This window comes from Pinus tabuliformis, chromosome 4_1 (genome assembly GCF_031772625.1).
Source record: "Pinus tabuliformis cultivar Carrire ecotype Pingquan chromosome 4_1, CPIR1, whole genome shotgun sequence".
In the NCBI taxonomy this organism is placed as follows: Eukaryota; Viridiplantae; Streptophyta; class Pinopsida; order Pinales; family Pinaceae; genus Pinus; species Pinus tabuliformis.
The window spans coordinates 982232179-982376357 of NC_142303.1; the positions used below are offsets into that span (position 1 = coordinate 982232179).

At 37.7% G+C, this 144179-nt stretch overlaps 1 protein-coding gene across 1 annotated transcript; it reads right to left on the bottom strand.

The window, feature by feature from the left end:
• Positions 1–4406: 4406 nt before the first annotated feature.
• LOC149179420 (uncharacterized) lies at positions 4407–100055 on the bottom strand. The gene is made up of 2 exons (XM_089422460.1): positions 99087–100055; positions 4407–4658 (listed from the first exon to the last, which is right to left on the bottom strand). The coding sequence occupies exons 1-2, from the start codon at positions 100053–100055 to the stop codon at positions 4407–4409; spliced, it is 1221 nt and encodes a 406-aa protein (XP_089278586.1).
• Positions 100056–144179: the final 44124 nt, after the last annotated feature.

A 144179-nucleotide genomic window follows, 5' to 3' on the forward strand; every position in this document is an offset into this window, starting at 1 on the left:
TTCAACATGATCAATAGAATGGAAGAAAAAAGAGGAGGCCGATGCAGAGGAAGTCAGGAAGGATTCCCTCTAAAGGATTTCATTCAGGCTAACTGGCTCATAGACCTACCTTTCAACAATGGAATGTTCACATGGAATAATAGAAGAACATGGAACCAGCAGATAGCCTCTAGGCTAGATCGGTTTTTGCTATCGGACAAGGCTATCCATATTGGTGGAGATTTCTCAGCCTCCATATTGCCGCTCTCAGGCTCTGATCATTGGCCCATTTCACTTCAATGGTCACGTCCTGGAAATAAGATTCGTGGGCCTTTTCGTTTTGAAGCTTTTTGGATGTCCCATCCAGAATTCCAAAAACTTATCAATTCTGAATGGAACAATTTTACCCCACCTCCAGGCTCAAAAATGTTCCAATTCCAGCAAAAGCTTAAGAATCTAAAGGGTAATATCAAGCACTGGAATCATACATCCTTTGGTAACATCTTCCAGGGTAAAAGCTCCATCGAATTAGAAATGAAGCAACTACAGCAAAGGATTATTGATGAGGGACGTTCAGAGGAACTGTCAGAACAGGAAAAAACTCTTGATTTGCAACTTGCAGAAAGGGCTAGGCAAGAAGACTATGGAGGCAGAAATCAAGAGTTAGATGGCTTAGAGATGGAGAGAAAAACACAAAATTCTTTCATAGTACAACCATCCAGCGTAGAATGCACAACAATATTACTCATATTCAAAATGAGCAGGGCACCAAAGTGGAAAAGCATGAAGAAATTGAAGGCGCTCTATTACATTACTTCAAGCAAATGCACCGAGAGCCAAATGGAGATAGATCACAAGCTATAGAGAAAATTACCAGGAACATTCCTAAACTAATCACTGATGAACACAACCAACTGCTTCTCAAGCCAGTAGACCTACAAGAAGTGGAACAGGCAGTGCGACAACTGAAAGCTGGTAAGGCTCCTGGACCGGATGGATTTACATCCAACTTCTTCCACAACTTCTGGGATTTGATTAAAACGGAAGTCTGGCAAGTGGTTGAGGAGTCACGATCTCTTCGTTGGATGTTTCCAGGGATGAATGTTACATTCATAGCTCTGATTCCCAAGGTAGATCTGCCCAGCACACCTGACAAATATCGACCTATAGCACTATGCAACATAATCTACAAGATTGTGTCTAAAATCATAGCATCCCGACTCAAACTGTTACTCCCTTTCATTATCTCGTCAGAGCAATCCGAATATGTGGAGGGAAGGCAGATTATTGACGGCATTATCCTGACACATGAAATAATTCACTCTCTGAAGACTTCTAAGAAGCCAGGTATGTTGCTCAAATTAGACCTCTCAAAAGCTTTTGACACCTAAGTTGGATGTATATTGAAAAAGTTTTAACTGCTTTTGGTTTTTCTGCCCCCTGGATTAGATGGGTGATGAGCCTTATATCCTCCTCTTTCTTTTCTATTTTAATCAATGACATTCCCTCTTCTACCTTTCATCCTTCTCGAGGAATCCGACAAGGAGACCCCCTTTCCCCTTTTCTTTTGTCATTATGGCTGAAGGTTTAGGCCGCAGTATCAAAATTGCTCAGCAATCCTAGCTTCTCAAAGGCCTTCCTTTCATAATTCCCCTGCTTTCACCCACCAGCAGTTCGTTGACGATAACATGCTTTATGGGCATCCTTCGGTCCAAGAAGCGCGTCAACTCAAAACTCTTCTTTTGGATTTCTCTGATGCCTCCGGAGCCTCCATCAACAAATCCAAATCGCACATTTTCTTCTTTCATACCCCTCTCCTACTCAGTATGCTATTATCCGCATTTTGGGTTTCACCTCTGCTAAACTCCCTTCCACCCACCTTGGTGCTCCCTTGATAGCCTCGGCCCTTAAGCACTCTTCATGGAAAGTCCTTCTAGAGAACCTGGAAGCACGACTTTCCTCTTGGACTCACAGATCTCTCAACATGGCAAGCATGCTTGTTCTCATAAAAGCAGTTCTTCAAGCCATGTCGTTATACCTATTCTCCATTTTAGCTGCACCAAATGGGTTCTCAAAGAACTCATCTTTCTTCAAAGATCCTTTCTCTGGGGCAGTAACGGCCATAAGCGAAAGTGGGCTCTGGTCAAATGGGAGACTGCATGCTTACCAAAGAAAGGAGGAGGAATAGGTTTGAGGGACCCCTCTCATAGTAATAAGGTTATGGGAGCTCGAATCTGGTGGAAATGGCTAACTGAGCCATTCACACCTTGGGCATCTCTTTGGACAGCGAAATATGCTAGGAATTGTCCTATGGAGGAACGAATAAGATTATCAGAGGTCAACCTGGGATCAATTATGTGGAACTCTGCCCAGCAGCATAAGACTCTCATTCAGCAGCACAACTTTTGGGAGGTGAAGAATGGTAGCACGACAAGATTTTGGGAAGATTCATGGCAGCAGTTGCCTAAACTAAAGGACCAAATCCCTCTACATCCTCATATGGAGCAGAATATGCAACCTCAGGAGGTAGTAGAAAACTTGGAGAAATTCATCGGACCATGATTACAGGGAATGGCTTAAAGCAGTTCAAATCTTAAAGCATGGACCGGCCCATGATCAACAAACTCTAGAAACAGAATTAATGAAAAGAAGAATTCAATACTCTGAGGATAAATATATCTTAAGGTGGGGATATGAAGAAAGAGGCTCTTTTTCTACAAGAGATGCCTACAACATCATGATCAAAGAACACATGCTGCCAAATCCACTTTGGAGCAAAATATGGGACCCCTCATTATGGCCGAAAATCTCTACATTTCTTTGGATCCTATGTCACAACAAAATTCTAACATGGGATAACTTAAGAAAAAGAAGCTTCCATGGTCCTTCCATCTGTCCGAACTGCAAACAAGAGGAGGAAACTACAAAGCATCTCATGCACTCCTGTCCGTTGGCTCAAAAGCTCTGGGAAAAGGTCAGTTTCCGCTGTCAAAAGGAAGGAAGAATCAATGGAGACATTATCACTACTATTCGCAACTAGGCCCATAACCCTTATCAAAGTAAAATCTTAAATCTCCTTTGGAAGCTTATTCCAGGTTTCATCATGTGGGCCATTTGGAAGGAAAGAAACAACAGAATATTCAAGGACCACCACAGACAGCTGGAAGACATATGGAACATAATCTGTCAAAATATTGAAGAAACCATCTCTCTCAAAACATGGTACCAGGAGGACTTCCCATCAACTCCCCAAGAACAATCTATATGGGCTAATTGGAATTTCAAATGGAGGTCCGATCAGCTTCCCAAAGGAACAAAATCGCTAAGAAGCCAATCTCCTAAGAAATGGCAACTTCACCCATCCATATGTACAAGCTAAATTTTGACGGAGCTTCAAAAGGGAACCCAGGAAATTCTAGTTTTGGAGGGATATTCAGAAATCATAAGGGAGATCCTCTCTTAACCTTCTTAGGCTCCAGAGGGTGGGACACCAATAACTCAGCAGAACTGGAGGGTCTCTGGCAAGGGTTACTAATTGCACAAGGCAAAGGTTTCTTCCCTCTAATAATAGAGGGTGATTCACAAATCATAATCAATATGGTTACAAGAATCCTTCAGGGATCCCCCTCATGCAAAGTCTGTAACAGTTGGAGAATGGCCAACAGACTTCACTCTATCGAACGTTGGCTTTCCAACCATAGAGCAGTCACTTTGATGCACACCCGCAGGGAAGGGAACAGAGTAGCGGACTTACTTGCTAATATAGGAGTAGAATGTGGGATGCATATACATGTTGGACCAATTTCTAGCCTAGCCTCTGACTCACAACTCCTGGAGCTCAACAATCTCATGCAAAAGGACAAGTATCAGGAGGAAGTTGATTCCCCAGATGCGGGTGACACAGGTGTCATAAATGGTTCTCATGCCAACTGTTAATGGTGAGTACCGCATGCTACAAAGCAGCGGGGCTCCCTAGAAATTCACCTTAAGTAAAGCAGATAGACAACATTTCGACGGAGATGGCGGTATCTGGGCATTTATGGTTTGCTCTATTCGAAGCATGGCAAGGATTGTTATATTCAACACATCCCGACTCTTCCCTCTCATGGTGTGTATTCATTCTTCTTGCTCTGAGTTTTGGTCTTCGACGGTTCAGGGGGGCGTGAGGGTCTCCATTTACAGAGGCGCGCTTCGCAGGTTTCAGGGGTAAGCGGCTCTCTCATCCTTCTCAAACCCTCTCAGTGTGTATTTCCTGTTCTTTGGCTCAAGCATTCTATCTCTCAATTGCCCTCTTTGCTTGTTCTGTTGATTTTGTGGCCATCCATACGCTCCTCATTATGGTCCGCCAAGGTGGCAGGAAGCGACCCAGAGGGCGTCATGGTGATGGCTCTCGGCCTACAGCCAGCAGCTCTGAGAACCCTAAACATTCACCCGCCAATCTCCCTCCCTCTCAGGCGAATGTGCAACCCCCTAGCCCTGCTCGTAGGCCAATCCCGAATAGTGCTTTTCAAACCACCCATTTTAAATTCGAAAGCAACCTCAACAGACCTCTGATTTCTGCCCATATCACCATCATTCTCTCGGAAGAAGAAAACCAGATCCATCCTCTGGCCTGTATCGCTCCGGAGCCCTCTCTGAGCAGCGAGTAGCAGTTGACAGTGGGAAGCCAGGAGAAAGATCTGGTTGATCAACCAGATCATATTGACAGCCCAAGAATCATTCTGCCCCATGTAGAAAATTTCCCTGCTGTTGGGGATGGAATTCTGAATGATACTAATCACCCAATGTCGATCACAGAGGACGATATGGCGGCAATGAAGCTCTGTGTTTGGTTAGCGACTGTCCAGCAGAAGAGAAGACTCTTGGCGGGGACAAGGAAGCCTAAGGCCACGCGGCTCAGTTTTGTCTCATTTTGCTTTTTGGTTGTCAAGCAGATGATCGCTTCCAGGTTTCATTGAAGACTGACATGACTCAATTCCGTCGGCTTGACGATTTTGGTCATTTCCAGGGCAGTGGCAAATTTTTTACAGTCAGACTCGCTATGGATACTCGCTTCCGTGTTCTCATGCATAGTGTTCTTATCTACTGGTCCTTCTCTGATATGTTCTTCTGTCATGTAGTTTTTTGTAGCACATATGCCCAGAATCCTTCCATTCTGGGGCGAACTTGCTGTGTAGAGAGCCCTTATGAATCTTCTAAGGCCTCGATTACTTGTAAAATTATTTTTTTGCCGAGAAAAAATATATATATCAGATATTATTATTAATATTACAATAAAATATAAATAATTAAAATACAATTTATGAATTATTTTTTTATTATTTTTTAAAATAAAAACCAGTAAAATATAATCATATATATATATATATATATATATATATATATAATAGATTGTATTATTAGTTTTCCTAAAGAGAGAGTAGTTCCTCTTTCTTTCTTTGTGAGGGAAAAAGGAAGTAAATGATTTGGTAGCTTTTAAAAGCTAAGCTTTTGGATAAAATGTAGTTAATTAAAATAAAAAAATTAAGCTAAGTATTATAGAATGAAATTTTGTATTTTATTGTGGTAACTTTAAAGGAAGTGACATTATGTTTTAAAAAATAATAATGAAATGATTATTTTTAATTATATAATTTTTATTTTATTTTATGCATAAAATTTTATAACATAATTTTTTTGTTTCATATTATTATGCGCTCTAGAATGGGTGATTTTTTTGGGAAGACTTGGTTATCGGGTGCAAGTCCCAGAAGTGATGATTGACGCTATGTGATTCATTTCACTAGTTTCAATCCCACTTGTTCACCCCTATGAGCATCACCAGATGCAATGAGTGCTAAGTAGACTATTCAAAAATCATGAGAAATTAGTCAATTACAACTACCTCTCATGAAAATGGCCATAGATGAATGACTTACTTAACAAAGTTGAATCTCAAAATAATAAATAATATATTTTATTATAAAATAATTAATTTATTATTTATTTTTTATTAATTGTTTCACATAAGTCGTCGGTTCGACGTAGTGTTATATTGCATAGCTTAGAGGGGGCTCGCCGCACTGTTATATTGTTTAAGCCCGTGGCCCGGTGGGACTAGTCGTAGTATTATAATGTATAGCCCAGAGGGGGCATGCCGCAGTGTTATATCGTAAGCCCGACGCAGGGTGGGGCTAGTCAGGGGGCATGCCGCGGTGTTATAGTTCGTGGCTTGGCGAGGTTCGAGTCCGTGAGCCATTTCTTTTATGTGAGCGAGACACCACCATAAAACAGTTTCGGCCATAGCTTATTACGACTGCCGTAGTCTCACGAGATTGTTTTTTGTCTTGAAAATCATGAAATTTTGTGTCATATTTTGAGAAAATCTGGCAAAGATTTTTGTAAATCCCAGTTAGAGTTATTAACTTTAAAATCTAGTCATATTTTGAGAAAATCTAGCAAAGAATTTTGTAAATCCAAGTTACAGTTATTAACTTTAAAATTTTAGGTGCCCTAGGTTTTTGATGGTGTTGAATCTATTTCCACCACCAAAAATATGATTCAAACACTGCCTCTATAAGATTTTTTGACTTTTTTTGCCGAGATTCAGAACCATTTGGGCAATTCTTCCACCTCCATAAACGACTCCATTACGACTCGGCGCTTCAATTAGTTGATCATGTGGCTGGGTTTGTACAGGCAAACAAGTTATCATATCATTGTGAGAAATAATGAAATGATAAGAGAAAGATAATGCTTTTGAAATTACTAGGACAAATAATGAAGAAAGAGAAAGCTTGGTGTTTGGAGCTAGAAAATTCCAATTTCATTTTTTGTTTAAATGAATCTTCACCTCTTATGTATAACCTTACCAAGATAACCATCCACATAAATCTTTACGTATTAAAAGCGTATTGTATTCGTACCATATGATAAAAGTATGTATAATTTTTACATATTGTATTAATCTCATATGATAAATTTATTTATTGATCTCATAAAATGAATGTAATTTTGCATTGATGACCAGTATAATCACTTCTAAAATAACTCTTTATATCATTTATTCAATTCTTTAACTTTTAATTAAAGCAGAAAGCAACCACACATATCATTTTTTAATATTTTGATAAAATTATTAGTTCATGCAATTAAGTATAGTTTTAGTTTATAGGTTATGAAAAGTGGATTATTATTTTTTTATATTTGGAGAAAATTGTTAGTTCTTGTAATTAAATATAATTTATAATAGTTTAAGAAGAATACAGGTGAGATTTTTGCAAATCTATTTCAAACACTAAAACTTCAAAGGCCGGAGTTGGTGATGGGACTTGCTTTCTTTTTGCTTGTATCTTTCTAAGTGAAATCTTTCTATATGAGCATTTTTGTAGTTTTTGTTACTCCTTGCCATATTGTTTTCATATTTCTTTTATTATTTGAACTTTTTTTTGTAAGCTTGGTATGACCTTTTCATTAATTTTCAAAAAATAGACAACTTAAATCTATATGTCTGAAGGTTAGGTGGCCTCACCCTGCCTTGAGCGAAAAACAAAAAATAATAACTCTGACAAGCCACGCTAGATATATCTAAGAGCCTTTGCTCTTTCTACTTGCTAGATACCTATAAACATAATTGATAATACGCCTAAAAATTTGAAATTGCTTCGTACAAAACTATAACCAGGGGTGCACTACCATTACTCATCATCAGGTGAGTAGGGTCTTTCACGGTGGAGCCTAGTAGTTTTGTGTGGGGAATACAAGGGATGTGTTGCTCTATGTGGCTAAGGCGTCCCTTTCGCTGTTGCAATTGGAAATAGATCTTTTAAAACTATTTTGTTTATTGTTTGAACTTAAAAAAAATCCGGAAATCATAATTAATTAATTATATATATATATATATATATATATATATATATAGTTATAATATCCAGTTTTATTTTTGTGATAGATAAAAAATTTAAATAAAGTTCAAAATGAAAAACAAAATTGTAGTAATATATTATTTATGGCTAACTTAAGCAAAAGAAAAATAACAATATGAAAATTGAAGTTTTGAAAAGAAAAGAAAATTAAATGAATTGATAAAACAATCCAAAACTTGTGACCTAACCTACTAAGTTTAAGTTTAAGTTTATTGGAGTTGATTTATTGTTATAAATAAAAAATTTGATTATAATTAAACATATATTAAGAATAAAATAATAATAACTATATAGAAATTATTTGTATATTGTAAAATAAATGTATGAAAATTTAGATATAGTTATGGAAAATATTCTATTTTGATGATCAAAACAATCCAATCATTCTTTAAAATTTAAGAAATTTTTTTCTTTTACATAGCTGATCATTTATAAAGCACAAAGATGTTAACATAATATTTGAGATAAATTTATGTTATGCATAGTGGTCAATATAAAAAATTCTCCATATATTTAATATGAAAATTTTAAAAATATAATTACCATCAATTGAAAAAAAATTGTAAATAATTACAAGATGTAACAAAGTTAATAAGCTTAAAAATTTACAAATAGCATTAAAAAACACAAAATTACATTATTAAAGAATGGAACTTTTGAAGAAAACAAATTTATCTTTAATTATAAGATAAGATAAGATAAGATAATTATATTTATGTCCAACTAATGACCACAAAGTAGGTCAATGGGACTCTTGAGTAAACTGATGTATATGGAGAGTTGTATAAAACTTATGGTTGGATAGTCCTCTGACATTTCCAAAAATATAAATATATTACTTAGAAAAACTATTTTTGGATAAGAATTTATGAATGCTTGAAGTTAGCATTTGTAATGAGGACCAAAACTTCAAATTTATTTGAAAATCAACAAATTCGTTAAATATCATGCATGTTGAGGGTGCATCCAAATATTGGCAATTGATCAGTTGCTTCATGGCATGAACACATGCACTATTTAATGCAATTAAACAATATGCATCTTTCAACAAAAAGTGAACAAGAGCATGAATTGTGGAGAGATGCTTGATGTTTAATAATCCCTCTAGACCCACAAAATATCAGCATGTAATAGACTAAGCACCATGACGTGAATGACACTTAACACATGGAAATTTGTTGTTGCCACAAAAACAGTGGTGTGGCAAGCAGTGAGAACATCTAGTGCAATGACACGTGGCTACATGCATTAAAAAAATATGGATGCTTGATGTTTAGCAATCCCTTTAGACCCACAAAATATCAACATGTAGCAAACTAAGCACAATGACGTGAATGACACTTAACACATGGAAAATTGTTGTTGGCCAAAAGCAATGGTGTGGTAGCAGTGAGAACATCTAGTGCAATGACACGTGGCTACATGCATTAAAAAAGATGGGGTAGCTTGACACGCCATCTTTTAAGGAGAGGAGAGAAAATTTTCTTAACAAAGCTTCAAGGATTAGAAAGAAAGAAATTTTAACGTCCACCGGACTAGATATAGTTTATGGGACCACTACTTTCCCTGCTTTTTGACTTTGGCAATTCAATCCTCTTATTATTCAAATTAATGATGAGCTGACCCAACCTTTAAACGATCCCCTCACTGAAAAGACAATATCAAGTAACCGATGTTAACATACTATTGTAACTGTCTTTGATGTCTCTGAACGCATCACATTTCAAAATGAAATGTTTTTCCGATTCCGCTTCCCCAAAAGTGCAAAAAGTACACACCCAATATTCCCAACATTCTATAGGTCTTTTCCACCAACCTGTTTCACACCATAGTTGATGCGAGTTAGTTCTTAATTGAGCAATAAGAATCTTTGCTCTCCATGGAATGCTAGCTCCAATATACTCTTTTTGTTGGAGGTCCCATGTGGGGTTGAATTCTTGAACATATTACTTCTTCTTTCTACCCAAATCTTTTCCCCATATATGCTTATGAAACTGCATAACTTAACTCTTTAAATCTTTGCTATTTGTGGGACATGCATTGAGGTAAATATTCCATTTTTGCATCCCTCTATTGTTTTGTCTCATCCATGATTTCTTTCTTTCATTCATTCCTTCATTGAAGATAACTTTATCATCTACCTTCTCCCATTTGCTCAATTCTCTGAAGATACCTTATGAGATGCACCATAGCAATTGCTTCGGTGGAAGTTGTTCTTGTTTCATTCAACATTATCCCATAAGAAACCAAATTTTTATTTTAAACTTGCTCATGACCAAAGGTTTTTTTAATTTTCTCAATTTGCTTATGTTTTGAGACAGGGATGCTGCTAGCCCAGAATTCACACCCATATAATATCACTTGACAAACTAAGAGCCCAAAAAACACTTTAATTGTTTTCCAATCCCATATCTCTACCTCTCTACATTTGTTTTGAAGAGCATATATTGCTTTCCATCCTCCTAAAATTCTCTTTTTTAGGAAAAGAGAATCATTCTCGTTCTCTGGCAATTCATGCAAGCGAGCAATTACGAACTGCGAACTACAACAACATCAACCAGCATTACGAACTGCGAACTACAACACATTCACAACAATTACAAACTTCGAACTGCGAATTACGAAATTCATGAATACAATGGACGGATACAGCTGCAAACCCAATGGCGGACCCATTCGTTTGCTTAAATTGGGCAGGCCGTACTGTGCATTCGTGCTTCTCATCTCACATGTCCTTCTCTGCTAATATAAAAAATGTGGCTTTGCAGGTAAATTAGAAATAATATAATACAAGCGCTCAATTTCTTTCATCGATTCCTTGAATACATGGATCATTGATTCTTGATTTTTTTATATTGATTCTGGATATTTTTATCATCACGATTCTTGATTTTGATCATTGATTCATTTTTTTATTTTATTGATTATTCAATTTTTTTATTTTTGATCTTGATTCTTGATTTTGGCATGCAATGCAGAGGACCAACGGTATACGTCAGTTTGTTCCGACGCCACTAAGATGCCAACTGTGCAGATGTATGATTACATAATTGTGGGTGGGGGAAGTTGTTACTGGAAGCCTGGAAGGTTATCATTTGTATAAGAAGGAAATGGTTGACTTGGTGATTGGAGGAATTTTGTATCTAGGTTAAGGAGTCTTGGATCATCTCATGAAACTATTAAAGAAAGAATTGTTGACTGGGTTTTCCCTAGATAGGGGTTTTTCCATGGTTATCTACCTATATTGATGTCTTTGATATTCGTTTTATGGTCTTTGGTAATTGCTTGATGAACTAAGTTAAAACAAGAACACAAGAAAGTTAATAATAACATAAGAATATCACAAGTAATTATTAACATAAAGAAAATCTTTATGCTCTTTTTATTTTCCAACATGGTATCAAAGCTAAGGTGAAGAAGAAGGAAAAATGCAACCTCGAGATCTATTCAAAAGAGAATAAGGAAATCTCAGGAAGTCGAATAAGGAACAACAAATGGGATCATATAAGCCTACTATCTTCGAGAACCATGTCTAAATATTTGAAGGTAAAAAAAAATCATAAGGCCTCCAGTTACAGGGCATGGAAAAAGAGGATAGATGTCATCCTCGAGAAGAATAAAGTCTTGAATCTAGTCAAAGGAAAAGTAAAGAAGCCTACAAATGAATCAAGTGATGCAGAAAAGGCAAAGTTCAGAGAAACAAAGATTTTGGCCATGACCCTAATGGTGGATGGAATAAAGGATAACCTCATCCCATATATATCCAACATACATTCCACTCAAGAGATTTGGAAGGATACTCCTATATTCAAGAATGCATGCAATCAAGAAGAAGTCAGAATATCTTTAGTAAGAAATGAGGAGAGTGAAGAAGAGAAAATCTTGAATTCCTATTCCACTCATCACAAGAATAAAGGAACCTTCAAGAAGTCCATAGGGCCAATGAAGAATATAGACCTATCTAAGATTAAATGCTACAATTGTCACAAGATGGGTCATTATAGAAGTAATTGTCCTAATAATCCAAGGAATAAAAAAAGAGATAGGGATCAAGCAAACAATGCCAATGTAGGTTCACCAAAGAAGAACAAGATGGAAGGATTTGAAGTCAAATACTTGTTTTCTAAGCACTCTTAGGGACTCTATCCCTTACATATCCTTCTATTCTAAGTTTTGAATTGTTTTCCGCTATGCTTTGATTTCTAGTACTTGTAGGTCAAATACGCTTTGGAAGAATATTTTTGAGTTGTTATAGGTATCCCTCAAGATTGGATTAAGATGGAGCCCTCAACATTTTTCCAAAGATAAGTATCTTATTCCTTCTATTATCCTTTTATATTTGGTTTCCTTCTCTTATCTAAATGTATTTGTAATAGATGTTAATAAGCTTAGGAAAAACTTGTTGATATGCTCAAGGGCTATGGAGAAGATCTCACAAGACAAAGCATGAGAGAATTTCTATTGATGTCCTATAAGGTTTGTCTAGAAAACAACTTAAAGGTATGTTTTAGACCATAAGTCATGTTCTCTTTGTGATAAAGGTATATTCATTCATTCAAATAAATCTGCTTTCCTTTACTAATAAGTGTTATGTCTAAGACTTTTGAATCTTAAAGATTCTTGTTTGGGAGATTAATCATTATATTAAATCTACCCTCATTAAAATCAACATTTTTGTGGAACCCTAAAAGGTTCTCTGTAAAATCATAACTTAAGGGTGTGTCAATGCTAATGTGAAAAACCCTAGTTTACTTAGGTTACTGATGAAATCTAGAAAAATAATATTCTTTTGATGTTTATGGTTTTTATGGTAATTTCATGTTTGGAGTTTTAGAATTGCTATGGAAACCCTGGTCCTTTAGGGTTGGATGATAATGCTTATGTATTGAAACCATAAGGTTTGGTAGGGTTTATAAGAAAGACCTTTATTTTAGCTAATATGATGTCCTAGGAATGAAACCATATGTGTATGTTTGCCCATCTGATCAAAACCCTAGCCTAATCAAGATCATGATATGTCCGACTTTAATTGTATTGATATTTGTGTCTTGAACTTACCTAATGGATATTGATATGTGTGTGCATGATTATTAAATCCTAGATATGTATATGTGCTAACCTAATTGTTGATTTTCATCAGTGCTAGGGTTTACAACTAAGCCCTAGTCAAAGTTAGGCATTCTAGGATACGATGTGATGATATTATTTAGCTTTGATGATGAATCTAGGGTTTACAACAAACCCTAGTAGAAGTTTGTCATTTAGTTGAAACCTTAGATTGTGTTGTGATTGGTTTCGATTGTTGACATCTAAGGCTTAGTGTCTCAAAGATGGAATCTACAGTTTGCATTAAATCCTAGTAGAAGTCTAACATATGAAGTCTAAAGTTGTTGGATGCATTGTAGAACTATACTTGTTTGAATTGCTTCTAGGGTTTGCAATATATTATAGTAGAGTATGCCATGTCTTTGGAAGAAATATTGAGGCCCTAGATATAATGAGTTTGATATCTTGATTGAGTTACTGATGTGATCTAGTGGTTATAACCTAACCCGAGCAAGAAGTTGATGTTTAAAAGTATGTGTCTCTTGTTGATTATGAGCCTAACTAAGTTTAGGTATTTGATGTATAAATTCTAATACTTCCATGATTATGTTATGGTTAATTTTATGCTTCTATATATGTATTTGGTTGTACTTTCTATCTAAGTTGTGCAGGAACATAATCTTCAAGATGTTGAAGATATTCGTAAGTAAAGTTGAATTGATTGATAAGCATGATGAAGGAAGTTATATGAATGATGATGATCAAGATGACTCTAATAAGAAGGATTGAAGCCATGAAATATCCTCTGATATCATAGAAAGAAGTTAATTTCCCTAAGTTAAGAGGGAGCCTGGATAAAGGAAAAGAGTATAACTCCCAAGTTGAGAGGGAGGGCATATTATAGTCATGATGGATACCTCGAAGAAGAAATTGGAGAATGAATGTTGATTTCCTACTGAAAGAAGGAAAGTAGGATACAATTGTAGAATATGTTGTCGCATGTGAAGTAGGAAAGAAGTTGTATGATTGAGGAATATGTTGTCAAGATTTGTTTGGGAAGCCTCTAAGTCCTACTGTGATAAATTGTGCAGCATTAAGATGTTTGAAAACCCCAAAGGTTTGTGTTTACTTATGTGTAGGGTTGTTACTGATTGGGGTTGTGATTGTTGAAGTAAATCTCTCGAAGTTTTGGAAGCATGCTCAATGTTATCGATATGTTTGATCGGGAGAGATTTGAAGTGTTGAGACACTGTGTATGCCTCGAAGAACATCTGGTTGGCCTGTGTGTTGATGTTTAGTTCTCAAAATAGGGAAGGTGGTGTTGGTCATAGAGATCTGACCTTGCATTACGCACCTAGTTCCCTGGGTTGATGGTTAGCAAGTAAACTTGATGGTACCTAAGTGGCTGAAATCTTTAGTTCTTCTTAGTCCTACCTGAATATATTTTCCTGGTCAGGAATCTAGTCTATGGCAATGTGTGTGCCTGAACTCTTTGTGGTTCATGTGTTTTGAGATCTTCCATGTACTTGTAAATATATATGAATACCTCCCTAGTTAAGAGGGAGTGTTGACGAAAGTAACTAGGTTCGATCTTCATAATTGTATTTGTCATAATGAAATGTATTTATCACAAGAAAGAAAAAGATTGTATTATTATTATTATTGTGACTTATTAAAGCATGGGTTTCATTCTTGGGTCGTGTTGACGTTTGGAAATGTCCTGACTCAAAACGGGGAGGAGCTACCCGTTAGAGTCACGATTAGACTCTTTTCTATTAATGACAACCCTGAATGGAATTTTGGGACCAGTTTACCCTTCACGAGGTGATGCTCCAATGAATGGAGACTGGATTTGAGGCAAGCAATTTTTTTTTTTTTTTTTGTTTTTTTTTATAATATGAGAGAAACACAATCAATAAATCCTACTCTAAATGAAATTATATGTTTTAATGATGTATATACAGGCCTAGGCTCAAGCTTATGCCCATGGAAATGAAGTATGGATAGTAAATTCGACAATTCAAGATCAATGGAAAAACTATTAATGAAATAATAGTTGTAAATACAAGATCTACAAGTTTTCCAAGAACATATCAAATGGATCCATCAAACGATATGTATATGAATAAGAAGTAACAACTTGCGAGATGCAAATCTAACAAAAGGATCACTTTAAATTCTCTGCAAGTTAATAAAATATCATTAAACAATCTAAAATGAACTTAAAACAACTTGCTGCATCCACAAACATATCGCTAACAACATATAATTATGGAGAAAAAAGATCAACAAAATGACTAAAAGATTTAAATCTATTAATATCTCATCTATCAATTAGTCAGGGCATTACGCTATATTAGCCCTTCATATGAAGAAAAACAACCGAATTACGCTTGTTTAGGATTGATTTATTGATTTCACGTAGTGCATTCATGAATGGATGTGACAACAACAAAAAAATTGATGGATTATAGTTCCAAACGGTGCGATTTCTCAGGTTGGATATGCTATTATGAAATCCTGTAATTAAGGTGTAGAATAAGTGAATTTTGAGCCAAATATTCATCTTTTTGTTACGGAGATCCTGCAACCACTGCAAATATTTCTTGCTAAAATTGCAATTATTGTTAAAAACTTTGTTACGCTCAAGCCAAAATTTGCTAATATTTTTTTTCGTTGCTTGGAGCACAATGAGTTTGTGGAATTAAAATGCTTGAACTACTTCTGATGTGTGCTGAAAGAATCTAACCTTCAATGCACCCAAAAAATATATATGCGTTAGAGATAAGCATCGAAAGTTTGTTCAAAGTTATTATTTATGCTACAACCATTTAAATTTGGATTTCATTTATGGATTTTTTTTTATTTTTTTATTTATTTTATTTTATTTTATTTTATTTTGTTTAATTTTTTTCCACGCGATCAACCTCTCCACAACCTTGATTGCGTTAATCATCGTTTCATAGGACATCTTGCCATCTACACTAAACACCGTGGCACCATGAAGACAACCTACATCATTGCTATCATTACTCATCTACAACACTTCGTAACTCAACAATGAGATGTCATATAGTTTTCAATTACCAAACCGTCTTCTTGGAAATGAATGTTGCAAAAACAATAGAAGTCAAGGAACAATTTGATACTGTCCAGGTCACTTAATGATGTAAATAGATGTTTGAACAATGTACAGTTTGAATCCAGTATGATTTGTTCTTATGCAAGAGATTCTTTGAATAAAATAGAAGGAGTCGAAGAAAAATTAGTTGATCACTTAGATACAACTAAACAGCTTATAACTGGTTTAACAGACAAAGTTGAAAAATTGAATCTATCCAAAACTGAGAAACCAATTCCAAACTCCTTTCTTATAAAAGAAGCATAAAAAACAATCTATCTTATAAACTATCTTTAATTTCATAGACTTTAAATATATATATATATATATATATATATATATATATATATATATATTATATATTATTTTTTCTTACCATATGCTGTGTATTTGTTACCATCAACATATTTCAATTATGTAATATACTCCACTCAAAAAGAACCTTTGTGATTAGACTAAGGCTAGATAATGAGAACATATGGTCAATTTGTTTAGCGTAAGTCAAATAAGAGTGTTATACCACATGTATTGTGCATTTGACAATTTGCTAGGAGATCCACAATATATTATTTACACGTTTTTCTTTTTATTTTTTTGTTATGTACACTATATTGTAAGAAACATGATATGTTATGACGTTCATTTCTATGCTGTATGTTTTAATAATATATGAACTTAAGTGTCATAATATAAAATGTCTAATACAATGAAATGAAATGTATGAACATGGAATGTATACATGAGTATCAGTATGAGTATGAAAAAAAGTCATTATTCATAATACTTACATTATAATATAGTTACAAGTGATTGTGATTAAAACACATATTTTGTTTTGTTCTTTAAATATATACATTTCAATATTATTACAATTATAATAATACATCATTATTATGATTATTATTTAAAAGGTATAATGATATATTACAATGTTTTTAAAGTAATTATAATATTTTTCATCACGTTTTGATATATAAATGCATAAAGCATATAAAGTTAAGTAAATTCTATGCGAAAGAAAAACAAATGTACAATATGAGATAATATGGTAATATGAGACTAGTAACGCAAATATCGTCTTGAAGAGTAAGGAAGAAAAATGTTGTAAGTTTCATTATGTGAGATAATGGTCAAAAGTGGAAAACAACACTTAATGCACGCGAAAACAAAAGATTTGAAACGAGATGAAGATACAATAGGAGGAGGGTCCCCATTGTTATGGAAAGAAAAAACCAAAAATGGGGGGTTGTTGCAGCTACAACAAGTCATCATGTTTTAGGTCAAAGTAACCATTGAGAACTTCTAGGTTTTGTCTTGAGTCATTGGAGTCATTGTCCATTTAATGAGTCCCTTCTTGGGTTTTTGAATCATGCAAAATGAATTAATATTGAGTAAAATAAATCATTTGTTACCTCGACACCAAGTTGACCCTTACTTGATCAAGTCGACCTACATGAGGGTAATTCAAACTCCATAAGAGGCTATATATACAGTGTAGTTCGATTCATTTGAATACACACTCTCACAGGTTCGATATAGAAGAAGGAGGAGCAGAAAAAGAGCAAAATTAAAAAAGAATAAGGAGAATTGTTGGAGAAGGATAAAAGTCGAAGTTTATGGGTTGTCTCTCTCTCGCACATGTGAATTTGCTAGGCTATTGCTAGAAGGTTGAAGTACTGCATCAGGATCGAAGTTCTTCTGTTGTTGGTTCGAAGTACTACTTGGTCAAATTTCTGTTGTTGGGGAGGTCAATTTTTTTTGTTGCTTCTAAGTCGAAGTGTTGCTTCTAGTTCGAAGTGTTGTTTCAAGATCGAAGTGTTGCATCTAGGTCGAATTTCAGTTGTTGCTGCTAGTTGTTGTTGCAGGGTCAAAGTTCTAGGTAGAAGTTCTTACTGAAAGGTTATCATTTGCAGAAGAAGGGAAAGCATGACTTGGTGATTGGAGGAAGCTGTGTCTAGGTCAAGAAGTATTGGATCATATCGTGAAACTATTAAAGGAAGAGTTGTTGACTGGGTTTTCCCATAGATAGGGGTTTTTCTCTAGTTGTTTGCCTACATCTGTTGTCTTTGATCTTCGTGTTATGTTCTTTGGTAGTTGCTTCATGAACTAAGTTAAAAGAAGGACACAAGAAAGTTAATAAGAACATAACAATATCACAATTAATTATAAACATAAATAAAATATTTTTTCCTTTCTGATTTTCCAACACTTTTGACACAAGAGCTCTTCTTCCTTTGTCAGATGACAATTCATATAGGATCAAACTTGATCCACCAATCCAAATGTATCAACTCTAAGGAGTCTGTACAAAACCTTCTTTCTATTTACACGTGTAGGGATTATTCATGCATCTCACTAATTTGAGGTACTTCACTTCTTTCATCAAGAAATATGATCCCTATATAATTGTACTTGACAAGATGTCCCTTCATGGCCTTCTTCCTTTTTTTTGAGGTAATATTTCGCTTTGACTTTCATGTGATCTAATCATAGGTCATTTTGTTTCCCTTGAGTCCAGATCCCAACTAAGACAATATTTGTCAATACAAGTTCTCTTCTCACAAGCTTTAGTATTCCCTCGTTTATTATCTACTCCTAGAGCCTTGGCAGTCTTCATTATGTACCTACAATCCTCACTAGGAGGCCAAGGATGAACAATAAAAACCAAGCAAAGAATTCAAGGAAAAGTGACTTAACTATTAGTAAAAATTACAACAATAGTAATATTCAAATAAGAGAGATATAAGATACCTATCTTTTTTAGAGGAATGTTCACTCCCTCTTGATATTTAGACATATTGCATTCATATGCAACCTTGTCCACATCATCATCCTGATGCCATTCCTTTCTAGGGTTTCTTTTTTCACCAGAAATGTTTGATACTAGGGTTTTGCCTACAAAACCTATGATTTCTTCTTCAAGCTCGTATTGGCTTGCTAGGGTTTACTAACTCTAGAAACTCAATTAAAATCATAGCCAACAATTTCAGAATTTTAAACTCTAGACTTTGAAATACACATCTTTTTTTATGTTCAACATTATGCAAGCCTTTCTTTTCATATACCATAAAGTCTCAATCTCAAACTGTGTCAAAACCAGATATCTTCACATGACAACCCCATTATATATCGTTGCACCATTTCTATCAATACAATGATTTTTGTTGGATGGTTGGAATTGTCAAGATGGTTGGTGGCATCCAGTGTGTTTGCATTGATGTCAACCAGGCTAGAATTAATGTGCATGGTGTGTGTCAAGCTTAGGGGGAGTCCAGTTGTAGTATTTGGTTTGTTAGTCCAGAATTTGGAGGCATTTCTGTCTTGGGGATTTAGCACAAAGTCTCTTGGAAATAACATGGTTGGATGGTGCTTGAAAAGAGCTTTCCAACAATATATTGAAGTCTGCAAATAGACTCCTAGTGCAAAAGTTATTTCTAGTGAAAGGTCAGTGGCCCAAAGTCAAAGTGACAGAGCTAATATTGATAGAGGACTAGTTTGGAGCAAAGTTAATTTGGTAGTGTTACCAAATGTGGTGGAGAAATTAATAGAGAGCCAGAAAGATGTGGGCAGAAAGTTGAAGCAACGACAACAATTTCCATTGTCTAGTGGTGGATCCCACCATGACAACTCATTCTGACAAATTTTGCTAAAAAGATACAAATGGTGCATAAGAATGGAAGCCAAGGATGACACAAGCTCAGGATGATGTCATCATGACATTAGCATAGATGACATGGAAGTGTGGTATAGAGGAAATATGGTAAGAAGATTCAACATTTTGAGGTGGTCAAAGAGGCAAAATCTAGGTGACATGTATCACCACTCATGAGACACCACGTGGGATTAATGACATAAGCATGACATCATCCTGGAAGGGATACCCCATAAGGTATAGAAAGTGCATTAAGTATAAGTGTCTCGGATGACTAAGCACCGAGCTAGCATTGCAGTTACAACTAATCCCAATAATTTTATGATTGGTCTGCAGGTGCAGTAGTGGTTCCCACTTGGAAGAATCATCCCAGAAGCTTTACCCTAGATGGTTTAGAAAGGCGCACATGTGGATTCTCCAAGCTAACTAACCATTGGGACATGAAGGCGCTGCAGTGGCATTGACAACTCACCCCGGTTGGAATTTAATTGGTTCATAGGAGCTATGGTGGTTCCCACTAGGACACATCATCCCAGAGGCTTGACCTCGGATGGTTTCAAAAGAAAGCAGGAGAGGTTGCTCTAGGATGATAGAACTATGGGATGCAGTAGAAATTATGGTAGAAAATTTATTGGTTCAAGCATGTGGGCCAGGTGCCACCAGGACACATCATACCGTGAGGTTTTAGAAGAGTGAAAAGAGGGATATATGGGCTAACCAAGCCCTTGGACACGATGACATTGCAGTGGTTGTGACAGGTAATCTAGGTTACTAGTTGATTGGCTAGTGGATGAAGCGGGCGGACCCAAAGAACATGTAAGCCCATAAGGCTTACCCCGAAGGAAAACAAAGGTGTGCTGGGAGTTTGGCCTGGGTAATGGAGTTGGGAAACATATACTTTTCCAATGGTTAATAGTTATGTCTAATGGCAAAAGGCACACTTAGTTCATGATTTTGCAGTGTTTTTGTGTGTTAGGCGACCAATGGGCCTTTGGGCTATTTTTAATGAAAAAAGGGTGTTGTGGGAAAGTGTCTAATGGACTTTGCAAACTTTAAAGTGCTAGATCTAGAGATAGAGTTACTAATAGTAATAACTAATCCATTCCAACTTTCTAGCGATGAACATAGAAATAACAGAGCCCTAACTTCATCATCAAAATTTACCCTTACAAAACTTAATTGACTAATAACCGTTTTAAATTCATTTAAATGATCAGTAGCAGATCCACCTTATGACATCTTCATATTAAATAGATGCTTCATAATAAATATCTTATTTGAGGCTGAGGGTTTTTCATGTCATTTGGCCAATGTCATCATTAAACCTTTTGTTGTCGTTTCTTTTGAAATGTTGAAAGCCATTGATGCTTCTAGACACAATTGTATTGTTCCTAGTGCCTTTCTATCGAGAAGGTCCTGTTCTCCATCTGTCATACTTGTCGAGTTCTTTGAATTTCCTCTCAATAGTAGGTACATATCTTTCTGATGCAGATAATATTCCATATGCATCCTCCATAGCTGGTAGTTTTGGTCGTTAAATTTCTCGACCCTAAACCTACCATCTTCCACCATTACTCCCACTTGAAACAGGAACCCTTCTCTCCTACAAGTTTATCAACCAAATAGACCTTTGGCTCTGATACCAATTGTTAGAAATTAATTAAAGGAGAAATGGAACACATACAATATTACAGAAAAAACAAACACAAAAGCTTATAAAACAAGAGAGACACAGATATACGTGGTTCACCCAATTTGGGCTACATCCACGAAGAAATAGCCAATCCTTCCTTTTATATTATCCAACAAAATGAAGATATACAACCTACAACAAATCAGTTGTAATTTCCTCTTTGCTCTCACACAGTCTCCTCTATCTTTCTCGCTCAGAATCATAATACACAACTACAATAAAATTCCCTCATATAAACTGAGGGTTACCTTTTGGGGAAAAAACCCTAAACTAACATAACTTCTACCGTCAGATCATCCGCTTAATGAACAACCCAGTTTGAATACGAAATTTCAATATTTACAAGGAAAATTTTCATCTATTTTTAGCTTCGGAGGTGTTACCCCTGAACCCTTGCCAAGGGGGGGCTCATAAAAGTTCTCTTCACCCCCCCTGACGATGATTTAAAGGGCAACATTGCTGCCCCATTAGGAATAGGGATCCATCGCGACTGAAACAAAAAACCTCAAAACAATCAGGAAGATTATTAGACTCCACACCCAATAGATTCCATCTCAAGCGAAGGACAAAGAAGACAAATTCATCCATATTATATCCACATGTGTGATCTAGGGTTTCTGCAATAGAAACTGCTGGAGGCCGAAATTGTAGAATAATCTTCTAGGAAGTTGAAATAGTAGAAGAATATTCTAGAAAGTAGAAATTGCAAAAGTATCTAATGGGGGGTCAAATTGCATAGGGAGCTAAGGTCAAAATATGGAGTCTCAAGAGGAAAGAAACTCATCAAGGAGGGCTTGCCTTGGAGGGGTCTTCGCCAAGGGTTATTTTTCTTGGAATTCGTCAATCGAAGTTCTATAAGAAGAGAACAATTCCAGTGGGTTTTTCCTCTCAGTTGGAGAGGTTTTGGCCTTGGTTGATCACCTATATCTTGTGTCTTCTTGTTTTACTGTTCTATATGGTTTGGTAATTGTTTGATGAAAATAACACATAATAATAAAAAGTAAAAGAAGAATCAAATTAAGTTAACCAAAATACATCACAATCAGTTACCAAAGTAAGAGAAATCACCTAACTTGTTGCCCCTAGATTTCTCAACACATGCTACTTAGAATGTTATTAGGCTCATTTTAATGCAGAGATTCACATCTCTCAGGACTAGAAATCAATGAAATTAAAGCTCATAAAGAAACTATAGGAATCAATCATTCCTAAGAATTTACACAAGAAATCAACATTCTATAATCTTACTGAAAATCACATTCCTTAGTATTAGCATAAGCATTTAATCATTACAAGAAACACATACATAATATTCAAATGCACACTACATAAGTGAACACTTATCTTATGAAGAAGTCTAGCATTTGAAATTGGGACTTCAACTCTCCATCCAACCTTAGATTGGCCTACACTGCGACCTTTCTTGCAGCTAATCACCCGTAAGCTAGATTTTAGAGCTTGAGGAGGTAGCTTAGTTGGGAGCTCTCAATTGTTACTCACATATTATGAATAGATATCATTTCCATAGATGTTTTCAATAGCTCTCAATTGTTACACAATCGAGTAATTTAATCTAATCACCATTAGCATAGGGGTTCTTGCAAGCACAAAGAGTCTCAGTTCAATTTTCTAGATAGATATTTACAAAATTGATAAGGGAGACTTATCATTTGCATTACTATGGTAAGGGTGAGAGCACATTTGCCTAGGGACCTCTCAGTGGTGCTAAACCTATTTTATCAACCTCAAGTTGCATAGGTGTTATCAACCCAACTAGTCCTGGAATGCTTATTCCCACTAGTAGCTCTCAACTAGCTAGTTCCCAACGATATTATTAACCTCGGAAGCAAGCCACTACTTTGTGATTCTCAGCCATTAAGCCTTACTAGGCTTTCTCAACTAGATACCACTAGAGAGATGTCTTCCTCCTGAACTCTCTCTATGTTTTTTTCTTCTTTTTTTTTTTTTTTTTTGCTTTAATGCATAATCTCCCCTTTGCATCATGAATGACCCTTTTGTTTTTCCTTCTGACCTTTCCAAAGCAGCGAGACCATTCTCTCTTTTTCACATTATCCCCTCTCTTGAGTAGTCTTCTTTGTGGCCTTCCATTATTGTTATTGCAACGATATACAGTTTTGTGGACATGCGCTTTCCCAAGCTGACCTCTCTACCAATGCAACCCACCTTCACTTCCTTGTCCCCTTTTACTTATGAATTTTTCCAAGGTAGGTATGGCCTCTGTCCTTTCTTCTACAACTAAAATAAATGGTGTAGTCGGGCCATTTAAGGCATGCTAGTCATCCTCCCATGATTGTCATTAAATAATCAAGCCTCCTCTAATTTCCCAACAATCTCCCTCCCCAAGCTCTGGAATATTTGTCCCAATCTCGGCTAGTTAATATGACAAATAATTACAATATTTACAATGGGGGGTTAACTAAAGGGATGTCACACCATGTGTTCTCACAAACTTGGAGTCCAAAATTAGTGATAACTTGACCGAGTTAAGTTTACCCGAACCACCTTAAAATTGGTTTTTTTGGCTCCTCGGTTCCTCTAGATCTGATACCATTTTGGTGGAAAGAGGAAGAAATAACAAAATGGCGCAACAGATTTGTTTCTCTGTATTGGAATTTATTCATTTAATTTCTTGAAGCTGTATGATTAAATAAAAATAGATGTGATAATCTTAGCTTATAGATACAATACTTATTGTTCCTAAATTTAGACTCAACATAAACTTCCAACTATGAGATAACTCGGAGTAATTAACACACTCCAACACTCAAAACAAGGTTCTTTAGACATAATATTTCATGATAGTTACACTGCATTTAATCTTCATGTTGATGTAGTTCTCATGTGTTCTAGAATTTTAAATAGTTATAATGTGAATAATATGGTAAATGTTGATGATCAATGTGATATCTCTCTTGTGATTCCCTTCTTCCAGAATTACTTGGATACAAGGGTCACAAATGATATTAAAAAAATGGTTTATATTCCATTCATGGTGTGTGTCCTAGATGTGTGAGGAGTGAGTAGACTTGGCATTCCTATCATTATTCCAAAATATGGAAGTTGATCCTTCGAAGGACCAAACTTATTGCACTCGGGCAATCCCTTATATGGGTATTATGTTTGGACAATAGAACACAACTCAGAAGGGAAATGGATGGATTATGGATTAACAATAATTTGGCATTACAATAGATTGAACAACATGGCAAACCTGGAATATTTTTATGTCGTCTGAGTGATTACAGTAATCCACTACAATCTTATATAGACCAAATATTTGGAAGTCGATGTTAATATTTACATTTGTTGGCTGACATTTTGACTTGTAGGGGGGTTAGGCTTATTTTTAGCCTAGCAACGGTAAAGACTCCATCCTGGCAAAATTTATTTTTCAATGCATCTTTATTATGTCTAATAATATAGAAAAGAGGGAAAGGATAATGTGTTGACCCAAATTTTGACCCAATTGATTTTGAAAGCTTGCAAGAGGTTGCAAGTCTAGATAAAATTGTCTCATTACTTTGCCTAAATATTATATATGAAAATTAATACAAAGGTAGGTAGAGTTCCCATTAGGAGATGTTTCTACTTTGTTCTGGAGTATGTATGTGTCATATCTCTTGAGATAAAAATTGCTTGGGTTAAGTCTTTATGCCCATATGATGCAAGTTCACTCTTACTTATACTTGATGAAGTCTCTACTGTGATGAAACCTTTTAAAAACATATCACATTGAATGATGGTTAGTTAAAAGTATGATTTTTGGTTTTGATTGCAATACAAACATTATGATATGATGTACTAACCATGAATTTGGAAACTAAAGATGATGTTGACTTATTTAAACTTTCAAGTGGTATAATATGATGACATTGCATGTTATATAGGAAAGCATACAAGTTGGTATAGCTTTATGAGATTATGTGTATTTTGCAATAAGCTTGAAGGTTAGGGTACATAGTAATGCTTACAAACTATGAGAAATTTCCACTCAAGTGAAAAGTGGATAACATAGTACATCACGAGGTAAAAGATATAACATGGCGATATGTTGGAATGTACAACTAGCATTTATTCTAATCCTTGAGGTTCATTCAAGCATGAAAAATCTAGATATGAATTAGGGTTGTAGTTGGTTAATGTAGATTGTTTTCCATTTTCATGGACATTTGAGAACTTGTAGTGGAGCTGGGAGGTCACCTTACTAGCAATTTGTAAACTTAGAGTGAATTATGGTATAACACTTGTGCTTGTCAATTGTTTCAATAAGAAATTAAAGGTGCAAGTTGGTGTGAGGTGATAGTGCACAACAAAGAGGGATTTTCAGCTGTTGAATTAAGTTTTTGCTAGCTATGTTATAGCTTTAGTCACTTTATTTGTCTCCTATTAAATTGTGTTCAAATGTGTTTTGAAGTTTGAATTCAAAGTTGAATAAAAAAAAAAAATAGGATTGTTTCCCCATTCTTGATATATGAACTCTGTATATGTTACATGTCCTTATCGTTTCATATTCATGTTATTTTGAGCATTCCCAACAACAATATATAGTTATTTTCAATTTTTTGGCTATAGATAGCGATACTCTATCACTAGTTCTTTAGGGAGGGAAAATAAAGAAATAACAGGATTTTACCCATGCATTGTATTTGATTCATACCCATCACACTATTTAACAAAAATGATCATGCATAGTGGGGGGATTTTTAGCATACATTTTGTTTGAAAACTTTGGAAATGTATAGAATAATACTTTGTTATTAATTACAATGGAAAGAAAAGAAAGAAAGAAACATGACATTTTCCCCTTCATGATAGAAAAATTTCCATATGCTTATGTCATTCCATACATGCATTGTGTTTAACAAAGGGAAAATAGCATGCATCACAATGGCATACCTAACATATATTTATGATTCATTTCTTCCATATATTAAGCCTTGTTGCAATTTTTCTTCTAAAGAAAATGTTTCCAGCTAAAATGGGCACTTAGAAATCCATCACCTTTCTCCCTAACTCCATGACTACTCCTAAACCATTGTTGGTAGCATAGAAATTTTCTTGTATGAATAAAAAACATAACATTGTACATTATTCAAGCATCATGAAACAAATTAAGTTCATGTTAGCCCATACTTTGTAAAGTTTGCATGCAGTTCAACACTCCATCCTCTCAAGTCTCTCAATTCTTAATCCTGGCCATTATTAAACTATATAAAAAATCATTTAGCCAAGTACTATATATTTATATTTGCACGTAGTTTATAATATGGTACATATTTGAAATTTGTTATGGAATGGAGAATGAAAATATTTATGCAGGTTTCTAGATGAATTTATTTAGCAAAGGTTCATGTGGGTTTTAAAGAGGACAAGGGAGAAGAAAAAATGTCATCTAGAAAGAAGAGAGGAACAAGAGAATAAGGTTTTCTATCTATTTTGATGAAATTTTTGATGAGTTCAACCAGCTAACACAAACAAGGCATATTTTCTTTGGTGGGAAATATTTACCTCAATGATTCATCCCTATTAATGCTCCCTTGTAGCCTCACCACAACATAATAAACATTTCTCAGACTCAGCCTAATCTTGTAAATGATGGCTAGGGTAAAAACCTAAATAGACCTATCTTTGGAATCACTAATTGGACAAACAGTAGTAATAGACCACCATTTCCAATTGCTTCCCATGTTTCCATTTCCAATTGCTTCCCATGTTTCCACCTCTGCTAACTCATTTTCTTAGAACCATCAACCCATAGAAATTAAATTCTTTATTTCATGGATTTCATGAAAAGTGGTAGAGAAAGGCAAAGTGAGATTTATTTGGTATTCTTTATGAGGTTATTTATTTTTCTACATTTTTTTCTCTATTTAGAAGTTCTAAATTTGTTTCAATGCTAATCAATGGTTCATTCCAAAGATTGTAAATTGTTGTCTATCATACTACTTGAGTGGTCGAAGCGAGATCATATTATTTATATTACACACTTGGTTTACTTTGTATGATTTTCTTTACATCTAGGAATTCCATAGTTTTCTTTGGTCCACATTCTCGCAAGAACTTGAAGAAATTATTATGTCCAAAATCGATAAATGGATCAATTAATAAAAGGATCATTGTGTTCTTTCATTGTTGATTTTATCTTCACTACTTAAGTGATTTTCTTTATGTTTATTTGAAATTTCAAGTATACATTTATGCTTTATTTATGATTTAATAATGTTGTATCTCTTTATTTTTCTTTCATTCTTTGAGCATTTTGGATATTGTATCTATATGATGTCATTATATTTGTAAAGTATTGTGCTTCTGTTGTGTGCTTAAAAAAATTTATAATGTATGTGTGTGAGTGTGTGTGAGAGAGAGAGAGAGAGAGAGTAAAAAATTTATAACGTATGTGTGTGAATGTGTGTGTGTGAGAGAGAGAGAGAGTTAAAATTTATTTTTAAATAAAATTTTAAAATCTCATAAAAATTGGAAAATATTAAAATTTTTAGATAAGAATGTTTATGCAAAGACTTCATGAATATGAAGTCTATATAATTCTTCTAAGGCTTTAAATTCGTAATACTATTCCCACATTGCCTCGTCTAGCCTTATGAGATGTGAAGTGTTGATGATCAAAACATCATAGTTTTGGTCTCAACATAATGGATTCACGAGGCACTGAAATCATTACATTTGTTGATTGGTTTCATCAAGCAACTACACCCAATACTACTATAGTAGGGTAGGAGACGAATAAGTTACATCTGAACAATAAAGTAGCCAAAATAAGCTTTCTTGAGCATTTTTTTTTTGCTATTGTGGAGCACACATGTACATGATGAAATTCTAAGGTCCTCATGCATTGTCAAGAAGAGCACATGTCACCAAGTAGAAGATAGCCATTACTCCACATTTTGGCAAGGGTATTCACTTGCATTCATGGATGAGCGTAAGGGAAATTAGTTTCATTTTGATTTTTGTGAGTTTTCATGTTATTTTTGTTGAAGAATCTAGGGAAGTTAGGTCAATAAGATTCTTCTCACGATGATAACTATTTGAGAGGTAATTTTACTTTTTCTTATTAGCACAATATTCTCTTGTTATTATTAGAGTGTGTTTTCTTACTTCATCAAATAATTACCAAAACAAAAGAGACAAGAACATGAGATGTTGGCTTTCTTCTAGGGCTAAAACCTCTCACTCTTTGAGAGTAAAATCCGCACAAATTTTTCTTATAGAGATTCCAATTGATGAATACCAAGACCAAGACTAAGACCAAGACCCTTGACCTAGTAGCCACTCCAAGATCAAGACACACATTCTCTTGAAAGTTCTCTTCTTGATTCCTCTTCCTTTGAGATCTTCATTATTACCTTAACAATGATATTCTCACTGCTACTTTGATATCAAACTCTTCACCACTGATTTGACATCGAGATCTTGTCACTTTGTAGGAGCACTAAGGCTTCGTGTTCAAATTGTGACATTATTGAGACTGAGATTAGGACTCGAACCTTCTCCCTGTGGTAGCATCGAGACCCCTTAATCTAACTAGAGGTATCCGAACTTGTCTTCTACACTTAGGCCTCCTGAATAGAGATATCCGATTTTTTCATTTTTTCACTATCTCTGTCCTCGAAAATCACTAACAGAGACCACCGAATTTATGACTTTGGAAACATGACTACTTCGGGAATATCAAACTAATACCAATCTTCTTCTTTGTTGTCACTATAATTTCTTATTTAAGAAGGATCTGAATTCCCTTCCCTTCTAAACTGTAGCCTTGTAACCTTCGATCTATAGCCTTCACCGAAACATAGATGATTTGAATTATGTTGATGTCTCTATTCACCGAAATATTCATAGCTATGCGAAGTTACTTCACTATAACTATCCTCTGAAAACCACAGAAGAATTAAAACTTCTTTTCTACCTCTGCTCACCCGAATTCTCAGAGGGATATGAAAAATTTTCTATGTTTTTGCGAGGAGCCTAGCCTCCTATATATAGTTGTTCGATCATATATTAAGCCAAACTTAACATCCAAATAGTTGTGAAATTTTAGGTGAGCCAACATGTTTCATTTAATTCATTTTGCAGGTCGACATCAAGAGGATTGTGCTTGTATTTTTGGAGGGATTTTCTAGACACTAGGTTGACTCATATATATTTTACATATGCTCAAGAAGAGCTCTTTATACATGACATTGACTCTTTGACTCAATAATAAATCCTAAGTCTCTTAATGGGAGCCACTAACAAATAAAATCACTTGCTCATGAAACCCATGCAACAAGGCTTACAATAATAATTTTATTTTCTTCATTACATCATTTACAATAGTCATAATTACATGTCATTATGAAGACCGAACCTAGTTACATTTTACAACACTCCCTCTTAACTAGGGAGGTATTCATAATGGTACTTGGTCATTCTCAATCTGAAGAATTTCTCATAAGAAGAATCGGATTGGTAACCCATATGTATAACATCATAGTAACAAACATTTTTTCCATAGCAAGGCCTTCACTGACAGCTCTATCTCTCATCATATCAGAGCACAATGTTGGCGAGACCAATGACTATAGATACATTCATCATTGTCTCTCAAGGTACATACCCACCTAGGTGTTCACTGAGTATGACCTTCTAGGAATATTCTTATCTTGGGTTCCCAACCCTCAAAGAATATCAATCCTCTTGCCTACTCTTATCTTGGATGCCCTACACATCCTCAAACGACATCAAATTCCATATGATTATCCAATCCTCCATTCTTTCTTCCCAAGTGAAGACAAGAATGTTGTGTCTATCTCTCCCTATCAACTAGGGAAGATATGCCTATTCTTGTAAAGGAATGTATCCAAGCTCCTTTTGACCAAGAACTTGCCCAAGCTCCCTGTTAATTAGGGACTTGTCAGAGCTCCCTATTAACTAGGGACTCTCCTTTTCATCAACAACTTCTTCTTCGTTAGTCCTTCAGTTGCTTGATCAATTTCTTTCCTTGATGTCATGAAATTGAGTCGAGCTTATTCCTTGTAGGGCATTAGCCATCAATTACTTTCCTCCTTGGTTCATCATGTCATTAATTTCTTCATGGAAAGTGGCCTTCTTGGTACATATATGGAACCTTCTTCATATGGCTACTTCTTTCTTATCATACTTCTTTCAGGAATTCCATTCACCACATGAGTGCTAGTTGTACGTGCGCTTACAACTCTTGTTCTAGTAGCCTTGCATGAACTCATCCAAATATTATTCAAGAAATTAAAACATAAAATTAAATCAAATAGTACCTTATGAGATGGCTATTCTCATGACATCTTCCTGTAGGTATCAACATCCTGCATACATGTTGACACATCTCCCAAAGATATCCATTGTCAAGGGTCTCCATATTTTTTAGACTGTCATCAAAGTCTTCATATCTTTCCAGGAGATTTCCTAGTCAAATCTTCTTAGTATTTTGGATTTTGATCACCTTTATCATGGTTTCATATCTCACGATATCTTCCTCTTACACATTCCATTCCCAGGAGCTTCCAATCAGAGTTCCTTAATTATAGTCAACCCCCTCATACTTCATATGAGGACATATTATGTTGATTTCATCTAGTGTGACTTACGCCTTCATGCATCCTTTCAGAGGAGGAGATCATTTTCCCTTGATCATACTTCTCAAGATAGAAGTAGTGATCCATGCTACCTACAACCATATGACATGACTTTATAATATTAAATAAAATCATACATACCTCATTTTACCTTTAGGTCATCTAGGCTTCTTCCTGCAGCTTCATTGATTGAAAATATCTTCAACCCCTTGATTTGCTTCATCTCTCATGTCATCATACCATCATCTCATGAAATTCACAAGTTGGAGTTCCTAATGAAACACTTGCTTCCTTTCTAGATTGGTGAATCCTTCAATGAGGATTCCATCTCGCATATCCTTTTTCGGCATATGTTTCCCTTTTAAACTGATGTATGATGAGACTTGCCCTAGATGACTTCTTCCTTTGATTTTTCAATGAGCTCACCAAGAACTATATCCTCTGACCATTAGACATCCTTCATGTCTCCTATGGTGATTTCATGAGCTCTTGCTTCTAATGCTTCTCTTCCTTGGACTTTCTTCTTTCAGCTTCCTCCAGTTCTTTGATGAAGTGGACTTCTTCTCTATCCTTCTTGATATTTTCCTTCTTGAGCTAAGGACAATCTTTCCTGTAATGTTCATAGTCTTTGCATCCATAGCATTCAACTATTCTTTTCTTTTCTTTCTGAGAACCATAATTTTCCAAACTTCCTTTCCATCTTTGAAAAGATTTTCGAAATTATGTAATTCAAATTTTTCATCCCTATGTGGCCATTGTAAAAATATTCTAGTATGATTAAATTGAGTCAAGTAACACACCTAGGTAGCTTAATATTTTTGTTAGAGTTTCACTCTAGGGATTTTTTTTTTCCTTAGTTGATTATTTGTGTTTTCCAAACATCAAATAATTGGTTAAGTTTTTCTCCCAAACATACCCCAAAGCTAGAGTGGGGCTTGATGGTGAAGTTTTAAGTGAGTCCTAGTGTATAGAGTCAATGTAAAATGCCATACTAGATCATGTCTAAAGTCTTGCAGAATTTGGTTGTGTCTAAGTGTCTAATTTTAATTATTAAAATTTCCCACTGGTCGAGATTTTAATAATTATTTTGATGTAAATGTAAAATATAATGTCTATAGAAGTTCATGGGGGTATGAGTAATCAAAATTAAACCTCAATACCTCAACTTTCTATTTAGACACATTTTGAGGGTTGAAAAATATGGCTATCCCCTCAATTTTTTATTATTTTCATTTTCCGGCAAAAATGGCAAATAATTAGCCAAAAATTGGTGAGAAAATAAAATGAGAGAAAATAAAAATTCTCTCCAGGTGGAAAAATAATTTTAAAAGATTATGGATTTTCCCAAGGAAAAAAATGAGGAATCTCCATGACTTAAGCAAGGAAAAATCCCACAAAAATTCATTCGTCCAAAAAGAATTAATTTCCCGGGAAAATTCAGATTTTTACTCCAAGGAGGTTATTTTGAATGATAAATTTTCGAGGAATAGTTTTTTTGAAGATATTCCAGTGGTCCAAACCACTCCGGGATTAAATTATAGTCGATCTAACTCATCTATCAAGGCCAACGAATTTCTTCCTCTAGATCTTTATAGACAATCAAGGTTTCAAATTATTTGGAAGCATCTAGCCATTGATCAAGTCAAGCTAGCCGTTTTTTACACTTGGAGGGGTCTTTCTCTCTCATTGTTTTGTAAATTGAGCTCATGCACCTCATTGTAAACCATCTTTGATCAATATCTGGTAATTGTAAACGAGCTCTTGGCTCTGGAAACTCCCCAATTTTTTTGAGTGATATAACAAAGTCTTTGGGGTTAAATTTTTGGTGGTCTTCTTCCACAACTATGGTATGATTTTCTGATTATGTGCTTAATATTATACTACTTATAATTAAATTTTTATTTCCATTTTCTTTCATATATTTATTGGTGTATAGTTATCTTGCATTGGTATTTGGGTTAGAGAAATATTCTAGATCTGGACGTGTTTAGTCGATTTTCGGTTAAATCCCTAAGACTTCTTGTTCATTATAATATCTAACCCCTATGGATCTAATAATTTATCTTGGAGTTTTGTAGAATTATTTTGAATCAGAAACTATATTGGTTTCAAATTTAAACTATTTTTATTTCACTAGCCAACTATGGCTTTACTATTTGCACGGGTATCTTGCATTAGTTCTTGAGTTTTAGAGAAGCATTTTGAAATTTGATTGATCTAGTAGGTATCTCTAGATCTTTTGATTCATTGTGTTATCTAACTCCTCGTGATCTAACAATTGTATCTTAAGTGTGTAGAAATCTCAAGCATGAAGGGACGTTTTTGGTTGAATTAATCAACTCTTGAGAATAGAAATTGAAGAACCCAAAATATAATTTTTTAAAGGCTTATCAATCATTTTTTTTTGGAGGGGTTTCTTGTCGTTGGCTTGTGATATAACTACTTCCAATCTATTCTTCTCAATTATTTGTTCTTTTATCAAATAGATTTGGATAAATTAGAGCTTATTTTTACTTATCAAGGAGCAAAGTTGTACTCATACTCCTTAGATCTAGTACATTTGAAAGTTGTATATAAATTGTGTATATAATTTAAACCTTTTATATCTAACTTTGTGGATCTTGTATATAATTTAGATTTTTTATTTCTCTCCTTGCAGATTTGAAAACAAAACAGAGGTTTGGATTAGAATTTTTGTAAAAAATTATTTGCAGGTGGATTTTACGCATCAAAAGCAAAACCAATTTTTTTTATGAAGGAAAACCACTGCTCGTTGTTATTAAACGCTCTTGACTTCATTTGTTCTGCTCATGCCCTAGGTGCTAAGGTTTGAAGGGCTTCAAATTTGAATTTGGCAGAGATCCACTGTTTTAAGGCCTATAAGTAATCAAAATTTCTTATGAAGGTTGTAGGCCCTTTTGAGGGTCTTCTTTGCTACTAAAGTGCATATCTCTAGGGGTTTTTATTCAACAAAGTTTTATAGAAAATTTCCAAGACTTTTCTTGATATCATTTCGCAAATATTACTAGGAGTTTTCACAAATTTTTTGAACAGGGTAGCAAGCAAATTTTGAGCCTATTTTCTCTAAGCCACGAGCATTGGAGGCTTTTCTAGCTTCAAGAGTGGAGGTTTAAAAAAAAAAAAAGCTTAAAAATTTTAATTGGAAAATTGTCTGGCAAGGCACAATGATTTTGGGCACCATTCACTAAGCCACAAGCCTAAAAGAGGCTTAAGCATCCTCTTGATGTCAAAAAAAATTATCCCTTGGATGTCTGCATAGAAAACCAAAAATTTGAAGGGAGTTTTCCATCAAATCGTGGCAAAGGATCAATAGTTTGAATCCTAGTGTCAAATCTAATTTTTTGGGTAAAGGATGCAGGCCTTTAGGGCCTTTTTCTCCTTGTCGAGTGCTCAAAAGAGGGCATCCTCCTATCTAATCCAAAATATTTTAGCTGGCTTGAGTGTCCTACAAAATAGAGAAATTTCTTTAGGTTTTGAAGCTTTAAAAATCTAAAGAAATTACTCAAAAAAGTAAAATTAAAATTAATTTTTGGAGCATTTTTCTTGCAGGGTCACGAGTTTCTGAGGGTTATTTTTCTACCTGGTCATGATGTTAGGTCTCTATACTACTACTTTATTCCCCTTATTTTTATTGTTAGTGTAGCCCCTATATTATTGTTGTGCCCCATAGAAGCCCACTATTCTTATTGTTGTTCCCTTACATTATTATTGTTATGTAGGCTCTGATTATATTGTGACACTTTAGACTCTTATATATACCAAGGAGGTCTTATCATTTGAATCATCCAATAATTGTTCATTTATGTGATGTAAAGGAGGTTTCCCCCTCAAAGAGGCTATTTCTCAATTCGTTCATTTATCGTTTCTTCTATTTTGTGAATTTGATTCATTACATTTTGCATCAGAGCTTTGGATCCTAGGGTTTCGCTTCTTCAAACAGGTCATCTTGGAATTTTCTCTATAACTATTTTTCTACGAGGCTTCAGAAGATAAAATTAAAACCACATGGATCTGAAATATTAATGAACTTAGTCTACGAATTTTAGATCTTGGTTCGCTATAGTTTCAAAGATATGATCCAAGAAAGTTAGGGTTTTTGCAGGCTCCAGAATTCAATTTCAAACATGTGACCTAAGGAAAATCCTCATAACGTTCTGTCTGAGCATCAAATTTAAATTTCATAAAAAGTGGCTGAAATTACATGGACTTTAGTATTGTGCGTATCATTTTCAGGGCCGAAGGCCAAAATAGTGACACATGGCACTTTGTACAAATTCGCTCTACTGAACTAATCTATAATCAGGTCATCGTGGGAGATTGGGCATAACGCTTTCTTGAATAATCCAATCTTAGTCTGAATTGTGGGGTTGGAAATAAGACTCATATGTATACCACAAGGCAAAATTTCAGACCTTGTAAATCCAAAATTACAAAGATACAATAGTTTCAATATCGACCTCCAAAAAAGCAAGAAAAAAGTGTGTATTTCTTTTAAATTTTGCATAAATTTTGTTTGAAAAAACAGTTTGAAGTGATCAAAGGGAATAGTAAAGCATGATATCATTATTTGATTCCAAAATGTCTCAAAACAAAAAAATGGACACACCTAGTAAGGAACCAAAAAACTCTTCTATGACACCTGAAGAAGAGGAAGAAATGCAACATGATATATTAAATTTACGTGACCAAATGCAAAAAAAATCGATCTCATAAAGAATAACCAAAAATGAAAAGGAAGCTAAGATCGATGGTTTGAAGAATGGTTTAAAAGTAAACATGAAAGATTTGAATGATAGATTAAAAGCAGACATGGAAGCTTTGAAGGAGGGTTTGACAAAGTTGCTACAAGAAATTCTTCCTAATGGCGAAAAAGGTATTCCATCAAACTCATGATGAGGACAAAGGAGTATGAATTATGATTTTATTGACTCTAATGTTGGGTTTAAGAACCACCAAATTCCAAAGATCGATATGAGGAAATTTGATGGCAAGGATACGGTAATATGACACTACAAATGGAGCTCTATTTTGATCTCCATGATGTGCAACACACACAAAAGGTACACATTGCATCTTTATATTTAGAACTCAATCAGTTTGTATGGTATCAATGAATTTGTTCTCATAAACCACTTGTCACTTGGTCAAATTTTACGGAGGAAATTATAGCACATTATGAGGATACAAAGAGTAACAACTTTAGCCAATTGATAAATCTCATAGAAAAGGGTTCAATGGCAGAGCACATTGAGGACTTCCAAAAATTGAATATCAGGGTAACTGATATTCTAGAGGAACATAGGATTGATGTCTTCATAGGGACTATGAAGAATAACATCCAAAATAAGGTTCACCTTTGGGACCTCGATTCATTGGAGAAGGAATTCAGGGTGGCAAGAAAGTTGAAAGAAAAATTATGGCAACAAGGAATTCTACCACTCACAAAAATAAGGATGGAAGTGTTGTTTCTCCTAGCCTTCCACAACCTACAAGGTTGATGCACCAACAATTGGAGCGGAAAAAAGCAAAATGGATTTGTTATAGTTGTGATAGAAAATACACTAAAGGTCATAAGTGTGTTGAGAATAAATTATTCTACATAGATTATGAAGAGGAGGAAGAAAAGGGACAAGAAACATCAAAAGAGGATGATATACACCACGAACCAACCCTAGAGAAAGAAGAAATGAATCTAACCATATCTTGTAATAAATTCGCAGGAATTACCACTCCTCAAACTCTCAAGATAGAAGGATATATTAAGAAGAAAAATTTAATAGTGTTGATTGATTCAGGTAGTACCCATAATTTAATTCATTGTAAGATAGCCAAGTAATTGAATTTCTCCCTATATCTAGCACCAAAGTTTCAAGTGATGGTTGTAAATGGAGGAACTATAAATTGCTTTAGAAAGTTCCATTATATCAAGCTAACCATGGAGGAATATGTATTTAATAGTCCAATGCTTTCCATTCCAGTGGGTGGTGTTGATGTTGTACTATGATTCCAATGGTTACAATCTTTGGGGATGATAGCTTTTAATTTTCAAGAACTTTTTTTATTTTTATTTTTGGAAGGAAATGAAGTTGAATTCAGGGGTGTCGCAAGGAAACCAGGAAATACAATCATCTCTAATGGCATGAGAAAGCTTCATAAGAAAGAACAACGAGGCATAAATTCACAATTATTCTCGCTAGAGGTTCAAACATCGAAATCATCTATTTCTCCAGATATCCAAAAGTCTTGGACAATCATTCCAAATTATTTGAGTCTCCCAAAGGACTCCCACCTATTCATGATCATGATCATGTATTCATTTGATTCCAGGAAGTGTTCCTCCAAACATTAGACCTTACAGATATCCCTATGCCCAAAAGAGTGAAATTGAACGTATGGTTGCAAAAATGCGAGAGGCTGGTATAATTCAACCTAGTCAAAGTTCTTTCTCTGCTCCAGTAGTATTGGTTCACAAGAAGGATGGATCATGGCGTATGTGTCTAGATTATAGGGAGCTCAACAAGCTTACTATTAAAGATAAATTTCCCATTCTTGTCATTGATGAATTGTTGTATGAATTACATTGAGCAATTTACCTCACCAAGCTGGATCTCCATTCAGGATATCATCAAATTAGAATGAAGACTGAAGAAATTTTGAAAACAACATTTAGAAGTTGTGAGGGTCATTATGAATTTTTGGTCATGCCTTTTGGACTTACTAATGCACCTTCCAAATTTCAAGGTTTGATGAATTCCATTTTTAAACCCTTCCCTAGAAAATTTGTGTTAGTATTTTTTTATGATATACTAATATGCAACAAGTCTTGGAAGGATCATGTTCAACATGTTGAGAGGGTGCTCAAACTATTGGAGGATAAACAATTATATGCAAAAACCTCCAATTTTTTCTTTGGAGTATAGGAGGTGGAATATTTGGGTCATATTGTATCTCATGAGGGTGTTAAGGTAGACCCTAACAAAATTAAAGTCATTAAGGAATGGAAAATCCCCACAACCATAAAGCATCTTCGAGGATTTCTCGGGTTGACAGGGTATTATCACAAGTTTGTTAAGAATTATGGGAGAATAGCAACACCTCGAACAACATTACTAAAGAAAGATGCATTTTCTTGGACTCCAGAAGAAACTAAGGCCTTTGAACATCTTAAAGAGGCAATGTGCCAAGCATTAGTCTTAGCTATGCCAAAATTCACAAAAACCTTTATTGTGGAATGTGATGCCTCAGGAAATGGAATTGGTGTTGTTTTAATGCAAGAAGGAAGACCCATTACTTTTGAAAGTTGTCCAATCAAAGGAAAGTATTTACACAAACCTATTTATGAGAAGGAAATGTCAGCAATACTCTATGCACTAAAGCAATGCCGACCTTGCATAATGGGAAGCCACTTCAAGGTAAAAATAGATCATGATAGTCTTAAATACGTTTTCGAACAAATATTATCTTCAGAAGAGTAGCGAAAATGGTTCGCAAAGATGTTGGGTTATGACTTTGATATCATCTTCAAAAAAGGAAGCAAAATGTTGTTGCAGATGCACTCTCAAGAAAGGATGAGGATGTGGAAGCATTTCTTTGTGCCATTTCTATTATCCAGCTTAATTGGATAACAGAAGCAAGGGATGAATGGAAGAATGATGAAGAGGTGTGGACACTCATTCAAAAGTTGCAGCAAGATCCCAATACATCTTATACATTTAGTTGGAAAAATGATTCATTATGGTACAACAATAGCTTATATCTTGGTAAGAATACCCAACTCAAGCAAAAGATTCTTTTGGAATTGCACACCCCATATGAGGGCACTCAAGATTTTTATAAATTTACCATAGGGTCAAGAAGGAATGTTTTTGGGATAGAACATGAGCCTTTTTAAGTTTTTGGATAAATTTTCCTTCTAGACTGATGGCCTTTTTCTCCTCTAGTGCAAAATCTGTTGCTAAACTTTTATCTTGCAAAGAGGGTTTTCTCTAACAAATATTTATGTGAATTTTCTTCCCTTGGATGTATGAAAACTTGAAATGAAATAAATTTATGAAAGGGAAAGAAAATCAATTTTGTGAAGATTTTAGCATTTAATTTTTTCATAGTTCCTCCTTAATCCCTAGCGTATTCTCTCCTCGAGCTTTAACGTCATTTTTTGGCAGCAGATTTCATTTGAGGAAAATTGATTTCCTTTGGAGAAATATTATCATTATAAGCTTTGTAAAATTATTATAAAATTTCTCTTTCATTGTTGTTTTGAGGAGTGATATTAAATTTTCATTTGTAATCCTCCTTAATATTTTCAAACCATCACCTTTATGTAAAGGTCTTCTTTGTAATTTTAATAGAAATAATTTTTCCTAGAGGGAGATATTCACTCCCATAGTATCCCACCTTCTTATTTGAAAGGGAGGATTTATTGTGCTCTTAGTTTAGGTTTATTTTATTTGTTTAACTTATTATGTTGATCTAACTTCTAATATTTTCTCTTTCTCTCATTAGATTAGTTTCATTTTCATATCTACTGAATTTGTATTGATCATTGTTAGATCTAGACTTTATTATTTTTCTCTTGTGACCTAATTGGCTACTTGATTTAATATTACATTTGAGTATTTCTTGTCTTTATCTCACTTGTGTTTCAGATTAAAGTAGTATATCTTTAATTTTCTAATTAGAAATCTCATTGTCCATTACTTAAATAAATACTTGTGCTTTATTACACAATTTGTGTTTCTTCTTGAACACTCATAAAAATATTATACATGAAGTGTCATTTTTAATCTTAATCAATAACTAATTTCACTTTAAGAGAAATTTCCCTTAGAGCACTTGTGCTATTTCTCTAATTGGCATTGTTTCATTGAGTAAATCTTTACATGCTTCATTGAATCATTGTTATAAACTAAACTTATTGATCATTGTGCTTAAGCGCTTATCATAATCTTCATCATAAATGAATTAGTATTCCTTTGAAGCATCTGGTCATAATTGTATCTCATTGAAGCATTACATTAACTTTCATTTGCATATTAGATCAAGACTTTCATCTATAAAAACTTCATCTTGTATTTATTGATTTGTGAGCATCTCAACTTGCAATATTTGCATCATGTTTCTTTTTTACTTGTCAATCGAATTACTTACTCATCGGTTTATGATACTGTTCTATCTTTTATGGGCATCTCTTTAACTTACAAGTTTCATTTATCTTGAAAGTTATATCTTGTTGTTGATATTTCAATCTCTTGTACTAATGCTTGTCTTGTAGCATTGCCAATTGTGTAGCTTGAAGTATCATTTCTTATTTTGTAAGTTTTTTTTTAGCATTGTTATACGACACTGGTATCTCATTCCTTATCTTGTTGTAAGACATGTTGATTTAATTGAATCCATATTTTAATATCTACATTGCTTATTAATCATCCTACTTGATAATTAATCATTAATTCAAGTTACAGTGGTAATTTCCTTGCCCTTGAGCTCCTAGAACTTGTTGTTATCAACAAGTTCTCATTTACTAACTATATTTAGGCACTACTCCCCATATCTTGCCTAGGAGATAGCTAAAATGGAGATAGTTGTAAATAGGTGACAACCCTTTCTCTGAGCATTGTGCCTTACAGACTATACCTTGTGGGGTTGAAAAATTTTCCCACACATAAGTGTAAATATTAGGCGACAACATTTTTTGGTGTCGTTGTCGGGGATAAGTTTTCTTTGACTCAGATTTATGACTAACTTTTAGTTCTTTCATTTTGGATTTTTAGATTTATATTCCTTTTCAAGTGGCGACTCCACTTGTTTCATTTTTTGCAAGGATTCATACTTGAAGCCTTATTCTTGTAGACTTCTTGCTAATCTTGGACAGGAGCCTCTCTCTAATATCCATTTTCTCTTTCAAGATCAAGTGGGAAAGACATCGTGAATTACTTGCTTGTCCCTTGTGATTTTACTAACATTAATGGTTTTTTGAATTTTATTCTGAATAAGCCCTACGAAGTGTTGCTTATTTTTCTAGGTAACAATGATGTTAGTACTGAAACTCACCTCAGGAATTTCAACTTCTATGTGAGAAATTGGTGCCCTAATATTAACGATGATTGGTTCATAAACTTACTTGCTAACAATTTCAATTATCTAGAATTAATCATTGATGCATTTGAACAAAAATATGGAGATAAAAGAAAGGTCAAAGCAAAAGTTGAAGTGAAGGAAAATGATAAGGATCCCATCAAGGAGTTGACTCAAATGATTAAGGATATACAACTCAAACAAGCTCATCTCATTAAGACCATGGAGGTGAATCACACATAATCAATAAAGGCTATGGAAGTTAATCATTCTAATTAGATGACCTATATTCATAATCATTTGATTACAATTGAAGTATACCATTATTAAGTAATAAAACCTATGGATCTCAATCAAGCACAAGTAATTAAGAACATGGAACTCAATAAAAAAAAATTAATAGAAATTCATGCAAAGGAAATGAGTATCATGGAGGTTAATCATTCTAGTCAAGTGGTCGGTCTTCAAAACAGGTTGCTTGCCATGGAAGAAAAACAAGCACACTTAGTCAAGACCATGGAAATAAATCATGACAAGGAAATAAGTTCCATGGAGAGTAATCAAATCGCTCTACAAAATATATTGGAGGAAATGGAAAGATCATAGGTACATAAGTTCCAACCTAGGCTAGATGATGAATGATAAGAAAACAAAGAACTTTCAGCAGATCATAAGCTTCCCAATCTACCGAAGCAAGTTTTGTCTTATTATGAATTTCATGTGAAGGTCATGTGTCCCATTGAAAAAGAGTTAATTGAAATTGACCTGGATAAAAAGGAAACTGAGGAGAATCAAGTTATAACTATTGGGAGAAATCAAGAGATAAATCATAGTCTTAATGTTTGTGGGATTGATGCACCACCCTTGACAGAAAAAATGCAGAATGAATAAAGGCATGTCACAAAAGTGTTGGATATTTCAAATCTTCCATCATAGAATTTTCAAGATCAGGAAGAGAGGTATATGTTGGTCACGTCGTTAGCAACATCATGACCTACTAAGAAGAAAAGAAAAAAGAGGAAAGGATTTGGTAAATCTAATGGACATATACAACATAGTGTGGGGACAAATCAAAGTCCTAAGATATTCAAAATGGGACATGGAACATCAGAAAAACAACCCATGGATCTACCGGTGAGTTGACATGTTCTCAACATGAATTTCATTGAGGATATTTGATGCCATAGGGCATACTTTATATAGTTCCTCTAACCCTACTCTCTTAGATTAGATTTCATTTGTGTTCTTCGAATAAGTTTCATTTCAGATTTCATACGGTAGATTTTTATATGTTACTAGGGTAGCTTCTATTTTCAGTATATTATAATGGAGCTTCTATTTCAGTAATTGATTCCATATGATGATTTTTGGATTGACACTTGAATGGATACTACTAATGTAACTCATGTGGCTTGGATGCAAATTCTAGATTCTTGCATCCTTTCATGAAAGCATGCATCCATATGTGGAGCTAAATCTTGACCACTCAAGTGTCAACTAGATTATTGTCAAGTACCCCATATGCAAAGTACATTTTTAATGGTCAGAGCAGTTAGAAGTCTAGAAGATCATCATCATCTTCCAAAATATTTTTAGAATTATGTGATTCAAATTCTATAGCTCTAAGTGGCCATTGTAAAAATATTCTAGTATGATTAAATTGAGTCATGTAACACATCTAGGTATCTTATGATTTTTTGCTAGAGGGTTTCACTCTAGGGAGTCTTTTTTTTCCTTAGCTAATTATTTTTGTTTTCCAAACATCAAATAATTGGTTAAGTTTTTCTCCCAAACATACCTCAAAGCTAGAGTGGGGCTTGCCAGTGAAGTCTTAAGTGAGTCCTAGTGTATAGATTTGATGTAATATGCCATACTAGATCATGGCTAAATTCTCGCAGAGTTTGGTTAGGTCTAAGTGTCTAATTTTAATTATTAAAATTTCCCATTGGTTGGGATTTTAATAATTATTTTTTATGTAAATTTTAAAATTTAATGTTTATAGAAGTTGAATGGGGTATGAGTAATCAAAAATTAGACCTCAACACCTCAACTTTCTATCTAGACACACTTTGGGTGTTTGAAAAATATGTCTATCCCCTCAAATTTTTATTATTTTCATTTTCTAGAAGAAGAAGAAGAAAAAAAATTTACAAATAATTAGCCATAAATTGGTTAGAAAAATGAAATGAGAGAAAATAAAAATTCTCTCCAAGTGGAAAAATAATTTAAAAATATTGTGGACTTTCCCAAGGAAGGAATCAAGGAAAAAATTGAGGAATATTCATGATTCAAGCAAGGAAAAATCTCACAAAAATTTGTTGGTCCAAAAAGAATTAGTTTCCCACGAAAATTCGAATTTTTGAATGAGAAAATTTCGAGGAATAATTTTTTTGAAGATTTTCTAGTGGTCCAAACCACTTCGCGATTAAAGTATGGTCCATCCACCTCATTTATCAAGGCCAACAAATTTCCTCCTATGGATTTACACAAGAAATCAAGGTTTCAAAATATTTGGAAGCATCTAGTAATTTTTTTTAACAAGGTCGGGTAGTTGATATATTATCAAAAGCTTTGTTGGAGCAAGCTCCTATTACAAATGACTGCAAAAGGATAAACATCTAAGCCATGAGATAGGAACATAGTCTCTTCTCCTAGGCTAGTGTTCAAGACTTCATGTATTTTTATGGGTATTCTAGTGTACTGCCTAACATACTAACCTATTAGAAAGAGAAATTTACATGCCATGGATTCTCTAATAGTTTTTCAAGGCTTATAGACTATTTGTTCCTGGGTTGGTTGTTTCTTCTTTTCATATTTGACCGAGCTCTCTCCTTCATTACTTGTGCTGTTGATTTTGTAATATGCCATTGTGGTTCCATTTGAGTTGATTTCCTATTCTTCCTTTCTCTTTGCATTCTACTCCTTGTTTTGTTGTGCTTCCTTGGATTTGTAATGCCTGAGGTGCTTTTTCTTCTTCTGGTTTTGACCGCTTTCCTTTTGTCGGGTATGGGGGCCATTGGAATCGACGAACGGGGTTTTCAGTTTAATAACTGCCAAGATTAAGTTGAAAAGTTCAGAATCATGGGATGGACGGTAGAGATTATCCAGAGGCACTGCAGTCTGGAGGAGTCGTCGCAGCCATCAATGAATCAAATCAATGGTCATCAAGCGTGAAAAGGTTCGAACGATAATCAATGAGAAAGGTAGGTTCAAAGGCGAAGGCGGTATTTCGGGCAGATAAGAAACCGTGAGTGGTAAAAAGGGGAGGACACCCGATTCCATTGACTGGGTGACACGTAGCTGTGGAGGAGAGAGAGAAAACCACTTTTTGGGCGGGTAATCTCCGAGCTTGTTGTCGGCCTGATATCAATAAGAAATGTCAGATCCGATGGGGACAGATTGACGGCGGGAGAAAGTCGCACAAATTTGGACGGACGGGCTAATCACCAACCGTTAGATCAGGCGCCAGATCAACGATCCAGCTTTGATCAGAGATCGTAGAGAGGAGAGAAAAGCGATGCGGTGAAGGCTTGGGGGGGCAGACCCGGAGATATATTTAGGTGCGAATGAAATCTTATTTGAAGTCCGTATTAAGCACTTAGTCCTGATTTTCCATTGTATTTCGGTAATAATGAGGTCCTAGAGAGAGGACCGAAATCTGGACATAACAGAGGCTTTACGCTGCAATGGGTCGTTGGGTGGAGGGAGTGGAGGGGATGGGGGGATATGGGGTGAACGAGCTGGGTAAGAAGAGGGGAAGGGGCTTAATATGAAGTCTAATCGCTTAGTAGGGGTAACATTGAGGGCTATTATATAAGGCAGGAAGGGACTTTGAAGCCAAAGAAGCACTATACTGACCTGGAAGGTGAAGATTTCTTCACCAATATTGCTTCTGCGATGATTGCACCCTCTGTTCTTATAGTGCTTTAACGCCGCCCGATCCCTGCCTTTGATGAAATAGTTTTCAACATGGTTCTTGCCACCATGGTTGCAATCTTCCTTCCTGTTGTTTCTCATGCTAGAGTCTAAAGTTTCATGGATTTTCTTATGCATTTCCGTGACTTCCTGGCTGTTACTGCAGTGATGAGTCCTTTGTTACTTTTTTACTGTTTTTTTTTATTTATTTCTTTGATACTTGTGGTTTTTGCTTGATTTTGGTGATCTTTATACTTGTGCTTTTTGCTGCTCATTAAGGAACAGAGTTATGATATTCTTCCTGGTTTTCACAAACATGACCTTCATTTTTTTCCACTGCTTGGTTTGCAAAATAATCCACCTATTGATTGTGAATTCTCAAGACATGTCTGAAGATTACATTGCCAGAGCCTTCCAAGTTCTTCCTTATTCTTCTAAGAATTTTGTTCATGAACTCATTTCTTGGGTTTTTGTTTCTTGACATTGCCTCTATTATTATGGCTGAGTCACCTATTATGATAGGATTTTGAATTTCTCTTTTTTTTATTATTCTTGTTCCCATCAGCAAGTTGTATGCTTCTGCCTTATTATTTGAGATTTGTCCCAATCCCCATTCATATGTGACATTTTCTTTCCCATCAGGATCTAGGATTATTCCCCCTGTCCCTGCCTTTCCTGGGTTATGCTTTGAGGCCCCATCAAAGTATAGATAGTATCTGTTCTAATTTTTTCTCCAGTTTGTCAGTTCCTCTTCACTCATTCTTATTTTCCAAATATTTCCTAAGTTTACCTTCCTGTTTCCTTTTTGTCCATTATTATTATGGCTTTGCTGAGCAAATCTCACTCTTCCTGCTGAAGAGTGCTATAATCTGTTGGTGTTGTTCCTTTGACATTGAGGATTTCAGAAGTTAAACCCCACGTTTTTGAGAGGGTCTTCCCTATCGTTGGAATTTGATTTTTGAATATGCACTTATTTTGTGTCAACCAAATTTGCCAGCATAGAACTATTGGAATGCACTTCCTTATTCTCTTAATTGTGACTTTCTTCTTTGTTGTGTATGGATAGGCCTTCTCGAGGGTCTGAAGAAAATTCGGCAAGGACTTTTCAAAATTTATTCTTATTTCCAAAGGACTTATCAGCTGCTGCCAACATTCTTTGGCAAAGGTGCATTCTTGGAATAAGTGTTGAATATTTTCTTCAACCTGCATGCATAATGGGCATCTAGTTGGGCCTAGAAAGCACTTTTTTTTAGGTTTTCACTGGTCAATATTCTCCCTTTTAGTAGAGTCTAGATGAACATTTTGATCTTAGGCAAACTTTTTGATTTCCAAGCTATTTTTCAAGAATTCCAGTCTTGTTGATTTGGTTGTTCCTGAAGGATTTTATATCCAGTCCTACCTGTGTAGTGTCCACCGCTTGGGTCCCAAAGATAAGCATCTTCCTCGTCAAAGTGGATTAGCGTTGCCCCTTTTAAGAACTGCCTAATTTTGCTCCATTGCCCTTCTAGATCTGTCGAGATTGCTAAGCTTTTCCAATCTTGGCACTCCTTTTGATTCCAAAGAGATACAGAGTGTAAGGTGTTGAAACCTTTATCTTTCATCCACTCTTGTATGTCTTCAGTTTCTGGATGAGTCTGTAATGGTTATTTTCCCATGATTCTGTCCTCCCAAATTGAAATTGTTTTTCCATTTCCTGGGATTTTAGAAATATATCTACTCATTAATGGTATTGTTTTCTTAACCAGCTTCCATACTTGGGTACATGGTCTTATTGGGATATTTCCATTGAGCAGTCTTTTCTTAGTGCGATCCATATATTTTGTTATAAGAGTCTTTTTCCACTAGCTCTCTTTTCCTGTAATTAGTCTCCATACTATTTTCATTCCCAGTGTTGCATTCATGAGCCCAGGTATCTGTATTGATAGGCCTCCTTGTTCATAAGGTAGTACTACTTGCTCCCACCTGACCAGGCTAAATTTTTTGTTTTCTTGCTTCCCCCCTTGCCACAGAAAGCTTCTTAAGATAAGCTCCATTTGTTTGTGGGCACTTGTTGGGGCCATGATTATGGCATATTGGTAGATAGGTAGTGCTGCAAGGAGTGCTTTGATTAGAATTACCCTTCTTGCCATATTCAACCACATCATACCCCAACTTTGTATTTTTTTTTTCATTTTTTCAATTTGTTTACTCCATATTTTTGTCTTCATGTTCTCTTTTGAGATTGGAAGTCCCAGATAAAAGAAGTGTGTCCATTTTTCCTGTACAAGGATGTCTGAGATTTATGAGATCCTTTGCATAGTTCTGGGAGGGGTATTCCATCCATATATCCTGCATTTTGTATTGTTTAATAGCCCACCTGAAACCTGTAAAAAGTCATCCATATTTTTTTTGAACCTCCTTGCTATCATTTTTTATGCCTCTCCTAGCAGCAGTGTGTCATCAGCAAAGAGTGAGTGATTTATTGTTTTTACTATGTTTTATATTCTAATCCCTGTGATATTTCTTTCCTTCCTTTGATTTTCCAGAGCCCTTCTTAATGTTTCTGCCATTATAATGTATAGGAGGGGGGAGAGAGGACAACCTTGCCTAAGGCCTCTTGTGCTTTGAAAGAAATCATTGGGCCTTCCATTTATGAGGGAGGCAATCCATGGAGTAGAAATGCATGCGTGTATGACTTCCACTATTTCTCTTGAGAATCCAAGTTTCTGGAGGATAGAGATTAGATATGGATAACTGACCCTGTCAAATGCATTTGCCATGTCTAGTTTGATTATGAGGCCTTTTTCTTGCTTTAGCATACTGGAGTGAACCACTTCCTATACAATAATTACATTATCTATGATTTACCTGTTGGGCACAAATCCTCCTTTATTTTCAGATATGATTATTGGAAGTACTTCCTTGATTCTATTTGCAATTATTTTTGTTATTTATCTTATATGATGAATTTCAGAGAGAGATAGGGCGAAACCTGTTGAAAGTTGAGGGGTTTGCTTCTTTTGGGATAAGAGCAAGATAGGAGGATTTGGTGTTGCCTCCTATTTTTTTTTTTTTTGAAAACATTTTTCACCATTCTTAAGAAATCCTTTCTGATGGTGTACCAATGAAATCTGTAGAATGCTATTGTGAAGCCATCTAACCCTGTGGCTTTTTTCGGATGCAGGCTCCATATGGCCGTCACTAACTCTTCTTCTGTGGGATCCTTACACATTGTTGCATTTTGTTCTTTTTTTATTTTTCTTTTTGTGTGCTTTAAGAAGTCTTCACTTTCAACCATTTCTTCGTCGGCTGAAAGTAGGTTTTTAAAGTGCTGATAGGCTTCTTTTTTTCGTTCCTCCACTCCTTTGACCTCTTGGCTTTAAACTTGAATTTTTTCTATTTGTTTTATTTCTCTTCTTATCTTCATTGTGTTATGGAAAAATGATGTGTTTTTGTCCCCTGCCTTGAGCCACAAACTTCTTAATTTCAATCTTGCCTCTTATTCTTCTTTTCTCTTTTCCCTATATATTTCCAAAAATATTTCCTTCTCTCTTAGATAATCTTGCTTGCTTTCTTCTTTGTTTTCTTTTTCAATTTACATGTTGTCCATTTTCTGTTGTAACTCTTTTCTCTTTTCTCTTTTATTTAATTCATTTGCTCTTGCCCATTCCTTTAATTCTTTTCTTGCAATTTTTAATTTTGTTTCCCATTACTCTTGTCTCCCATGCTTCCTTGACTAAGTCGTTGATTTCTCCGTTGCTATCCCAAATTGAGTTGTATCTAAATGGGAGCGGACCCTGATTTTCCATTTTGCCCATGACTATTATCACCGGTTTATGAACAGATGTTGTGGTATGTAAAATTTTTAATTTTATGGAGCTATGCACTGCTGCTATATTTTCTTGTATCAGAATTCTATCCAACCTTTCTTTTATGTTACTTTTGCCCACTCTTTTATTGCTCCAAGTGTATTTCCCATTGTTTGGCGGGATATCTGTCAAGTAGTGTTATTCCATTAATTCTTCTAGAGTATCCCTAGATGGGTCTGTGTGATATGTTCCTCCAAACTTTTCTTCTATGCTTCTTACCAAATTTAAATCTCCTCCTACTATTATTTTCCCATCTTGCACTTCTCTTAGTGCTTCTTTTAGGGTGTCCCAGCATTGCTCGTTTTCCTTGTAATGATTTGGGGCATATATATTTATGACACTGTACTTCTCTTTTGTACTGATTTGCATTAGATCCATTTGGATCTAGTGCTGATCTTTTTTGTATTTTATTAATTCCCAAGTTCCTTTTTTCCATATTGTGTATATGCTTCCTAATGTTCCTGTTGCCTATATTGCTTCCCCTTCATAATTTCTGATTTTTTTTTATATTTTCAGTTTCTTGGCTGTTTGTTTTTATACCCTGAATCATAAGGATGTATGGGTTTCCTTTTGCCAGAATGTCTCTTGTGGCGTTTTCCTTGATGGGAGATCCCATTATTTTCTTGTTGTGTGGTGCATGGCTCCTTTCCCTATTTGTTAACTTTTTTTGTTGTTTCCTGAACTCCTTCCTAAGAAGGTTTCCATAGGTTGTTGTGTTCCTAATACCATTTCCTTTACTACTGCTTCATCCCTGATTTCTTTGTTTGTCTTTCTTCCTAATTTTTTTTGGTATTCTACATTTGGGGGTACTTCCTTTAACTGCTTTCTGGTTAGGATTTTGTCTACTGGGGGGTGGGGGAGGGGAGGGGTATGAGTGTTTGAAACCAGAGGAGATGAGGGGGGATTGGGGGTATGTTGTGGGAATCTGGATCTGGTTCTTGGTCTAGGGGATGGGGGGGCTAAATGATCCAAAGGTTCAAAAGGGTTAGGGCTAGCAAGAAGGTTATTAACTTTTGGTGATGGAGGATGGGCGTCAGAGGATGTGGAGGGTTGCGAGGAAGAGAGATTTGGTAGTTTATGGACTCTCTTCTTTCTTTTTACCTGTTCCCATTTGTTTTCAGATCTTCACTCTTTTCATTTTCTTTTTCTTTTTTTTTGTACATCTATTTGCAAAATGACCGTATTCGTGACATACCATGCATTTGAAGGGGATTTATTCATAATCCAACTGTTGTATGTGCATCCACTGGTCCAATTTGATTTTGATGGCTTCTAGTAGCCCTTTCCCAAAATCCACCTCTACACATATTCTGGTGCATGCATGCATATTTTCCTTTGGCTCACACCTGTCTATATATTTCCCAACTGCATTTCCTATTGCTTTGACTAAATCGTCCCCCTAAAGTGAGGAGGAAGGTGTGGCAGTTTGACCCAAACTTAGACAAAATTGGAAACATCCATTTCTGGGTCGAAATTCAACGTCCATCTATTTAGATACAAACCCCTAGTATCCATAAAATAAGGTCCATTCCTAAATATCAAATCTCGATCCTCCTTGGTTTCAAAGTGAAAGGTGAAGTAACCTCTTCCACAAAACCTGATTGAGATTTTCCCATCTATTGACGCAGTCCAATTCCTTTCTATCCATTTTTGTATATTTTTGGGTGATGGCCATAACCCAGTGAACTACCCCACTAATCCATGCTCCACCAGAGAAAGTGTTGCTCTCTGAGGAAGGGCATGAGGGAGTGAGATTTCAGGAATATCTTCCAGTGTTTTAAAAAACTTGGTGACTGATGGTCTGTTCTTTGTCGGGCCCATTGCAGAAATGAGAGAGGCAAAAGCTTTTGATGTTCCTTCATTTTCTTGCTGTTGATTTGAAGGAAGCTCTCCATCCTCTAATGCATCCATGCAGCTCAAGCCCCAGCAGCAAGAGGCCGCTGGGGGGTAGTTGTGTGTTGCTGTGTGCTTCTTGTTGCATTCGTTGGCTAAGGTTGCACAGCTCCTTCAGCAAGTGCGTGGTTTGTAAAAAAAAGATAACCTTGGAAGCATCTAGTCATTGATCATAGTCAAGATAGTTATTTTTTCCACTTGGAGGGGTCTTTCTCTCTCATTTTTCTATAAATTGGGCTCATGCTCCTCATTGTAAACCATCTTTGGTCAGTCTCTGATAATTGTAAACGAGCTCTTGAATCCGGAAGCTCCACATTTTTTGGAGTAATATAACGAAGCCTTTGGGGTTAATTTTGTGGCATTCTTCTTCCACAACTATGGTATGATTTTTTGATTATATGCTTAATTTTCACTAGTAATAATTTAATTTTTATTTCCATTTGCTTTCATAGATTTATTGGTGTATAGTTATCTTGCATTAGTATTTGGGTTAAAGAAATATTCTAGATCTGTGTTTTGTGGATTTTCGGTTAAATCCCTAGTACTTCCTCTTCATTATACTATCTAACCCCGATGGATCTAATAATTTATCTTGGATTTTTGTAGAAATTATTTTGAATCAAATTCTCAACTGGTTTTAAATTTAAACTATCATTATTTCACTAGCCAGTTGTGGATCTACTATTTGCACAGGTATCTTGCATTACTTCTTGAGTTTTAGAGAAGCATTTTGAAATTTAATTTATCTAGAAGGTATCTCTAGATTTTTTGATTCATTGTATTATATAATTCTTTGTGATTTAACAATTGTATCTTAAGTGTGTAGAAATCTCAAGTGTGAGGGGACATTTTCGGTGGAACTAACCAACTCTTAAACATAGAAATGGAAAAGCACATTGTTTGGTCAATTTAGTGTGTCCTAAATTGCTACATAAATTGTCAATCCAGGAGTCGTAAACTGCTGAAGTGAATTGCACTATATATGCAAGATAACCGATTCCTTACTTCTTTGTCGTTTTTTATTTTTGGTTTATTTTTGGGTTTATCTTTTGTTGATTCCCTAATGTGAAATGGCAATTCTAAAATTCAAGTATGGATATAAGTGTTCAAGGCAATGGTGACCTCTAAAATAATTTCCAAACTTCAAAGTTTCCAAAAGGGTTTTCAAACTTGCAATGATGAAATTAATTACTAAGAAAAAATAAAAATGTACCTAAATTCTAATTAAACCAAACAGTGAGCTAGTGACTATGAAACCCAGTATCCTTACTGTTGTATAAAAATAAAACTGAACTCAAAGCAATTCAAAACTGTAAGCAAAGTAAACTAAATCATATTACATCAACTCATATTCTGACCCCTCACCATTCGACTCGCTCTGGCTATAGGAGGTAACTGAAAATGACATGAGTAATCTAATCACTAACTTGCAGAAAAATAAACTAATATCAAACTATGCATTCATACATCAATCCCTCACCATTCGACGCGCTTTGGCTATAGGAGGTAATTGAAAATTACATGAATAGTCTAATATCTATCTTGAAGAAAAGTAAATGAACAAAACAAAACTGAAAGAAATAAACAGTGCTGGAATTAGTACTAAGAAAATAAATCAGCAGAAGGACAAGATAATTTCATGTCATTAGTCATTAAAAAGCTATGTGCAATTGCCCGGGCTGTCTATTAGAACCTAAAAGAAAAACACTGATCAGCTAATAGTCATTAGAAAGCATAAAAGAAACTATGGACAACAATCAACATGAATACCATAAGCAGTGTAATATATACAAGCAAATGACTATGGCATCAGGAACGTAAAGGAAGAAAGCATGAAACTATACAGTAATTACAGAACCTTGGTGTACAGGGGCCCTCTGCAACCTTGGCCAATTAGCAATCAATCACAAATTGAACTTAAGAACACTGTCTTCTCATGTATTAAAATGCAGTCATAACATAAGGATTAAGTCACGGCACAATGGGCTCGTAAAATAGTCGAAATTACATACAAAAAGCTAGCTAATATGCATATGATAACGCGTTATTTATAACTGACGATGATACAACTACTTCCTAAATTCTGCGCTGCTAAACAGACACGTGAATAACCATGTCCGGAAATCTAGCAATATGGTAGCCGTGAAAATTGAATCCAAGGAAAGTGGCTATTAGATTTGGTTCATGGAGCAGTCCACAGGTGTTAGCATGCCTCTTGAGATTGAGGAATTTGCCACGCAAGTCTTCACGTGGTGAAAAATAGAGTTCTGTCACTGTAAAACTCTTAGGTTGACCACCTCTTTGACTGTCTTTGACCATGGCCTTTTGTGAGGGATTCGGCTGAACCAAGGGGACATGTTCCATGTCCACATCATTTGCAGCTCGCCCATGTGGCTAGATTCTCCAGTAGACACCTGTAACATAGACTTCAACAAAAAGGATGCGGAAATTTGAGTTGGCTGTGGAAAGTGACAAGATTCCGCAGCTGACTGAGCAAAAATCTAGATCAAACAGCAGTCACAAGACATAGTTAGGAAACCATTTTATATGCTCTTTTTAAACTAATATGCAATGATTTGACAGCTTGGAGGTTCAGGTAACTGGAAAAAAAGGCTAAAAAGGTGTATAGGGAAGATGCAAGTTTGGGACTCAACATACCCCCACTGTGAAGGTGTTGCATGTCCTCATGCAACCAAAATTTTAGTCATTCCCCTTTAGTCCATATGTTATAAAGCCTCTGTTAGTACATCCAATCCTCTTCTGTTCTTTCTTGGTGCTACCACCATCCTGGGTTTCCTTATCAAACATTTGAATTTGAGATTGATTAATTCCCTGCTCAACTTCCTGCATTTTTTCTTTAGTTCCTTGTTCTTTTTCTGCCATAGTCCCAAATGTAGCATAGTATTATCATGAATGATTTTGTCCACTTTGCTTTGCTCCTTTAATGCTTCATTCTCTTGTTTAATGTGCCTGTTTAAAACCTCCAATTCGAACACTTATTGTTTTAAGGATTGGACTTGTGCATCTTTTGTTATGTGAGGCAGAGTGGTTGATGTGCTCGGCCTACAGCTGTCTTTTCTAAGGATTCGAAGTAATCATACACCTCCTGCTAACTTGGATTTATTTCAGGTGTTTTCCTTGGGCTGACTTCAAAGTCTTGTTGAGGAGGAGGACTACTTTTTAATTCTGGCCGAGAAGGACTTACATCAACATCTGGAGGACTAGTTTCAATATTTGGCTAAGGATGAGGTGGGCTACGGCCAGCTGGAGGTTTCTTGGGTGTTTCCCCACCCAAGTCGATGAAGTGGGGTCCTTTTACTTGTGTTTTCCTCCACTTTCCTCTAAGCCTGCTGCTTCTTCTTAAATACTGTGGGTTAGTACTCTCTTCTTCCATGCTCTATTTTCCTTTTTCTTTCTTCTTGGCTATAGCAGCTTGTTTTCGAAGATGCACTAGTCTCTCAGACAACACTTGATAGTCTTCCTCTATAGATGGCTCTAGTGATTGGTAGACATCTTCTATGTTCCTTTTTCCTTTCAATTTCCTCTGCTTTCTGTCCTTAGCTCTTTCCTCCTTCTCTTTTTGACCAACTTCTTTAGTTTTGCTAATAGGAGAGTCTTGGATTATGGCACTTTTTTCTTTTCTCCTACTCCTTCTTGGTGTCTTTGGTGTACTGCTTTCAGGTGCCTCAGATGGCCCTTGAAAGTAATTTCTTACTAAGAACCATTCCCAGGTATCTTTGTTTTTCTTCAATTGGTCTTCAATAAGAATCCTCACAAGTCCATGATGATATACATGAGGCTCTATGTCTCCTATGTTCTTTTGGACTGTGGTGCTCATCTTTTTCAAGCTCAGCAGTAAGAAATAGGGCAGATTAAGGGTTTGATTTTCTAAGAAGTTCATCAATAACCTAGTATGATACATGTACATTACTCCAAAGCGTCCTTCATAAGTGATGAACTTTTGAATGATTAACAGTAAGATGGCCCTCTTCTTTTAATGCATGAACAGGAATTCCTTTTGTAAATACAGTAACGTCCATACTTGGGTTACGTAATATAATTCTCCATGCCTGCTCGTCCAAACTTTTGTTTTTAAACCAACACTCACCTTCCTGGGGCAGGTTTGTGGCAGCTGCTATTGATGCTTCAGTGACCGTGAAACGTCAGGTCTCCAATTTCCACCATATGGCCGTTGAAAGACCTTTCAAAGGCTTTTTTTACCTCCTTATTGTGGCCCTTAAATTTTTGAATGAAGCGTAGCCATTTTGCCTTCTTCAACAAATCTTTTACTTGAGGGTATCCTTCTAAGAACTTAGGCCCTTCCGGTTCTGCCCTTAATAATCGTCCCATCCTTTCCTCTGTTTGAAATTCAACTGAAATTCAGCTGCGTGTGAGGGTTTAGCAGAGGTAAGATGGCTAGGTTGTAGGGTTTATGGAAAAAAAAACAGTGGCTGCAATTGGAAGATGGATAACAGATAACGGGAGTGTTCAGGAACTGTAAGCGGAAACAGAGGATAAGCAGTCGAGGTGAGTTCACAAAATGGAGTGGAGACGTATGTGAACGAGGTGGTAATGTAGCCGTGGCTTTAACAAAATGGCAGGGTAGTGAAGTGAAGTCAGAATTTTGAATTGAACGGCTACGTACGAGATGTTAGACGTTTATGAAATGGTTGCGAAAAATGCGGTGGAGAGGAGCCGTAATGAAATAGGTCACATCTCATGATTACAAAAGGAGTGTGAAAGTGCAGTCAACTACGATTTAAACCCAAAAATTAATCATGAGACCGTTTAGGGAATAAATGCATGGTTTATGGAATAATGTCATGGAATGGTAATGGAGTTATCGTGATAATCATTGCATATAGTGGAGCTTTAAGGTTTAATAACTATGCAAAATTGTGCCTTTGATTGCTATTTGAAAGAAATTTTTACTCATACCTTGGAATCCTTGTCATTTGTTGTCCATTAGCCTTTAATCAACTGCTCCTTATTGATGTCTGTAGATGCTCCATGTCTTCATAGCATATGCTCAGTCATACCTACATTTTCATGATTATTGCACTAACATCTTGATTGTAAATTTGAAAAACAGAGTGGTGGCTGCGGAAACTGCTTCTGGCTGTGGAAACTGATTCTAGCTGCGGAAACTGACACAGCACCCACTTGGCTGAATAAAGATAGTTAGATAATAACTAACTGAATGGAAATGGCCATGAAAGAGATATTTATTGATGAAATGGATGAAATGGAGTGAGATGAAATGGAGTGGAGTGAAATGAAGATGAAATGGAGATGGAGTGGGATGGAAATGAAGTGAAGTGAAAATGGGAAAGAAAGAGAGACTTTTTTTGGAAAAAATAGAGTGTCAGGTGTCCCTGATTTTCACTCTACATTTTCTGTATAAGACTGCCAATCAGTGATTGGTTTTCAGGCTTATACAAAAAAAAAAAAAATTAACAGAAAGGAACAAAGGCTAGGCTGGTGGGGAAGAAGGATTCTTCTTCACCAGCCTTATTGCAGAATTCTCTTGAAACATTTTGACAAATTCCTCTTTTGAGAGTGGCTTATGATAAATCTTTAATCTGTGGCCATTCACAATAAGAGGAGTTTTAAATTCATCAATGGTCTTGATTCTTACCGCTCCATTGCTAAAGACTTTGTCAATCTCATATGGCCCAAGCCAATGGGTCTAAAATTTACCTTTGAAGTCTTTAAACTTGGAATCAAATAGTAATACCCAATCTCCCTCTTGAAATTTTTTCTCTTTGATGTATCTGTCATGCCACTTAGCTCTTTGATGTTGAACTAGATCAGTTCTTAGGATTGCTTCTTGTCTGATCTCATCTAGCTCATTCAACTGCTCCATTTTGTGCTTTTGGGTTTCTGATAGATCCATCCCCAACTGAACTGCCATCTTGAAAGTTTTGACTTGAAACTCAATGGGGAGCAGGACTTCTCTCCCATAAACAAGTTCATAGGGAGAATGTCCTGTTGTATTTCTCCATGTAGTTCTGTAGGCCCATAAGGCTTCAGGAAGCCTTTCTTCCCAATCTCTTTTGTGTAGATGAACAGTTTTGGTGATGATGCTTTCAATAACTTTGTTTGTAGACTCCACTTGGCCATTTGCTTGCGGATGGTAAGGAGTCGATTTTCTGTGCTTGATTTTGTATTCTTCCATCAACTTCTCCATCATGTTGGATGTAAATTGAATTCCCTGATCTGTCACAATTTCTCTTGGGACACCAAAGCAAGTAAAAATATGTTCATAAAGAAAACTAACAACTGAATTTTCAATAGCAGAAAGTAATGCTTTGGCTTCTACCCATTTAGTGACATAATCAGTGCATACCAATATATACTTCTTCTATTTAGATGGCGGATTAATGGGTCCAATGAAATCTAAAGCCCATTTTTCAAAGGGTTCGATGAGTACCTGTGGTTGTAATGGAATTTCATTTGAAAGTGTTGGTTTCCCTACTCTTTGGCAGCTATCACACCTTCTGACATATTCTTTTGTATTTTTGAAGAGGGAAGGCCAATAATATCCTAAAGAAAGGATTTTATAGGCTGTACTTTTGTTAGAAAAGTGTCCACTGCATGGTTCATCATGACATGCCTTGAGGATGTCAGGCATTTCATCTTCCCGAACACATCTTCTGATCACACAATCTGGCCCTGTTTTAAACAATTCATTAGAAATCCATGAATATTTTGAACTCTCCTAAATAATTCTTCCTTTTTCACTAGGAAATAGATTGGGAGGTAGTTTCCTTGTAACCAAATAGTTAGCAATATCTGCATACCAAGGAGTCTTAGTAGTTACTGCAAATAAATATTCATCTGGAAACTTATCCTCTACAGGAGAATCTTCGTTAGTATTTTGGATCCTAGACAAGAAATCAGCTACTGTATTTTGTTTCCCTGGTCTATCCAACACAGTAATATTGAATTCCTGTAAAAGTAAGAGCCATCTTGTAACTCTGCCATTAGTAACAGGTTTGTTCATTAGATATCTAATCACAGAATGATCAGTATGGACAAAAGTTTCATAGCCTGTTATATAATGTCTAAACTTATTGACTGCATGAACAACAACTAAGAACTCTTTTTCAGTCATAGTATAGTTCAACTTAGTGGGAGTCAAATTTTTGCTGGTATAGTAAATGGCATAAGGAAATAAATCCTTTTGACCCAACACAGCTCCTAGAGTTGTATCTGAAGCATCTGTAGAAATATGGAAAGGAAGTTTCCAATTTGGCCCTCTCAAAATGGGTGCTTCAACTATTCTTGTTTTCAAAGTTTCAAATGTTGATTGACAATCAGGATCCCATTTGAATTCACAGTCTTTTGTAAGCAATTTGAAGAGTGGAGATGCTATTTTGGTGAAGTTTTCTATAAATCTTCTATAGTACCTAGTAAATCCCAGAAAACTTCTAACATCTTTTTGACAATTTGGAATAGGCAACTTGGAGATGACTTCAACTTTTGATCTATCAACTTTAATCCCATCCCCTGAAATGTGATGTCCCAAAACAATACCTTCAGTAAACATCATAAAGCATTTTTCATGACTCAATGAAAGGTTTTTTTCTTTACATCTTATAAGGACTTTTTCCAAATTCTCTAATGCCTCTTCAAATGAATCACGATAAACTGTAAAATCATCCATATAGACCTCTACACAATCATGGATTAGATCAGAAAAGATTCCTAGTACTGCCCTTTGAAATGTTGCTGGTGCGTTACATAATCCAAAAGGAAGCACTCGGTAAGAAAAAGTTCCCCATGGACAGGTAAATGTGGTCTTATCTTGATCTTCAGGTGCTACCCGAATTGATTATAGCCACTAAAACCATCCAAAAATGAGAAGTACTTTTTGCCTACTAGAGTATCTAATACCTTATCGATAAAGGGTAAAGGAAAGTGATCCTTCAAAGTTGATTTATTCAATTCCCTGTAATCATTGCATACCCTCCATTTACCATTCTTTTTAGGTACTATAACCAAAGGAGAAACCCATCAGCTATCTAAAATTGGATAAATGAAGTTTACATTGAGTAGTTTTTGGAGTTCTTCTTTCACTATCTCCCTAAGGTTTGGATTCATCCTTCTCTGAGGTTGTCTGATTGGTCTACTATTTTCCTCGATGTAGATGTGATGAATGCAAGTCTTAGGGTCAATACCTTTCATATCAGTATACTCCCATGCAAATGCAGTAGAATGTTTTTGCAAGATTTTGGTTAGCTCTCCCTGTTATGATTTTTCCAAGTTTTTGTTAATATTCAATGTTTTACCTGGAAAGATCTCAATGGTGGAACTACCACACTCTTCCATAGAGTAAAGAGAAATTTTTCTAGATGATAGATACTCAATGTCAGAATCCAACTGAAATTGTGTGTGGTCATATTCTGAAAATGTTTCAAAGTTTTCTAATGTGTTCAGAATTTGACTATCTTCACTAATTTTAGAAATGGTAAAGACAGGTTGTATAGTGTCCTCATCATCGACCCATTCATTATCTCCTACTTCTGTAATTGCTTTTGCTGGAGGATACAAATTGAATTTCTTTATCTAATTACCATCAGAAATATACATATCCCCAGATCTACAACTGATAAAAGCATTAGCTGTGGCTAGCCAAGGTCTTCCTAAGATGAGTGGGTGCCCTCCTAGATTACTCTTGGGAGTTAAAATCATGAAATCTATTGGATATTCCCAAGAATCTAAGGAGACCGGAATGTATTCTAATACACCATCTGGTTTGATAATTGATCGATCTGCAAGTTGCAGTAGTGTAGGTGTAAAAAGAAGATTAGGAAGTTTTAGCTGTTCCATAGTCTGTCTACTCATAATGTTGATAGCAGTCCCTAAATCAATCAAAGTATTTGGAATTTCTACCCCATTGATATGTGTTTTGACAATTGGACTACCGGGATCCACATACTTCTGCATGGTAATTTTTCCCATCATGATATTTGCAATTTTCCCTACCAGGTGGATTCTTCTTGTATCTCTTGGTTTCCTTCCTAGTCTTTTGAGACTCAACTCCTTTATTGTTTTTGCTAGAATAGGAATCTCTCTAATGGCTTGTAGCAAGGGAATCTTGATACAGAAATTCTTTAATTTATCTAGGAAATCATAGTTAGGCAACAAGATTTGTTTTTCCACTCTTTTATCAATTTGTAATCTTTCAGGAAAAGGAGGTGTGGATGAAGATGCAGGTTGCTCAACTATAGGAGTTGTGGGGGTTGACTCGTTTTCTTTTTCTTTTTGAGTGTTTGGGTTTTGAAGAGATGCTTCAGAACCTTTATTGGCTTCAAGAGAATCTTCCTCAGAAATGCTTTGCTTTTGAGCATATATAGAAGGCTTTTCTAAAACTCTACCAGTTCTGAGTTGTACATCATTGAGAGGAACAATCATATAGGTAGGAAATTGTTGTCCTTCTACCATGTAAGCATTTTGAGGGTTTTTATTATTGGGGTTTGGCAATGGTTGGGAAGGTAGTTGATTGTCTTTTGTTGGAATGGAAGCAAGAGTTGGGAATTTGGATTTTGTTGAGAAGGTTGTTGTTGTTGTGGAAATGACAATGAAAGTTGTGGATTTTGATTTGGAAGTTGTGGAGCTTGTTGATTTTGAAAAGATGGAGGATATTGATAAAATTGAGCAAATCTCCCATAAGGATTTTGCATACCTTGTACCCATGATTGAAATGGATTTTAGGGTTGGGACCAAGGTTGTTGCCAAGGATTCCAATTTGGTGGGGGTTGAAAGTTCGTGGGGTTGTTAAACCCTTGATTTTGTTGCCCCTACCAAGGTCTCCTTGAAACAAAACAGAGAGACTCAATTGAATTTGGGTCTTCTTGAAAGATAGATTTGAGCCCAGGAATTGAAGGACAATCCTTGGTCTCAGGGCTTTCTGAACAAATCACACATGTTTCTACAACTTTTGCATCCATGGGGCATTCCCTTAGAGCATGTTTCTTCCTACATTTCGGACAAAAGATGGCTAAAGCTTCAGCTTCTGCTTTCTACTTGTTTTGTATCTTAAGGGTGTCTAGTTGCTCACTAAGACTCCCTAAAATATCAATTTTAAACTCATCAAGCATGTTGCCAATCTCATCCCTACTTACTAATCCAGTTGCAGATTTGTTTGCTCTAATGAGAGAAGGATCTCTAGGCCCTTTTCTAGTTTTAGATTTTCCCCTTGAGAGATGGACACATAGCTCTACTATATCATGAAGTGGAAGTTGAGATATATCTCATTTTCCCATCATGTTCAAAATATCTATCCATTCATCTTTAATGGCTTTTAATAGAACGACTTTCAAGGTTTCCTCATCTAAGTTATTCATTTTTGCTCTTTTCAGGTTCTATTGAAATCTTTCAAGTAAATCCTCCAAGTTTTCATCTTATTTTTGCACCATTTTGAATACCTCTTCCTTATGATTGGTGGGCATACAATAGTCCAGGTATCTATCCAAAAATGTTTGTTTCATATCATTCCAAGTCCTAATATATTGAGTGACTAATCCCATGAACCATTTTAGAGCAACACCCTTCAATGTTTAAGGAAACAATGTGAGTTTTTGAGAGTCTTCCATATAATCATAAGTTCGGCACACGACTTCAAACTCAAATAGGAATGTTTCAGGATCCTCACTTCGCAACCCATAAAAGTTTGGGAGGAAAGATGGTGAGAATTTTTTCATTGTTGTTCGAGATTCCTCATCAACTATAGGAAATCCAAATGAGTTATCTCCATCCCTTTTTCCCCCATTGTTACCTCTACCTCCTCCATTGTTTCCTCCTCCTCTACCTCTACCTCTATCTCTACCTCCTCCAAATCCATTTACTACTTCCTCTGTCATGATAGTTTCCTCAGAGATTTCAGAGTCCTCTAGTTCTTCTACTAATGGCGAACGAGGAGGAATTTCTCCCTCTTCTTCTTCAGATGATTCTACTTCCTCAATTACAATGTGTTTTCCTGTGGAAGTAAAGAAAGGGTCTTTTCCTAACTCAGATTCGGTGGATAGTGTGGGAGAGTCTCCTAATTCAGCTACTGCCTCTTGAATTCCAGGAATCCTAAGGCTAGGAGTGTGAGTTGGAGATGATGGAGGTGTATCTTGTCTATACCTTGAAGTAGATGGATTTGTAAAAATCGAACTCTTGGCCCTAGCTATAAACCTTTCCCTAGAATCTCTTGCTCTATGCATGTCATTTTTTTTTCTTCAAGTCGGGCTAATAATTCTCTTTTTGATCTTCTAGATCACTCTAGGTGCAAGAAGAGAGCATACTCAAGAAATTATTGAACCAATAACTCTCTTTTCTGATGCTCCAGGTCACACTAGGTGCAAGAGGAGAGCATACTTTGAGAAGTTATCAATTTTTACCTTCCTTGAAATTTTCTTGTTTTTTTTTTAAGAAATTGGCTACCTAGTTTCACTTCCCCGGCAACGGCGCCAAAATGTTTGGTCAATTTAGTGTGTCCTAAATTGCTATATAAATTGTCAATCCGGGAGTCGTAAACTGTTGAAGTGAAGTGCACTATATATGCAAGATAACCGATTTCTTACTTCTTTGTCGTTTTTTATTTTTGGTTTGTTTTTGGGTTTATCTTTTGTTGATTCCCTAATGTGAGATGGAAATTCTAAAATTCCAGTATGGATATAAGTATTCAAGGCAATGGTGGCCTCTAAAATTCTAGTATTCCAGTATGGATATAAGTATTCAAGGCTTTCCGGTGAAGTCTTAAGTGAGTCCTAGTGTATAGATTTGATGTAATATGCCATACTAGATCATGGCTAAATTCTCGCAGAGTTTGGTTAGGTCTAAGTGTCTAATTTTAATTATTAAAATTTCCCATTGGTTGGGATTTTAATAATTATTTTTTATGTAAATTTTAAAATTTAATGTTTATAGAAGTTGAATGGGGTATGAGTAATCAAAAATTAGACCTCAACACCTCAACTTTCTATCTAGACACACTTTGGGGGTTTGAAAAATATGTCTATCCCCTCAAATTTTTATTATTTTCATTTTCTAGAAGAAGAAGAAGAAAAAAAACTGACAAATAATTAGCCATAAATTGGTTAGAAAAATGAAATGAGAGAAAATAAAAATTCTCTCCAAGTGGAAAAATAATTTAAAAATATTGTGGACTTTCCCAAGGAAGGAATCAAGGAAAAAATTGAGGAATATTCATGATTCAAGCAAGGAAAAATCTCACAAAAATTCGTTGGTCCAAAAAGAATTAGTTTCCCAGGAAAAATCAAATTTTTGAATGAGAAAATTTCGAGGAATAATTTTTTTGAAGATTTTCTAGTGGTCCAAACCACTTCACGATTAAAGTATGGTCCATCCACCTCATTTATCAAGGCCAACAAATTTCCTCCTATGGATTTACACAAGAAATCAAGGTTTCAAAATATTTGGAAGCATCTAGTCATTTTTTTTTAACAAGGTCGGGTAGTTGATATATTATCAAAAGCTTTGTTTGGAGCAAGCTCCTATTACAAACGACTGCAAAAAGATAAACATCTAAGCCATGAGATAGGAACATAGTCTCTTCTCCTAGGCTAGTGTTCAAGACTTCATGTATTTTTATGGGTATTCTAGTGTACTGCCTAACATACTGACCTATTAGAAAGAGAAATTTACATGCCATGGATTCTCTGATAGTTTTTCAAGGCTTATAGACTATTTGTTCCTGGGTTGGTTGTTTCTTCTTTTCATATTTTACCGAGCTCTCTCCTTCATTACTTGTGTTGCTGATTTTGTAATATGCCATTGTGGTTCCATTTGAGTTGATTTCCTATTCTTCCTTTCGCTTTGCATTCTACTCCTTGTTTTGTTGTGCTTCCTTGGATTTGTAATGCCTGAGGTGCTTTTTCTTCTTCTGGTTTTGACCGCTTTCCTTTTGTCGGGTACGGGGGCCATTGGAATCGACGAACGGGGTTTTCAGTTTAATAACTGCCAAGATTAAGTTGAAAAGTTTGGAATCATAGGATGGACGGTAGAGATTATCCAGAGGCACTGCAGTCTGGAGGAGTCGTCGCAGCCATCAATGAATCAAATCAATGGTCATCAAGCGTGAAAAGGTTCGAACGATAATCAATGAGAAAGGCAGGTTTAAAGGCGAAGGCGATATTTCGGGCAGATAAGAAACCGTGAGTGGTAAAAAGGGGAGGACACCCGATTCCATTGACTGGGTGACACGTAGCAGTGGAGGAGAGAGAGAAAACCACTTTTTGGGCGGGTAATCTCCGAGCTTGTTGTCAGCCTGATATCAATAAGAACTGTCAGATCCGATGGGGACAGATTGACGGTGGGAGAAAGTCGCACAAATTTGGACGGACGAGCTAATCACCAACCGTCAGATCAGGCGCCAGATCAACGATCCAGCTTTAATAGGAGATCGGAGAGAGGAGAGAAAAGCGATGCGGTGAAGGCTTGGGGGGGCAGACCCGACGATATATTTAGGTGCGAATGAAAGCTTATTTGAAGTCTGTATTAAGCACTTAGTCCTGATTTTCCATTGTATTTTGGTAATAATGAGGTCCTAGAGAGAGGACCAAAATCTGGACATAACAGAGGCTTTACGCTGCAATGGGTCGCTGGGTGGAGGGAGTGGAGGGGATGGGGGGATATGGGGTGAACGAGCTGGGTAAGAAGAGGGGAGGGGGCTTAATATGAAGTCTACTCGCTTAGTAGGGGTAACATTGAGGGCTATTATATAAGGCAGGAAGGGACTTTGAAGCCAAAGAAGCACTATACTGACCTGGAAGGTGAAGATTTCTTCACTGATATTGCTTCTGCGATGATTGCACCCTCTGTTCTTATAGTGCTTTAACGCCGCCCGATCCCTGCCTTTGATGAAATAGTTTTCAACATGGTTCTTGCCACCATGGTTGCAATCTTCCTTCCTGTTGTTTCTCATGCTAGAGTCTAAAGTTTCATGGATTTTCTTATGCATTTCCGTGACTTCCTGGCTGTTACTGCAGTGATGAGTCCTTTGTTACTTTTTGACTGTTGTTTTTTGATTTATTTCTTTGATACTTGTGGTTTTTGCTTGATTTTGGTGATCTTTATACTTGTGCTTTTTGCTGCTCATTAAGGAACAGAGTTATGATATTCTTCCTAGTTTTCACAAACATGACCTTCATTTTTTTCCACTGCTTGGTTTGCAAAATAATCCACCTATTGATTGTGAATTCTCAAGACATGTCTGAAGATTACATTGCCAGAGCCTTCCAATTTCTTCCTTATTCTTCTAAGAATTTTGTTCATGAACTCATTGCTTGGGTTTTTGTTTCTTGACATTGCCTCTATTATTATGGCTGAGTCACCTATTATGATAGGATTTTGAATTTCTCTTTTTTTTATTATTCTTGTTCCCATCAGCAATTTGTATGCTTCTGCCTTATTATTTGAGATTTGTCCCAATCCCCATTCATATGTGACATTTTCTTTCCCATCAGGATCTAGGATTATTCCCCCTGTCCCTGCCTTTCCTGGGTTATGCTTTGAGGCCCCATCAAAGTATAGATAGTATTTGTTCTAATTTTTTCTCCAGTTTGTCAGTTCCTCTTCACTCATTCTTATTTTCCAAATATTTCCTGAGTTTACCTTCCTGTTTCCTTTTTGTCCATTATTATTATGGCTTTGCTGAGCCAATCTCACTCTTCCTGCTGAAGAGTGCTATAATTTGTTGGTGTTGTTCCTTTGACATTGAGGATTTCAGAAGTTAAACCCCACGTTTTTGAGAGGGTCTTCCCTATCATTGGAATTTGATTTTTGAATATGCACTTATTTTGTGTCAACCAAATTTGCCAGCATAGAAATATTGGAATGCACTTCCTTATTCTCTGAATTGTGACTTTCTTCTTTCTTGTGTATGGATAGGCCTTCTCGAGGGTCTGAAGAAAATCCGGCAAGGACTTTTCAAAATTTATTCCTATTTCCAAAGGACTTATCAGCTGCTGCCAACATTCTTTGGCAAAGCTGCATTCTTGGAATAAGTGTTGAATATTTTCTTCAGCCTGCATGCATAATGGGCATCTAGTTGGGCCTAGAAAGCCCTTTTTTTTTAGGTTTTCATTGGTCAATATTCTCCCTTTTAGTAGAGTCTAGATGAACATTTTGATCTTAGGCAAACTTTTTGATTTCCAAGCTATTTTCCAAGAATTCCAGTCTTGTTGATTTGGTTGTTCCTGAAGGATTTTATATCCAGTCCTAACTGTGTAGTGTCCACCGCTTGGGTCCCAAAGATAAGCATCTTCCTCGTCAAAGTGGATTGGCGTTGCCCCTTTTAATAACTGCCTAATTTTGCTCCATTGCCCTTCTAGATCTGTCGAGATTGCTAAGCTTTTCCAATCTTGGCACTCCTTTTGATTCCAAAGAGATATAGAGTGTAAGGTGTTGAAACATTTATCTTTCATCCACTCTTGTATGTCTTTAGTTTCTGGATGAGTCTGTAATGGTTATTTTCCCATGATTATGTCCTCCCAAATTGAAATTGTTTTTCCATTTACTGGGATTTTAGAAATATATCTACTCATTAATGGTATTGTTTTTTTAACCAACTTCCATACTTGGGTACATGGTCTTATTGGGATATTTCCATTGAGCAGTCTTTTCTTGGTGCGATCCATATATTTTGTTATAAGAGTCTTTTTCCACTAGCTCTCTTTTCCTGTAATTAGTCTCCATACTATTTTCATTCCCAGTGCTGCATTCATGAGCCCAGGTATCTGTATTGATAGACCTCCTTGTTCATAATGTAGTACTACTTGCTCCCACCTGACCAGGCTAAATTTTTTGTTTTCTTGCTTCCCCCCTTGCCACAGAAAGCTTCTTAAGATAAGCTCCATTTGTTTGTGAGCACTTGCTGGGGCCATGATTATGGCATATTGGTAGATAGGTAGTGCTGCAAGGAGTGCTTTGATTAGAATTACCCTCCTTGCCATATTCAACCACATCATACCCCAACTTTGTATTTTGTTTTTCATTTTTTCAATTTGTTTACTCCATATTTCTGTCTTCATGTTCTCTTTTGAGATTGGAAGTCCCAGATAAAAGAAGTGTTTCCATTTTTCCTGTACAAGGATGTCTGAGATTTATGAGATCCTTTGCATAGTTCTGGGAGGGCTATTCCATCCATATATCCTGCATTTTGTATTGTTTAATAGCCCACCTGAAACCTGTAAAAAGTCATCCAGAATTTTTTTGAACCTCATTGCTATCATTTTTGACGCCTCTCCTAGCAGCAGTGTGTCATCAGCAAAGAGTGAGTGATTTATTGTTTTTACTATGTTTTCTATTCTAATCCCTATGATATTTCTTTCCTTCCTTTGATTTTCCAGAGCCCTTCTTAATGTTTCTGCCATTATAATGTATAGGAAGGGGGAGAGAGGACAACCTTGCCTAAGGCCTCTTGTGCTTTGAAAGAAATCATTGGGCCTTCCATTTATGAGGGAGGCAATCCATGGAGTAGAAATGCATGCGTGTATGACTTCCACTATTTCTCTTGAGAATCCAAGTTTCTGGAGGATAGAGATTAGATATGGATAACTGACCCTGTCAAATGCATTTTCCATGTCTAGTTTGATTATGAGGCCTTTTTCTTGCTTTAGCATACTGGAGTGAACCACTTCCTATACAATAATTACATTATCTATGATTTACCTATTGGGCACAAATCCTCCTTTATTTTCAGATATGATTATTGGAAGTACTTCCTTGATTCTATTTGCAATTATTTTTGTTATTTATCTTATACGATGAATTTCAGAGAGAGATAGGGCGAAATCTGTTGAAAGTTGAGGGGTTTGCTTCTTTTGGGATAAGAGCAAGATAGGAGGATTTGGTGTTGCCTCCTAATTTTTTTTTTTTTTTGAAAACATTTTTCACCATTCTTAAGAAATCCTTTCTGATGGTGTACCAATGAAATCTGTAGAATGCTATTGTGAAGCCATCTGACCCTGTGGCTTTTTTTGGATGCAGGCTCCATATGGCTGTCACTAACTCTTCTTCTGTGGGATCCTTGCACATTGTTGCATTTTGTTCTTTTTTTATTTTTCTTTTTGTGTGCTTTAAGAAGTCTTCACTTTCAACCATTTCTTCGTCGGCTGAAAGTAGGTTTTTAAAGTGCTAATAGGCTGCTTTTTTTCGTTCCTCCACTCCTTTGACCTCTTGGATTTAAACTTGAATTTTTTCTATTTGGTTTCTTCTATTTTGAATCAAATTCTGGTTGAAGGGAAAGTACCCCTAGAGTCCTTTGGGCTGAGACTCTACTAGACTGAAAATTGCTTATACAAAGAAACACACACACACAGCCATCTTTTTACTTTTAAGCAAATTCTAATGTTTAGGGTACATACCTAAGGTCCTACGTTCGAGAAGACCGTTAGGGTGCAAACCCTTCTTGGAGTTCCCTTCTTCTTTCTTTGACCTGCAAGACAAACAAATCAAAGAACACAACAGTACATGTATAGAAGTTTATGTATAAATCATCTTTATGCTATAAAGTTAGTTATAAAAAATCTTTAAGTAACTACTTTCATAAGAATTCAACACAAGAATCTCATAAGCATAAAGAAAGATTATTCGGGAACAAAGACGTGTTTCTTTATATATAAAGGCAAATAAAGTACATATATCGGAAAGATATCACCTGAACACCTTCAGCAGGCTCCAAGCAAGCTTCCTCCCGGATTCGTTCCAGCCTCCAGCCTCCAGCAAGAGCTCCTTCCAAGTCTTACTCAATGATGATGTCAAGGATGAATGATCACCAATACACATGGAAACAAGGGTTTCCTATGCAAAATGGGGGAAGTACAGAATGCACCAAGGACTTCAGACCTGGTCTAAGGGAAAAATCTCAGCATAATAATCTTGCTCTCCTTTCTCTCTCCCCTTGGCCTTCCCTTTGATGTCTTTTTATACCCTCTCCAAAGTAGATTTTTAGTTAGGAGTTGGTTGGGAACAGTTGGGCCACGGGCACTAACAGGTGATACAGCAGGTAAACCCGCGATCACCGCCCGAAAAAGAGGAAATTATATTTTTTTTAAGTGTTTTAATAGATACACGCGGGTTGGGTATGACAGACCCGCGTGTACACGCGTTTAACACAGGGCAAAGTCGCGTATAGGGAATAAAACACTGTTTTTTAAATTTTTGGACCAGGTCTGGAAGGAGGGGTTGCCCTAGGCCATAAGTGCAGCATCACAAACCATAAGAGTGAGATTTGGAGCTATAACAGATGCCCCCTAATGTATGAGGTCAGAAGGGGAACATGATGGCCGAAATACATTAAGTAAGTACAAGGAAAGGAACTCTGCCGAAAAACCGAGGAGGACTTCACCAGAATTCAGCCTGCCAAGCCACCGAAAGGAGATCAGAAAGAAACACTGTCTGAGGCGGGCATACCCATGCTCAGGAAAAGTAAAGCATGTCCGCATATCAGGTACAAGCGGATCCACTAAGTATACAAGTATAAAAGACTGTAAAATACATAATGGATCATCTGATCATAATGAGTAAGTACATGTCTGAATATCACATATAAAACTGTCAATGATGCTGAAAGATGCAACGGATCACTGAAATCAAAGACTGATCCCATAAGGTACCAACTGAACATGATGGAATAGGATGGTACTACACTGCAAACTCAGGTGCCAGCATATAGAATGTCGCCATGACTGACTGCAACATATAAGGTGGAATGGTATCAACTAGCAGCAACAGGAGCAACTGTCAAGTGAACCAATGAATGCTGATACAACCTGAGGTCTTCACCGACCGCCGTGGTACATTTCTACACCATGGGAATAAATGATCTAAAGTCGACCATGTGAGAAATCGTTTGATTACCGGTCATTGATGTATACCGTTAACAAACGCGAGACTATTCACCGATAATGATAATGAGCGTCAAGGTACCCAGTACAATCTAACAAGTGTGAATAGATGAGCTGAAGTCGAACACCTGTAAGAATCTATCAATCAGGAGACAATGATGGTTTCCCACTGTCGATAGCGAGGAATCTGCCACTAAGGACTGCAAACCCCAAGGTACTGCCAAATGGACTCTAGATCTTTGCCCCAGAGCAATGAGTCGGAGTCGATAGGGAAAGATCCGCTAGAAGGAAGGCATTAAGGCATCCTCCATCAATCTAGCGCGAGTGTAACCCGTAGGCCAATAATGTGGAAGGAATCGGACGAAAAAGATGTAGTAACCCAACCGAAGTACGTTTCCGGCGTACACAAGATGTGGCTAGCGCACGGCAGAAACCCTCTGAACCAACCAATAATGAAAGCTGACACAGAGGCGAGGTATCCACCAATAGGGTCAAATGGAAACCAAGGTACTGCACGAATCCCAATGTGTGATAATGTATGCTGATGTCGAACACAAGGGAAACCACTCAGTCAAAGACCCATGATACTGATCGATGCTGAGCACAAGGTGACCTATCAATAATGAAAATAGGGCCAGGGTGCGGTCTCTAGGTTTGCCCTCAGAGCAATGTGTCGTCGTCGATAAGGACAAGACCCGCCAGCAAGAAGTCAATGGGACCTTCTCAAACCGGCACGAGTGAAGGACCAATGTAACTGATGTGATGATAGACATGACACTGACAACCAGGGATGGCCGACTGAAAAATGAGTCAAGAGACACCGCAGAAAGGCCGACTCAGGCTAACTTCCCTTGAACAAAAGCACGACTCAATGTGACTATGTGGCAGCATATAATGAATCTGTATAAGTTCGTCATGCAGGAGGCACGAACGAACCCTCCATATGATTGGAAGAGATAACCAATCGGGGGAGAACTGACTCGATAACAAGGTTATGGCTTACCTAAGTCAAACTAAATCCCACCCATGCGGAGGAGACTTTGTTTTGAGTGCTTTGTTCAAGGGCGACATGACTGACTCTAGCTGCCAACAATAAATGGAAATAATGTCCCTGTTCCCGCTCTTTTTGGAATATTTAATTTTTTTGTCTTTTTCTGATAAGCCGGAAAAAGAATAAAAGAATGCTATGGTACAGTGGAAAGAACGAGTGTCGGTGAAACAGATGATCTAGTTCCTGGGAAAGGAACGTTCCTATGCTCAATGCAGGGAGGTGAAAAACTGGTCAGTGACACTCAGAGGTATGTCCCTTCCACGGATCTGGGTATGTCAAGCTGCAGAGGTCAAGGGTATGCAAGGTTGATTTTTGCAGACGTCATGGTCAAAAGTGGGCTTAAACACGAGTCCAAGTGAAGCCGGCTATAGGCCAAAAGGTGCAAATGGTCAACATGCAATGCAGAAGTACAACTCAACACACATAGGAGCCTCTAGGGTATAAGGCCAGAACGAAGCGAAGAAGCAAAGAAGAATGAGTCTTCAACGCATAAGTCATGGCGGGACTACAGAGGACTCCCGAGCCTACTCAAAACGAAGCAGCATGGGCAACAAATGTCAGTGAGGTGCTAACTAGGATGCCCATGTAAAAGGATGGCTCTACCATCATGTCATGATTTAAAGAATCGGCGAGTGAAAATGGCTTGCGAACCATAACATGATGGGGTCGACCCTACGGCAGATGTATCGGTCAAATGGAGGCTAGTATGCATAATGCAACGGAAAAATGGTGTCCCTAACCTATATGCCAGTGAGAACACGATACCTGCCATGACGGGTCAGCAGTCATGGAACCGTCTCGAACCGTCGAAAAATGTCCAAAATGTCCTGAAAAACAACTCAATCTCGACATTCCAAGCTCCCAAGTTAAAAGTGACATGAAACCAAACAAAATAAAATTTTGAAAAAATTTTGCATTTTCAAAACTTATAAAAAGAAATTTTGGACTTACCATTTTCACCGTTTGACTTGGAGAGCAAATTGTGGAGTAAAAGGAGCAAACTTTCCCCGTGACTTATTCAACCGTTCAAACTTGCCGAAAACTTCCAGGTAAGCACTAAACTTGTCTTGCAATCAATTGTGATAGTTTTTAGGAAGTTTAATTAATGTTTCACCGTTAGATTTTTGCAAAAAATTGCTCTGCGGCGTACACGCGGGTTGGATGTATATAAATCGCATATACGACGGCCCTACACGCGACTGTGTATAGGGTAAACCGCGTGTGCGCAGCGAAAATTTTTTATACAAAAAACTAATGGATGAAAATGATTTTTTCTTCCAGGATGACTCTCACATGGCGTGAAAGAGAGCACTCAGCTGTAGATAATGAAGTTATGGACAATGATGAGGCATTAGATGCCTTACGGGGATGCGGATTGTTAAAATTCTTCAAGTTGCCGAATATGAAAGCAAATGTGCGTCTGCTCGAGAGACTTATTGATTATTGGGATGTCGAGGAAGAAGCTTTTATGATTGATCAGATGCCACTCAGGATAGAAGTGGAAGATATATATTTCATCACGGGCCTTTCCCGAAGGGGAGAGGTAGTCCACTCCCGGGGCAGGACCCGGAATAGTCTCAGCGTAGACGACTATGTACAACTTTACTGCCCAGGTCATCGGAAGGTCGGGAGTCAGATCTCGATCCCACACGTGGCAAGTTTGTCACTGCGGATAATCCTGTTCACCATAGCTCGAGTGAACGGGTCATCTTCGCTACATCAGGCATCACGGGTAAACATGAGCGTAACAGTGGACTGTCTCACCACGGTGTTTGACTGGTGTACTCCTCTACTTGCCAACATGAAGGAGCAGCTTGCTTCTATCAGGAAGGGACAGACCAAGAACTTTGGGTACGGAACCATTTTATGCACGTTTTTCTTCGAGAAGGTTCCCGCACTCCGCCCCAGGGTAGCAGTTCCCATCAGTAGTCCACGTGATCCACGCATGGGCCGGTGGGCTGACTTGATGAAACGTCTGGGGGGTGGGGAAGTGCCCAGGAATGCATTCGACGACGACTTTTTTGCTTGGTGGGAGCAACAGATCATCGCCATAGACGACTACCCCTATGCTGGACTGGATTTCCGAGGAGATCCTGACCTAGTGTTACCACCAGACGCAGCATGGGGCGAGATCGGTAAGATTTTTATTTTTATTTTTATAATTTTATGATTTTTAGGATTTTTCAGGCATAATGATGAACTTTGAAAAATATATTTTTTTTGATGAGATTCAAATGACTAATATGATGATCATGTTCCAGACATTGGGTCTATGCGACCAGATGGATTCCCACGGCACGGACGGCGTGGCCGAGGAGCCGAAGAGGCGGCTGCGGATGCGGAGAGGACCCTCACCAACGTCCAGCGACACTTGGCGAGATTGAGCTATCAAGTACCGATGGCCGAGATAGAGGACCTTCCTCCAGATATGCAGCGTCATGTGGTTGGGATGCCACGTGACTGGGTTCGCGTTTTTCGGCGCGTGGCCAATGCTATAGTTAGTTATTTAGCTGCTCATCCAGAGCCGAGGCATTAGATATGCCTGACATGATTATGGGCATTTGAGTCCCAATTTTGTATATTTTGGACACGCATATGTACACTCGAGACGCTTTGCGATATATATATATATATACAGTTTGACTTTTTGATGCATGATTTTATGATGATGAATGATTGATATGCCAGTCTAATGCTTGATTAGCGATAGAATCAGCTAACCAATTTTGAGATCTTGGAATGTGCAAATAATTAATGTAAATAAATGATCTTTGCAACAACCTCACCCTTAAATATTGGCGATATAATGATGGATCTCTAACCCGATAAATGTTATTTAACTGAGACACTATCAATTGAGAATCAAGATACACTACCAACGAGTCGATCCCATGAGAGATTGCCTCGGATAATAAATTGATAACAGCTGTATACTCGGCCATATTGTTTGAAGCAGGACCGATACACACGCCTCTCGATGTCATCAACTGACCAGTTGGGTAATAAAGTACCCAAGCTGCGGAAGCAAGATTCCGAGTGTGCCGACTAGCACCATCGGCGAATCCAAAATAAACCAAATCATCCATCAACACCTGCCAAAGCAGACCAAAAGTGCTGATATCAGAAAACGCTCGATAAGATATGTACAAATATACATAAAATACAAAGAAGCTATTGCCTGGCCAAAGCTAAGCAAAGCCCTTCCTGAGGTAGAGCCCGTCAGGGGGCTCCGCCAACTGACTCCTAGGGATGTTTATAGGTACGACGATCGAACCAATCAATATACTCTCTTCGGCAAATAAATGTGTCGGAGCCAAAGGGACCGTACAAACATCACTAGTCGAACTGGAGGACCGAGATTCTACTTCATGCACAGGGGAATGAAAGTATAACCGACGATGTAAATCTTCCAAAGGTCGATCTACGGCCGTCATTGCTTCGAATATCGCTTCATCCGATGGAAAAACAATATCCGAGCAATCCGATGCAGAGGTGGAATCAGGGGTCCGAAAATGAGCCACATCACCATCTATTTCTTTCCCAGAGGAAATAGTAGAATGGTTATCTACAGAGTTATCGATAGATTCACATCTAGGTTCTGCTGCAGACATAAGAGATTCTATTTCACCCACCTTGTCGTCACCTGATGTGGTCACAGATGAAGCTAAGGTTCCAGGATTCGAAGAATAAAGAGTTTGGACAAACTCTCTCCGTAAAGGATCCCTGGAGGATGAAATTGTATCTATACCAGCTGTAGGAGGGGGAAGGTTAAACGTACCCATCAATGAAGAATACATCCCGACTCCTAGACTCTCAATAGGCGGACGGGGGTTACCCACTAAAGGAATGGTAGAGTCAGAGTTTGCTTGAGGATCAGCTGGACAATAGTCCAATTGGTCAACCTTAACGATTTTCCCCTCATAAGGAAAGCAAATGACACGAAATAGAGTCGAAACAACGGCTTCCATCTCGTATACCCAGTTCCTTCCTAATAGGAGATTATAATCTAGGTTAGCGTCTATGACTTCTACTTCAATATTAACGACCTTTCCTCCAACACATATAGGAAAAGCCGGGATAATCCCGTACAGTCTATGAGAGTGACCATCAAATGCTATCAATAGGGTGGGTGAAGGAACAACCGTCGGTGATCCAATGGCCTTCCAGCATGACATAGACATGACACACGTGGAAGCTCCCTCATCTACAACCGTCCGGAAAATATTCGTTTTCTGGTAGGTAGACTTTATCTAGAAAGCCATGTGATGAGGAAGTCTCTTTTTGACATTACTCATATCAAAAGAGAGAGCTAAGGAATTACTTGGATCTACTGCCCCCATTGCCAATAGCAAGGCACTTCGTTGAGTAGGACATGTCTGGAGAACCTCTAACGCGGACATAGCACATGGACTCTGAGCCAGATCCTCGACAATGGAGTAATTCTGGGCTGCCCTAATATTAGGGTTGATAGTCGCGCGTTTAGCTGAACCTTTCGGCACCCGAGGTATAGTCTCAACAGAAGGTCGCTCAATATGAAGTGGGTTGTTAGTTTCGGGAACTGATTTACCCTTAGAATTTTCACCTTCACCATAATCGCATGACCGTGTGGCCACATTAGCGTGAGCACCCATCATGAAAACATTTGATGACTTGTCCCCTTCCTGGTTGCCCCCTGCGGAGGTACCAGGGTTCGAACTTGCGCCAGCAAGAAGTTGCTGCCCTTGGGGAAACGGGTTAGTTAACACAGCTTGCGAACTAGAAGTCCCTTGCTGTCCTAACAAGCGCTGAGCGTCTTCAATTCTAGGGCAGAGATGGGTTAGATGGTCTCCTTTGCATAACTTGCAAGGAAACTTAACTTTCTTTCTCGACTCATTTCCACCACCACCAGCGTTGTTGCCGGATTTATTTGCATCGGGCTTCCCATCCTGGTTCTTCTTCTTACCACGTCCTTTCTTTTTTCCATCGGAATTTTGATTTCCTTTGGGGTTATCGGATTGGACGACATTAATGGAAGAATTTTGGGAAGCTTGAGGATTAGACATTGTGACTTGGTTGTTAGAAGCAGTTTGTAATGACAACTGCTGCAATTGATTCAACAAGTTCACTGTAGTCGAGTCTACTGACCCCACGATACCATCCGCATGCGGACCTGGCTTTGGCTTAGCTAAATCAACCTTAGATCCAGGAGCATCTGGCAAGTACTTTTGGAGGATCCCAGACTGAGAGTAGATCAGTTCTAATTGCTGGGCCCTGAAAATGGCTTGCTCCTCAGAATAGACCCCAGACATGGAGACATCCTTGGAGATCTCAGGTTGCAAAGACTTCAAAAACCACTCTAGACGGTACTCCGGAGGGATTTCGGCTTTAATGAGCCTTTTTCTCCGTCTCCATTCCTGTATGTGATCAGAAATGTGGGTTGCCTTATCCTGACGAAAGGTAGCCAGAAGTTCAGTTCCGGCATCATAGCGGACAGGCAACTGGAAGTGATTCAAGAAGATATTGGCTAAGTCAGCGAACGATGTAAAGCTGCCCCCTGGCAACTCTATGTACCATTTAGCCGCATTACCAGTCAAGGTGCGCTGAAAAAGTCTCAACCTAACCGAATCTTCGATGAGGGAGTTAGATGAGCACCACAAATGGAATGTGGTTACATGATCGCCCGGATCTTCACCACTCTTCCCTTCGAATTTTGGGATGTCCGAAGGGAGTTTGGTTGGGACCGGAGGCCAGGCCGGATTGTATCTGATAGGGTCGTTCGTTAGCTTAGTGAGATCTGGCAAGTTTAACGTTGCCAGAAATGGAAGCCTAGGAGGACCTAGGGGATTCCACCCAGACTGGGCAGAACTCCCCAAGTTCTGAAAAGATTGTCCTGGGATTTGAGAGGCACCAGGCTGCCCCAAGTGACCAGTAGAACCAGCTGAACCAAAGGGCAAGCCTTGTGGCCAGCAAAATTCGGAGTTTGACCAACTCCTGCCGTATAAGCTCCATAGCTTGCAAAGTTTCCTCTTAAAGAATTGTAAGGAGTCGATAACCCCTGATATGGGTTCCAAGCCGAAGCGAGGGGAGGAATACTTTGAAACATACTAACCGTGGAATACGGCCTACTTCCTTGTTGGCCAATAAATGGATTCGCAGTTCCTGCGTTACTAACCCCAGGGTTATTCCAACCTTGGAAAGGATTGCTGCTTTGTCCTATTGAAGAAAAAGGCATGGATCCTACCGTTGGGTTGGAATGTGGAATATGACCACTTCCAAAAGGAAAACCCTGAAATGAAGCCGATCCGCCCATCATGGACGTAGCGGCACTGAACGGAACTGACGGAATACCCTGTAATTGGGTGCCAAAAAGGAAGGAACCAGTACTAAAAGCATTGGTTTGGGCATTTCCACTCGTGGACGGAATGGAGGTAGACCCAACCAAAGATGTGCTAGCAAACGATCCGAACAAGGAAGCGGAGGGGATGGAAATGGTTCCTCCCCCTTGCACCGATGTTGGGGTTTGCATAGTCGCAGCACTCGTGGAAGCCATGCTTCCAGTAGTGATCATAAATGGTAAGCGCGTAGCGTAACCTGGACTCGCTGGTCTATATAATGGAGGCCCAACGTATTGCAATACGTCTGGGTAACTAGATGGTAGTGGAGAATTTGGAATCACTAATGATTCTGAAAGTTCTTCTACCTCTACGTTATCCTCCGCTTGAAAGCGAACTTGAGAAAAGACTGGAGCGTCCCTCTCTTGTTCAAAAGTACCAGGCCTTGCTTGGCCGCTAATATCCCCGAGAGGAGGATCAATCCCCGATGCGTCAGCCGGCGTGGGACGGACCCCACCGGTAGTATTCCCTCTGCGCCTTCTAGGAGAAGGCTCTAAACTAGGTGGCGAGAGACCACGAAGTCTTCGAGACCGTCTTGGAGACCGGTCAGCCACTTTGAATTTTTTTGTTAAGATCTAACTAAAGACTCAAAAAAAATTAAAAGCTAAGCCGACTAGGAGCACAGAGCACACAGTATAAAGTTCCTAAAGATACGGCCAGTCAAACAACTTTCAAGTATTTCCGCTCCGGGTGATTGAGACCGGACACCAAAATACGAGAAAGTGAATCAAAGGGCCTTCCGAGGATAGTCTGGGATGATGAGGGCCCAGTCCTATCAGCGAAGGTATCAGAGGAAGTTACGCTGACCTCCTAACAACAGTCTGTGCCGGTGCAAGCCCCCAAGCTTCGCAAGGGTGCCCTCCGGAAGTACTGTCGAGAGTGATACAACGTCGACCTCAGGTGCCACGGGATTCCCCTCCGCAGCCACCTATGCAGATCCCTAGGAGAGGCAACTATGGGTACCAACTCGTCGCAGAAGCCAGGCGGAACAGTCGTGAGGTAAGTTCGGACAAGTAGGAGAGGGGGTATCTCTCTTCCCTGTCTTCACAGACCCTCGTGCTTAACTCCCAGATCCGGAGCTTTCCTGGTCTCCCTAACGCTATTGGATTTACTCTCTTTAATCAGACTCTTATGTTTGACGTTTTGTGTGGCCTTGGAGAGTTAACTCTCCACTCGCCTAATCCAAGGCCCTAAAATCCTAAACTTGTTGGTGTAATAACTAAAACAAAAAGTTCTAGTGGATTTTAATTAAGCGCTTGATTTTATTAGGCTGTTCTTTAAGTCAAAGGTAATGGAGGTGAAACTTGTGGTGTTTTATGGACGCAAAAGAAATTAATAAAACCTAGCTACATGCACATGCACTTTTGTTTTCGATGAATAGCAATTTCTATGAGGTTCAGAAGGCACTTGTAATATAAACAAAAATTTTTTCCTTTTTCTTTTCAGACTTCACACTCACAAAAACTAACAAAACTAAATATGCCTAAAAAGAGATGCAAATCTTTCCCTAATGCAAGAACTAAATGTGGATGCACGATTCAAAGACTACTCTAAAAACAAAGAAGGAAAGTTGCTGCTTTACCAAATTTTGTCTTGCCACTGAAATGCTTAGATAGAAGATGATTTGTTACTAATCATTTCGTCCAAACAATAAAAACAAGTTTTAAGATAAAAAACAAAGCACTTTCACTTCGCAAAAAAAAGGAAATCAGATGAGAAGCAAGTTTAAGAAAGCGAAACTCAAAAACTTTCAAAAGATTTTCTTTCAATCAAACCAAAAAGTCTTTTTCAAAGGAAAACTCTCAAAAAAAACTGACACTAATGATTGATAAACAAGCCACCAAACACTTTTGTGAATTGACACCTTTCAAATGATGAAAACTCAACAAAAATAAAATGTGTTCGAAAACGCTTTTGACAATCAAAAGCAGCAATGAAAGTCCAAAATATCAAAAGACAAGTTTCAAGAAACTGGTAACAAGCAAATTTCCCGAAACAAAGGAGTAAATGGTCATAAAAACGATTTCGTTAAGCAAACATAAATGTCATGAAAACAAAATGGACACAAAGATTTGAAGACAATCTTCCCACTCTGCCGAAACAGAGCAATCAAGATTCTTAAACAAAAACCTTGTGTGTCAAAAATCAATGACGCTTGCAATCAACGAAAAACAAGACTAGCACTCCTTATAACTAGAGAGAGTTCGAAACAAGATGCCCCCTGTTAAACAGAGAACTGTCACTGGGAATTGACTGTTTTAAACTGACCCAAACCACCAGACAGACATTCAGCAAAAGAAAAATTATAAATCTTGAAAATTATGTGATATACGCGCCTGCAATTATTTGCAGAATGCGTGTATACGCGACTGTAACTAAGGAAACCTGCGTATACGCGGGTTTACTTAGTGCAACTTGCGTATATACGCTTCTGTAATCCAGAAAAAGTGCGTATATGAAGTCTTTCAAGAAAAATAAAAAACACAAACTGAAAAACTGGAAAAGCTTGGAGTTCAAGAAAATATCAGACAGTCAGAACCAACAAACAGAGGGACTGAGCCTTGATTGGCTCGAGGACTACCCAAACTAGGAACAACAAGAGTGTTGTCCCCAGCGGAGTCGCCAATTCTGGTTGAAGGGAAAGTACCCCTAGAGTCCTTTGGGCTGAGACTCTACCAGACTGAAAATTGCTTATACAAAGAAACACACACACACAGCCATCTTTTTACTTTTAAGCAAATTCTAATGTTTAGGGTACATACCTAAGGTCCTACGTTCGAGAAGACCGTTAGGGTGCAAACCCTTCTTGGAGTTCCCTTCTTCTTTCTTTGACCTGCAAGACAAACAAATCAAAGAACACAACAGTACATGTATAGAAGTTTATGTATAAATCATCTTTATGCTATAAAGTTAGTTATAAAAAATCTTTAAGTAACTACTTTCATAAGAATTCAACACAAGAATCTCATAAGCATAAAGAAAGATTATTCGGGAACAAAGACGTGTTTCTTTATATATAAAGGCAAATAAAGTACATATATCGGAAAGATATCACCTGAACACCTTCAGCAGGCTCCAAGCAAGCTTCCTCCCGGATTCGTTCCAGCCTCCAGCCTCCAGCAAGAGCTCCTTCCAAGTCTTACTCAATGATGATGTCAAGGATGAATGATCACCAATACACATGGAAACAAGGGTTTCCTATGCAAAATGGGGGAAGTGCAGAATGCACCAAGGACTTCAGACCTGGTCTAAGGGAAAAATCTCAGCATAATAATCTTGCTCTCCTTTCTCTCTCCCCTTGGCCTTCCCTTTGATGTCTTTTTATACCCTCTCCAAAGTAGTTTTTTAGTTAGGAGTTGGTTGGGAACAGTTGGGCCACGGGCACTAACAGGTGATCCAGCAGGTAAACCCGCGATCACCGCCCGAAAAAGAGGAAATTATATTTTTTTTAAGTGTTTTAATAGATACACGCGGGTTGGGTATGACAGACCCGCGTGTACACGCGTTTAACACAGGGCAAAGTCGCGTATAGGGAATAAAACACTGTTTTTTAAATTTTTGGACCAGGTCTGGAAGGAGGGGTTGCCCTAGGCCATAAGTGCAGCATCACAAACCATAAGAGTGAGATTTGGAGCTATAACAAATTCTCAATTGGTTTTAAATTTAAACTATCGTTATTTCACTAGCCAGTTGTGGGTCTACTATTTTCACAGGTATCTTGCATTACTTCTTGAGTTTTAGAGAAGCATTTTGAAATTTAATTTATCTAGAAGGTATCTCTAGATTTTTTGATTCATTGTATTATATAATTCTTTGTGATTTAACAATTGTATCTTAAGTGTGTAGAAATCTCAAGTGTGAGGGGACATTTTCGGTGGAACTAACCAACTCTTAAACATAGAAATGGAAAAACACATTGTTTGGTCAATTTAGTGTGTCCTAAATTGCTACATAAATTGTCAATCCAGGAGTCGTAAACTGCTGAAGTGAATTGCACTATATATGCAAGATAACCGATTCCTTACATCTTTGTCGTTTTTGATTTTTGGTTTATTTTTGGGTTTATCTTTTGTTGATTCCCTAATGTGAAATGGCAATTCTAAAATTCAAGTATGGATATAAGTGTTCAAGGCAATGGTGACCTCTAAAATAATTTCCAAACTTCAAAGTTTCCAAAAAGGTTTTCAAACTTGCAATGATGAAATTAATTACTAAGAAAAAATTTTATGTACCTAAATTCTAATTAAACCAAACAGTGAGCTAGTGACTATGAAACCCAGTATCCTTGCTGTTGTATAAAAATAAAACTGAACTCAAAGCAATTCAAAAACTGTAAGCAAAGTAAACTAAATCATATTACATCAACTCATATTCTGACCCCTCACCATTCGACTCGCTCTGGCTATAGGAGGTAACTGAAAATGACATGAGTAATCTAATCACTAACTTGCAGAAAAATAAACTAATATCAAACTATGCATTCATACTTCAATCCCTCACCATTCGACGCGCTTTGGCTATAGGAGGTAATTGAAAATTACATGAATAGTCTAATATCTATCTTGAAGAAAAGTAAATAAACAAAACAAAACTGAAAGAAATAAACAGTGCTGGAATTAATACTAAGAAAATAAATCAGAAGAAGGACAAGATAATTTCATGTCATTAGTCATTAAAAAGCTATGTGCAATTTCCCAGGCTGTCTATTAGAACCTAAAAGAAAAACATTGATCAGTTAATAGTCATTAGAAAGCATAAAAGAAACTATGGACAACAATCAACATGAATACCATAAGCAGTGTAATATATACAAGCAAACGATTATGGCATCAGGAACGTAAAGGAAGAAAGCATGAAACTATACAGTAATTATAGAACCTTAGTGTACAGGGGCCCTCTGCAACCTCGGCCAATCAGCAATCAACCACAAATTGAACTTAAGAACACTGTCTTCTCATGTATTAAAATGCAGTCATAACATAAGGATTAAGTCACGGCACAGTGGGCTCGTAAAACAGTCGAAATTACATACAAAAAGCTAGCTAATATGCGTATGATAACGCGTTATTTATAACTGAGGATGATACAACTACTTCCTAAATTTTGCGCTGCTAAACAGACATGTGAATAACCATGTCCGGAAATCTACCAATATGGTAGCCGTGAAAATTGAATCCAAGGAAAGTGGCTGTTAGATTTGGTTCATGGAGCAGTCCACAGGTGTTAGCATGCCTCCTGAGATTGAGGAATTTGCCACGCAAGTCTTCACGTGTTGAAAAATAGAGTTCTGCCACTGTAAAACTCTTAGGTTGACCACCTCTTTGACTGTCTTTGACCATGGCCTTTTGTGAGGGATTCGGCTGAACCAAGGGGACACGTTCCATGTCCACATCATTTGCAGCTCTCCCATGTGGCTAGATTCTCCAGTAGACACCTGTAACATAGACTTAAACAAAAAGGTTGCGGAAAGTTGAGTTGGCTGTGGAAAGTGACAAGATTCTGCAGCTGACTGAGCAAAAATTTAGATCAAACAGCAGTCACAAGACATAGTTAGGAAACCATTTTATATGCTCTTTTTAAACTAATATGCAATGATTTGACAGCTTGGAGGTTCAGGTAACTGGAAAAAAAGGCTAAAAAGGTGTATAGGGAAGATGCAAGTTTGGGACTCAACATACCCCCACTGTGAAGGTGTTGCATGTCCTCATGCAACCAAAATTTTAGTCATTCCCCTTTAGTCCATATGTTCTAAAGCCTCTACTAGTACATCCGATCCTCTTCTCTCCTTTCTTGGTGCTACCACCATCCTGGGTTTCCTTATCAAACATTTGAATTTGAGATTGATTAATTCCCTACTCAACTTCCTGCATTATTTCTTTAGTTCGTTGTTTTTTTTCTGCCATAGTCCCAAATGTAGCATAGTATTATCATGAATGATTTTGTCCACTTTGCTTTGCCCCTTTAATGCTTCATTCTCTTGTTTAATGTGCCTATTTAAAACCTCCAATTCGAACACTTATTGTTTTAAGGATTGGACTTGTGCATCTTGTGTTATGTGAGGCAGAGTGGTTGATGTGCTCACCTACAACTGTCTTCTCTAAGGATTCGAAGTAATCATACACCTCCTGCTGACTTGGATTTATTTCAGGTGTTTTCCTTGGGCTGACTTCAAAGTCTTGTTGAGGAGGAGGACTGATTTTTAATTCTGGCTGAGAAGGACTTACATCAACATCTGGAGGACTAGTTTCAATATTTGGCTAAGGATGAGGTGGGTTACGGCCAGATGGAGGTTTCTCGGGTGTTTCCCCACCCAAGTCGATGAAGTGGGGTCCTTTTACTTGTGTTTTCCTCCACTTTCCTCTAAGCCTGCTGCTTCTTCTTAAATATTGTGGGCTAGTACTCTCTTCTTCCATGCTCTATTTTCCTTTTTCTTTCTTCTTGGCTATAGCAGCTTGTTTTCGAAGATGCAGTAGTCTCTCAGACAACACTTGATAGTCTTCCTCTATAGATGGCTCTAGTGATTGGTAGACATCTCCTATGTTCCTTTTTCCTTTCAATTTCCTCTGTTTTCTGTCCTTAGTTCTTTCCTCCTTCTCTTTTTGACCAACTTCTTTAGTTTTGCTAATAGGAGAGTCTTGGATTATGGCACTTTTTTCTTTTCTCCTACTCCTTCTTGGTGTCTTTGGTGTACTGCTTTCAGGTGCCTCAGATGGCCCTTGAAAGTAATTTCTTACTAAGAACCATTCCCAGGTATCTTTGTTTTTCTTCAATTGGTCTTCAATGAGAATCCTCACAAGTCCATGATGATATAAATGAGGTTCTATGTCTCCTATGTTCTTTTGGACTGTGGTGCTCATCTTTTTCAAGCTCAGCAGTAAGAAATAGGGCAGATTAAGGGTTTGATTTTCTAAGAAGTTCATCAATAACCTAGTATGATACATGTCCATTACTCCAAAGCATCCTTCATAAGTGATGAACTTTTGAATGATTAACAGTAAGATGGCCCAATCTTCTTTTAATGCATGAACAAGAATTCCTTTTGTAAATACAGTAACGTCCATACCTGGGTTACGTAATATAATTCTCCATGTCTGCTCGTCCAAACTTTTGTTTTTAAACCAACACTCACCTTCCTGGGGCAGGTTTGTGGCAGCTGCTATTGATGCTTCAGTGACCGTGAACTTCAGGTCTCCAATTTCCACCATCTGGCCGTTGAAAGACCTTGCAAAGGATTTTTTTACCTCCTTATTGTGGCCCTTAAATTTTTGAATGAAGCGTAGCCATTTTGCCTTCTTCAACAAATCTTTTACTTGAGGGTCTCCTTCTAAGAACTTAGGCCCTTCCAGTTCTGCCCTTAATAATCGTCCCATCCTTTCCTTTGTTTGAAATTCAACTGAAATTCAGCTGCGTGTGAGGGTTTAGCGAAGGTAAGATGGCTAGGTTGTAGGGTTTATGGAAAAAAAAACAGTGGCTGCAATTGGAAGATGGATAACAGGTAACGAGAGTGTTCAGGAACTGTAAGCGGAAACAGAGGATGAGCAGTCGAGGTGAGTTCACAAAATGGAGTGGAGACGTATGTGAACGAGGTGGTAATGTAGCCGTGGCTTTAACAAAATGGCAGGGTAGTGAAGTGAAGTCAGAATTTTGAATTGAACGGCTACGTACGAGATGTTAGACGTTTATGAAATGGTTGCGAAAAATGCGGTGGAGAGGAGCTGTAATGAAATAGGTCACATCTCATGATTACAAATGGAGTGTGAAAGTGCAGTCAACTACGATTTAAACCAAAAAATTAATCATGAGACCGTTTAGGGAATAAATGCATGGTTTATGGAATAATGTCATGGAATGGTAATGGAGTTATCGTGATAATCATTGCATATAGTGGAGCTTTAAGGTTTAATAACTATGCAAAATTGTGCCTTTGATTGCTATTTGAAAGAAATTTTTACTCATACCTTGGAATCCTTGTCATTTGTTGTCCATTAGCCTTTAATCAACTGCTCGTGTTGGTATCATCCCAAGACCCCTTTTTCCTCCTCAAAAACATATCATTTGTCCATTCCTTTTCATCATATATCCCTTAGAATCCTTGAAAATTTATTATTAATAGTCTTATAGTTATTAAATTGCATAGAAATTGATTTAGGGATTTTATGTTGAAGAATTAGAAGTTTTTGATGAAATGGTTACAGGAAGTTCCAACATCCTGTAATAAGCTTATCATTTGACATGTGGCGCAACAGTTGGGCTAGAACGAAAGGCATGGATGAAAAGAAGAATGTCCAAGCATGGACAAACACCTATCTCCCAGCCGAATCGATCCTCCTATATGCGTGGTCAACTCAGGTCAAAGCATGGCACACTGGCAGACAAAAGCAGCAACAGCAGCTCGTTCTATTTTTATTTAGTTTTTGTTCTTTTTGAAAACACTTAGGATAGAAACATTTTGAAAAAGCTTGATGTAATAAAAGCGGCAACAGCTGAATGTACATTCATTGTCGAAATGACATGGCTGTGGATATACATATGTAAATACAGTCCGGTTAATGGTTAATGTTTAATCGTTGAATCATTCCAGAACAGAGTTTTTAAGTTTAATACTAAGACCTATTCACAGTTACGACTTGTGTGTCTCGTGCATTGATTTGGTAGCCGGTCGATTATAAGCCGGTGTACCCCTGGAACGCGGACGGGCCCTGCGTTCAATCGGTATACTGTCCATTTATTTCATTTGCATTTCGGTTATCGTATGGTTGCACAGTGGTATTGATTCAATTTCGATTTCAATAGGTTTTGTATGGTTTGCATAACAATTACAATTACTTGGGTTTCGATTTCCATAGCTTTTGATTTCCATTGAATGTATATGGTTTGCGCTTATGGTTGGTTTGCGTTTATGGTTATGCTGAACAGTCATCACTGAGATCTGGAAGTGCGTCCTGTAAGGGACTCGATCCCTGTGTGTCTTTTAAAAGCACCATCATAAACTCTGTTTTTGTTTCACAATTCATTTATGATCTCTATATAGTTTGATATAGTGTAAATATCATTGAATGCTGTGTGTTTACTGAACAAGGGTTTTCTGGGTAATATCTTTGTAAGGAGGTTAAGATCGTTGTTACAGTCATACACAGTGCTTAGGTTCAGTGTTTAATTTGGTAAATACATCTAATGACAAGCATTGTAATCAGGTATATTAGTAGGATAATCTGAGTTTTTGAATGATAGGTGACATATCCCAGCCTTCCGTAAAGAAGCCTTGTGACCTACATCATAATCACTTAGCCAACAATCCTTTATGTCTATATACTTTAGACGCATGCCTCTAAGCTTACGCACCTTGGTCAATATTAAATATAGTATAGCCTAGTACCCTAGCTAGAACACTACATTTTGGCGCCATTGCCGAGGAGGCATACTTAAAGGATTCAAACCAAAAGAAAAAAAAAATTCAATACACAAAAATAAACAAAAACATAGTTAGAAATCATGTTCATTTATGCCTAGACTTAGAGACAATCAAGGGAGATTTGTAAAAACCCCCCACCATCTAAAAACTAACCCATCATCATCAGGAGCAGACTCTCTAGGGAATATAACACCAGCTGAGGAGGATATCCAAACATTGGAAGAAAGATTTTATTCAGGACAACAACTTACTCTTGTTGAAAGGGAAACTCTATTTGCACATAAATCACAGCAGAAGCCCTTTCCTAGATCTTCCACACAAGGAAAAAGTAGTACAGTTACCGAACAATCTTCTTTTCTCCTTTTTCCAATTAGAATGGCTGAGGAAGGATCTGGATCAGTACCCCACCAAGAGGAGGAGGAGTCAACTTTTAAATTCCCTATACAAGAACCACAGGAGGATGAGGAGATCAAAATGAAAAATATACCCCCATCCGTGCTACCCAATTTCTATGGTATGGCTTCAGAGGATCCGAACTCGTTCTTGTTCAAGTTTGACATTGTATGTCGAACTTATGGCTATACAGATGATGCTCATAGACTTAGATTGTTCCCAGCCACATTAAAGGCATCAGCCTTAAAATGGTTTATGGGGCTAGGTGAGCATGCCATAGCTGATTGGGATGGCATGAGGAGGATATTTCTAAGGAAATATCAGCCTTATTGCAGATCCAAAGACTCTAAAGATGATATCTTTAGAATGAGTCAGCAGGAGGATGAAACCTTAGAAGAATATTTAGAACGGTTTGTCTACAACTTGCAGAAATCTAAACACCGAACAATGCCTCCTGATCTAGTCCGCACAATATTCTTGAAAGGTATCTGGGAAGAATACATGGATGATCTCAACTTAATGGGCAAAGGTGACATTTCTTCCTTACCCTTTGAAGAAATAGCTGAACTGTGTGAAAAATATTCAAGGAGTAAAGCTAAAATGGGAAAGAGAACCTTGTCATCAAGGGTCACAAAAACTGCCTCTGCAAGTGTTACCCAGGCTGAAATTGGTAATCTTTTAGAAGAGTTTAAAACAGATTTGTTGAGCACTCTAGGGAACCAAATTGATACCTTAAAAGCCAAAAAGAAACAGGAAGAAGAAGATAATATCATGGCTATTTTCTGCCCCAAATGCCGCAAGAAACATGCATTAAAAGACTGCCCTCTAGAAAATATCCAAGTTTGTGCTTTCTGTACTGAGCATCATGATATGTTTAACTGTCCTAAAGTTAAAATTTTGCAGAACTGTAATATGGTAGCCAGTACAGAGATGGAAAACGTGTATTACATGGGCGCATAGCGACCATGGCAGCCAAGGCAAGCACCCCAAGGTATGTTTCCTAATCAAAATCTGCAATTTCCTATGAATGATCAGATGTATGCACAAAACTCATGGAATGTACCCATGCCATGGCAGCATCAAAACCAACCACAAAATCAATGGAGACCATCTCAACAGTATTCCCAATCCTATCATCCATATCCTCAATCATACCCACCTTACTCACAGCCATATCAACAGTACCAACAGCCATATCCATCACTTTCTCAAACATATCAGCAGCACCCTCAGCAAGTTGTTTATCAACCCCAACCTTCTCAACAAGCACTGCCTGCTCCTCCACCAATAAATGCACCACAACTGCAATTTCCAACTAACCTACAACCTCCCAGACCCACTCAAATACCTGCTCAAACTGTCCCAAATCCGAATAATAGAGCAGAGAGGCCAGCCTATAATGTAGAGGAAGGAACTTCATACTCCACACTGCCTTTGCAAAACATTAATCTGAGGTCTGGTAGGGTGCTCCAAAAGGATTCTCCAACAACAGATCAGCAAGAAGAAAACTCAGAAAAAGACAATGAAATGACAAATAAAACAAAACCAAGCAGTGATACTAAAGATAAACAGATGCAATCACTGCATCCACCTTTTCCAGACCGATTGGTCCAAGTAAAACCACCACTGCCTCCACCACAATTTGATGTCTTGGATGAACTTAAAAATGTCTACATAAAAATCCCACTGCTGCAAGCTATAAAGGACATTCCTATCTATACCAAAGCCATCAAAGACATGTGTCTCAAGAAGCCTGCTAGGAAAAGGATTGATCTTCAGACCATTCATGTTTTAGGAAATTTAGCAGGCCTTATGACCAATACCATCTCCATGGAGAAGTATGTTGATCCTGGCATTCCCAAAGTGACCACCATCATTAACAACATACGGATTCCAAACACTTTAATAGATCTTGGAGCTGCAATCAATGTCATGACCCTTGAAACCATGAGAACACTCCAGCTCATGAATTTGCAACATACCACAATTGTTCTTGAATTAGCTGATAGGTCCAAAGTCATTCCTGAAGGGATTTTGGAAGACATCATTGTCTCACTGGACTCTTGGGAGTATCCAGTGGATTTCTTAGTCCTTCAACCCAAATCCAATTTAGGAGGACACCCTATCATCCTAGGTAGACCATGGTTAGCGACTGCTGATGCATTCATCGGATTCCGGTCAGGCAACATGATCATTTCCAGAGGGACCGAAAGAAAACAACTCACCCTCTATCCATCGGCAAAATCACCAGCAGTAACACATAACTTGTGGCTTGATGATAAATTTAATGATAAAGAAGAAGTACAATCTGTTTTTAGCATTGACCAGATCTATGATTTCCACGAAGACAATAATGATTTGGTAGAATTATTTCTTTCTCAACCTGATGTGTCTGAAAATTTGAGAAATGAACAATATAATGCTGCAGATGTACTTTTGGCTCAAAACTTTCAAGAAACATGCACTATCCACTCTTTGCAATCTACATTTCAAGACATCTTTCCAGTTCAATCCATCACCAATACACAGAGTTAGGTCATAGAGATCAGTCCAGGGAAAACTTTGAACATAGGCAACCACCTAGACTCATCTCAGCAAGAGAAATTGATTAGACTCTTGAAGAAGTACCAAAAAGCCTTTGCTTGGGATTACACTGACATGCATGGGATTCACCCCGACACATGCACTCACCATATCTACACAGATAGCACCATTAAACCAGTGAGGCAACCCCAGAGAAGAATGAACCCCATGCTCCAAGACATTGTCAGAGAGGAATTGCAAAAACTTTTGAGGGTCAACTTTATATATCCTATTTCTGACAGTCAGTGGGTATCCCCATTGGTTATCGTGCCCAAGAAAAATGGTAAGTGGTGCATCTGTGTTGATCACAGACAGCTGAATAAAGCAACACTCAAAGATTACTTCCCACTGCCATTTATTGACCAAGTGTTAGACACCCTAGCTGGCAAATCATCATTTTCTTTTCTTGATGGTTTCAGTGGCTACAACCAGATCAGGATTGCCTCTGAAGACCAGGACAAAACCACATTCACCTGTCCTTGGGGAACCTATGCCTACAATGTTTTGCCATTTGGACTTTGTAACGCTCCAGCTACATTTCAGCGAGCTGTGTTAGCTATTTTCGCCTATTTAATTCATGATTGTGTTGAAGTGTATATGGATGATTTTTCAGTATATGGCAATTCATTTGAACATGCATTAGAAAATCTTGAGAGAGTTTTTAAAAGATGTATTGAAGCTAACCTGTCCCTCAGCAATGAAAAGTGCTTTATGATGTTAAATGAAGGGATAGTGTTGGGCCATTATATTTCTTTTCAAGGCATCCAGGTTGACCCAGCCAAGATCCAGATTATTGCTGATTTGCCTATTCCACAAAATCAGAGAGAGGTAAGAAGTTTTCTTGGGTATGCAAGCTATTACCGCAGATTCATTGAACATTTTAGCAAGATAGCTTTACCTTTGTTTAAACTTCTAACCAAAGATGTACTTTTCAACTGGACTGAGAACTGTCAACATGCATTCGAACAACTTAAAAAGAAACTATCTACCGCACCAGTCTTGAGAGGGCCTAATTGGAGTTTACCATTTCATATTTTTACCGATGCATCTGACACTGCAGTAGGTGCATCATTAGGCCAAAAAGAGGAATCTTATACTTATGCCATTTATTTCATTAGTAAAAATCTAACACCTGCAGAGTTAAACTATACAGTTACAGAAAAAGAAACACTTGCCATCATTTATGCTGTGAATAAATTCCGACATTACATAACTGGTTATGAAGTCTTTGTACATACTGATCATTCTGCCATTCGACATCTAATGAATAAGCCAATAACTAGTGGCAGAGTTACCAGATGGTTACTATTGTTACAGGAATTTAACATCACAGTGTTAGATAAACCAGGCAAAGAGAACCAGGTGGCAGATTTTCTCTCTAGACTGCAAAATCCAGGTGAGGTTGTTCCAGTTGAAGATTCTTTTCCGGATGAAAACTTATTTGCAATTTCTATAGTAACTCCTTGGTATGCTGATTTGGCAAATTATTTGTCTACAGGAAGGACACCTCCACACTTCACTGCAAAGGAAAGGAAAAGACTAATCAAACAAAGTGCTAGATATTCATGGCTTAATGGCGATTTATTTTACACTGGTTTTGATATGATCATTAGGAGATGTGTAAGAAATGATGAGGTAATTGACATTTTAAAATCTTGCCATGATGAACCGTGTGGTGGGCATTTTGCAACGAAGCAGACAACCTTCAAAGTTCTTACTCTTGGATACTACTGGCCATTGATTTTCAAGGATGCCAAGAAGTATGTAAAGAGTTGTGACAGCTGCCAAAGAATGGGCAGACCAACAGCTACCGATGAGATGCCCCTTCAGCCCCAAGTTCACTTAGAGCCATTTGATAAGTGGGCTTTGGACTTCATAGGACCCATTAACCCAACCTCCAATGGTAAGAAGTACATCTTAGTATGTACTGATTACGTCACAAAGTGGGCTGAAGCAAAAGCACTGGTGAGAGCAACCGAACACACAGTAGTCAATTTCCTTTTTGAGGAGATTTTTGTGAGGTACGGAGTACCAAGGGAAATTGTAACTGATCAAGGTATTCAATTCACCTCAAAGCTCATGAAGGACATCACAGACAAATACCAAATAAAGCATAGAAAAAGTACCCCTTACCATCCATAGGCCAATGGGCAGGTGGAATCAACCAACAAAACTTTGGAGGGGATCATTACCAAAACTGTTGCAATGAACCAGAAAAATTGAGAAGAAAAGCTCAAAGATGCACTCTGGGCTTACAGGATTACTTGGAAAGATACCACAGGATTTACACCATACCAATTGGTGTACGGTAAGGAGGTCATGCTTCCTATTGAATTCCAAATACACACTTTTAAACTGGCTGCAGATTTACAAATTGATTTGGACCAAGCAAAAAAAGAAAGAATCCAGCAGTTGAACCAGCTGGATGAGATGAGGCAACAAGCAGAACAAACCACCATCCTCATGCAAAAACACAGGAAGCAATGGCATGATTCACACATTAAGAAGAAGCACTTCAAGGAAGGTGACTGGGCTTTACTTTTTGATTCAAAATTCAAGGATCATAAAGCTAAGTTCACCACCCATTGGATGGGCCCCTATGAAATTGTTCAGGCTTATGACAATGGTTCAGTCAAGCTCAAAACTATTGATGGAGAAGGTCATTCCTTCACAGTCAATGGTCATCGCCTGAAACTCTACACCAAGCCCATCAGCAAGCAAGATTTTCTCCATACACTATCTCAGCAAAGAGAGGTTGAGGTACTGCAACCCTCAGCTGCAGTATCACTGCCTTAGTTTCATTTCCTTTCAATTTCAAAGTTAAAAAGAAATAAAAAAAAATATATATAAAACAAAAACTAAAAAAAAATTGAAAAAAGAGAATATATAAAAAAATAATGGGTTAGATGTGAAAACCAGTCTCTGGCACACTCTAACCTCGAATTCCTACTTGAAAACCAGTCTCTGGCGGGTATGAATTCTCTTTCTTTTGTTTACAGTTTGCTTTATCAGTTGAATCATGACTTGAGGACAAGTCAAACTTTTAGTCGGGGAGAGAGGCATCAGCACTTTGTTACTTTTATCTCTCCCTTGTAAATTCTTCAAGATTTCTTATTCTATATTTTCATTGTAAATTTCCAAAAGACAGCTTGTTCCAGCATTCCAGACTTCAATAAATAAGCTGTTTTGTCATTATTTTATCTCAGAGGGACCTGGTTATAAATATTATGCAGGGGGGCCTGTTTTGTCCAGACAACTATGCTATCAACATCAGCAGTAAGGGACCTGTTTAAGACATTCAGAAGGGACCTGTTAAAGAAATTGACACCGAGGGCTACTTCAACAGAATTTCATCAAGTTTCTATAAGGATTTGGGCACCAACACTCCATCAAATGCCCAAGCTCAGTGAACCTGTAACAGTATAAGGAGCTGCATGAACATTTTCAAAAATTTTCTAAGGGACCTGTTACATTTGAATTTTCTCAAAGGGACCTGTTACATCTTCAATTTTTCTCAAAACACCTGTGCACTTAATCTTCCTCAGAGGACCTGTTACAACAAGAAAAAGAGCAGTCAAAGAAAGGGATTAGCAACTCAGCATGTCAATACAATAGCGACCAACAAAGAGTAATGTGTTTCTGTTCTTAAACATTTAATTTCCTAGATTGATTTTTAATGTAACTTTAATGACTGTGAACTGTTATGATTAATTTCAAGGACACCTACATCAATCTCCTATCATCCCTTATCCCACCGATTCTCATCATTCCCATACATCAACTTATTCATATCTCTAAAACCCATTATCAACACATCAACCTTGTCATACATCCTACAGCCATACCAACATCCTCTATACGACCGAATACCAACTGAAAAAGGGCATGTGGTGAGTTGTGTTTTTAAATAAAAAGGGAGAGACAGATGTAAAGCGGCCTATCTATTTCACTCCACACAGCCAAATCATAACTTCACCACCCAACGTACCCAATGATCCAAGGGGCTCCTCGAAATCATACCCAACATTATAGATACGCTACCAGCGCTCTTGTAGTGACATCCATGTAAGCGTACAACACTCCTCTGTTTTTTTAAATGAATGGATACGTTGTGAAGTGAGTACAGGGTTATCTCACCATCATTTCCACCTTCGATTCCCATAACTTTCAAAGTGGAATCAGAAGCAAGGAGCGCCGAAGGGAGTATTACCATTTGGGTCGATTTACATAGTGAAGATTGCAAGCAGTGAGCGCCGGAAGAAGCATTGTCATTTAGATTCTATTATTATCATTTGGGTTCGATTTACTCAGTAAGGAATTGGAGGCGGTGAGCGCCGAAAGAGAAAGAATAACCACCCTGTGCGACTTCCACCACAGTCATCATACAGTCAACCAACCGAGCATCATATTGAAGACTAAGGAAAGCGATATACCAGGTAACCAGTTTGAAATTTCTTTGTTAAAATTGTAAGAGTATAGATAGAGAAGGGTTAGAGGCACGACCCTCTGCCACCATGACTAATAGGGTCGAACCGAGTGTGTTCGACAGTGCACAATATCATGAGGATTGCATCGAAATTCTTAGAGAAATACAGTGGTTATCATTCCTAGAGAAATTCCATGGAAGCAATGAGGAAGTTACCAAGCAATTTGCCTTCACCTTCAATGGAGAAAAAGCCCTGATAGGTAACTTCTCCTTCATGATTTCAGAGGATACTATAGCTCAGGCAATAGGGATTAGTCCAGAAGGGGAGAAGTATTTTAAAACCAAGCAATTTAAAGAGAAATCATGGACACAGTTCATGTCTAGATCTAGAGTCTCCTCAGTAAACTGGAAGAAGGGTGTTCCAAGAAGTTGGTTGATGCATCCTTGGGATGAGATGGTTTACATCCTTCAAAAATTCATAACCTGTGAAGGTCGGTACAGTATTGTTTATCTATACCACATCAAACTACTCCTCCATTTGAAGAAACAATGTGTCATCAGTATACCATATTTTCTGCTACAAAGCTTAACCAAGATGTCCAAGACTATTCAGAAGCAGAAGGGGAATGAAGACAAAAGCTTGTATCACTTTGGCTTAATTAAAATCCTCATTGAACATGAATTGAAAAGAAGAGGGAAACCATGGAAAGAATTCCTAGCTGTCAATCAAATCAGAGATGAGGAAGAAAAAGAAGAAGTGCAAGAGGACTCAGGGTTTATGAAGAACATTGATGAAGAAATTCCAGTATCCAAAGCCAGCAAAGCACCTTTACCTGTGGGCAGCATAAGGATCAGGAACATGAAAAAGGAAGATGCTAAGAGGGCCGAGAAAGATAAAATTTTTACCACTTACTCACGAAGAACAAGGAGGACACCAAGAGCCCAGTTACAAGAAGATCAGTTTGAATCTAATGCACCTGCACAAATGGATGTTGAGAGTGGTGACCATTCATTACCAGCACCAGAAGTTGATATGGAGGTAGAGAGCAATAACAAACAGGAAAAATGTTCACCACCTCCCATTAAAAGACAGAAGAAATTAGAAAAACAAATTGAAGAATTGAAGGAAGAGCTCATGGAGGCTAACATGTTGGAAAAAGTTATTAAGAGAGAAAATGAAATGCTCCGGGCGCAAAGTAAAGAAACTCAGAAGAAGAATGAAAAGTTAAAGGAAAGAATCAGTGAATTGGAGGCTGAGCAAACTGAGATTTCTAACTGGGCCACTAAGTGGTACAATCAGAAGAAGACCCTCAAAGAAAAATACAAAAAGTTAAAGCAGGAGCTCAAGGGACAGAAAGATAACCAGGTGAAAAAGAATGTGGACACCTTGCTCAAGGCAGCAGAGATCCATGCAGGGACAGAGTTCAAGGGAAGCACTTCAAGGATAGCATGAGGACATGCTAAATCCTTAAGTCGGGGAGAGATGTTGGTATCATCCCAAGACCCCTTTTTCCTCCTCAAAAACATATCATTTGTCCATTCCTTTTCATCATATATCCCTTAGAATCCTTGAAAATTGATTATTAATAGTCTTATAGTTATTAAATTGCATAGAAAATGATTTAGGGATTTTATGTTGAAGAATTAGAAGTTTTTGATGAAATGGTTACAGGAAGTTCCAACATCATGTAATAAGCTTATCGTTTGACATGTGGCGCAACATTTGGGCTAGAACGAAAGGCATGAATGAAAAGAAGAATGTCCAAGCATGGACAAACACCTATCTCCCAGCCGAATCGATCCTCCTATATGCGCGGTCAACTCAGGTCAAAGCATGGCACACTGGCAGACAAAAGCAGCAACAACAGCTCGTTCTATTTTTATTTAGTTTTTGTTCTTTTTGAAAACACTTAGGATAGAAACATTTTGAAAAAGCTTGATGTAATAAAAGCGGCAACAGCCGAATGTACATTCATTGTCGAAATGACATGGCTGTGGATATACATATGTAAATACAGTCCGGTTAATGGTTAATGTTTAATCGTTGAATCGTTCCAGAACAGAGTTTTTAAGTTTAATACTAAGACCTATTCATAGTTATGACTTGTGTGTCTCGTGCATTGATTTGGTAACCGGTCAATTATAAGCCAGTGTACCCCTGGAATGCGGACGGGCCCTGCGTTCAATCGGTATACTGTCCATTTATTTCATTTTCATTTCGGTTATCGTATGGTTGCACAGTGGTATTGATTCAATTTTGATTTCAATAGGTTTTGTATGGTTTGCATAACAGTTACAATTACTTGGGTTTCGATTTCCATAGCTTTTGATTTCCATTGAATGTATATGGTTTGCGCTTATGGTTGGTTTGCGTTTATGGCTATGCTGAACAATCATCACTGAGATCTGGAAGTGCGTCCTGTAAGGGACTCGATCCCTGTGTGTCTTTTAAAAGCACCATCATAAACTCTGTTTTTGTTTCACAATTCATTTATGATCTCTATATAGTTTGATATAGTGTAAATATCATTGAATGTTGTGTGTTTACTGAACAAGGGTTTTCTGGGTAATATCTTTGTAAGGAGGTTAAGATCGTTGTTACAGTCATACACAGTGCTTAGGTTCAGTGTTTAATTTGGTAAATACATCTAATGACAAGCATTGTAATCAGGTATATTAGTAGGATAATCTGAGTGTTTGAATGATAGGTGACATATCCCAGCCTTCCGTAAAGAAGCCTTGTGACCTACATCATAATCACTTAGCCAACAATCCTTTATGTCTATATACTTTAGACGCATGCCTCTAAGCTTACGCACCCTGGTCGATATTAAATATAGTCTAGCCTAGTACCCTAGCTAGAACACTACAACTCGTTATTGATGTCTGTAGATGCTCCATGTCTTCATAGCATATGCTCAGTCATACCTGCATTTTCATGATTATTGCACTAACATCTTGATTGTAAATTTGAAAAATAGAGTGGTGGCTGCGGAAACTGCTTCTGGCTGTGGAAACTGATTCTAGCTGCGGAAACTGACACATCACCCACTTGGCTGAATAAAGATAGTTAGATAATAACTAACTGAATGGAAATGGCCATGAAAGAGATATTTATTGATGAAATGGAGTGAGATGAAATGGAGTGGAGTGAAATGAAGATGAAATGGAGATGGAGTGGGATGGAAATGAAGTGAAGTGAAAATGGGAAAGAAGGAGAGATTTTTTTTGGAAAATATAGAGTGTCAGGTGTCCCTGATTTTCACTCTACATTTTCTGTATAAGACTGCCAATCAGTGATTGGTTTTCAGGCTTATACAATTTTTTTTTTTTTAACAGAAAGGAACAAAGGCTAGGCTGGTGAGGAAGAAGGATTCTTCTTCACCAGCCTTATTTCAAAATTCTCTTGAAACATTTTGACAAATTCCTCTTTTGAGAGTGGCTTATGATAAATCTTTAATCTGTGGCCATTCACAATAAGAGGAGTTTGAAATTCATCAATGGTCTTGATTCTTACCGCTCCATTGCTAAAGACTTTGTCAATCTCATATGGCCCAAGCCAATGGGTCTAAAATTTACCTTTGAAGTCTTTAAACTTGGAATCAAATAGTAATGCCCAATCTCCCTCTTGAAATTTTTTCTCATTGATGTATCTGTCATGCCACTTAGCTCTTTGATGTTGAACTAGATCATGTTAAACACACATGGACAGTACAAAAGATATGAAGGATAAATCATGCAATGCAATTATTATTAACAATTGATTTACATTTATAGTACAATATCTGACTCTTGGGTTTCAGATCCCAAGGTCTCTTGGACTCCTTTTGTCCATTCGACTTCCACACTAACCCACTTAGGATTAGGTGTCCAACATTCCCCCCCTTAATCCGAAGGGTTATGTATGAGTCCAAGAAGAGAGCTGTAATACAAAATGTGCAAAAAATGCATGGCAGCACTAGGCTGAATGTGCTCTATGAAATATTGGTAAAAAGGGCGGTGGTTTAAGGATGACCACCAACACTGGAACGCTTAGTGCAGTTCCCGGAACTCTTCCAAAACTGGCAAGAAACTGAAGTTTTCTACTAGAGGAAGTGATCCTATTGTTTTAAAGAGGGAAACCTTCAACCATAAAAGGGAGGTCTCACCCTGTGATGGTTTAAGGATAACCAACAACTCTGGAATGCTTAATGCAATTCCTGGAACTCTTCCAAAACTGGCAAGAAGCTGGAGTCTTCTGCTAGAGGAAGTGTTCTCAATCTGTTCACGGGCATCTTTGTCTCTGGCTACAACTCTGAAACTGGTGTGGCAGGTTGTGGCTCAGGCTCGCTTGATGTGGCTTTGAAGCTTGTAGATGACCATCATTTCCCCCCCTGTCAGATACAAGGTGAGAAGATGGAGAAAACTCAACTGCAAGACTGTTCAATACTCTGGAACAAGTTCTGACATGTGTTTGGAATATCTTCTTGGCTGTTGATGCCCATTGCCAAGAAGCGATCCATCCAAGATGAATCTTTGTTCTTGCAGGACGTTTGTTTTTGAAGCATCTGTTTGAAGAATGGCTGGTTTTATGACAGTGCTTACATGGATGAAGATCAAAATAGTGATCTTTCAGATGGCCAACTCGGTCACAGTGTGGGCATTTCACGATCTATTGTTGTTGTTGTTGTTGGTGTTTCTGTCGAAGAGGGGCAGAGTCTGGAACAGCTGAAGCTGAACTGTCATGAGGAGCAGGTGAACTGTCATGAATGAATCCAGCACTCTGAAACTGAATGGGCTTGGCATAGTCTGGAATATGAAAGGACAAGTCCTTGTCATATCCAAGACCAGTTTTGTGCTTGTTGTGGACGAGCTATTCCCAAGGTCTGATGATGGGCTTGGGAAGTGCAGATTGAGTTTCTGCATCTGCATATACAATTGTTGCTTTATTGGGTATTGGATCTGAATTAACATGCTGCTGATGGGTGGTTGTCTCAATGTTCTGAACAAAAATAGGTTCAGAATGGTGTCTATTTTGATGTAGCTCTTCTTGCTGTAGCTGTGATTCAAGCTGCAAAAAATCGATCTTTTCCTGTGCATTTTGTAAACATGTCTGAATTTCTGAGAGAGATCCTTTGCTGATTTGGAATGTTTCATGATTCGAGGAATATATCAGAGTTTTTAATAACTCTAATATTTCAGTAATTCGAGGCATATTCTCCATTTTATCATCTACCTGTTGATTCGCGTCATCCACTGCAACTGAAGACTCCTCTGCAGATAGCTTCCTCTTCTTCACCCCATTTGGGAAAATTGATATGCCAGAAATCGAGAAATACTTCTCCAGCTTGCCGAAATCCTCGTACAAATCATAAATAACTTTCCTGTTGGCCTGCAGAGGTGAATCTACGGTAGCCAACTCAAAGAGCCCGTTCGCAATGCCCATTGTAACCGCAATGAGTCCCAACTTCTCCACTTTATCATTATCATCGACAACAACGTCATGACCTTGTCGTTGCTCTTGTCTGCGCTTAATAAGTTTCTTCCCATTTTCCAAAAGGCAATCAAACACATTGTGCCTTACTTTGCTGACCAAAAGCTTATCAGGAGACTTGGCCAGAACAGAATAAAGGGGCTCAAATACCAGACCAAAAGTTTCTATCCCAAGCGGTAGAAAATCAGCAAGCTCATTGAGATAAACATCCACAAAGTGAAGATTAACCCCCTTTGCAGAGTACTTATCTTCGGCCAAAAGGGATCCGTCCCTCAAATCCGCCATGAATCCTTTTGTCAACTCAGAGTCCCACCCATGGTCATCTAAAAGGAGAAAAAGATGATGAAGAAATCGGCTGAGCATGAGATAGAATTTGTCTAGTCGCAGATGATCAATTCCACTCCATTCGCGTACCATGGTTAAGAGAAATACCTGGAAGTAGTGCCGAGCGAGGGCAAGGTCGAGTGTTCGAATCAGAGAAGCGAGTTTGTCGATGAGCTGGGCTTGTACTTCGTGCTTGTCGGCATGCCAAACGCAGTAGAAGAGACCCTTCCAGATCTTCTTGAAGTCGAGATCTGAAACGTGGGTCTGGGCTTCGAGCCATCTCCTGAGAAGCTCGACTGCTGTGCCGAGCGTCTTCTTGTTGCAGGAGGCCAAGTGCTTTGCAAACCCTACTCTAACCTTATCGTTCTCTTCGGCTGCTTCTTCCATTATCCCACAATGAATGCAGGGAGAAAATCAATAGTTTGAAATCGACTCCACAAACATACGACTTGCTTGCTACCTGCCTGGATGAATTCCTATCAAAGTGGGCCGAGGTATCTCTCAGCCGGAAGCAGCCACGGCTGGTATTTTGCTCTAATATTCCTGAAATACCATGGACGCCATTCGTTTCATCAGCTATCGACTTACAGTGAATGTAGAATGATCCGTTGCAAGAAATTAATGAGCGCAAGAAACAGGTTTATCACACAAAGACACCAGCTTCCAGTTTCACGTGATGTACATTGAACCAAAGTTATCGGTGACTGATGGCAAGAATGACTTTCTAGCACATTTCCACTGTTTGTATCAAAGATCTTCAATTCTCTCGCATGACTTCCAGTAGCAGAATTTAAGACTTCCAGACACTTTGATAAGAGATCTTAAACCGACACAACATGGATGCCGCTACATATTTCATTTGCAGGTAGGAGAATTCTTTTCCCATGCACAGCCGAGGACCTCCATTGTGGGTTCGTGTCCCACCGGGCGTGCCAGACTTCAAAGCTTCAGGCTTCAGAGGAACTCATCAACGCTTCAGGCTTCTCCAGCTGGGCCACAATGAAAGAAGGTGCGATGGGGAAAACTATTATTCAAGCAACGTTTCCAGCGAAAATTCTCAGATTTTGAGAAGGAGCTTCAACGCATCAACGCTTCAACGCATCCGGCTTCTCCAGCTAGGCCACATGCCTCCATGCGCTGGCTGTTCATGGAGCGTATTGCAGCAGCGACTCAAATGGTGCAGATATTTGAGTCTTCGAAGAAGGAGATACCAGAGATAGGCCTCTGGATGAGCAACGGACTGGCAAAAAAAAAACGTCCTGGCAAAAATGTCCCCAAGGAGCGTTGGATGGTATTCCTTGCTGGCGGTATGTCAGGTATTCCTGCATGGAGAGGGGCAGTGATAATTCAAATATTCATGCGCAGAGAGGGACAGAACAAACGTTTCAAATCAAGTCAAGATGACAGCGGGACAGAAGAGCAAGGCGCAGGCAGGTGTGGCAGATTGACATAGCCGTTTGAGGACAGAGCGCTGGTAGAGGCAGAGAGAGGGATGTTTCATACTTTTAAGTGAATATGGCAGACAATGCACAGGTCTGTATAAAGGAATATGGCAGAAATACACTGCACAGAAAGACAATAAACAAATGCCTCAAATTACTTATGCAGGGCAGGAATACGCCTGCTCTGATACCATGTTAAACACACATGGACAGCACAAAAGATATGAAGGATAAATCATGCAATGCAATTTTTATTAACAATTGATTTACATTTATAGTACAATATCTGACTCTTGGGTTTCAGATCCCAAGGTCTCTTGGACTCCTTTTGTCCATTCGACTTCCACAATAACCCACTTAGGATTAGGTGTCCAACAGATCAGTTCTTAGGATTGCTTCTTGTCTGATCTCATCTAGCTCATTCAACTGCTCCATTCTGTGCTTTTGGGTTTCTGATAGATCCATCCCCAACTGAACTGCTATCTTGAAAGTTTTGACTTGAAACTCAATGGGGAGCAGGACTTCTTTCCCATAAACAAGTTCATAGGGAGAATGTCCTGTTGTATTCCTCCATGTAGTTCTGTAGGCCCATAAGGCTTCAGGAAGCCTTTCTTCCCAATCTCTTTTGTGTAGATGAACAGTTTTGGTGATGATGCTTTCAATAACTTTGTTTGTAGACTCCACTTGGCCATTTGCTTGTGGATGGTAAGGAGTAGATTTTCTGTGCTTGATTTTGTATTCTTCCATCAGCTTCTCCATCATGTTGGATGTAAATTGACTTCCCTGATCTGTCACAATTTCTCTTGGGACACCAAAGCGAGTAAAAATATCTTCATAAAGAAAACTAACAACGGAATTTTCAATAGCAGAAAATAATGCTTTGGCTTCTACCCATTTAGTGACATAATCAGTGCATACCAATATATACTTCTTCTGTTTAGATGGTGGATTAATGGGTCCAATGAAATCTAAAGCCCATTTTTCAAAGGGTTCGATGAGTACCTGTGGTTGTAATGGAATTTCATTTGAAAGTGTCGGTTTCCCTACTCTTTGGCAGCTGTCACACCTTCTGACATATTCTTTTGTATTTTTGAAGAGGGAAGGCCAATAATATCCTAAAGAAAGGATTTTATAGGCCGTCCTTTTGTCAGAAAAGTGTCCACTTCATGGTTCATCATGACATGCCTTGAGGATGTCAGGCATTTCATCTTCCCGAACACATCTTTTGATCACACAATCTGACCCTGTTTTAAACAATTCGTTAGAAATCCATGAATATTTTGAACTCTCCTGAATAATTCTTCCTTTTTCACTAGGAAATAGATGTGGAGGTAGCTTCCCTGTAACCAAAAAGTTAGCAATATCTACATACCAAGGAGTCTTAGTAGTTACTGTAAATAAATATTCATCTGGAAACTTATCCTCTACAGGAGAATCTTCGTTAGTATTTTGGATCCTAGACAAGAAATCAGCTACTGTATTTTGTTTCCCTAGTCTATCCAACACAGTAATATTGAATTCCTATAAAAGTAAGAGCCATCTTGTAACTCTGCCATTAGTAACAGGTTTGTTCATTAGATATCTAATCGCAGAATGATCAGTATGGACAAAAGTTTCATATCCTGTTATATAATGTCTAAACTTATTGATTGCATGAACAACAACTAAGAACTCTTTTTCAGTCATAGTATAGTTCAACTCAGTGGGAGTCAAATTTTTGCTGGTATAGTAAATGGCATAAGGAAATAAATCCTTTTGACCCAACACAGCTCCTAGAGCTGTATCTGAAGCATCTGTAGAAATATGGAAAGGAAGTTTCTAATTTGTCCCTCTCAAAATGGGTGCTTCAAATATTCTTGTTTTCAAAGTTTCAAATGTTGATTGGCAATCAGGATCCCATTTGAATTCACAGTCTTTTGTAAGCAATTTGAAGAGTGGAGATGCTATTTTGGTGAAGTTTTCTATAAATCTTCTATAGTACCTAGTAAATCCCAGAAAACTTCTAACATCTTTTTGACAATTTGGAATAGGCAACTTGGAGATGACTTCAACTTTTGATCTATCAACTTTAATCCCATCCCCTGAAATGTGATGTCCCAAAACAATACCTTCAGTAAACATCATAAAGCATTTTTCATGACTCAATGAAAGGTTTGTTTCTTTACATCTTATAAGGACTTTTTCCAAATTCTCTAATGCCTCTTCAAATGAATCACGATAAACTATAAAATCATCCATATAGACCTCTACACAATCATGGATTAGATCAGAAAAGATTCCTAGTACTGCCCTTTGAAATGTTGCTGGTGCGTTACATAATCCAAAAGGAAGCACTCGGTAAGCAAAAGTTCCCCATGGACAGGTAAATGTGGTCTTATCTTGATCTTCAGGTGCTACCCAAATTTGATTATAGCCACTAAAACCATCCAAAAATGAAAAGTAATTTTTGCCTACTAGAGTATCTAATACCTGATCGATAAAGGGTAAAGGAAAGTTATCCTTCAAAGTTGATTTATTCAATTCCCTGTAATCATTGCATACCCTCCATTTACCATTCTTTTTAGGTACTATAACCAAAGGAGAAACCCATCAGCTATCTAAAATTGGATAAATGAAGTTTACATTGAGTAGTTTTTGGAGTTCTTCTTTCACTATCTCCCTAAGGTTTGGATTCATCCTTCTCTGAAGTTGTCTGATTGGTCTACTGTTTTCCTCGATGTAGATGTGATGAATTCAAGTCTTAGGGTCAATACCTTTCATATCAGTATACTCCCATGCAAATGCAGTAGAACATTTTTGCAAGATTTTGGTTAGCTCTCCCTGTTGTGATTTTTCCAAGTTTTTGTTAATATTCAATGTTTTACCTGGAAAGATCTCAATGGTGGAACTACCACACTCTTTCATAGAGTAAAGAGAAATTTGTCTAGATGATAGATACTCAATGTTAGAATCTAACTGAAATTGTGTGTGGTCATATTCTGAAAATGTTTCAAAGTTTTCTAATGTGTTCAGAATTTGACTATCTTCACTAATTTTAGAAATGGTAAAGACAGGTTGTATAGTGTCCTCATCATCGGCCCATTCATTATCTCCTACTTCTGTAATTGCTTTTGCTGGAGGATGCAAATTGAATTTCTTTGTCGAATTACCATCAGAAATATACATATCCCCAGATCTACAACTGATAAAAGCATTAGCTGTGGCTAGCCAAGGTCTTCCTAAGATGAGTGGGTGCCCTCCTAGATTACTCTTGGGAGTTAAAATCATGAAATCTATTGGATATTCTCAAGAATCTAAGGAGACCGGAATGTATTCTAATACACCATCTGGTTTGATAATTGATTGATCTGCAAGTTGCAGTAGTGTAGGTGTAAAAAGAAGATTAGGAAGTTTTAGCTATTCCATAGTCTGTCTACTCATAATGTTGATAGCAGCCCCTAAATCAATCAAAGTATTTGGAATTTCTACCCCATTGATATGTGTTTTGACAACTGGATTACCGGGATCCACATACTTCTGCATGGTAATTTTTCCCATCATGATATCTGTAATTTTCCCTACCAGGTGGATTCTTCTTGTATCTCTTGGTTTCCTTCCTGGTCTTTTGAGACTCAACTCCTTTATTGTTTTTGCTAGAATAGGAATCTCTCTAATGGCTTGTAGCAAGGGAATCTTGACACAGACATTCTTTAATTTATCTAGGAAATCATAGTTAGGCAACAAGGTTTGTTTTTCCACTCTTTTATCAATTTGTAATCTTTCAGGAAAAGGAGGTGTGGATGAAGATGCAGGTTGCTCAACTATAGGAGTTGTGGGGGTTGACTCGTTTTCTTTTTCTTTTTGAGTGTTTGGGTTTTGAAGAAATGCTTCAGAACCTTTATTAGCTTCAAGAGAATCTTCCTCAGAAATGCTTTGCTTTTGAGCATCTATAGAAGGATTTTCTAAAACTCTACCATATCTGAGTTGTACATCATTGAGAGGAACAATCATATAGGTAGGAAATTGTTGTCCTTCTACCATGTAAGCATTTTGAGGGTTTTTATTATTGGGGTTTGGAAATGGTTGGGAAGGTAGTTGATTGTCTTTTGTTGGAATGGAAGCAAGAGTTGGGAATTTGGATTTTGTTGAGAAGGTTGTTGTTGTTGTGGAAATGACAATGAAAGTTGTGGATTTTGATTTGGAAGTTGTGGAGCTTGTTGATTTTGAAAAGATGGAGGATATTGATAAAATTGAGCAAATCTGCCATAAGGATTTTGCATACCTTGTACCCATGATTGAAATGGATTTTGAGGTTGGGACCAAGGTTGTTGCCAAGGATTCCAATTTGGTGGGGGTTGAAAGTTCATGGGGTTGTTAAACCCTTGATTTTGTTGTCCCTTCCAAGGTCTCCTTGAAACAAAACAGAGAGACTCAATTGAATTTGGGTCTTCTTGAAAGATAGCTTTGAGCCCAGGAATTGAAGGACAATCCTTGGTCTCAGGGCTTTCTAAACAAATCACACATGTTTCTACAACTTTTGCATCCAAGGGGCATTCCCTTAGAGCATGTTTCTTCCTACATTTCGGACAAAAGATGGCTAAAGCTTCAACTTCTTCTTTCTACTTGTTTTGTATCTTAAGGGTGTCTAGTTGCTCACTAAGACTCCCTAAAATATCAATTTTAAACTCATCAAGCATGTTTCCAATCTCATCCCTACTTACTGATCCAGTTGCAGATTTGTTTGCTCTAATGAGAAAAGGATCTCTAGGCCCTTTTCTAGTTTTAGATTTTCCCCTTGAGAGATGGACACATAGATCTACTATATCATGAAGTGGAAGTTGAGATATATCTCATTTTCCCATCATGTTCAAAATATCTATCCTTTCATATCTAATGGATTTTAATAGAACTACTTTCAAGGTTTCCTCATCTAACTTATTCATTTTTTCTCTTTTCAGGTTGTATTGAAATCTTTCAAGTAAATCCTCCAAGTTTTCATCTTCTTTTTGCACCATTTTGAATACCTCATCCTTATGATTGGTGGGCATACAATAGTCCAGGTGTCTATCCAAAAATGTTTGTTTCATATCATTCCAAGTCCTAATAGATTGAGTGACTAATCCCATGAACCATTTTAGAGCAGCGCCCTTCAATGTTTAAGGAAATAATTTTAGTTTTTGAGAGTCTTCCATATAATCATAAGTTCGGCACACGACTTCAAACTCAAATAGGAATGTTTTAGGATCCTCACTTCGCAACCCATAAAAGTTTGGGAGGAAAGATGGTGAGAATTTTTTCATTGTTGTTCAAGATTCCTCATCAACTATAGGAAATCCAAATGAGTTATCTCCATCCCTATTTCCCCCATTGTTACCTCTACCTCCCCCATTGTTTCCTACTCCTCTACCTCTACCTCTACCTCCTCCAAATCCGTTTACTACTTCCTCTGTCATGATAGTTTCCTCAGAGATTTCAGAGTCCTCTGGTTCTTGTACTAATGGCGAACGAGGAGGAATTTCTCCCTCTTCTTCTTCAGATGATTCTACTTCCTCAATTACAATGTGTTTTCCTGTGGAAGTGAAGAAAGGGTCTTTTCATAACTCAGATTCGGTGGATAGTGTGGGAGAGTCTCCTAATTCAGCTACTGCCTCTTGAATTCCAGGAATCCTAAGGCTAGGAGTGTGAGTTGGAGATGATGGAGGTGTATCTTGTCTATACCTTGAAGTAGATGGATTTGTAAAAATCGAACTCTTGGCCCTAGCTATAAACCTTTCCCTAGAATCTCTTACTCTATGCATGTCATTTTTTTTTCTTCAAGTCGGGCTAATAATTCTCTTTCTGATCTTCCAGATCACTCTAGGTGCAAGAAGAGAGCATACTCAAGAAATTATTGAACCAATAACTCTCTTTTCTGATCCTCCAGGTCACACTAGGTGCAAGAGGAGAGCATACTTTGAGAAGTTATCAATTTTTACCTTCCTTGAAATTTTCTTGTTTTTTTTAAGAAATTGGCTACCTAGTTTCACTTCCCCACCAACGGCGCCAAAATGTTTGGTCAATTTAGTGTGTCCTAAATTGCTATATAAATTGTCAATCCGGGAGTCGTAAACTGCTGAAGTGAAGTGCACTATATATGCAAGATAACCGATTTCTTACTTCTTTGTCATTTTTTATTTTTGGTTTGTTTTTGGGTTTATCTTTTGTTGATTCCCTAATGTGAGATGGAAATTCTAAAATTCAAGTATGGATATAAGTGTTCAAGGCAATGGTGGCTTCTAAAATAATTTCCAAACTTCAAAGTTTCCAAAAAGGTTTTCAAACTTGCAATGATGAAATCAATTACTAAGAAAAAATAAAAATGTACCTAAATTCTAATTAAACCAAACAGTGAGCTAGTGACTATGAAACCCAGTATCCTTGCTATTGTATAAAAAAAAATTGAACTCAAAGCAATTCAAAAAATGTAAACAAAGTAAACTAAATCATATTAAATCAACTCATATTCTAACCCCTCACCATTCGACTCGCTCTGGCTATAGGAGGTAATCATAAACAAATTGAGTAATCTGATATCTAAATTGTACAAAATGAAACTAAGATCAAACTACGCATTCATACTTCAATCCCTCACCATTTGACTCGCTCTAGCTATAGGACGTAACTGAAAATGACATGAGTAATCTAATCACTAACTTGCAGAAAAATAAACTAATATCAAACTATGCATTCATACTTCAATCCCTCACCATTTGACTCACTCTTGCTATAGGAGGTAACTAAAAATGACATGAGTAGTCTAATATCTATCTTGCAGAAAAGTAAATGAACAAAACAAAACTGAAAGAAATAAACAGTGCTGGAATTAGTACTAAGAAAATAAATCAGCAGAAGGACAAGATAATTTCATGTTATTAGTCATTAAAAATCTCTGTGCAATTGGCCGGGCTGTCTATTAGAACCTGAAAGAAAAACACTGATCAGTTAATAGTCATTAGAAAGCATAAAAGAAACTATGGACAGCGATCAACATGAATACCATAAGCAGTGTAATATATACAAGCAAACGACTATGGCATCGGGAACGTAAGGGAAGAAAGCATGAAACTATACAGTAATTATAGAACCTTGGTGTACAGGGGCCCTCTACAACCTCGGCCAATCAACAATCAATCACAAATTGAACTTAAGAACACTATCTTCTCATGTATTAAAATGTAGTCATAACATAAGGATTAACTCATGGCAGAATGGGCTAGTAAAACAGTCGAAATTACATACAAAAAGCTAGCTAATATGTGTATGATAACGCGTTATTTATAACTGAGGATGATACAACTACTTCCTAAATTCTGCACTGCTAAACAGACACGTGAATAACCACGTCCGGAAATCTAGCAATATGGTAGCCGTGAGATTTGAATCCAAGGAAAGTGGCTGTTAGATTTGGTTCATGGAGCAGTCCACAGGTGTTAGCACGCCTCCTGAGATTGAGGAATTTTCCACGCAAGTCTTCACGTGGTGAAAAACAGAGTTCTGCCACTGTAAAACTCTTAGGTTGACCACCGCTTTGACTGTCTTTGACCATGGCCTTTTGTGAGGGATTCGGCTGAACCAAGGGGACACGTTCCATGTCCACATCATTTGTAGCTCGCCTGTTATCACAAAATCGGACCCTGAATGGCTGCTGATCAGGTAGACCTTATGTAACTCTTTCAAACCAACTTTTGGCTGAGGCTTAGCCTCCTCAACCTGAGAGGGCTCTCTCACTAGGTTAAAGATTTTGACAATGAATTAGATGGCTAACTCTATGGAAAATTTGAACAACAATGTATAAATGGTTGAAATACCCATTAACAAAATTCCATTGGGCTATGGAGTCAAAGTGTGTGTCAGTACAACAGTGAGATAAATTTCACATGGAAGTCAAGGCATAGAGGGTTTCAACATAAAAGAAAAATAGAGATATAATGTAAGGAACACAACCTACAAACACATGAAGGAAGTTAGAGCATCATCAAATGAATTCTAAGTAACATGTGTCTATACCACTGTAAGTAAGTATATGAAGGAAGCCATGAGTAAAATCAAACATTGAAACCCTTTCTGAATCCTGAGTAGTGAAAGCAACTCCTTGTATTAACCTGAAAACATACAGTCACATACAATAGCATAATGTGCTTGTTTCTTTGAAAATTGCCAACCTTGAGTGCATTACATCTCTTTCCATATATAGAGTTCATTACAAGCTTGGATTCCTTCCTCCATCATGAGGGGAATTCGAATTTTCCATCAGTGACACCTATTCTAACCATAAAACAAACCTTTAAATGCATTTGAAAGCTAACTAGTAGTCCTAGAGACCTAATACAACTAGGAGTGTAACTCCTTATTATGATTACAACAACCTTATCTAAACATTTAAATGCATTCTTTGACAGCTGCAACCTCATGAAGTCGAATTTTATGAAGCCTCCCACGTGGTCACCTGACTGCTGATGACAAACCCTAGAAATTAGGGAACATGTTTCCTTGTTTTTAGGTTTAGGATCCTTTAAAGTTGGCACGTGGGACAGAGCCTTTATCTCCTTATCCATTGCACATTTTATGAAATTGAAGTATTTTTTTGTATTCCATGTTGCCTAGAACAAAAACCTCTCTTGGTTTCTTAAAACACTTCTCCAGCTGTCCAGAATCTATCCTTGAAAAACACATGTCAAATAGGAAAAATCTGTTCTCTGAATTTTGGGTTTCAAAGAAAGCTTATTATCTCCCAAATTGAACCACTTATGAAGAAAATGAGATAGGTTATTGTAGCTTGAGAGTTGATGAAGAAAAACCTCCTTTAGAATTCCAAAATACCTTTTCATGTGACCAGAAACGGATCTTGAAAAAGACTGCTAAAACCAGAAGACCAAGCTTGACTTTCAGCAATTTCGTAGCGCAAGTTTAACCATAAATTCCTCCCACCTCAGAACGAATTTGAAGAAAATGAAAGATATTTTTGTAGCTTGGTATGTTAGGAAGAAAAGCCTCTTTCAGTTTTCAAAATTGAGTTTTCAGCAGCTCAGGACCCCTTCTGGAAGTTGACTAGTAAACGCAGAAAGCAGAGTTTTTTATGCTGAAACAGGCTTTTTCAGGGATTTCGTAGCGCGCTACGAAAACTCCTAGTTCAGTGATTTCGTAGCTAGTTTCAAAATTTATCCAAAATGATGTGAGATAAGACTTATAAACATCTGGTAAGGCTTCTAGGACATGGAATGAGGCTGTCAAACATTATTTGGAAAAGAGATATGACCTTAAAAGACTTCTAACCTTATGACCTAACCCTTAAAGCATGAAATGACCTAGAAACCCTTTAACAGCATGACTAGAAGAAGGGTTTGTAAATGAGAATGACACTAATTGTGATGAGGTGACTCAAAACTCATAAGACTATGACTAGAAACAAGGCAACTTACCAAAGCTAAGAGACAAAGATTTTAGGGTGATAACAGTGGCTCCACTAGGGATAGTGTGCCCTTGTGGTATACTAAGAACTTGTAGCTCCAGTGCCATTATCCATCCTCTAGAATAAAACTCTGAACCTTTTCCCAAATTACTCTTCAAGCCTTTAATGATTTCTGAACGAAGAATTCAAACTGCACCTACTGAAACAGATGCTCAGTCAACCTACCCTGAGCTTATTTGCACATTCCTACCTACCCTATCAGCTGCAATCTCCACTTGTAGCTCAAGAAACATGAAACTTCCAATGAAGCCAATCATCGATCTGATCTGAAACTTGAATATCTTGACTGTGCTTGAAGCAAAAATAAACCAGATACTGAAATAACCAAGGCAACATGAGGTGTAATTGTTCTTCAAGATGAACATATAACTGGAAGCCTGAACAGTAAATATTTTCCATGTAGTCAGCTATAGGGTCAAAAAACACATGGTTAGTTTGATGATTCTCATAACATTCTATATCTTCAAACAACTGATCCTCAGCCACACCAAATTTATTTGATATGCTATCCAACTGCCTTTCTGAATGATTCCCACAAACAATGTAATTTTCTTCATTATAAAGATCATTTTTTGATGCAAGTTGCTGCAAGGAATTACAAAAATGAACAACCTTTTCCTCTGCCTGAGGGTCATAAAAAATTTCTTCCAGTGTTTCTTCTTGGTGTTTGTAATCATTTTCATCTTCATTATGATCCAAAGATTTACAATTCTGTTGCATCTCTACATCAATCTCAGAGGACATAATATGATTTTCATAAGTAAACCCCTGTTGATCTTCATGCTGCATTTAATGGGATGTTATACTTTCTTCTTGGTGTTGAAATGTATATTTATGAAGAGCCTCTAAAATTTCTTCATCCATGAATTCATCATCATCATAACAATCCTCCAAATATTGAATAAGACTTAAAGAATGTTTGCAACAATCTTTAACCAGCAATAAGGAGGGATGACATTCTTTATACATGTCATAAAATACATCATGGAAATCATCAAGAGAATATAATGAACCATTTTCCAAGCTTTTATACCAAGACCATGCTTTTCCTTCTAAAGTGGTCATAAACATCCTCATGAGACAATCTTTAGGGAACTGAACCTTAAGACTGTGTACATGCATATGGAACCTAACCAAATGAAGAGCAGCATTGTCTTTCTTTTCATCTTTGAATATTGGAAGATCATCTAACCAATCAACCTTTGGCATAGGATTTGGAAAACTAGGGATATGAGACCAATTCATAGGGGCATACCTGGCATTCATTCTTGCAATGGAACTCATTTTGAAACTTCATCAAGCTACTGATCTTCTAGCAGTGGAGTCACCTTCTAACTTGTTATTTGATGTGTGGAGTCGCCAAGGTAGTTTTGCAGCCTCAAAAAGATGTCTGAGCTCCTGCTACGTTCAGAAGTTCAGCTTCTTGATTTCGGGAATGAATAGACTTCAGGCTCTCGGCAGACACACCAAAATGTTATCACAAAATCGGACCCTGAATGGCTGCTGATCATGTAGACCTTGTGTAACTCTTTCAAACCAACTTTTGGCTGAGGCTTAGCCTCCTCAACCTGAGAGGGCTCTCTCACTAGGTTAAAGATTTTGACAATGAATTAGATGGCTAACTCTATGGAAAATTTGAACAACAATATATAAATGGTTGAAATACCCATTAACAAAATTCCATTGGGCTATGGAGTCAAAGTGTGTTTCAGTACAATAGTGAGATCAATTTCACATGGAAGTCAAGGCATAGAGGGTTTCAACATAAAAGAAAAATAGAGATATAATGTAAGGAACACAGCCTACAAACACATGAAGGAAGTTAGGGCATCATCAAATGAATTCTAAGTAACAAGTGTCTATACCACTGTAAGTAAGTATATGAAGGAAGCCATGGGGATAATCAAACATTGAAACCCTTTCTGAATCCTAAGTAGTGAAAGCAACTCCTTGTATTAACCTGAAAACATACAGTCACATACAATAGCACAATGTGTTTGTTTCTTTGAAAATTGCAAACCTTGAGTGCATTACATCTCTTGCCATATATAGAGTTCATTACAAGCTTGGATTCCTTCCTCCATCATGAGGGGAATTCAAATTTTCCATCATTGACACCTATTCTAACCATAAAACAAACCTTTAAATGCATTTGAAAGCTAACTAGTAGTCTTAGAGACCTAATACAGCTAGGAGTGTAACTCCTTATTATGATTACAACAACCTTATCTAAACATTTAAATGCATTCTTTGACAGCTGCAACCTCATGAAGTCGAATTTGATGAAGCCTCCCACGTGGTCACCTGACTGCTGATGACAAACCCTAGAAATTAGGGAACATATTTCCTTGTTTTTAGGTTTAGGATCCTTGAAAGTTGGCACTTGGGACAGAGAATTTATCTCCTTATCCATGCTTTCTAGAACAAAAACCTCTCTTGGTTTCTTAAAACACTTCTCCAGTTGTCCAGAATCTATCCTTGAAAAACACGTGTCAAACAGGAAAAATCTGTTCTCTGAATTTTGGGTTTCAAAGAAAGCTTATTATCTCCCAACTGAAAACACTTATGAATAAAGTGAGATAGGTTATTGTAGCTCGAGAGTTTATGAAGAGAAACCTCCTTTAGAATTCCAAAATACCTTTTCATGTGACCAGAAACGGATCTTGAAAAAGACTGCTAAAACCAGAAGACCAAGCTTGACTTTTAGCAGTTTCGTAGCGCAAGTTTAACCATAAATTCCTCCCACCTATGAACGAATTTGAAGCAACTGAAAGAGGTTTTTGTATTTTGGTATGTTAGGAAGAAAAGCCTCTTTCAGTTTTCAACATTTAGTTTTCAGCAGCTCAGGACCCCTTCTAGAAGTTGACTAGTAAACGCAGAAAGCAGAGTTTTTTAAACTGAAACATACTTTTTCAGGGATTTTGTAGCTAGTTTCAAAATTTATCCAAAATGATGTGAGATATGACTTCTAAACATCTGGTAAGGCTTCTAGGACATGGAATGAGGCTGTCAAACATTATTTGGAAAAGAGATATGACCTTAAAAGACTTCTAACCTTATGACCTAACCTTTAAAGCATGAAATGACCTAGAGACCATTTAACAACATGACTAGAAGAAGGGTTTGTAAATGAGAATGAAATTAATTGTGATGATATGACTCAAAACTCATAAGACTATGACTAGAAACAAAGCAACTTACCAGAGCTTAGAGACAAAGATTTTAGGCTGATAACATCGCCCATGTGGCCGGATTCTCCAGTAGACACCTGTAACATAGACATCAACAAAAAGGCTGTGGAAAGTTGAGCTGGCTGCGGAAAGTGACAAGATTCTGCAGCTAACTGAGAAAAAATCTAGATCAAACAGCAGTTAGAAGACATAGTTAGGAAACCATTTTATATGCTCTTTTTAAACTAATATGCAATGATTTGACAGCTTGGAGGTTCAGGTAACTAGAAAAAAAGGCTAAAAAGGTGTATAGGGAAGATGCAAGTTTGGGACTCAACACACGATATAATTTTCTAAAAATTTATCTTTTTCGAAATTATTTTTTTGTAGGGGTTTCTTGGACTTGGCATGTGATATAACTACTTCAAATATATTTTTCTCAATTATTTATGCTTTTATCAAATAAATCTAAATAAATTAGAGCTTATTTCTACTTATCAAGGAGCAAAATTGTAAGCAAACTCCTTAGATATAATATAACTCCTTAGATACAATAGATTTGTAATTTGAGTATAAATTTTGTAAATAATATTGACCTTTTATATCTAACTTTGTAGATCTCGTATATACTTTGGGTTTTGTATTTCTCTCCTTGTAGATCTAAAAACAAAATGGGGGTTTGGGTTGGAATTTTTGTAGATCTTGTATATACTTTGGATTTTCTATTTCTCTCATTCTAGATTTAGAAACAAAACAAGGGTTTGGATAGGAACTTTTGTTAAATTTTGTTTGCGGGTGGATTTCAGGAATCAAAAGCAAAAAAAATAAAAAAAATATGAGGAAAACCCTTGCTGGTTGCCATTAAAGCCTCTTGACTTCATTTGTTCTACTCATGCCCTAGCCGCTAGGGTTTGAAGGGCTTCAAATTCGAATTTGGGTGTTGTAAGGCCTAGAAATAGTCTCTAAAATTTTTATGAAGGTCGTAGGCCCTTTTGAGGATATTCTTTGCTCCTAAAGTGCAGTTGCCAGGGTTTTTATTCAACAAAGTTTTATAAAAAAAATTCTGAGGCTTTTCTTAATCATTTTCCAAAGATTACTTGGATTTTTAACAAAAAATTTCAACAGGGCCGAAAGCAAATTTTGTGCCTATTTTCTCTAAGTCGCAAGCATTAGAGGCTTTTCTAGCTTCTAGAGCAGAGGTTTTAAATTTTAAAAAAATTTGTGACCTAGTTAATTGGAAAATTTTCTCGCACGACGCAGACATTTTGGGCACCATTCACTGAGTCGCAAGCCCAAAAGAGGCTCGATCTTCCTTTTGGCGTCAGAACAAATTATCCCTTGGATGCTTAGAAAGAAAACCGAAATTTCGAAGGGGATTTTTCATCAAATCGTGGAAGAGGATCAATAGTTTGAAGCCTAGTGTCAAATCTAATTTTTTGGATAAAGGTCGCAGGCCTTTAGAGCCTTTTTCTCCTTGCTGAGTGCTCAAAAGAGGCCATCCTCCTCTCTGGTCTGAAATCCTTCCGCTAAATTGAGCGTCCTACAAAATAGGGAAAGTTTTTTAGGGTTTGTTGCTTTAAAAATCTAAAGAAATTACTCATAAAAATTTGTAAAATTTAAATTAATTTCTGGAGCCTTTTTCTTACAAGGCCATGAGTTTCTGAGGGTTATTTTTCAGCCTGGCCGTGAGCCTTTGTCTCCTCTGGTGCAAAATTTGTTCCTAACCTGTTGTTTTGCAAACAGGGTTTTCTGGATCAAGTCCTTACACAAATTTTATTCCCTTGGATATACGACAACTTGAAACGAAATACATTTATGAAAGGGAAAGTGATTTAATTTTGTGAATATTTAAGCATTTATTTTTCCAAAATTCCTCCTTGATCCCTACCGTATTCTCTCCTCGAGATTTGATGTCATTTTTTTGGAGCAGATTTCATTTGAGGAAAATTGATTTCCTTTGGGGAAATATTATCATTATAAGCTTTGTAAAGTTATTATAAAATTTATTCTCTCATTTGTGTTTTGAGGAGTGATATTAAAGCTTCATTTGTAATCCTCCTTAATATTTTTCAAACCCTCACATTTATCTAAAAGGGATCTTCTTTGTAATTTTAATAGAAATAATTTCCCTAGAGGGAGCTTGAGAGCTTGGGATTCACTCCCATGGTATCCCAACTCCTTATTTAAATGGGAGGAGGACTTATTGTGTTTTTATTTTAGGGTTTTTTTATTGGTTTAACTTAGTTTATTTATCTAATTTTTAAGTTTTTTTCTTGCTCTCATTAGATTAGTTTCATTTTCATATTCATTGTGTTTTTATTGATCATTGTTACATCTAGACTTTATTATTTTGCTCTTGTGACCTCATTGTCTACTTGATCTAATATTGCATTTTACTAATTCATGTCTTTATCTCACTTTGTGTTTTAGATTATAGCAGTATATCTTTAATTTTCTAATTGCAGTCTTATTTGCCATTACTTAAATAATTACTTGTTCTTTATTACATAATTGCATTTGCTCTTAAACATTCATAAAAATATTATAAGTAAAGTGTCATTTTTAATCCTAATCAATAACTCATTTCACTTTAAGAGCAATTTCCGTTAAATCAATAGTCAATAAAGGGAGCCCTTTTCCTAAAAAATATTGACTTGTTTACTTCATTAAGCTTTGTTCTTTGTGTTATCTAGCATAGTTTTTTTCAGTTTATGTTTATGTATGCATTGCTTCCATTGTTTCAGTGCTTTATTATTTAAGTTTTCCACTAACAACAACTAATTGTCTTTCGAATCCTTGTAGGTAACAACCAGCTCCAAGGGAAGTGTTTTTGGTACTCCATAGTTGCAAAACACAACAACAGAATGGTGACTCCACTAGTTGTCTTTCTTTGATCTAACGTTTGTTTTTGCAGGACCTTTCTCTATGCATTTTCGCTCAATTGCGTCTCTATCAATTCTATGGAATTTTTACATGCCCCCTAGGACTTGTTTTCGGTAGAAGACAGTTGGTTCTTTACTTTTTTTCTGTCGGTCGCGTGGCCTTTTTCGCAGACAGGCACGTGGTCTACGCGCCTGTGCACAGAAAAATTCGCACGATTTACAGAAAGCACGAAAAACCATTGTAATTTTCATTTCCCGAGTACTAGGCAACCTTTAGTGAATTTCCTTCACCTTTGCAAATTTTTCCAGTTAGTTCAAATTGCCTAGTTTCTTTACTAATCATTATTAGTAGATTAGTTACATAATCTTTACTTTTAATTTGCATGTCTCACATAGTTTAATTAAAGGGAAAAGTAATTGCGCACATTGCACACATCTTTTTCAATTTATTTTTCTATTTCTCACAAGTCACATAGCTTAATTAGTAAAGGAGTAAGTGGTCCATTATCCACATATCTTGTTTTACTAACCAAAGAATTTGTATTTCATTAATTTTTGGGACTAGGACCAAGTGTTACTAAAGAAAGTAAGTAGCCTGATCCAGGTGGATGTTGGTGGCCACCCACCTATCCCATTTGGACCCCCACAACTGTCTCTTTCAGTTTTTCTGTTTCCTTAATTATAGCACAATTTACTATTTTTAGCAGTTTTTCGGGTCCTAAACTTTCAGAGCCGTTTTGAGGCCCTAAACGACGTTTTTTGGGAAATCCACCTCTAAAAATTTTTTAGTCTAAAAATCATCTTTTCCGTCATAGTCCTCAGAGAGATCTTTCCAACGGGCTATCATGCACGTCAAACGGAGATAGTACGACCAATCCGCGACCCCGGGAAGTTGATGTACCAACTTACATAAAAACGGGGCCCACAATTTGGCGTTTCATCTTCTAGGGTTAGGTTTCGGAATGTGAAGGGATTTCCATTGTTTCTCAACAATAAATAGGCCCTCGAGCCTCATTGTAACATAGTTTTTGGAGAACAGTTCAGAGGCATGTAGCCAACACATCTCTTCTTAGAGATAAGCTACCATCGCCCTAGCTGGGTTATTTCCATTTCTATTTGTAAGCATATTTCAATATTTTACAGTAATGAAATGAAGTATTATTTCCGCTACATATTTTGTCTTTATGGTTACCTCTGTATTTTATTGCGTTCCTGTTTAAATCCAGATCAGTGGTATAAGGAGTTAGGTCTGGAACTGGTCGAACCTTTGCAAGACTAGCCTCGCAAATCTCGACGACCTCCCATGGCGGATGAGAAGAAAAACAAGGGGGCAGGAGATCCTATCAAAATCTTGCTCGAAGAAGCCCTTGAGTGACAAAGGAACGCAATGATGGACATATTTGCCCAAATCCTTCAGCGGCTACCTAGAGGCGACGCATCGGCTTCCAACAGCGACTCTGGAAATGCCACACTATTTAAGGTACATGTTAATTTTGAAATCCCCATCTTCGAGGGTCAAATAGACGCAGATGCCATAGATAAATGGTTAAATTTGCTCGATGGGTATTTTTCTGTTCATGAATTTTCAAGTCGGGAAAAGATTATTTTCTCTCTTCTCAAAGCAGGCCCCCACGTCAAGGATTGGTGGGAAACCTACTGCGAACAGAAGGATGAAAGTACAGGATCACTGTTTTCAGCCACACCCACTTGGAATGACTTCCGGGATGCCATCAAGGAGCAGTACTACCCTATCAAAAGCTATGAGGACAAATACATCAAATGGACCACACTGCGGCAGGGACGAGACCAAGATGTGCCAGAGTTCACAAAAATTTTTCATACCCTTCGCACACAATTGGGTATCAAAGATTCTAAGCTGCATCTTGTACTCAAATACCGCAGCTGCCTACACAGATACATCCAGGAAGAGATGGAGTTCTTGAACATCTCCTCACTCGGCACAACATACCGATACACTGTCAAAATCGAGTAAAAGTTCAAACAGAAGAAGCGAGACTTTGGATCTGCAAATCCAAAGCCCAAAGGACAAAGCCAAGGCGGGGTGACCCAAGACAACCCGTCGAAGCCGCAAGAAAAGAACAACACCACGAAGCCGAAGAAGGACACAGGGAAGTGGTGTGAGTTCCCCAAGAGTCCCACTCATAACACAAGTGAGTGTCGAACCAAGCAGTTGTTGGTGGCCGAGTTGAAGGCTTCCGAATCAGATGCATGTTCCGACTTTGAGTCAGAACCCGACAAGGGGAATGACAAAGGGAAGCAAATCATTGACGCGGATCCCAGTGCCACTGTTGCTACTGCCAAGATCCAGAAAAATGAGCCTGAAGATCCAGAGGAGGGGGAACGTATTTTCCACTCACAGATGTGGGTGAAGGGTTCGCCGCTGCAATTCATTGTCGACAATGGCAGCCAAAAGAACCTCATTTCAGTAGAGGTCGTGAAGCGGTAGGGCTTACCAACTACACCACACCCACAGCCGTACAGTATCAGTTGGCTTCATGAAGGACGAGATCTCAAAGTTCGCCAGCAGTGTCGCCTTCCCTACAGCATCAAGCCCTTCACAGACGAGGTATTGTGTGATGTTACACCTCTGGATGTTTGTGATGTACTATTAGGCCAGCCATACTTGTGGAGGTGACATGTTGTGTATGAGTTAAGGCCTTGCGCTGTCATCATTTCTTTGGATAATTCATTATAGAGGATACCGGAGGTAGCCCCACCTACCGCCACCTCTTTGATCACTGCTAAGAAAGGCAGCAAGCTCATCTCACAGACTACGAAAATTAGTTTTTGTCTGGTTCACTCCCAAAGTAAGGGGAAGATCGTTGCTACATCCATGACCCCTGCGAAGGGTTCCTCCACACAAAAACAGCAACAGAGGGATACAGTCGTGACAGAACACAGGAACAACTTCTCCTTACCCGGAGGGGTACCACACAAGTTTCAGGTGGGCAACAAAGTTTGGTTACATTTGCAGAGGGAGCGCCTTACCAGAACCCATCAGAAACTCAGATCACTTCGAGATGGTCCTTACACCAGTAACAAGGCTACGGGAAACAATGCTTTGAAGCACAACATTACTCCATTCCTTCTCTTGCACCGAGTGTGCAATGTGGACCATCGCTGACCATGCTCCCCACCATTTCTAGACACATCAGAGATTGCAGAACAGCTCACCAGAGACCCAGCTCAGTAGAAGCTTCCTCATCTCAGGGAGGAACTCAACGCAATGGGGACCATTACTTCCTAAGGGGGGAGGAATGATCATGGTGGATGTTGGTGGCCACCCACCTATCCCATTTGAACCCCCACAACTATCTCTTTCAGTTTTTCTGTTTCCTTAATTATAGCACAGTTTACCATTTTTAGCAGTTTTTCGGGTCCTAAACTTCCATAGCCGTTTTGAGGCCCTAAATGATGTTTTTTGGGAAATCCACCGCCATCAATTTTTCTATCTAAAAATCATCTTTTCCGTCGTATTCCTCAGAGAGATCTTTCCAATGGGCTATCATGCGCGTCAAACAGAGATAGTACGACCAATTCGCGACCCCGGGAAGTTGATGTACAAACTTACCAAAAAACGGGGCCCACAATTTGGCGTTTCATCTTCTAGGGTTAGGTTTCGGAATGTGAAGGATTTTCCATTGTTTCTCAACAATAAATAGGCCCTCGAGCCTCATTGTAACACAGTTTTTAGAGAACAGTTCAGAGGCATGTAGCCGACACATCTCTTCTCAGAGAGAAGCTACCATCGCCCTAGATTGGTTATTTCCATTTCTATTTGTAAGCATATTTCAGTATTTTACAGTAATGAAATGAAGTATTATTTCCGCTGCATATTTTGTCTTTATGTTTATATCTGTATTTTATTGCGTTCCTGTTTAAATCCGGATCATAGCCCTTGCTTCCATTACATCTTTTAGATGATCTTGGCTTGCATCTTAGAGCTTTCTTAACGCACTTGAGTTTTCCATCTCGCTTTAGGGACACATAGTGTAATAGTAAAAGAGTAAGTGGTCCACATTCCACATATTATTTCTTTTCCATGCAAGGAACAATAAAAAACATAGTGTAATTAGAGGATATTGTAAAGGACCATTGCATGTCCACATTGCCTCACATTTTTATGCTCACATGTTCAATTTCACATACTAAACACCCCACACACTAAGCTTCTCTAAGCTTTGTACAAAGGGCATTTCCAGGAGTGAAGTAAGACTCCTTAATAACAACCATAACATTGAACACATTAAATTTCCCATAGGGCCACAAAAATATTTATAGTTCAGGTTAGGACCATTTGTGGTAGGCATCCCATAAGCAGCCATGGTTATGTTACATTGGAACATATAAGTTGACTTTTAGGGTTCTTAAAATCCTCCACCATCTCACGGAAAAGACTACTCGAGCACGCCAAAGACCAACTTTAGAAGGGGTTCGACTTAGGTCCCAGTGCGTGTGGTACTATTTAGGGCTACCCGAACTACATAGTGCTTAGTACTGATGATTGATTACCAAGAAGCTAAAGACTCGACTGCCCCCATGAGATGAAGGTATCGTAGTGGCAAAAATTTAGGGCATCTTTCCCTATAGGTGGAGGTGAGAGAAGCACTAAAGCATCATCATTATCTTGGTTGATTCTTTGGCTACTGGAAAGTGTTGTGTTTTCTTTCGGGACATCGCCTCAGTACCCATCAAAATATATATCCGTAAGGCCCAATTACTGTGAGAGGACAAAGGATGTATAGGTCTTGTAGGATTTTTATCATATGCAAATAAAAAAAAAAACCCTTTTTTTGATTGATTGATCACATAGTATAACTTAAAGGAAAAATAGCCATTTATTTTTCACTTTGTTTTATGTATGAGATTCAATTGCTTTGATACATATCATCCTCTTACCCATAACTAGCATGCTCCATAGGGGACACCACAACTCCTTGTCCCTCTAGGCGCTTCCATTACCTCCCCCCATTATTGAGATATGTACCGATTCTCCTTCCATTTAGGCGAAGAAGGCATCACACAGGCACTATCATTGGTTCATATTTCACTACCTCGCAAGGGAGTCCTCACAACACCCCTTTGGGGAGCACACTCACTACCCCTTCGGGGAGTCCACATGTTACCCCTCTAGGTAGCCCATCTCGCATAGCCCCGTAGGGCACTCCTTTTCACATCGTCGTTCAAAATTGTTTTGCAAAGGAAAATAAAGGCCCATTTTTAGCCTCCCTAAATATCTCAGATCTAAGAAAATTGACTAATGACCCTGATTGCTCATAAACAAAATTGGCCCCCTATGCTAACCAGCTACCTTTGGATATATAAAAATTCGAGGGAAAACAGGGAGAAGATCCAAGAAACATATAATGACCTTTCATCTATGGAGCTCATCTAACAACATCACAGATGACTACGTTTTCTTATAAAAATTTTAACGCACCCTCACTGGGCTTGCGATGACATGGTACATACGTGAAGCCTCTGGTTCCCATGCAACCTTTGACTCTATAGCTAGGTAAATTCTCACGTTTTTCCAGATCCCAATACGTCAACACTGTTGAAAAGTGTAACTAGGTTCAGTCTTCATAATGACATGTAATTATGATTTTATGTAATGAGATGTAAATAAGAAAAATGAAATTATTATATTGACTTTGTTCATGGGTTTCATGAGCAAGGGGTTTTTGTTTTTGAGTCAAAACTCTCATTAAGAGTATTTAGGATTTATTAATCTAGTCATAAAAGAGTCATTATCATGTAAATGAAGTCATGCTACACTTTGTAAAAGGGTCAATATTTTCTATGTAAAGTATCCTCCAAGAACTTGTCACCTAACCTCTTCAAGTCGACCTACAAACAATGAAGAAGTTGCAAGAACAATTTGACCTCCTTCCAGTTGTCAAGTTGGCCTAAAGACCCAATGAAAAGGTTATAAATATAGGAACTTGACCTCCATTATAAGTAAGAAATTCAATTTGATTTTATCGAAGAGAAGTGCAGAAGGAAGTGCGAAAAAGAGGCAGTGAAAATGGTTTTCTCTTAGGCTAAAAAGGACATTCTTCTAGGGAAGCGAAGAAGAATCTTCTGGGGTAGGAGAAGAAGGATCTTCTAGGATAGCGAAGAAGGATCTTCTGGGGTAGCAAAGAAGGGATCTTCTGGAACAAGCGAAGAAGGAAGTAAATAGGTTTCCTCTGGGATAGCAAAGGAACAAATCTATTGGCGCAGAAAAGGAAAACACTCTTCTGGGTAATCAAAGTAGAGACCGAGTTTCTCTAAAAAGACCTAGAGACCGAGATCCTCTAGGGAAGTTGTGAAGGTGCAGTATAAGGGATAGAGACTGAGTTTCTCTAGAAGCAGTCGAGAAGGAGCAGTTCTAGAACAAGAAGAAAGTCAAAGGAAGGAAGTAGAGAGCATCAAGGTGGATGGAAAGGTTCTTGAGAGGATACTATAGTCAAGGGTCTGTTTCATGGTCTTAGTACTTATCAAATGAATATCTAGAAGAAGAATTTTGATCGAGTTTTCCTCTCAAGAAGTGACAGGTTTTGGCCCTAGCTGGAGAAGCCTATATACTATGTCACTTGTCTTTATTTATTTTGGTAATTGTCTTGATGAAGAGAACACACTAATAATCTAACAAAGAAAAAGACCATAAGCTAAGAAGTACAAGCATATCACAAGAAATTATCAAGCAGAGAAGTTGTTAACATTGAATGCCCTAAATTTCTCAACATGGTATCATAGCTTAGGTGCTAAAGACAAGAAGGGGTAGACAAAGCAAGTTGACACTCAAGAATCAAGCTTCAAAGAAGGTATCGAAGAAAGTCGAAGGTTATCAAACCTTAGATCGAAGAAGGAAGCAGGAAGAGATAGTGAAACCCTATAAACACTTCAGATATCATCACATCATCGAAGGATCATGAATCAAGATCTCCCTCATCAATAAATCAAGAAGAAGACCCTCTATCAACATCAAGTTTTATTGAAGAATCTAGGTCATGTGGGATTAATGTGATTCTTTTAGACTTGATAAAAATTTGTGAAGTGATTTTCCAATTTCTCTTAGCTTGATCTTCTTTTCATTATTAGTGTGTGTGTTTGCTTCATCAAACTGCTACCAAAACAAAGAGACAAGAACACAAGTAGTTGGCATTCTACCAGGGCCAAAACCTCTCCCTCTTGGAGAGGAAAACCCGCAAGTAATTCTTATTATAGAGATTCCAATTGATGAACCAAGACCATGACCCCTGACCTGTTTAGCCACTCCAAGACAAAGACACCAATCCTCTTCCTTGTCACTGCTGAGATCGTCATCATTGTTGCACCACTGAGGCCATCACTACTGCACTATTGAAATATTCATTACTGTTGCAACACCATTTTTGCATCTTCACCAAGGTCTTCTTGAACGAGTTTTCCACACACACACACACACACATATATATATATATGAAGGAGAGTTGCATCTAGATCCTCTGAGATCATGGTTGTCTTACTATAGATATACCTTCACCAAGATCATAACCTACACTCTCACTGAGATCATCACCTTGTCTTCACTTGGATCTTCATTGTGACTTTGACCTTGATTCCATGGTTGCCATTGCATCTAGTTATGTTGAGCGTATATCATTGTTGAAGCATAATTAATCTAAGACAGAAATCCGAGACATGTATGCTGAGACAAAGGTGTGTTGAGAGTAAACTACCGAGGGATCTTCAAATATATCATGACTGTGCTTTATCCTTCTGGAGTACCCATCCAAAATACACAAAGATGATGCACCGTACACATTTGAAATACAATACTATTTGCTCATCCTAAATGGTGTACCCCTGCACTCCATACGAAACTTTAGAGATCTCTGAGATCCTGAAATGTGCTTTCTCGAGTTCTGTGTAACCAAAATTTCAGAGTGATCCTAAACCACTATAATCCGCACTTTTGTAAAACTACATTTCTGTGAGGACCCTATCTATCTCTTGTTAGGTGTTGTGACTCCATAATAAGATGACATTACCAGGTGAACTGACATGACTTTAAATTCATTTTTGTTAGCCAACGTGACTGTGTTTTTCAACGTTTTTGCTTGCTTGTATTCAAGAGGATTGTGTTGGTCTTGGAGGGCTATTCTTAGACATTCGGTTGTCCCATATATATTATATGAAGGCTCAAGAAGAGCTCCTTACATGTGACTTTGACTCTTTGAATTTTCTAGACCTATGAAATGAGAAAGAAACTCATTCATTTAATTTACAAAAATAATATTTATTTTTCTTGACAAGTACAAAGATCAAAGTTACATTTGTCAATATCAAACCTAGTTATACTTTCTTCAATGCTCCCTCTTAATGGTACCGGGTCATTCTCAATTTGAAGAATTTCTCATAAGAAGAATCGGATTGGTAATCCCATCTGTATAGCATCATATCAATCAACGTTGTCATAGTGCAAGGCCTTGACTAACATCTCCATCTCTCCATGAGACCATGAGCTACAATGCTGGCGAGACCAATGATTTATAGACACCTTCATCATTGTCTCTCAAGGTACATACCCACCCAAGTGTTCACTGAGTATGACCTTCTAGGACTATTCTTATCTTGGGTTCCCAACCCTCAAAGAATATCGCTCCTCTTGCCTACTCTTGTCTTGGATTCCCTACAAATCCTAAAAGAGTATCGGATGCCAGATGGTTACCCAATCCTCCCATTCTTTCTTCCCAAGTGAAGACAAGAATTTTGTGTCTACCATGTGTCTACATTTCCATTCATGGCCTTCATCTAGACTTACGGTTGTTAGTCTTAGGCTAGTGCATGACACATGACCTGGAAAAACACAATTATCACTCCTTTGTAATCAGGGGTGATCTTAATTCAAACTCCCTATTGATCAAGGACTTGTCAGAGATCCCTCTTACCAAGGGATTCTCCTTTTCATTAGAAACTTATTCTTCGTGGGTCCTTCATCTACTTGACCATCTTCTTTCCTTGATGTCATAAAATTTAGTTGAGCTTCTTTCCTATAGGGCATAGTCCATCCATCACTTTCCTTCTTGGTTCGTCACATCATTCCTTTATTTATGGAAAGTGGTCTTCTTGATACATATATGGAACCTTCATCATATGGCTACTTCTTCATCATTGTTTCTTTCAAGGATTTTCATCCACCACATGAATTCTAGTTGTACTTGTACTTACAACTCTTGTTCCAGTAGCCCTGCATGAACTCATCCAGATATTATTTAAGAAATCAAAGCATAACATTAAATCAAATAGTACCTTATGGGATGGCTCTTCATCTTGAAATCTTCCTGTGGGTATCAGCATACTGCATACATGTTGACACATCTCCCAAAGTTATCCATTTTCAAGGGTCTTCTTCTTTTTCAAACTTTCATCAGAGTCTTCATATTCTTCTGGGAGATTTCCTAGTCAAATATTCTTGGTCTTTTGGATGTTGATCACCTTCATCAGGGTTTCATATCGATCTCTTCCTTCCTCACACATTCCATTGCTAGGATCTTTCAATCAAAGTAACTTAATTATAGTCAACCACCTCATACTTCATATGAGGACATATTATGTTGATTTCATCTAGTGTGACTTATGCCTTTTTGCATCTTTTCAAAGGAGGAGATCCTTTTCTCTTGATCATGCTTCTTAAGATAAGTGATGATCTATATTACCTACAACCATAAGACATGACATTGTAGAATTAAATACATGCATACATACCTCATTTTACCTTTAGGTCATCTAGGCTTCTTCCAACAATTTCCTTGATTGAAGATATCTTCAATCCCTTGATCTGCTTCATGTCATCACACCATTATCTCATGGAATCCATAAGTTGGAGTTCTTGTTGAAACACTTGCTTCCTCTCTAGATTAGTGAACCCTATGATGAGGATTCGATTAAGGAATTTTTGAGGATCTTGTATATGCCCAACTGGCAAATGTTTCCTTTTTATCTTGATATATGATGAGCCTTAGTTGACTCCTTTCTTTTCTTCAGTGTCCACTAAGGTTCCTAAGAGCTATATACCCTACATGTTTGTTTGCCATGGATTTTGTCCTTCATGATTCCCATGGTGATGTCACGATCTCTTGTTTCTAATGCTTCCATGATGCCATGATGCATCTTATTATCATTGTCATATCTTATAACACAATATTTATGAGCTTATGATAGGACCCTTTTGTGAGGGATACTATCTTACTCATAGGAGAGATTTGATACTCCCTCTTTCCTTGGCCCTTTTTATTAGCTTCCTCCATATTTTTGTGATATGAGCTTCCAAAATGTTTCTATACCATTGAATCTTCACTAACTTATTTTTTCCTTTGCTTGAGGACCAATCCTTGCTTTTCCTTTCTGCACAGGGTTGAATTCCTTTATCCTATAGACTATAACTTGTCTTTCTCTATCTAGCATAGAGACCACAAATTTCCAGGTGAGGTAACCTTCTTTGTTTATTTATATTTGTTACTTTTCTCATCAACGATGATTACCTTCTCATTATCTTTTCTAGATCCTCATGAAGTTGTTCCTTCATTCTTCGATACCTTTACTATTGAGTAGGTATAAGTGACCTTCTTTACTTTAATTTTAAAGAGTATATCTAGCATTCCATATATCTCCCTTTATGTCTCATCTTCTTCTATTTAGGTATGAGATAACTTTTGAGTGATATCATATGATTCCTATGAATCTCTTGATGGATTCAAACAATGCTTGACCTTCATAGAAATTTTCAAAGATATCAATGATTTCTCTTTTCTATGAGGATTATGACAATCCTCCTTATTATATGCAAGGAATTTTGATTATCTAATTGATTTATAAATCCCTTTGCAATCATGAATCATTTAACCAAATATGATTATAAAATTAAAAGATACTTACTTGGTGTGTGAAGAGGATATCTTCACCTTGATGCTTATTTTTCTTGAGCTACCCATCATTAGTATCCTTTTAGCATGACTTCCTTGGAGGCCTTCTAGCACCATGACATAAGTGGTTTTGACATCACCGAGACTGCTTCACGACCTTCCCAATTCATTTTGAGGTACTTTTGACTTCAACATATTGTTGACATGTTAGTGATACTATGTTCTGATCTGAGCATCATCTTATTGAGATCATAATCATAGACATAATTCGAGACTGTGAAAAGTATATTAGTATGTGTTAAAATTGGAAACTAGGGCCAAACTCCATGTGGGTCATCTTATTTATGGCAGCTGATATTTTTATTGGATCCCTCTCATCGAGAGGTGTAGGATTGATCAAAAGATCATCCGATTCCATCAAGTATTCATGGAGTTATAAATTTATTTATGTTATAAGACAAATTGTTAAGTCAGCCAGCAACTTGTGTAGGCTCAGAAGCCCAATAGACATGACTATTCATCATATACGTTTTACTATAAATAGGAGAGAATTTGAAGTCATTAGACACACACTCTTCAAGTGATCTCCTCTCCATGTCTTGGGTTTTTGGAGAAGGAGAGATGCTAAGAATACGTTGGCCTAGTATGATGCCCTAGATGCAGATGATGCCCTAATCCAATGCAGGTCATGAAGACATCTATCCACAAGAAAATGGAGACACCTTATCCGCTGTAAATGAAGACATCTATTCGTAGGCAATAGAGACACTTTATACGCAGGCAATGGAGACATATCAGGTGCAATCATCTATGAATTGAGCCAAGGTATGTAGGCGCAGTGATAAAAAGCACGGAAGAGCCACAGTAAGAAGTAGAGTCGTAGGCATAGAAGCATGGTAGCCACAGTTATGAAACCACCATCAAGATCCCACCCAGTCAATGAAGACCCTATACGCATACATAGTTAAAAGAAACGCCGCTATAAAGAGGAGCCACAGTTATATATGGAGCGGCAGTCATCTCCACATGAAGCTGAGCTACAGCCAAGGGTTTGACTGCACCTCACTATAAGAACAGTCATCAACTCAGGTGACAGTAGCCTCAGCATATAAGTAGATAAACATGTATCTCGGTGCTCTCACAATAGTGCATACGCACTCACAGTGAGGAAAAGGTTTACAGTGATACAGTGGCATACCTATTGCAGCCCAAACACAATGGAACAACAGTGATACGGTGGCATACCTGTAGTAGTCCAAACACAATGAACAACAATGATAGAACTCTCGGCATACTATCTCTGCAGAACCGTGTTGATGAAATAAGTTTCCATGATGCACAATATTCAGATCTGTGATCTCAATCTGAATATCAGTACCATACATTTGCTCAGCATATTAATATGCAGTCACCATGACAAGGATCATAAGCAGTAACGTTTCTGATGGTTATAGTCTCAACATAATGAGAATGATAAAGATGAACAATCTCAGTTCATGATGATGAAAGATGCAGCGTAAATGGGCATTTTAAGTAAGGAGCAACATGACGATGAATAGGTGCATAATGATGGAAGATGCAGCATAATGGGTAGCATGATGATGAAAGCAGATGAGATGGTCCTACACGGTAAGGTGCAGCAAATGGACGAAATGCAACACTACGATAGGTGAAGCCGTCACCTTGGAGAATCAGTTGAAGCAGAATGTCTTCAACTGATCTCATGTCATTGTTGTAGGAGATGATCTATGCTCAGATCTAGATAAGTCAAAGTATTGACTTCTATTGTAAATGTACTATCTCTCTCACTTTCTCTGCTGAACTTTGAAGAACATAAAAGAAGAATTGATTAAGGGTTTCCCCACATTGGGGTTTGTCCTTGGCTGGCGCCACATCTTGTGTCCTCTTGTCTTGGCTTGTTTTCTGCGATTTATATTCATGTTCTATCTATAGTTTACTTTAATGTTGATGTGATTGCTAACTGTGAAAATTTAAATAAATTGCTCTAGCATAGAACATACCTAAAATTAACATGGTATCGGAGCTGAGGTGAAGACAATGCCCAAGCAAGAGTTAAAGAGAAATCACCGAAGACAGTTCGGAAAGGACAAAAGGATCAATGGGTTCCTCATCCCTCTTCAAATTCACCCAGGGTGAAGTCGAAGCAGAGAATATTATCAGAATGGCGCAGCGGAAGTTTCTGATGGCCTACCTAAAGATCACTTCATTGGGAAGTTCCGATCTAAGGGTGGAAGGAAAGGCAGATAATAAATTCAGTGATTATGCGAAGGAGTGTCCAAATGGCAGAGACACATCTCTTGATGAAGACAACAATCATTCCAAGGACATCTTCAATGATCAAAGGAATGACAGGTAATGTAGGTCATCAAGGAAATGGTCGACCCCTCAAAGAAAGCAAGGAACCCATGGTATGAAGAATCAAATATTGTTTCTGATAAGATAAAAAAGTATTATCTTGTATTGGCCCTCTCCTTCAGATTCTTTGGGAATTTGGATTATTGATTGTAGTACTTCAAGGCACTTCATTGGATAGAAGGGTGCACTCTCTAATTTGGTAGAGATGGAAACAATCGTGTGATTATACTTGGAGCCGATGCCACCTATCTAGGAAAGGGCATAGGGTATGTTACCCCTCAATTGAATGAGGGTAACTCGATTCATTTACAGAATCTCTTTTATGTACCTAATCGCAAGAAGGACCTGGAGTCCATTTCAGTAATGGAAGTCAAAGGTTACAGGGTGGCACTCATCGATGGAAAGGTACATGTTTGAAAATAGATTTTTCAAAGATGTTTTTGAGTTCAAGGTTGTATCAAGTTACAGGAAGTCCACTGGGGACCATGTCCATTGACACATAGCATCGGAGGTCTGTGAGTCAGATGGTGAGAGGGAAGCTTGAATTCAAAAAGAGCATGAAAGTAAATGTTTGAGATGTACTGAAGGAAAATATTATAAGGGGACCATTCCCCTCATGCAACAGGTCCACAGGTTTGGAACAACCCGAGGAGTTTGAGATTCATGATCAGGAATCTCATGTATACAAGTGGAAGAAACCACTCTATGGCTTGAAGCAAAACACCTCGAGCGTAGTATGAGAGGATTGATAGCTTTTTGATGAAGATGAGATTCACTAGGAGTGAAACTGATCCAAACCATTACCCGAAGGTTGTGGATGATAGACCTCTCATACCGGCACCTTATGAGGATGACCCATTTCTGACAGGTGCAAACCCTCTCATTTATAGAAGTAAGAGGGAGTTGGATTCCAGATGTGGAATGATAAACTGCTAGCATGTGACTATCTCAAGGATCTTAATTTTTAGAAGTTACATGGTAGTGATGTCGGACCAGATTTGGGAAATGCCTCTGAGTTTCATAAATTCATTTTCTTTGATGTTCTTGGTGAACTTCCGTCTGGACATATGTTGTGCAGTTAGCATGGTGAGCTCATATTTGGTTGAGCCTCACTGGATTGGTGCCAAGGATATTCTGAGATATCTTCAGGGCACAATCTCTCATGGATTGAGATACACTGCCTGAAATATAAAACTGCATGATTATTTAAATGCTGACTGGGCAGGCAGTGTGGAGGATCACTAGAGCACTTCTCAGTGCTGGTTCTCTTTGGATTCTGCTTCGATATCATGGATGAGCAGTCAACAGAAGTCGGTTGCTATAAGCATCATCGAGATCGAATACATAGCTACAAGTATGATCTCGTGTGAAGCTGCATGGTTGCAAAAGCTCTTAAGTGAGATGATTGTACACATGATGAATACCACTATGATTCTCTGTGACAACCAGAGGTGGGATTCGATTATAGAGGAATCTCGCATTCGATGATTGCTCCAACAGATAGACATCAGATACTGACATATCTGGGATGTGGTAAGTCAATGAGCAAGGAGGATCCATCACATTTAGACTGATGTATAGGTCGCCGTCATTTTGCCAAAGCCCCGGGGAAAGATCAAAATTTGTGATTTTCCCGAACGACTTGGAGTCATCGAGAGACCCTTGTAAAAGGGTCCTGCATGTTGCGTACATTAAGCTCTGGGAGCTCTGGGGGGCTTGCAGTTCTTACTGGAGCAACATACGACCACAGGGTGACTCACCCTCCCTTGGTAGTGTGCACTGGACAAGATGATTCGCTCTCCTGTGGACAAGATGATTCGCTCTCTTGTGGGACAGGATGATTCACTCATGTGGACAGGATGATTCGCTCTCTTGTGGGACAGGATGATTCGCTCTCCTGTGGACAAGATGATTCGCTCTCTTGTGTAGCAGGATGATTAGTTCTCTCGTGAGGTCTGGATGATGTGTTCTCCATGACGATTGTGTAGCAGGATGATTAGTTCTCTTGTGAGGTGTGGATGATGTGTTCTCCATGACTATTGTGTAGCAGGATGATTAGTTCTCCTATAAGGCTTGGATGATGTGTTCTCCATGGTGATTGTGGAACAGGATGATTCACTCTCCTATGGGCCAGGATGATTAGTTCTCTGTGGCATCCACTGGATAGAATGATTCGCTCTCCTGTGGACAGGATGATTAGTTCTCCTCTAAAGGCATCCTACCCATGCAGTCTGAGACTCATGGGAAGTACCTCTCATCTAATCAATGAGCAGGGAAATGAGGATAGGGACCATACTAGTACTGATGAATGCATTGTTGTATCTACCGTACTCCCTATTCTAGGATGACCTTCATTGATCTGGGATCAATGATATTGGTTTGGGACCTGTTGTAGGAGTTGTACCCACTATGACACTGACTTTGGGTCAGTAGAGGACTGGTCTGGGACCAGTGGTACATACTTTGAGACTGACTTCGTGTTAGTAGAGGACTAGTCTGGGACCAGTGAGAGTGGTACATACTATGACACTGACTTCGGGTCGGTTGAGGTCTGGTTTGGGACCAGTGGTACACACTCTGAGACTGACTTCTAGTCAGTGGAGAATGGTATGACACATTCTCGATCAATTCTTCTTCTTCATGGTTTAGTAGAGCAGAGCTGAGCTGAGCTGAGCTGAGCTGAGCAGAGAAGAGCAATGCATGGCACTGATGGCAGAGACAATACAGTTGAACATATGGACCAACGGATGGATTTCTCCCTAGTTGAGAGGGAGTGTTAAAATTCGCAACTATGGCCAAACTCCATTTGGGTAATCTTATTTATGGCAGCTGATAATTTTATTGGGTCCCTCTCATCGAGAGGTGTAGGATTGATCTAAAGATCATCTGATTTCGTCAAGTATTCATGGAGTTATGAATTTATTTATGTTATAAGACAAATTGTTAAGTCGGCCAACAACTTGTGTAGGCTCAGAAGCCCAATAGACATGACTATTCATCATCTACATTTTACTATAAATAGGAGATAATTTGAAGTCCTTAGACACACACTCTTCAAGTGATCTCCTCTCCATGTCTTGGGTTTTTGGAGAAGGAGAGACACTAAGAATACGTTGGCCTAGTATGATGCCCTAGCTGCAGATGATGCCCTAATCCAACGTAGGTCATGAAGGAATCTATCCGCGAGCAAATGGAGATACCTTATCTGCTGTAAATGAAGACATCTATCCGCAGGCAATAGAGACACTTTATATGCAGGAAATGGAGACATATTAGGTGCAGTCATCTATGAATTGAGCCAAGGTATGTAGGCACAGTGATAACAAGCACGGAAGAGCTGCAGTAAGAAGTAGAGCTGCAGGCATAGAAGCATGGCAGCCGTAGTTATGAAACCACCATCAAGATCCCACGCAGTCAATGAAGACCCTATACACATATGCAGTCAAAAGCAACGCAGCTATGAAGAGGAGCCATAATTATATATGGAGCCGCAGTCATCTCCACCTGAAGTTGAGCTGCAGCCAAGGGTTTGACTGCACCTCGCTATAAGAACAGTCATCAACTCGGGTGACATTAGCCTCAACATATAAGTAGATAAACATGTATCTCGGTGCTCTCACAATAGTGCATACGCAATCACAGTGAGGAAAAGGTTTACAGTGATACGGTGGCATACCTGTTGCAGCCCAAACACAATGGAACAACAGTGATATGGTGGCATACCTATAGCATTCCAAACACAATGAATAATAGTGATAGAACTCTCGGCATATTATCTCTACATAATTGTGTTGATGAAATAAGTTTCCATGATGCAAAGTATTCAGATCAGTGATCTCAATCTAAATATCAGTACCATACATTTGCTCACCATATTAATATGCAGTCACCATGAAAAGGATCATAAGCAGTAATGTTTGTGATGGTTACAGTCTCAACATAATGAGAATGACAAAGATGAACATTCTCAGTTCATGATGATGAAAGATGCAGCGTAAATGGGCATGTTAAGTAAGGAGTAGCATGATGATGAATAGGGCTACATAATGATGGAAGATGCAGCATAATGGGCAGCATGATGATGAAAGCAGATGAGATGGTGCTACAAGGTAAGGTGCAGCAAATGGATGAAATGCAACAATACGATAGGTGAAGCCGTCACCTTGGAGAATCAGTTGAAGCAGAATTTCTTCAACTGATCTCATGTCATCGTTATAGGAGATGATCTATGCTCAGATCTAGATAAGTCAAAGTATTGACTTCTATTGTAAATGTACTATCTCTCTCACTTTCTCAGTTGAACTTTTAAGAACATAAAAGAATAATTGATCAAGGGTTTCCCACATTGGGGTTTGTCCCTAACTGGCGCCACATCTTGTGTCCTCTTGTCTTGGCTTGTCTTCTGCGATTTATATTCATGTTCTATCTACAGTTTACTTTAATGCTGATGTGATTGCTAACTGTGAAAATTTAAATAAATTACTCTAGCATAGAACATACCTAAAATTAACAGTATGGAGCTGCACAGTGATGCCTGTGTGCATTGTGTAGAAAGGCGATGTACTGAGAGCCAAAACTTGTCAATGAATAACATAACTAAAATGTGGGTGGCACTGTATAGATAGATTGTCTCATCGCTGAAACTGTCTTGATGTAATAACTATACTGAGACAGTGAAGTAACCATGGATTGTAAGAGGTACTCCTTGGATTATTTCTACAATATATATATACTTGAGACTATTTTTTATGGTATGGAAAAAGTTCAATGATCAAGAAGTGTGGCTCACTGACATACTTCATCAAACTGAGCATGGGTTGAGTGCATGAATGTAATTACTGAAGTTGACACTCCACGACTGTTGTTGACCTACTTATTGTATATTTTCTCCTTTAATTCTTTCAACCTGCTTTGATATCCTTGAAGACAAATCCTTGTATGTCTCTTTTGTTGCCCTTCATTTGACTTTAGCACCTTAGCTCTGAAACCATGTTGAAGAATCTAGGGCAAGTCGGATTAATGTGATTCTTCTAGACTTGATAACAATTTGTGAAGTTCTTTTAAAATTTATCTTAGCTTGATCTTCTTCTTATTATTAGTGTGTGTGTGTTTGCTTCAACGAACTGCTACCAAAACAAATAGATAAGAACACAAGGAGTTGGCATTCTGTTAGGGACAAAACCTCTCCCTCTTGGAGAGTAAAACCCGCACGTAATTGTTCTTATAGAGATTCCAATTGACAAACACCAAGACCATGACCCTTGACCTGTTTAGCCACTCGAAGACCAAGAAACCAATCCTCTTCTTTGTCACTGCTGAGATCATCATCATTGTTGCACCACTAAGGCAATCATTACTGCACTACTGAAATCTTCATTACTGTTGCAACACCATTTTTGCATCTTCACCAGGGTCTTCTTGAACGAGTTCTCCATATATATATATATATATATATGGAGAGTTTCATCTAGATCCTCCGAGATCATGGTTGTCTTATTATATATTTACCTTCACCAAGATCATAACCTGCACTCTCATTGAGATCATTAGCTTGTCTTCACTTGGATCTTCATTGTGACCTTGACCTTGATTTCACGGTTGCCAGTGTGTCTAGTTATGTCAAGAGTATATCACTGTTGAATCATAACTAATCCGAGATAGTGATCTGAGACATGTATACTGAGACAGAGGTATGCTAAGAGTACATTACTGAGGTATCTTCAAATATATCATGATCGTTTTTTCTCCTTCTGGAGTACCCATCCGAAACACACAAAGATGCTGATCTATACACATTCGAAATACAAAACTGTGTGCTCATCCAAAATGGTGTACCCCTACACTCCATATGAAACTTTAGAGACCTCCGAGATCATGAACTGTGCTTTCCCGAGTTCTGTGTTACCAAAATTTCAGAGTGATCCTGCACCTCTATAATCCGCACTCCTGTAATCTGCACTTCTGTAATCCGCACTTCTTAAAACCACAGTTGAATGATGACCCTAGCCACCTATTTATACGTGTTGTGCCTCTATAATAAGCTGACATTACCAGGTGAGCCGACATGACTTTAAATTCATTTTTGTTGGCCGACGTGACTGTGTTTTTCAACGTTTTTGCTTGCTTGTCTTCAAGAGGATTGTGCTGGTCTTGGAGGGCTATTCTTAGACATTCGGTTGTCACATATATATTACAAGAAGGCTCAAGAAGAGCTCCTTACATATGACTTTGACTCTTTGACTTTTCTAGACCTATTAAATGAGCAAGAAACTCATTCATTTAATTTACAGAAATAATATTTCTTTTTCTTGACAAGTACAAAGATCAAAGTTACATTTGTAAATACTGAACCTAGTTATACTTTCTTCAAAAATTTTTAGGAGGAAGCAAGTAACACTCATACAAGTGATTATATGACTATATCTGATAATATCAAAATGTCTTTTTGCAAGGAAAATAATAAATTGGTTGGGGCTATAAATTTGCTTGCATGGAAGAAAAGGACTTGCCTAAATCTTATTGAGAATGAGGTCATGGATCACATTAAGGGATCAATAAACCAACCTCCAAAAGAATATACTCAAGCTCTTGCTAGATACATGAAGGGATAAGTGAGAGCCCAAAGGATTCTTATAGAATCTATGAAAGACTCTCTAATCCCATATGTATTAAAACTGGAAACTACAAAAGCTATATATGAAAAACTGGTAGAGTTGTTTTATGTAAATACCGCAGGAGTAGTAATCTCCTTAAGGCAAGAACTCTACAAAATAAAAATATCCAAGGAATATGGAATAGCCTCATGCTTCATGAGGATATCAGAAATTCGAGATCAACTACAAGAACTAGGAGAAGTTATGTCTGATAGAGAGGTGACCATAGTGGTACTAAATGCACTACCAAAAGAATGGGGTCACTTCACTTCAATCTTATATGGGAAGAAACATACTAATCCATTTCAAGATCTATGGTCACTCTGTAACATAGAAGAAACCAGACTAAAGGAAAAAATTGATGTTGGACCAAGTGAGAAGAATCAAGCATATGCTACAATGACAAGAAGAAAGGGAAAATTTGGAAATTTTGGTCCTCCAAAGAAAAGGAAGAACATGGATAAAATAAGATGCTATGAATGTCATGAACTTGAACACTATAGAAGATATTTTCCTAATCATGTTAAGGATGAAAGGAATAGAGAAGGAGCACACATTACTGAAGAAGTGAAAGAGCCTGAGTCAAAGAAGCATAAGAATGAAGAAGTAAAAGATCTTTACTATGACTGAGATGATCTTCTTCTAAATAAGGTACTTACAACTTGTAAATTGTATTCTTGATGTATTTTAAATAAGATAGGATGCATCACATTAGAAAATAGCATAGAAGCATTAAAATTAAAGAGCTCATGACATGAGGAGAAGAAAATATGTTTGGTACAAATCCCACTGATTTCAAAGAATAGGAATCCCTTAGGAAACCTCATTAGTACTTATAGAAGCAAAGTTCATCACTGATTGGGATCATCATAGATGAAAATATCTTCCGGGTAAGAAACATCCTCGAGTTTCTCTGATATAATTCTCATCAAAGGATTCATCAATGTAGAAAGGATAAGCAAAAGGTTTTCATCAGGAATTCCAACTCGTGAATAATGGTATAACAGAAAAGCAGGTCCTTTTGAATGAAGAAGAATGAAGAAGTCTGGATGACGGCAAGAAAAATGAGGTATGTATTCTTGCATGGATTGTTATGAAAGTTGTGTCATATGACATGAATCACTATTTCCATCCTGGGAAATTTGATCAAGAAAGGATCTCCTCCTTTGAAGAATTGAAGAAAAAGCATAATTCACACTAGATGGAATCAACATAATATGTTCTCATATGAATCACGAGGAAGTTGATTGCATTCAAGGAATTATGATTAGAATCTCTTAGGAATGAAGTGTGTGAGAAAAGATAGGAATATATCATGATAATATGCAATGAAGGAAGAAGGCATTCAACATCTGAAGTCCAAGAAGATTTGACTAGAAGATTTTTGAAAATAAATGTAAAGACTCTGATGGAATTCAGAAAAAGATAGATACCCTTAACAATGGATATATGGGGGAGATTGGTCAATATGCATGCAATATTCTGATACTTACAAGAATATGTCATAATGAAAAATCATCACAAATGTAATTTTGATTTGAAAGTATTGATTATGTTTGAACTAACATATGGTTGGGCTTATGTAGAACCGTCGAAGAGAAGATTTGTGAATGAATTCCTAACAAATCATATAAAAAGGATGTAATGTCCTTCTAAAAAATATGGCATGAAAGCAGAATGACATGAAGCAAAGCTAGATGGAAAATCTAATAGATCACTTTCTGATGAGTTGAGGAAATGGCTAACTCATGAACAAAAGTGATGAATGATTTTTTCCCTATATATAGAAGTTCCCAAAGGTTGAAGACTCCTTAACAAAGAATAAATTGATGACATTCACAGAAAGAATCTCTTCATGCAAGTGATTATGTTAGATCTCCACATGAAGAGTTGTGATAGGTCCCTGGTTAAGAGGGAGCCTGAGAAGAAGTTTCTTACTTGGAAGAAAATGTTGGAAATAATACTGAGAGGGGGGGTGAATCAGTATTATCTAATTCTTTTTCAATATATTTATACTTTGAATTATGTCAGTACCATAAAATAATGAGCATGAACAAGAAAAACAGATAGTCACACCAAAGAACACCAGATATAAGGTGGAAACCCAATGTGGGTGAAAACCACCTGCTGCAATATGTCTCTATCTTCTTTCAATTAGAAACTCCTTTTACAATGATTTTGTACTGGTGCAGTCCTTTACCAGTACGCAGGCTACAACCTGCAGAGAGCTACAACTCTCTCTCTTGGAAGAGAGTTACAACCCCCTACTTCTTTTCTTTCAAGGACCACTTTTCATAAATTTTCAAACTGGATCCATGAACATCAATCAATCATCAAGTATATCTACATCAAATAATCTCCTTTTCCCAATTAGCACTGAATCAAGTAAACACTTCTCTGACAGCTGTACCCAGAACACAGTAACAGTAACCACACACCAAATTTTGAACCCAGAATACTGCAGCAATAGACAGAGGCAGCTAGATCATAATTTAAAGATATACGCTACTTCAACAACTTGAAACCTGCGTGCAGATCTATAAAGGATAATTCCTTCTTTCAAATATTCAGACACTAATTTACCCAGATTGTCAGATTTATAGATCAAGCATGCGCCTCATATAACAGATCAAAATCATACAAAGATACTATTATTCAAGCATAAAGATTATGACCCATCAATAGAACTTATCCTTCTTTATGCGCTAAGGTTCCTCCTTCATTCAAATCCAGATCTGCACCATAACCCAATCACAAATATTTCAGATCTAGCACTTATTAGATATTCAATTCATTCGATGATTCCTTGCCAAATGATCTTCTTCCTCTTATATAGTCTTAGGCCTTCCACAATACCACGGTCCAAAACCATAGGATCAAAAAACTGTTGGACTAATACCATGAACCAACCATGAAAGTGTGTGAGATCAACACTTTTGGATGCAATACCACGGACCAAAACCATAATAAACCAATACCACAAACCCAATACTTGGGATCAACACTTCTGACGAGGTACCATGGTCCAAAACCATAGGTTCAAATACCAAGGACTAACTACCATGGACCAAAGGTAAGTTCTCCAACATATACGCACTTTTCCTTGCATGAAAGTGCATGAACTTTTTCTCTACATGAAATAAATTTTTCTCTGCATAAAAGTGTGTGTACCACGAACCCAATACTTGGGATCAACACTTCTGACAAGGTACCATGGTCCAAAACCATAGGTTCAAATACCAAGGACTAACTACCATGGACCAAAGGTAAGTTCTCCAACATATACGCACTTTTCCTTGCATGAAAGTGCGTGAACTTTTTCTCTACATGAAATAAACTTTTCTCTGCATAAAAGTGCGTGAACTTTTCTCTACATGAAATAAAATTTTCTCTGCATAAAAGTGCGTGAACATTTCTCTACATGAAATAAACTTTTCTCTGCATAAAAGTGCGTGAACTTTGCTGCACTATAATTTATCATCTGAGATGAGTGGGTTGCCATCAAGTACAACATATGTATCATAATGCCAACAATCTCCCCCTTTGGACTTGATGGCAACAACAACCAATCACTCTCCCCCTTTGACATCAAGGGCAAAGGGTTATGCTCCCCCTAAGAACATGCTCCCCCTGACTATAAACCAGATCTGCAAAGAAGAACCATAATCCATGACCATGAAAGAGATAGAGACGTATTGCAGCAATATTCAGACCAGCATCCATGATCTCCTTCTGTACTTCCTCCATAATGCCAACAATGCATGATATGCTCCCCCTGAACCTGTGCCATTCGATCTTTGACCAATCCGCAACCCAGCACATGTACGCATATACTTCAGATGAACCTTGCGTACAACCAACAATCAGAAGAGATTCAACAACAAGATGATGCATCAACAACCCCCAGCTTTTGCCTGAGGTATTCAAAGGTCTCCCTAGGCAATGGTTTTGTGAGTATATCAGCAACCTGTTCCTTAGAAGGAACATACTCCAACTTGACCTTTTGTTCAAGCACTTGTTCCCGGAGAAAGTGATACTTGATTGGTATGTGCTTGGTTTTTGAATGCATGACTGGGTTCTTTGAAATGCTGATTGCACTTGTATTATCACATAAGATGGAGATGGGTGGTGTACAAGTGATTTGAAAATCCTGCAAGGTCTGCATCATCCAAAGGAGTTGAGTGCAGCAAGATGCAGCAGCAACATATTCTCCTTCAGCTGTAGACAAGGCAATCGAACTCTGTTTCTTGCTGAACCAAGATACTAATCTGGAACCCATAAAGAATGCACCACCACTTGTGCTCTTCCTGTCATCCACGCTTCCGGCCCAATCTGCATCTGTATAAGCATGAAGTGTGAGATCTGTATCTCTAGGATACCATAAGCCATAGTTTTGAGTCCCTTGAAGATATTTGAAGATTCTCTTCACTGCCTGAAGATGAGTTTCCTTTGGATTTGCCTGAAATCTTCCAACTATTCCCACTGCATGCATGATGTCTGGTCGGGTACCTGTCAAATAAAGTAGACTTCCAATCATAGATATGTAAGTTGGTTGATGCACTGCTGCTGATTCATCATTTGCACTGAGGTTACATCCTGTGACCATGGGTGTACATACTGGTTTTGCTTCTTCCATACCATATTTCTTCAAAATCTGCTTGAGATACTTGGTTTGAGACAAGAAGATCCCTCCTTCATTTTGTTGGATTTGCAAACCAAGAAAATATGTCAATTCTCCAAGCAAGGACATTTCAAATTCTTTCTGCATCACCAAGGCAAAGCTTTGACTCATAGATTCTTCATTGCTGCCAAAGATAATGTCATCTACATACACAACAAGTATTAGCAATTTGTCATTTTCAATTTTTATATAAAGATTGCTATCTGCTGATCCTTTTGAAAAACCTTGTTGATGAAGATATTTGTCCAAACGATAGTACCAAGCCCTTGGAGCTTGTTTAAGACTATAGAGAGCCTTTTTCAATCTGCATACAAGATTTGGATCATTTCCAAGAATGAAACCATCTGGCTGCTCAATGTATACTTCTTCTTCTAAGTCTCCATTCAGAAAGGCTGATTTCACGTCCATTTGAAATACTTTGAACTTTTGAAAGCTTGAGAGAGCAAGGAACATTCGGATGGCCTCAAGTCTTGCAACAGGAGCAAAAGTTTCTTCAAAATCTATTCCTTCTTGCTGCGCATACCCTTTACAAACAAGTCTGGCCTTGTTTCTAATTACTTCCCCATTTTCATTCAACTTATTTTTGAAGACCCATTTTGTCCCTATAACATTCTTATCCTTTGGTCTAGGAACCAACTCCCAAGTGTTGTTCTTTTGGATCTGCTCAAGTTCTTCATCCATTTCTTTGACCCAACATTCATCTTTGCATGCCTCTTTTACATTTTGTGGTTCAGTGGATGAGAGTAATGCCAAATAGCTTGAAGCTTCTGCAATTGTTCTTCTTGTTTGTACACCTGCTTCTTTTTGCCCCAAAATCTGAGATTCTGGATGATTCTTCTGAACGTACCTGGATGGAGTCTTCTCTTCTACCCTTATCTGTTCCTCTGGTGCTTCTTGAGGTTCTTCTTCTTCATTATTCTGTCTTTGAGGGTAGTCTTCATCTTCTTCGATATTTTCATGATTTACTTGCCTAGGAATGTATCCTTTTTCATCAACCACTACATCAATGCTGTCAACAATTCTTCCAAGTCTTTTATTGTAGCACTTATATGCTTTGCTGTGTGGAGAATAACCAAGAAGAATGCCTTCATCTGCTCTAGGTTCAAGTTTGCCAAGTTGCTCATCAGTATTCTTAATATAGCATTTGCTCCCAAAGATTTTGAAGTGTTTTACCGAAGGAGTCTCACCATACCAGAGTTCATGAGGAGTTTGAGTGTTGTTCACTCGGACATTTGTTTTATTGAGAATAACAACCGCAGCATATGCAGCTTCACCCCAGAAAGTTGCGGGAGTTTCGGACTCATCAAGCATAGCACGGGCCATTTGTTGGACTGTTCTGTTCATCCTTTCCACCACTCCATTTTGCTGAGGAGTTCTAGCTGTAGAGAATTCCCTTCTTATCCCATGTTCTTCACAGAAATCGAAAAATTCATTTGAGGTAAACTCCCCACCTCTGTCGGACCTGAGGCACTTAATTTTGTAACCTGATTCATTTTCAACCAAGGCTTTGAAGGATTTGAATTTTTCGAATGCTTCGTCTTTGTGCTTCAAAAGTCCTAACCAAACAAACCTGGAGAAATCGTCAATGAATAATATCAAGTATTCTTCTCCTCGAGGTGACCTCGTCCTGAAAGGACCACATACATCTGTATGGACTAGTTCAAGAGGCCTGCTGGCTGATCCTTCCTTCTCCGGGAAATTGGTTCTGGTTTGCTTACCAAACTGACATGATTTGCATATAGTGTTGTCTGGAATTTTGATATCTGGAAGACCACGAACTGCCTGATATTTGCATGCCTTCCTTATTTGTGAAAATCTTAGATGCCCCAACCTCCGGTGCCATAACCAATGTTCATCATCCTTGCTCAAATAGCATTGTTGTTGTCCTTCTTCAAATATGTATAGATTATTTGGAGTTCTTCTACCTTTGATCACTGTTTTCCCTGTATCAAGATCACGAACGCTACATCCATTTGATCGAAATATTACCTCGGTTCCTTGATCACACATCTGACTGACACTCAGAAGGTTATGCTTCAAGCCATCAACATACAAAACATTTCCAGCTTTGACCTTTTCTTTTAACTGAGCTGTGCCTTTTCCTTTTATAGCTGCTGGAGTATCATTTCCAAAAGAAACTTTCTTTCCCTTTTCTAAAGCAGAATATGATTCAAGTTTTTCTTTATCACCTGTCATATGCTTCGAACATCCACTGTCGATGTACCATAGATTTTCCTGTCCCTCTGCATAAAAGGCTATCCCACATCTTTCTGATTGTGGTTCCTTTATTCTCCATGTTCTGGTGCTTGAGGCTTGTTCCTTTGTCTGCTGAAATCTGCTCCTGCATTCAGAATCTTCATGACCGAAGTTATTACAAATAGAACATTCAATTTCATTTTCAAGAGCCGAAAAGTTGTTATAGGTCCTTTTTGTAATCCCAGTCATACTTCTTTGTTTTTGAGCTTCTCTAGTCATGATTGTTTTATATGCAACACATTGAACTGCTTTGTGACCAAAGTTATGGCAAGAGAAACATTGGCCATTGAAGAAACTTCTGCGGTTATCAAATCTACCACCCAAATGATTGTAATTCTTATTGTCATCCATTCTTGAAGCAAATTGAGAAGATTTTACCTGTGGCTGGTTGTAGCTTTTGTTCACCCTTAAGACAGATTGCCCCTGGTTTACCTGGTAGTCTTTGTTAGTTCTTGATGTAATTCGTCCCTGCTTTACCTGGTGATCTCCATTGTGCTTTTGCTCATTCCTTCTTGTTGCATCAAGATAACTCTTTGAGGTGGATGCTTAAGATGTTTCTCCATTATACCCCAGACCTGTCTTGTTTAGCGGAGAACGCTGTACATTGATGATCTCATCCAGAGTTTCAGATCCTTTGACAAACTTAAGATT

Coding starts and splice junctions, on each gene's coding strand:
- LOC149179420 (XM_089422460.1), bottom strand. CDS start 100,055: ATGGAAGAAGCAGCCGAAGAGAACGATAAGGTTAGAGTAGGGTTTGCA. Junction 4,659..99,086: donor TGGATGACGCGAATCAACAG/GTAGATGATAAA, acceptor TTGATCAACCAG/ATCTTTCTCCTGGCTTCCCA.